This window comes from Schistosoma haematobium, chromosome 1 (genome assembly GCF_000699445.3).
Source record: "Schistosoma haematobium chromosome 1, whole genome shotgun sequence".
Taxonomy (NCBI): domain Eukaryota; kingdom Metazoa; phylum Platyhelminthes; class Trematoda; order Strigeidida; family Schistosomatidae; genus Schistosoma; species Schistosoma haematobium.
Window position 1 is genome coordinate 33,687,792 of NC_067196.1, and position 121,896 is coordinate 33,809,687.

At 37.0% G+C, this 121,896-nt stretch overlaps 4 protein-coding genes across 9 annotated transcripts; 2 read left to right on the plus strand and 2 right to left on the minus strand.

The window, feature by feature from the left end:
- Positions 1 to 1,805: 1,805 nt before the first annotated feature.
- On the minus strand, positions 1,806 to 8,863 carry RPL12 (60S ribosomal protein L12). The gene is made up of 2 exons (XM_012947267.3): positions 8,622 to 8,863; positions 1,806 to 8,587 (listed from the first exon to the last, which is right to left on the minus strand). The coding sequence occupies exons 1-2, from the start codon at positions 8,656 to 8,658 to the stop codon at positions 8,127 to 8,129; spliced, it is 498 nt and encodes a 165-aa protein (XP_012802721.2). The 5' UTR covers positions 8,659 to 8,863; the 3' UTR covers positions 1,806 to 8,126.
- A 7,607-nt stretch (positions 8,864 to 16,470) lies between these two features.
- On the plus strand, positions 16,471 to 40,761 carry ANKMY2_1 (Ankyrin repeat and MYND domain-containing protein 2). Of its 6 annotated transcripts, XM_051216399.1 has the most exons (10): positions 16,471 to 16,824; positions 17,749 to 17,816; positions 17,849 to 17,894; positions 17,928 to 17,992; positions 18,027 to 18,165; positions 18,196 to 18,294; positions 18,330 to 18,472; positions 21,052 to 21,364; positions 21,406 to 21,729; positions 22,301 to 22,453. In XM_051216399.1, the coding sequence occupies exons 2-10, from the start codon at positions 17,814 to 17,816 to the stop codon at positions 22,330 to 22,332; spliced, it is 1,164 nt and encodes a 387-aa protein (XP_051073783.1). In that variant the 5' UTR covers positions 16,471 to 16,824; positions 17,749 to 17,813; the 3' UTR covers positions 22,333 to 22,453. The 6 variants fall into 6 exon arrangements, with proteins under 6 accessions (XP_051073783.1, XP_051073785.1, XP_051073784.1 ...); XM_051216401.1 differs by lacking the exons at positions 17,849 to 17,894; positions 17,928 to 17,992; positions 18,027 to 18,165; ... (3 more) ...; positions 21,406 to 21,729; positions 22,301 to 22,453 and adding exons at positions 36,154 to 36,199; positions 36,233 to 36,297; positions 36,332 to 36,599; ... (2 more) ...; positions 39,729 to 40,052; positions 40,625 to 40,761 and having other exon boundaries at positions 16,628 to 16,701; XM_051216400.1 differs by lacking the exons at positions 17,849 to 17,894; positions 17,928 to 17,992; positions 18,027 to 18,165; ... (3 more) ...; positions 21,406 to 21,729; positions 22,301 to 22,453 and adding exons at positions 36,154 to 36,199; positions 36,233 to 36,297; positions 36,332 to 36,599; ... (2 more) ...; positions 39,729 to 40,052; positions 40,625 to 40,761 and having other exon boundaries at positions 16,637 to 16,701.
- BOD1L1 (biorientation of chromosomes in cell division) lies at positions 22,545 to 53,534 on the minus strand. The gene is made up of 8 exons (XM_051216412.1): positions 51,037 to 53,534; positions 47,218 to 50,913; positions 45,958 to 46,513; positions 27,501 to 27,637; positions 26,094 to 26,263; positions 23,736 to 23,958; positions 23,454 to 23,646; positions 22,545 to 22,682 (listed from the first exon to the last, which is right to left on the minus strand). Exons 3-8 carry the CDS (start codon positions 46,113 to 46,115, stop codon positions 22,658 to 22,660), a joined length of 906 nt encoding a protein of 301 aa, XP_051073789.1. The 5' UTR covers positions 46,116 to 46,513; positions 47,218 to 50,913; positions 51,037 to 53,534; the 3' UTR covers positions 22,545 to 22,657.
- Positions 53,535 to 76,299: 22,765 nt separating this feature from the next.
- On the plus strand, positions 76,300 to 121,290 carry CORO6 (Coronin-6). Its single transcript, XM_051216424.1, has 9 exons — positions 76,300 to 76,444; positions 90,682 to 90,870; positions 93,432 to 93,690; positions 100,163 to 100,338; positions 102,367 to 102,483; positions 103,804 to 103,908; positions 112,015 to 112,323; positions 115,454 to 115,720; positions 119,533 to 121,290. Exons 2-9 carry the CDS (start codon positions 90,682 to 90,684, stop codon positions 119,719 to 119,721), a joined length of 1,611 nt encoding a protein of 536 aa, XP_051073790.1. The 5' UTR covers positions 76,300 to 76,444; the 3' UTR covers positions 119,722 to 121,290.
- The last annotated feature ends 606 nt before the right edge of the window (positions 121,291 to 121,896 follow it).

The following is a 121,896-nucleotide window of genomic DNA, read 5'->3' on the forward strand; positions in this document are numbered from 1 at the left end:
GTTGAAATCATACTGATGACTGGAGTGGACTGTAACCGCAATAAGGTGCTTCCCTCAGACAAACAGCATCTGCAGCGATGCTAACTTTTCACAACAGGAGTCAGACAAGGTCAACCCTAGACATGCTACACCTCACCTTACTCCATGGATTTGTCACCTTAGTAGTCTTTTGAAGTGTACAGCTAACACATCAAAAACTTCCCAAAAATGGCCGTACGTGACTGGTCTCAAGCAGTTGTCCGTTGAGCTCTGTCGTTACGCTCCTAGGACGCTAAAATCAACACTAATTACGCTTCTTGTTTAGGTCCTTCAAAAAGAAATATCATTCCGTAGTGTGAACAGTCGGGAAGTGACAACCGCCTCACACATCTATCAGCACCCGAGATAATCCTGTTAACAATCAAACCCCTCCCTCATCTGTTAATAATTCTTCTACTCTCAAGACTAACCCTTCTCATATATCTTTATCGTCAAACGCCACCAATCCTAAAGACTTGAGTTCACGAAATGTTATTCCTGGTCTCCTGCAAACACGCTCTAAACTACGTGTTGGCGCTTTCAATGTTCGAACCTTGTGCCATATAGGATTACAGACTTCCTTAACTAGCCTCTGACATGTGCGCTGTCCGACTAAATGGGACAGTAAAAACTCAGGAAGATGGGAATACACACCGTTAAATCTTCGCTGTATTGGTTTTAACCCCAATGAAGTAAAAGATGAATCCACACCATTCTTCAGAAACTAAGCGTTCAGATGTAGCAATAGTAGGTGATTTTGACCACCAAAAAGGTAGATTAAGCCGAACCGAAAGACATTTAAGTAGTTCTTGGGGTTTCGTGGCTCACTGGACGGTTAGTGTTGATAGTCTGATTCAAATATGTTCAGATAATTGTATTTTCTTAGCAAGCACCAACTTTAATGATAAGGAAGAAATCCCTCTAACATGGAAACCTCGACAGTCAACCCAGCGATTGTCTAAAATAGGTTACATTGCCATCAATCATCGCTGGAAAAGTTAGATAGAAGACTGCCGACCATTCTGAAGCACATGTTTGGTCTCAGATCACGCCCTAGTACGACCAAATATTTGTCGCTTTATCCGAAGTAAAAAAGCTAAAGTAAGAAAACCCTATAGAGCTTAGGTTAATAGTGATTAAATCAAGGCTATATTTCAGGAACTAGAAGAGCAGTTAGTCAACCATGCAAAAGAGATCCATCAGTTTACATTATCTTGCCTCATCTTTCGTATTACCACTAATATTGTTACTACCTTTGATACTATGAAATTCTCTCTAAAAACCCCATCTTGCTGTACTAATAGAGCTTGCTAACTTGGATTATTGTGCATGCCGTACCTAGCTATACGATGTGTTTGACTAACCGATTTTATGTAAGTGTAGGTGATTGTTTCAATCAATTATGGATATGTGAATAGGTTAAGTTATTATCCAGCAGTGTGAATAAAGTAATTTAATACGTCTTGGAGAAATTCGAATCATTCTATGGAAGACTAAACATGATAAAACACGAGGCTAGCAGAAGAATCCAGGATGCACGTTAACACCTATTTAGAACTCGTCAGCTGCAACCACGTTGGTGTTTACACAGAAACTCGGACCCAGTTGCTTTTGCTTCAAACCCCAAACGCACTATCCATCTATCTACTGGTCTCATATAGCCACTGACCTGTTCGGCAGATGAGATTTAGTCGTACTTGTGAGGATTTAAATCTCCTTATTGTTAATGTTCAAGATTGTAATTGGTCATTTTCTTTTGGTATGTGCGTCCTGAGTGGATTGTCTTGATGGTGTCACAAGATTTCCTAAGCATTTTTTTAAGAGATTCGACTCAGTCCAACCACGGAAATTCAAAGTCTATTATTAACAAATATCCACGGAGCACATGGTTGTTACAATACACTAACTTAATACGACATTCCAAGCATATTGACTTGGGTACGGTTTAACCACTGCCTAGACTCATTTACTAACACTTTAAAAGTAAAATATCAATTGCTTTAGAACAGTGAGTAAAGGAAATTTTATGGTAGATCACACTATTCTTATTGTTACCCATCAATTACGATTTTCTGACTTTGTCAGCAAACCTCCTGAGAAGGTAACTCTTCGTTTTTCAAAACACTTTATATACAGGTCATTTGTCTATTTGTAAAAAAAACATCTAGCTACTTATATTAGCCAATTGCAATAATGGGATAAGAACGTCAAAACAGTAAGATGAATTCGTTTTATTTCAGTTCATACAATGTGGATAAATAAATAAAAACACCCCGGAAATGTGTTCTGAAAAATATTTTACATCAAATTTTAAGATATTTAGTTTATGCTCTGAAAAAATACACAAGAAAATATTAATTAAGCAAGTGCGCACATGTAAAGAAAATAGAATCTTTCCTAGGGTTTAAGACCAAATTAGACTGATGAGATGGATACTGGATTATTGTAGTTTTTAAATAACTAGCTGAGTAATCTGATATCATATAGAGAGGTGGTGATGATTTAATTAAGAAAGAAACATGAGCAGCAGTGTAATTTAAACCAGAGACTTTTGATTAGGGTTAAATAAAAAATCTATCCTAACTAAACCATAGTCAACCTTACCGAAATCACAAGACTTTAATATGTGACGTGTGCGATTAGTGCACGTCATTATATTTGATCGCAGGTAATACTTTTGTGACGGCCAGTATTACCGCTCAGCCATCTAAAAAGGCATTGCGTGTTTTGAATTCGTAACCAAATGGTTTAAAAAAATGAGTCTTTGAACTGCTTAGCCATCGCACCACACCGCAAAAATGGTTTTTAAAAAGATCGATCAGCTACAACACTCCTAACTGATTCCCGTCGTACATTCTATCTTAAAGGGCGTTTCGATTACATTTCCATGAAGACATGATTCTGACGATTTCATCTTCAAGTCTTAGGGGAATTTTTAGAATATATTGAGCAGCAACAGCTAAGTGTTCACGTCATGATGTATTTACTATATTATATATCTTACACATATATATCTAACAAATATTTCTCCGTTGAAATAATGACTTCAGAGAACATTTCCAGGCGCTAAAGACAACTACAATTCGTGATATGTTAGCACATTAAAAGCTAGAAAGTATGAGATCAAGTGATAAAGAATATTTGAAGCTCAGGATGAGGATGTTTTTGTGATCTCCGTCTACCTTAGATATCTCAACAACTCCAATATGTAAAGTTTTATAAAATTCATCTTTATAGTTTCTTCAAAGACAAAGCCTATAATTAGTAAAATTCGCTTATTCGAATAGTAATAATAACAATAATACCAGTGTCTTTATTTAAAAGGGAACAAGAACAAAAATACGCAAGCACTGATGGACTCCAGTATGATTTAGTAGTAAGGGTTGAAACTTTAAATATCGAGTTTAAACTGAATCTCGGCATAATCAACAGTTTGGCAAACTCAAATTTGATATTTACGTTTAGAAAAGTACCAAAAGAAATATGAAACAAAATATTTTCACACTTAACAACGAACTTCTTTTCAAATTAATAAGTGATATAGGAATTTTACTATTTATTGCACTCAATTAATTTCAAATTTAATAATAATACGGAACATTTAAGTAATAAAAAATTGAATATGTGGACAATAATTTATTTTTGAAGGAAAAGAAATAGAAACAATTATTGAGTTTACATTTGTGAAACTAAGAGGACTTAATGACCAACTATACTTAATACTCTGGAGAAACATGTTAGATCTATGTCCACAAGACAATTATACTTCATCATCTAGCCACGTGGTCAATATACACAGGAGAAATTTGAGTTGACATTCAGATATGACAGTGCCTAACTAGGTAGTTTCAGAAGATCCATTTGTAACTATTTTCACGACCTTCGAGACTTCAGGTATTAAAATACTAGTCTGTAACTAAAAGCCTTTATCTAATTCCTTTTTAGTGCACAAATACGACAGTTTCCTGATCACAAAGTCAGTCACCCACAACAACTGAATACTTTCAGTAAGTAGCAAAATAGAACAAAGCACATATGTGTACTTCAAGACTGGCAGAACCATGTGGGTTTAAGCAACCTAAGGACCATTTTAATTTTGAAGTTAGAAATCTGAAATACTTGGATTGCGATGTAATAGGTTAGGATAGCTCTCTGAAGACAGATATGTTTGTTTGGGATTCGCTAAATAGGAATTCCTCAATCGACAAATTAGCAACTTTACTATGATAAACTTATACTGCTAACGAACCCTAATACAATACATTGATTGAGGTGGGCCATTTTACCAATAAGTCTACACAAAACCATTGCTGATGTAGTGATAAACAACTTGCACAATGGATAGTTTTGCACGCATTCGATATTGAACCTGATCTTGTTGGTTTTATTGGACACTAACCAGCTGAATGCATTCCTTCAAGCATCATTACAAGATGACCCCCATGAACTGCCCTGAAACCCTTCTCTTGCCGTAGTCAGCCAGTTTAGAAGTCTCAGGTCACCCCACCCCTTTATACGACCAAACACGTCCTTCCTCATAACGTTTATCGTCTTCTTTGTCTTTCGGCCATTTCGATAAAAAGTTGATTATTAGTATTGCCTGATTCTGCCATATCGTATATCCAAAATGACCTTACCAGGTTCGGTAGAATAAGATGACATCTGTGAAACGGATAGTTCTTGAATAGACATATTTCCGCATGTAAGAGAAGTCTTTGATAATATTGTGACCGACCGTCACAAAATGTACAACGAAAAATGGAAAACCCGGTGATCTTTCTGATGTACACCAATTTGCTTCACAAGCATTTCAGATAAAGTTCATATTAAGTAATTTTTACCAGCAAGTAAAACCGAACATCCTGGTTTAATACAGCACTTAGTCACGTAAACAATGCAAAGACCTATATTACTACCTAACTAATCAGATGCACAATAATTACGAGTGGGCTGGTGGATTAAAATCGATTCCCAGCATCGTTGAGTTATATCTTTCAAATGATATACACCTTCCAAGTAGATTGAACCCCACTACATGTCTTCTCACTAAGGATACTAGTCTTTCCTGAACACACATATGGAAGTCACTACATATTGAAATGTGTAATGAACTGAGTCAATTACGCAAGCTTTTGTTTGCACACTGATTTAACAGCTCACGATGTACGAAATAGCTGTTTTGTCATATGTTATAGTTGGACAAATAAGATAACTATAATAATAATTGTATAATAATTCATGTTGACTGTGAATAGAAGTCTCCATTATATTTGTTAGGTTCCATCTAAAGTGCAATTTCCTAGTAGAATTATTTCATTCAACTATTAGCTTCCATAACAACTTCCTCATAGTCAACAAAGGAAATGAAATCTATAAACGCAAAAGGATTATCACACTCCTCAAAAATCACATAACAAGTTTTTAAGCAAAGCTCTCCATAAACTAATTTATAACAATGGATCATTGCATAAACGTTAGTGAACAACAGTGACAAGTTAATACCAGTAAAGGGGAAATAATTCGCCCCAAAAACAACGTGGATAAGGCATCTTTAGGGTTACAAACCCCTCAATTATTTACCCCACTGAAGTTCAATGATAGTGCTGTAAGAGGTATGCCTTAGCTGTGAAGTACATAATGTTACCAAATAATTGTTCAATCCCTGATACGTTATCTTGAACTGTAAGATCATTTCGTCCTATCTAAGCCTTAGTCCATATACCAGTAATAAATGTACACAAACAAAATAATTAGTCCAGTAACTATTTAACTTGTTTCTTATGAAAGATATACGGTACTCGGGAACGAAAAAGTGTGAGCAATTTAACAGTAGCAAAGACAACCTGCTTATCAATGTTAAAAAGCAATGAAACAAGAGAAAGACCCATGAACCACATTTCTTATAATAGCTCGTTAGGATGTTGATCCGCACAATTATAGACTCAACTTAACATGATTTTGACACCCACCCGGTGAGGAAGAAATCTTTAAATTCCGACAGCACCCGTTACTACAAAGACATTGTTAGGTTTGTTCATTGTAATAATATAACCGATTTCGCTAAAATACTCGTTTTCATAGAACTTAACATACAAGGCGGATCGACTGGAGAACGGCAAGATCAAAAACAGGTACGAAGATGAAGTCTGACTGTTGACCGTACACGACTGTGGTGGAAGAGGTTTACCGCAACCAATATCGGAAGCCATACTGCCTTCTTACAGGAGATGGGATAGAAAAGTCCGACCCTAAAGGAACAGGATATCTTACCTTGTCTTAACACTTACACAGCCTGTAGTAGTCTGAAATCTACGAACCTGACCCATCTAAAACTGCCTACCAAAAAGATTACGAAATCATACTCGCAAATTAACCCACGGATGCTGCCGTCATGTTCAAGGCAATCGACACTTCTAAACCAGTTTCTTTTTCAGGTCCCTTAAGAAGTGCGGTTAAATGGTGTAGGCAATTGAAGTGACAACACCCATCGAAACTCTAACAGCACTCGGATCCACCTACATTCAAACAGAGAAATCCAGCACAAATGATTGCAACATCCAGGCGTTCGTTATTAAACTAAAGCGTACAAGTAAACCCGGAGCATCTGTTGGTACATGGATGCTAAAATATTATATCTTGTTCGTGGGCAACAGCAATAGCGGAAATTTTCAGCGGGAAATTTCTAGTCACACGACGGATATGTATATGATCTGATCTGACAGTTGGTCTTTGATTGAAATGTAATTAGATGAACTGACGGATGGAATCAGTTAGATTCGGCCAACGACCGATATGAAACAATCAATAATTGTACACAAGGCTATCATAAATATCGCAAATAATTTATTTATCTAATGTGGGTTTATGCATTCTACTTTGAGCAGCATCCAAAGACAGTACTAATGACTATATTTATCCGTGTACTTACAGTACTATTCAGTGACATAAATAGCACGAGATTCATAGGACCGACAATTTTTTTCAGTGAAAATTATTGACAAATTTACTGCTTTTTATTTTGCATTTAGACACTTCAAACGTTCTATACAGTTCGCTGAATACGGATGCCATGCGTATACCTCTTCCAATAGTTTGGTTGCGTCAAACCAGTTTATTATTAAAATGTAGTTTATATCCCAAATCATGTCATAAACTTGAAAGGCAACCATTTACGTCTCGTTTATAAATGACATGTGGAATCATGTTTGACCACCATGTTGGTATATTCGAAGACTTAAAATATCTTAATATGGAAATAACCCGACATACAGACTTAATATGAATATATCATTAACCAGTCTAGAAAATGGAAGAATCCTATGAACTCAAGTTGGCATTAGCGCTATGCGTGAGGGAACCGCAAATGCTGCGTCAATATAACTGTGATAAGCAATAATTCGGCATTTTTATTACGAGGCATACTTTGAGACAGGAAGAACCAGTCTGCTGATATTTCTAAAGCTACTAGAACGAAATCTACCTGTACAATATTGACTGATTATTTTAAGGTGACTAGGATATTTAAAAACTAATAAGATCACAATATTTAAACCAATAAGTAGATCGCCAGCCACAATGAGCCGTTGGAATGACAATTTGTAGTCAAATTGTGATCAAACATTAACGTAGTGCCTCGCATACAGTGAATGGACCCTTTCAATTAAATTAATTTTATTCATCAACTGTGGGTGGGACTCGGCAGTAGGGCTCGCACTGGGAACATAGAGACCCAGATTAACGCTCACAAGTTCGAAACTTTGTAAGGAAGTCACATTTCCTAACCCGACACGACTTAACGTCTTCTGGAAGCGACTCCCCAATTGCAACGCAAGTATACCGAAACTTAGAGGAAACCTGACCACTGAAATATGTACCAACCCTACCAAAAATACATGAAAACCTAGTTATTGAAGTCAGATAGTAAGAGCAAATCGATTGAACCAGTTACGTCATACCACTTAAACATATGCAACCAACCCGTAATACCTGAATTCCATATCTCTAAGATATGCTACATGTCAGTATATACACTATGACAGAACCAGATACGACTAAATCCAGCCCAAGAAAAAGAGAATAGTCATCACGTACCAAAAGTTTATTTGTAACTACGCTGCAGGTACCGACATTTCCCCAGCATTTACTTTCTCGATTATGACTTGAGGAGACTCACCATCAACTGTACAGCCAACCGATCTTGCCGTTCCCAGAACCTCTTTTACTGTTCCAGAAAGCTCACGGGCAATGCTTCTGGGTCTCATCGTTCGTGCAATTTCTATTATCTCATCAAATGTCAAATTCCCATTGTGTTTTATGTTTTTTACTTTCTTCCTATCACGAGGCTCTTCCTTAAGGGCTTTGATTATGAGAGAAGAAGCCGTGGGAACAACACTGATGGTCGCTTGTCGATTCTGGATAGTCAATTTAACACAAATACGAAGACCTTTCCATTCTTGAGTTGCTTTTGCGATATCATCACCGACTTTTTTAGGAGACAAGCCAAGAGGACCAATTTTCGGTGCTAAAGACGATGTTGCACCAACCTCACCACCAATAACTCTCAGGTAACCTAAGAATCTATGAGAAATTACTATCCAGCTTACAATAAGTAACAGCAGTAGGATCAAGCTTAGGAGGCATGGTAAGCCAGGAACTTGGCGCCTGAATGTAGCGAGAACTAGCGCTGTAACGTATCACGAAAATTCTGTTGAACACTTGGACCAACAGCTTGATTAATATACACCAGTTTTTATCAGACCTTGGTGAAATTATCTGCCATTACAGATTCATAAATAAACTGAATTGACTTTTTGATGTTCTGGAATATTCATTCGAAATGTCTTCATTATGAATAAATTGAACACAATGATTATCAAAAGACTAGTAAAGCGGACGGTAAAAACATTTTGAGTAGAGTGGTTTTGCATTATGGTGTTTAGTGACTGTTATCTTGTCCAATCCATCGCAGTTTGGATTTCTGAATCGTTTCAAGCAACGCGTAGTGATTCGTTGTGACTTACTGGACTTCGTATCAGGCCAATAAAACACTCTACTTAACACAATAGCACCATAGATGCTTTAACTTACGGATCACACAATACAATTCTTCACTTCACATCTCACGGTTGGCGGACCACCAAATCACTCTGAGTCACCTTGTTGTTCTTTTTTATTATTCATTGAGCGCTATTTCAAGAACAGACTTTTGTTGCTGAGCCTTCAAGTGAATAAACCATATATTTCCCTATCATAGCTTATTCTGCATATTCCAAAATGCAATCCACTGTATCCATCCTCGACACTGGCTTCATCAGTCTGGACATCAGTAGTAATAACCATTTTGAAATATAATTTGTAGTGCACAAGTGTTTTTACAAGTTACCATGCATCTCCATATGAAATTTTATACCATAAAATACAAAGGTTATCGGTACTCATTACTCGACAATATCATCTCACTGGTCCTAGGTCATGACCATCATCATAATCAGCAGCACCACTGGGCATTTTAGCTCACTATTCAAGGCTTGTTGCAATACATCAAAACCATGACAGACTATAAAGTACAATCAAATATGGTAGATCATAGCAATCAAATACTTTCCATTGAAATTTAGACAACACTCTAACGAATGTATATGCGGCGCTTGGTATCATCCATCAGAATAAAATCTAAACGAGACGACAGAATTTCTCAGTTACACTCCCAATAAGGCGAAGATCTCAACGTTTGGGGAGAAAGCGTCAACACTTGAATTAAAGTCGAAGAGAAACTTCTTGTGGATGTTCACTGTGGCGAACATAGTTCCAGTTTTAGTGGCCTTGTATCTGACTTTAAATAGACCGTATTAAGGCTGCTATCTAAATACGCATCGCGGTTACCTCCGTATACAGTCATCGACTTAAATCGCGTTAGTGAATAACGGAAATAAATAAGTCTAATACGAGAAGTGAGTTTTAATACATTTATTTCGTACATTCATCAATCTGGACAGGCAATCAGGGAAACGAAGTGGTGGAAGCTGTAAGGGGGAAGCGAAGCGAAATAAGTGATGCGCAGTGAGGAAGGTGAGGGATCCATCTTCATTTAACCAAGAGTGATTCAATATTTGTAGCCAGATCAAAAATAAGTTACAGACATGTAATGAATAGGATAAGCAACTAACACATCAACGAGGGTTAGTAAGCGAATAAGTGACAAGGTCAAAGTGTGGCTTGGGAAGTATGAATAAATTGGTCTGTTCATAGGCTAGAATAACCTACGTGGGCTTGACATAGTACCAGTCATTACGTTGTAGTACTTACAATGAACTACTGATTATCAATAAACATCAACTCTGTACATTGTCTCAACTGTGAAACGAATTTGACTGTCAACTATATAGGATTACAGAGCATTTAGACGGGAAACAGTATTATATGGACACCCAATATCACTCATTTATGATAGCCTATAATGTATTATCATATTCACTAAACAACCATGATCACGCCTTTAAGTTGTTCAGATTCGTACTCATAACATCATGTTTGGAGTTTTGTGGATAATTCACATCGAGATATGCTTTTCATAAGAGAAAATATTAACGATCAGTTGATAGGCAGTATAGATTCTAAACCATGCTAGTAGCATGGGAGAGTCGTGCTAAAATAATTAGATGAAATGGAATGAATGGCCATCAATGTAAGCGTGTTTTTGGGGTTAAATCTTTAGAATTTTCCGAGACACGCGATAGGACGAGATCAAATTTCCAACATGCGTTGCAAGGCAAGAAATTCGTACTTGACACAGACCGTAAATAGCTAACAAATTTATTGAAAGCCAACAAAAATTCGTTCGAGAAGCCTGATATATATTAAAATTATATCGTTGTTCACCAATAATTTACGGCATGTCAAATGTAGGGGCAGTTGAACAGCAGATATGTTATCTCGATTGAAAAGTGATTTTTTATGATCCTCACAATCTGACTCTGCTAGCGCAAAAACTACCAAGAGACTGTAAAATATGAGATATACGAACAAATGAACAGAGAGTTGAACACTAATGAGCTAAAATTTGTCCGGCGTGCAGCTAATCAAAGGTAAACCGTCATATGAATTTTTCCATCAGAGTTTTGTCACAGCCACATCCACGGCCTTCTTGCATTAATTTAGATTTGGTAAGTCCTTTACCGTGCTCTGGCGGTTTTTACCACTAACTTACATACTCGGACAGATTCAAAAGGATCCCAATAACCATATCAACAAACGACATCACAGCCAAAACGGTGACCATGGGTGACCATTTTAGTACACCTACTACAAAAACGACTGAGCTATTCAACAGGAAACTATTAGGTTCTGACGAAATACGTTGCAAGAATATCATGCTCATGCCAATCAGTTAGTTGAATGTTTCTACCACCAACATAGTGCCCCGATAATTCACTCACGCCTTACTAAATGGACGGAATTCCTGTCTTTAGTTGTGTTGGGAATAAGAACAGCTTTTAAAACTGATTTACACTGTCCAACAGCTTGACTGGTCACCTGAATACTTATATATGAGTTTGCTATTCATTGAGCTGAAAATAAAGGGGTCAACCTAGGTAAATAAGTAAATAAACTACAGGATCAGACGTACATACTTATAACAATTTACACTAGCGAACATTAGTGATCCACACACATGCCTAAAACCCTGAATACAAGTAAACATGTCCAGATAAGGTGTAAAACAGTAAACACACCACTTAATCCTTCGTTTACAAAGCTATTTAGTGAGGTGATATCTAGACCTACGTGTTTATTTGTACAAAAACATGGAAGCTCAGAAGCAATAATTATTGATTGAGCGAAACGAGTTTATATATACAGCGAACCACTATATGTGACACTAAATAATATGCAGATACTTGCGACATAATGCTAAATGCAAATTCTCTAAATGGTGAACCTAGTTTAATGTTAAATTTGGTATTAAATGCATTTGCGTTTGTTACCATAATAATAGACCCAACCCGAAAATGGTAAATTTGTCAAGATTTAACTATCAAATTCATAAGATCATACATGGAGTTCACATCAACCCATCTTAACAGTCAGCAATATGCTGTTTAGTACTTCCGAAGAACACGTCCAAACTGTAGATGGAATGTTTTATTAAATATGAAAAGGAAGAAGTTTAATAAAGTGACGGCACTTTCGCTGCTAAGTCATACCATACCGATTAATTGTTCGCCCGTTCACCGTTTCTGGCTTTCCCTAGGTTGCTAAATCTTGAGCGTAAATCTTCTCAGTTATTATATGCACGGGTTCAAGGATCATGTGGTTGAGAACCAACAGTGGTTCATTCCACACAAGGTAAGGTTGTATTATCGATTGATGACTTACCACGCTAACATATTTTTCAGTAATACAAAGTAGCTTCAAGACAGTACGAAAGTTTATAACTAAATCCTGCATAGGTCAGTGATTTGAGGACTGGTATAGTAAGACTTATGGGGAATAGTATGCTTTTTTGAAACCCAGAAATTTCGTTATTTAGTTGGTGTAAACCTAAGGAATTAAAAAGCAGCCAGACAAACCTTTGAAATTGGTTACTGAAACCATTTCTTGTCATTTTAAATTCACCTTTAAAGCCACAGCTAATTTTAATTGCTTTGAGGAACGTGTAGAAACGATTTACCCGAAAGCTACAAGCAACATACAATCATCAAGAACCGCGCTCTTCGCTTACTAAGCAGCAAAAGTCACTATTTGGCAGAATACAAATGAGCTGGTGATAACGGTGCATACAGGCAAGTCAAACAAATAAGGAACATATGCACAAAGGCGATAGGAGAAGATGAACTTCAGTACTAGACAAAGCTTATTGATAAATTTGTCTCCTATCCGAAAGGCTTATTCCGTTATGCAGTCTCTCCTTGACAAATCACAACTGGAGTTTCCAAACTGCTAGTTCCTAATGGCCCGACCAACAATAACGGTGATGCCACTAATCCTCTGTTTGAACAGTACTCTCGAACATTTCAACCGACCCACACTAGCTATATTGATGAAAGCTTCATCTGCAACACCACAGGACTTTCAGAAGTGAATCTGAACGCTAATGTGGTGTACCGGGAACCGAAGCACCTAGAGAAGACACTTCTCGGTGTGGATATGACCAATTCTGCTATACTGAGGGAAGCAGCTTCAATCTAGGCCGCATCACATGGCGTGATGTCCTCACATTCGCTAAACCGAGGCACATTATCGGAAATTTGTAAGCTGGCTCGCATCACATCAATTTTTATAGGAGGTCGACGCAGCGAACCTTCAAGCTACCGACCAGTAACAATACCCTCTATACCTTCAAAAATTATGCAGTCCCTGATATACGCCGGTATACAATAAAATTTATTATCCACAAACTTCATTCCACTCCAACAGCACGGCCTCAGAAACCGTCACTCTTATATAACCAACTTGCTGACTGCAGGGGACAGATGGGTGATAATGTCAAACGACTAGGTATTATTATTATTATTCACAAACATCTTATGGGTACATAAGTGTCGTGAAGGAACCATTTTGGGTTTCTTCAAAAATGCAATTATACACAAGTTTCAATAACGTTAGCATTATATTTGCCATATTTGATAAAAGAGAGTAATAATAATAGAATAATAATAATAATAAATCAGGTTTTGTGTAATTGAGAAGAATATCGAATTGAGTTTAAAGAAGGAAAGGAAGAAGATAAGGGAATAGAAATAAAGGGGACGTGAAATACGCAAATAGTTTAATAGGCGTGTTTATGAACACAGAACAAGAGTAAATGACTATGTATGTATCGTCAAATTAGTAACAAAAATAAAATAAAAAATATAATAATAACTTATTATTGCAGTAAGATATGACGTTGGAATAAATGTATGTGCAGTCATAGTTTGGAGTGATGCTATGAAAGTCTCAATTAAGTGATAAGGATAACGAAATATCAATATATACGAGTCATATATGCATTGTGAAGATAAAACGAGTGTGAGAAGTTAATTTACGTGTAGCACAAGTTATCGTCTTAATTACAAACTTCGTAATCTGAGGAATAATATTTATTTAGAACGAAAAAAGAGGGAAAAGAAGCGGACACCTAGTGAAAGGGTTCAAACATGAAAATAATAATTTTGCAATGAATATTGACCTCTAAAGTAAACCAACAATTTAGAAAAAGAAAATAAATCACTAGGTGAACTCGGATAAATACATGTAGATTTATGTAATAGTATACAGAGTGAAACCGGATGTTAATATAAAAACTTGTGCAATAATAATTAAGAATGATGCTATGAAAGTCACAATTAATTTCAAAGGACAATCAGAAATTAAATATGTTTGGAAGGATAAGAAGAGATGAAAAGAATATCTAATGTGTCGGCGGATCAATAATGATATTAATAACGGTAATAATTATAAATACGAACATAAGCAGACTTCATATATTAAGATAAATAGAAATGAAATAAAATAGCCGTGAAAAGATTTAAAGGTTTTATTTTGCTTTTCAAGCAATTAAATGGATGACGGACCTTGTTTGTATAAATCATTATTAAATACATTGATATTCAATAGGTGACATAATCCACTTTCAGAAAGAAAATCATTAAGGAGACTTTTGAACCGGGTTGTAGTTTCACTGCAACGGAGGTTCACTGGCAGTCTGTTCCACATGGTTGAGTAGTGAATAAGGAAAAAATTCTGACGTACGTTTGTGTGGGTTCTTGGAATCGCTAGAATATTCTCCTTATTGCGTAGATTGTGGGATGATAACATAAGGTATGAAAGGGTGGATACCGAAGAGTAGGAAATACCGTTAATAAACCGGTAGATAAATACAAGATTTAATTTGATACGTCTGATCCAAAGAGGCTCTAAGTTGAGTTGTTGACATCTTTGGTGATAGTCTTTGTTGTCGGAAAATCAAACCACCCTTAATTGATTGGCTCACTTCACATCCAAAAAAATCGACATTTTGAGGTAACGGTTAACGTAACTTTCTCTCACGCTATGAAACATCGAAGTGGGGTCCCCCAGGGTTCAGTACTAGGATTTCTTCTTTTCTTGGTTTATATGAGCGATCTCTCACAGCACGTGTCGTCAAAATTATTACTTTTTGCTGAGAATATGAAACTTTGGAGAGAGGAACTCAACGGAGAAAATAAACCGGCACTTAAGGAGTATCTGACTCGTCTTCAAAGTTTGGCAGATGACAATGGACTTACATTTAACACTTCAAAGTGTAGAGTAGTCCATCTGAGATATGTTGAAGACTATAGCTATAGCTTAGGCAACTCCCCCGTAGAGGTATCCAAAGTTAAAATATATCTCAAAGTGTTCGTCTCTACTATTTAATGTCTTATGTTAACTGCAACAAAAATGCATTTGGAGCAAACCTTGCACTGGTAGCATTGGCCAGTTGGACGAAAGAACATTCCACACAATTCTCAACATTCTTATTCATCCCTATTTAGAATACAAAAACATGGTATTTCTTCCCTCACTCCAAAAGGATAAGGACACTCTGGAACATATCTAACGGCGAGCCAAGAAACCAGTTCGGGAATTCAAATTCAAGCCCTAAGAAGGGCGCCTCCATTAACTGGACCTTTATCCATTAGAGTACAGGCGTTTTCGAGGTGACGTCCAAATGGCTTACAGCATCCTAAATACTTCTTGATATCCACTTGAACACCTACTTAAGCTTAGTCTCAATACAAAACTTAGGCTTAACACCCAGAAATTGGAAACAAAACACAGCGTAAGGGACTGTAGACCCACCTTCTACTCCCTAAGAGTAGTCAAGCTCTGTGATTCGCTGCCGACCGAGCTACTCCAAGCGACTTCTCAGGAGTCCTTTATGAGAAAACTTGACATATTCTTAGTGACAAGGATAGTATCTTACTATGATTCACCAATTTTTTTCTCTTTCCTCTTTTATCGATAATATACCTAGGTTCCTGCCTGAAGGTATTGATGATCCGCTGCTACTAGATACGAAAGTCCGTCAAGCGAAAGCTTCTTCTATTCTGTCTAAAGCCATTTGAACCGTTTGAATCATTTGGGCTTGTTAACCCGTTTATCCACTTCATAAGAAAATCTTTCATTAGCATTCGAACTTACGCCTTATCATTTCCCGCATAAAACCACCCTTCTGCCTGGTTATGCAATGACATCTTGTATTCCGAATCCCTGGGAAAAAACCCAGACCACAAGATATTAAAACCTACAAATATCTACCAAGCTGACAGGAACCAGGGCAGTCGAGTGGCTAGACTACTGCTCATTGGAAATTATCAAAAACTTGGAATGGTAGAAAAACAACAAAAATCTAGCATAAATAAGTTGTCTAGTGAATACGGGCTTGTCAAAGATATTGATCATAATATATAAATCGACACGGAAGATCGTTCACAATAATTTGGACCATTTTGGTTTTGATTATCATTTACGCCGAATTATAACATATCATAATCTCTTACAAAAATCCGACAGACAAATACTGAGTGCATTCTCCCGTGTCAGTTTTGCAATAGCGGTGTAGAATAATTGCGTACATCTCTAGTTAAGATTGGTTAACCGTTCCGAAGCGGACAATTTGTTCTAGATGACTGTTTCAGGGTCACCATATTGTTATTGGGAATAGGAATTTTCGTATGGGTAATGGAAACTTTTATGTTTTGTGCGTTGCTAAAGCAGTTTTTAAATAAAATTAAATGAATTGGAGCAATTAATTTCGAGAAAAGTTCAGGGATTTGGTGGTTCATGGTTCACGAGGCACTTGTAAGTCTTAGGAATGTATTCAGAAGTTTTATCTTTAACTCTCGCCCTACCTATGAGCGGGAGTTAGCATGCAGTAGCCTCTTCCATCGAATTGAGGATATTTTCGTGATAAGCGTAAGATCGGACAAAAATACAAGGCATACACACGGACAATTGTTCGTGTATATTTGTAGATGTCAACTCTGTCCACGGACGTCCTATTAGCTATATATGTAAGTATCCTTTGGGCTGCCATAAAAATAGCCATAGCAATAAGTACCACGCTACTTTTTAATCCGAATTCAGTGATGAGATATACTGCTTCGTGGAAGTATCGATTCACTGCAAATCTTAAGCAACATTATTATAAAGATAAGTGAAAATTCGTTCAGTGCCATTTGTTCAGAAATAAAATCTGGTTATGAGACCTCAGAATGTATGATTTTTGCCTATTTATGTCCCAATGTTAGGAATGCTGGTAGTATGTATCAGCCTCATACTTCTCAAAAGAAATTTAAAGGCTAGTGTACCTGCTTATTTCCATTTATTGGCTTCACCTCAGTATGAAAAGTGCCTCAAGCACTAAAATATTTAGAACATGAGACTCGAAGCATAATCTTACGGACAATGTATAAGTAGAATAAAACCATGTGAAAGGCTATCTGGATATAATCTACAACGAAGATGGTTCTAGAGAAAAAAACGTTTACTTTTCACTTACTCCTAAATGAGATTAAGTTGCTAGACTATTGAAAACATTATGAAAAAATATTGCGTTTCCCCTGCCACTTGTATCCGTTTTATCAAAATGGCTAAAAAAATCCAAAAAGGAAAATAACAAAGCTGTATTCCGAAAAGATGCATTTATCTGTGCATTCAAAAACCAAACTGCTAATAAATCTTTCACATATACTTTATTTTATCTCTACGGTTTTATATTTATAGGTTAGACCAAATATATGATTAAGCATACGCAATTGCTGTCTAATATTTAGAAGTGCAACAAAGTTATGGTAAGTTCTTTCTGTGTTACTGTACTTTAAAGAGTTCGGAAGAAATACTCGAATCTTTTCGAGCTGCGATTTCCACATGTAAGTTTTTCGTGTCATTTTCATTTGTGGCAGCGGACATAGAAAAGGTTAAATCTCTCCTTTCAGAGGATAGGTCACTAATCAACTCCTATGACAAAGTGAATAATTGGATTTCTAGACTAATCTGAATAGGAGGGCTTATCTCCACTGCAGTTGGCTTGTTTCCGGGGAAACCTTCCGGTCGTTGAGTTTCTTCTCAAATATGGCGCAAATGTAAATTCTTCTTCTCACAAACAGGGTTATACTGCCCTAATGTTTGCTGGTCTTTCAGGTTTGTTACTTCATCTCTACAATTTTGTAGGAAACATTGAGGTTGTTGAACTTCTTCTTCATTATGGGGCTCGAATAAATGATGTAAACAGTATCGGTAGGACCGCCTCTCAAATGGCCGCATTTGTAGGTAGGTATTCAAACTTACCTGTAATAATAAATGAGGGAATCATAACGTCGTCACTCTTATTAATAACTATCTGGAAAGAGAAGAAATAGCCGTTTACGTGTCGAAGTCACAATTATTGCCTGAACATGTATCTACGATTCACAAACTAGTTTTGCAGCTAAATATTTCACCTGTTAAAGTATGTTACATATCTATATGTGAGTAGCTGTTGTTCCATTGATAACCATAATATCCCCGCAGTATACGTATGCGTCTCAGTAAAACAATGCCTAAATCCTTTTATTTTTGCCATTTGACTATAATTTGTCCATTCCATCTTTCGCCCTGTTTATGTATTAAGGTCATCGTACTTCTATTTGTAAATTTTCGGTGTGCAACTGCCAAAAATCGATGTGAGATGGCGATCACTACCTCTTAAAGCTATGTTCTACATATTCGTAAATGAAGTTTCATGCAGTTCACATCTTAGATTTTACATCAAGTGTATCATTAGGTTAACGACAAATTACGTAAAACTTCAGGTTTAGTGGAAAAACACCTCGGATTTACCAAACTAAATGCTCAAAAAAGTAAAAAAAACTGTTCATAACAGTTGCCTTCACATAAACCCGAAATTGGTCATTATGTAGGATATATTTGAGTAGACGTGTATACAAGTCAAAAATATACATATTTATCATTTCCTGATTAAGCAACCTGTGTTAACCGATTGTGTGTTCACATCCTAGGATGGTGATGTGATTGATTAGCCAAAAATAAAGACTCAAAAATTTCATTGATAAGGGACTCATAATCTGACAATTTTATCACTCAACTTTCCTTTCTAAAGTAGTTGATCAAATCTATCGGATATCATGTGGAAGACTTCATCATTTATTTATGATCGGGATACTGCCAGTTTATAACTTCAGGTTCAATTTGTACGTACGTGAATGCTCAATGCATTCTAACGTGTTTGCGGTCAAAAGTGATTTTAATTTGGCTTCATATGTTACCCACCACGTATAGATTTACTTTCTTTCCTTTGAGGTCGGACGTTGTATCAGATAGTGCTTTTACAAAACTCAATTTCTTGGGTGAATTAACTACAACTAAAGTTTGTTATACATACTTATTCCATCCAGATATTTTTCGAGTCCGGCACTCCCTTGTCACTATATATAGCATAAGATAATAAAACTAAGTACACTTTCGTATGTAGCCTGTAAGTTCGAGCAGTTAATGTGTATTTGAAAAAGCCTGACGAGTAATGTGAACTGCATACAGTTGTTAAGACACCCCTCAAAATTAAAGAGCCTAGAAAGTAATTTTTAATAAATTAAATTGGTTTGAATGTAAACAGGTTAATTCTTCATCGTATGTCAGTTATGTCGAGGTTATTCGCGAAAAAAAGTCTAAAGGTTACTACAAAATCGGTTTTAATGAATTATCAAAATAATAAACATTATTTTTGTAGTGTAATAAGAAGACGAAGATTATCTTATTACAACAACACATATAAGCGAACAATTGTTTTCAATTAGATCGTCATCAGGCTTTACTCTAATATACATGAATATTTATACGAAAATTTTTAAACCAATCAAGGCAATATGGGTCAATAATCACAATGAAATAGAATAAGTTTCTACACATAATAGGTAAAAGTACAAGTTTATAGTAGGAAGACAGGTGAACTGATAATAGTAAGAATAGTAGAATACAATAACAAAACTCTTATCAATAGTTAAACGTTGGGAATAGAAGGTCAAACATGGGTAAATAGACTAGGAATAGTAATCACAAAACATTAAAATCATTACGCAATAAGATGTGTGTAAATAATTAGATAGTGAAGAATACGAAGAGGCGGAAAATTACAAACAAATACTAGATGTGAAAATAAAGTTAATGATAACACAAATAGAATAAAATAAATAATGATAATAATAAAATTTAAAATAAATAAATAAATGTTAGTTAAGTTATAACCGGCCATAGAAGGGATAGGGGGCCACGTATTTCTTCTGTACACATAAATTGGGGTTATATGTACGAATTCTAATGGCTTCAGCTATATGTAGGAGACGGGAACGGACTCCGTCGGGAAATGATGGAGGTATACGATAGATAACTCGAAATGATTTCGATTTATCTACAGCATGACCGCTATCAATAAGATGTGCCAATATAGAACTGCGAATAGATTTTATCTGGCCCTTTATGTACCAAGTTGGTAGATGTTCACTCATTCGTTGGTTAAGTTACCTGGTAGTACGCCCTATATAGCTATCTCCACATGAGTAGCTGAATTTGTAAATACACATGGAAGAGGCCAACTCAGGTAACTTATCCTTCGTTTGAGTAGACATCGCTGGTCGACAAGTACTGAGTGTTTTAGACACACAGACATACTCTACACTTGGTTCATTCAGAAAATCATACTAAAATGTTCCCAGCTACTTTGAAATATTTAAGCGTTACAATGGTCTTAAACAAACAAAAGATTTAGAGCAAGTGATAAGATTTCGTACTGGTGAAAAATAATGTGCATCACTGTTAAGTGTGTCATAATGCGGTTCAGCCATCATATACGTAATCGAAGTGCCCAAATGTGCATAGATGTTTTCATTAAATTTACAGAAAAATATATTAGGTCTGGTTATTTTTTTAAGCTGTAGAATATCTTTCATCCTTTGATCTAATACTCAAATGTCAGTTAACTCACTTTTTACTGTGAGGTAATATATTTATTGAGAAATCCCTTATACATTTTAGGTCTTTCTGCTAATGAACAATGAGATCGAAACCTGTAGTCGCTCAGGAGGAAATTACGAGAAATGTATGTTGACTCATTGGCGTTGCATCCATACTATTCTTGAAGATTTATGCAACAAATATTTCACACCTCATTTAACACATGAACCATTATCCTTAAAACTTCATTTATTGGCCTGTTGTATACGCCAAGCCGGAGAGTATTACGACAAAGAGCCGAAAATTACAGATATTCAAGATCGTGCTTCTTCACCATTGAAACAACTGATTAGAAAATTCTTAGTCGGTACAGAGCCCTATGGTTTGCCGTTAGGTAAGTGGTGTGAAATAGTGCATCCATAACTTATCAAATAGGTCAAGAGCAATTCTTACGACAATCCTTGACTTCGTTCCCCCACCATCAATCGACCCTATGGAGACATATTGTCCAACAAATATCCCCACTAGATTTAGGCCGTATGCCAACAGCGTTCTCTGTTCTTACAAAAACAATCAACGGTACTATTATATACAATGCTCGTCCTCTTGAACTGTGCGCAACATGTGGAGATGGTCCTGAACTAGGAAAACCAGGAACGTTGAAAGCATGTCAACAATGCAAAATTACTTCTTACTGTTCAGTCTCTTGTCAACGTTTACACTGGTTTACACATAAGAAATTTTGTTCAGTCATTAAAAGTAAGTACTTATTACACAACTGATATTTATCTATTCCTCATCTAAATAAATTTCGATGTTTTCATACGAACAGATGCTGTCACATAGAATGTACCTTCATTAGAAGATATTTCAGTTCACAGTACTTAATATGCGTTTAGTTAGATTTTGGCGGAAGCTAACAGTGGAAGTTATTATATGTAAAGCATTATAGAAATTAATCCGAAGTCACTAACCGATAAATGCCAATGGATACTCCCGATTGTTCGCTAGAGATACTGAGTAATAAGTGATAGTAAATTTCTTTTTTCATTGTCGGTCGACGTTACTCTCAATATTTTCAAGTATTCAATAGTAAGATCTGTTATACGAGGTGTTAATGAGCCTATTCCATCGATGCGAATGTTAGCACATTTTTGACGGAATGTTTATAACTTGTACTAACAGTACGATGGGATATTTTTGATCTGTGTGGGTTTATCATATTAATTCTTATACAGCAACAATATTCTTGTTCATACCCATTCTCAATTTGCGTACCGTTCAAATGATACACTAACACGTCAGCATAAATTATTATTTACTTTTACAGAACATAAAAAGGAACTCGAATTGGCCAAGTGAAGCATAAATGACATTGCAATTTGTGATACTCAAACTAACTTTTATTCCACTTTAATGAAGATTTGTTGTCAATATTTAATTTAGAATAATTTATTATTAATAAAGTTTCTAATCAAATAAATAGTCTATACATGAAATCGATGTGCTTTCAGCGATCATAAAATTGCATGCAAAAACAACACATGCACTTTCGAAATAAATCATTTCAAGCTGGTGCACACTGACTTCATTATAATCACAGTTCATGGGACTGATTTGAGGACATAGCGTTGAGATTAACAGTCGTGCTAACTCATCAGATAGTGGTTTGTTCTTCTTGCCGAAATCACTTCGTATACTTCTTTGGGAGTCTACAAAAATAGTTAAAGTCAAAAAAGGAAGTGTTTTTTTTTAATTTCAAAGAAAATTATAATTAGAACAATCACAGTCACTAACAAGAAATATAGTATATAAATTTAGGAAATTTTAAATTACTCATCCGTTAGGCATTTCCTCAAACTATATTGAAAAGCCTGTTGTAAAATAGTAAGCTGGAACTTGTATCTAGAGTATAATTTGATCTCTGTTGGTCTATTGTGTTCCTTGTAACGTTTAAAATGTTGTTCCGATGAGCTTACAATTATCGGAAGAGATTCTCTTAGCCGGGATTTTGAGCTTTAAGATTCTTTAGTTCATCTGAATTACATGTTCGTGTCTAGAATGGGCGATATCTATGTTAAGTTTAATGCTGCTTACCTACAAATCTATCACGACTGTATTATTTTTCTTATTACCAATTAGGCTTATCTTAAAACAGGTTTATTATGCGAATATTGGACCTGGATAAAGATGACACAAACGATTAGCTACTTAGTACTGAAAATCAGCCGTAGGCTGACAATCTCGAAATTTCTGCTGAATTTCCCAGATAAGCAAACTCTACATAATGGCGAACTCTTTAGATGACTGCACTTTAAAATGAGAGCGGATCCTACTGACCATAGCTTTTAATGAACTAAATGTTATGCAGTAACTTAGTAATGTCCAAACATTGCTACAACTTGTATATTGAACTGTTTGTCTTGGAAACAATATCTACGAATAAAATGTAAGAAATTCAACACTTAAAATCAAGTGCTTACTTCTTATAATCTGGTCCATATTCCACATCATCACGGTTTGTGAACGATCGTGCTTCTTTCCCGTAACTCTGCATTTTTTTCCAGTTCAGCAGCTTCCGCTCAGTTGACTCAATCTCTTTCAATCTGGCCTCGATTTCGCGTTTCCGAGTTAACCGATCAGAAGCGAAGTCAGAGGAATATGCATTTACTGTTTCTAAAATACCGATATAAAATGATTTAAAAAGTACATTAATTAGATAAAGAGGAAAAAGTAGTGTTTTATTTTGAAACTCAATGTTCTACCTGTTTCGAAAGTCTTATAAGTGGATGAACTGGGGTATTGGGAAGTTGGTGTTGGTTCTGGTGTCACACGTTCTAAAACTGACGACAATGAGCAGTTACCTTGTGAGAACATTGAGGATGATCTACTAGAATGTTCTTCAGGGGAACGTGATTCATTTCTTGCCCATTCACAGGATGATGTAATGTTAGGATAACTTTTGTTACTTCGCATCTTCGTCTGAACCTAAACAAAACAGACAAATGAGATTTTGATATCATAAAGTATTTCAAGCAGTCGTATATAATATTGTTTTCTTCGGTTTGATTTATCTTAGTAAGCTAATTGTTGTAAGGTCGAGAATAAAACAATGTAGATTCTAACGTAAAATTCCTGCTTTTGGTCCTATTTGAGTGATCGACGTATGTTTGATAGTAGAGCTACATAAGTCCAGTAACAATATATCAGATATGCAGCAATATACAATGTTAGACCCTAAATTAAAACCCCTTAAAGAGTATTTCGGAGAGAAACTACCGTTGATATTTCAAATCTCAAGCAAACCGACATATACTTTACTGGACTGCACTAGTGAAAACAGTTATCATCATATCCTAATAGGTCAGTCGTTATATTGGTTAGACGAAATCCAAAACTGTAGGGAGCTAACATGGACAATCTAATAGGTAAAATCAAGAGAATGCTGTTTCAAGAAAGATAGTCGGAACTACAAGACATGGATATGCTTGAATAGATAACTGAACTGGGAAACGCCATCTACCCTGAAAATAAGTTTTAGTTTGATTACCAGAGACATTTCTGGAGTTTGGAAATATAGGCCGTTTGTTTCTATAGAAACAAATATAACCTACCACACAATCAGAGAACGTACATATAAGTTTATTGATAAAGCCAATATAAAATCAAATAATAAATAGTTTAGGGATTGATAATAATGGAACTGACAAGTTTGGTAAGAAGTCCACCATAAGTAACAGTTACGTAGTAAACAATTCGAACATGCAATTAAAGGACTGATAAAGTTTTTGATAAGTCCAACAATAATATCAGGTGTGTAATCATAAAGAGAATATTAAGACTAAGTAAAAACAACAGTAGAAGTATTGTTTAACAAGTCATTTGTAACTCACTTAGATATTGGTAATTATGACGGCTGAGGTGAGGAGTGCGATTGTAAAAATTTCATGGAGGCACAGACTAGGCTTATTAAAGTAGATACTGATGGCTCTTGCTGTATGGAAAATACATGCGTAAACTAAGTGGTATATTTGGTGGGACCCAGTGGATAGTTTGAAACGGGTTGTTTTGGCTATTTGATGTCCTGCATCCATCAAATGAGCCTGTATAGAGCTATCAATCAATCATACTTGTCCTTTACCTACCCAGGTGGGATGATATTCCAAAACAGGGTGACAGACTTGCCAAATCGTGAGCCCGATGTATCCGGCTCCACGTGAGCAGTTGAAATGGCAAACGCATATAGATGAAGGATATTGGAGAAGTTTGCCCTTATTTTCTGTGCTAATACTCGGTCGGTTGTAAAATATGGCGTACAATTTTACCACATCGAATGTCCTTTGTAAGGATTTTCTTACTCGTTGTATTACTAATTTAATTATAGTATCGTTTGAGAATTACAGCTTTAAAAATACTGGCTTTTCAGGAACTAGTTTTTTCTTTGTCCTAACTTGGGTCATGTGCTTCTCAATAGATTTTAACGGATAAGCACTCACGCTCAGTAATTTGCGGATAGTACGTAACTCTTCTTTAATTGTATCACTGGAGCAAATAATTTTCACACAATGTGTTAAACTCTCGACTAGGTTTCGTTTGCACGAGTTACGGGACTATAAACATGGATAATACTGAGCAACTGATGTTGGATTTTGATATATACTTTTCTTTAACGTCCTTCTAGTATAAATGTGATGGATGGACGGATGCAGTTAAATATTTTAAGTAGACTAACCTTGCCCTATAATGGTGTTGTCTATGCAGCGGCAATAAAATAGTAGCTGGGAAATTTCGCATGAGTGGGGATTTTCACCTTACCGAAATGCCATGAGCAGGGACTCTTAATGAGTATTTGCAGTACAACGAAAGGCTTAACCAAGAGAAGGTGAATGTGAAATTTGTAAATCAATTTATTGTAATCAACCTTTGAGTTCGGCCTAATGAGCGGACGCTGAAATGTGAGGCATTAATTGGAAGCTTCACAACACTTTCAAGATCCTCATCCTGTGATAAAAATATTCTAGATCATCTCGGAATATGTGGCATGAGGTCCTTCAGAACTTTTAATAATGTTTAAATTATTAACTTAGACTGAATAACCTTCATGATCTCTCAATGATACATACCATAGAATCTGGTGATGAACGGAACTGATTGGACAGAGAACTGCTCGATGGATAATCTGATTTCAAACGACGATCCATAAAAATATCCGGACTTTTCGTGTAATGTGATTGTCTAAACGCGTCTGAAAGATGACGCTCAGAGTGGCTCGTTGGGCTATATACTGGTTGATCTATTTCAAAAGCAATATATGGAAATAATCGTTTCATAGTAACAAAATCAATTATGATCACTTAGCAGTATTGAATACAATAGTACGTTTCACTAGATGAGTTACTGACCAAACACATTTACTTTGAATAAATTCTTTTCCCTTACAACTACTAAATGATCAGAAATTATGAGACTTTGATTACCTACAAAATCTTACTAGGTCATAGAAGTATACATCAATCATCATCATAAGACTGGACACCAACTGGAATAAAAGCTGTATGTAACTGAGATTTAAGGCTAACTGGACTTACTTCAATACAAGGTAACAACTTATAAAAAGGCGAATACATTAAATGGGTTCGTAGACTATGAAAAGTTGACTAACATGAAATTTTTAAGTTTATCTAGAATTTAAACTGTAAGGAAATCTTGAACTATTCGTACTACGACCTGTCCAACCTACTTTTCCACCGGTGTCAGTTTTGAACGGTATCAAACGTAATTGTAACTAATCACCATTCATATATTACACGCGATCAGATTGTATTAAACGAATCATCTAATAGAATACGCAGATTTTTGTACGAGTCTTTTACTTAAACCTATTTCTGTATATTATTGCAATGTATCTAATACAATTTAAACGGGATCCATTTCTTTGTTGATAAATTACACAAATTACTAGGTCGAAACCCCGTAAATGCATGACTTCATAAGTACTTTATTTAAAGTAAACATGGTCAGCGTAAGTGAATACTTGTTTGGAACGATCGCTAGAGTTTTAATTGATGCTCAAATAAAGCCTTTCCTCAAAACTGGTTGTTTTTTGAAGTTGTACAAGGAACCGAACCTTACTTTGACATATTTATGAAACATATTATAGTTGTATGATATACCTGATAGGCATAATAACGAAGAATTACAATTCGCCATTCCCCTTAAGTAGAATATACAAAATCTGCAACTATTACACTTTCATATATAATTCAGAAAATTTAAAAAAGCAAAATGCCTTATATTCAGACTATTTTACGATACACATTCTCTCCTCGCAAAACATAACTCATTGTTCCCATTTTAAATTACTTAAGTGTAAAATAGTAGAGATATAATTCTAGAAATAGTCAACTAAAATAATTAAATAAAATTTTATTGATCAGCGACAATTTCTAAATGGAAACACAAAATTCGTAAACTTCACCGGTAAAAATCGCAGAACACAATACAAGAGGATCTTTAATTAAATACCTTACTTTTAATCGAAGTTTGGGATCTTCTTATTGATTGGCTACTGTGATATATTTCGATTCGCGAGCTCATCCCAGTAGATTTTGTACACCAGTCATTCGCATCACATAACTGACTAGTAGAGAAGGGTGAAGTGGACGACCTTGAGTACTTAGAGTGATTATGATTCGTACGATTCGTAGATGTATTTGTTGAGTATGAATCGTTAGAATCAGACTTTTGTTCATAACATAATTTTGCACTTTCAGTTTTAAAGTTCGAAACATAATTTTCTGGATTATATTCTAAAGTAGATGTCATGTATTTATTTCGATGTTTGCGTTCATCGTAAGCGATAGGTGAGGTAGAGCGTATGCAATCATCTGCATTATGAATATTACGGGAGAAAGTACTCTGAACTGATAGGTTCCGATCATAGGACTGAGAAATTGTATGTGGTGACCTTGGAACTGAGGAATGGTCTGAATATGGAATGGAGTTTCCAAGAGAGGTCGGTGACTTCGAATTCACATCTTTTTCTTCATCTTCAGAAACATCATCCAACAGTAAATGGACATCATGCCAAGCAATCTTGTTAGGTTGTCGGTATGAACTTTTTTCGCTGACTTTAGATGAATGACGTTCTCCGCAGAATTCCGAATTTTCATGTAACAATGATGCACTAGATTCATCAGCAGGACTATTAGGACTTAAAGATTCTGTGAAAAATAAGGAACATAAGTGTAAGAATATCCTTTAAGAAAATACAATTTGTATAATTATTCAATTGAGATTTTAATTCATAGAGTGAGCGATTCGGAGCGACCTAATGACAATAAAACGTAGGCAAAAGAAAACAGAGAAAATTTATACAATGAGATCGGGAGTGCCATCTTGTCAGCGAGATATTGGATTAAAGCATGTTCCATGCAGGGTTGTGCTGGGGAATTCTGATTGGCTATTTCTTAGCCAGTCAGCGCTAGCGGATACTTGGAGGAAACCCCAATATTCTAATATAATGATAATAATATATATGATAAAGTTTTGCTTATCTTGATTCCTACTTCCATTTAACATTGTTATTTGAAATATAATTACGTTCCTGTCCAACCGTGTCTTGATCTGAGGACATGCCGAGTGAAAAAAACTAAGCAAGAAGAGTAGCTGGGTCGTAATAAGAGAAATCATAACATATCTATTTCGTAAGATTACCTAGTTTGTGCTGACGACGTTATTCAGAAGAACAATGACAGCTTCAAGAATTAACCGTCCAACTCAAAAAGCAAAACTCCACCAAAACCATCTACCTGAGCTACAACTCTTGACTATCTCATAATTTCTGAGATATTAGGTTCCCTAATCACTCAATATCTAACTGAACCTCGAGAGCAGAAAGCTTCGGAAAAAAAGGGTGACACACAAAAACGTCTCACCTCATCGTTTTGGAAGGTAGATATATTTGCCGACGTTTAATAATAACTATATTCCATGAATTAAAAACAGTATTCGACTACATGATGACATGTATATTTGCACATATTTAGTAGACCTAGTGAGTTGGTTTCTGATGAAATCTCGCCACATAATAAGAAAAGTTTGGTAAGATTTTCCATACTTTCGTTTCACGCTGTGCAAAAAAGATATCCATTTGGAAGCTAAAGTAAAATTACACTGCACGCCAATCAGCTATATATCACTCTATAGCAGTGGAAAAGGTGGTGATACCTTGACGTGGTGGTCCGGCTTTCCTATCGTGATGAACTAGTCGGGATATACTGGCTGTAACAATCGTTCTTCAAGGTCCTACCATGCCAGGCAGGTCGGTTGAAGAACGGTAAGACTAAAAGCAACAAACCCAAGGTTCGAGGGCGAAGTCGTACTGTTGACTATACAGAGTTGTGACGACAGTAAGATATATTCCTAAAAAACCAGCATGACAGTAATGCTGCCTCCCCACAAAAGAAGGATGGGATTGAAAATGGTCGACACTGAAAACACACACCCCTTATCCCACGGGTTTTCGTCCCCGGCGGTAAAGTCCCAACAAGTACGGAGCTAGCACGAAACTTGATCAGTAAGGTCGTGTGTGACTGACCTCAAGCAGTTGTCCCTTTGGCACTGTGGTCACACTCAGGTCACTAAAACCAACTTTAACCCAATTTTCTTTTCAGGTACCTCTAGATAAATACTTCCGCGGTGTGGGCAACTGGGAATCGGTAACCACCCTCATAATTCTCACAACACTCGAGACCACTGTATTCATAATTAACTCACCTCTTGATTCCCTATTACTCCTCCTACCTCGACTATCAACTCTAAACTCCCTCCTCAAGTGTCACCACAGTCAACGATTCTAATGCGCGAAACGCTGTTTCAGGTTTATTGAGACCTCGCTCCATACTACACGTTGGAGCCTTCAACGTACGTACCCTATGTCAAATCGGCCAGCAGGCCATTGTTATGACCTTGAATCGCTTTTACCCCGTCGATACTTTGTTATGACTTGACCTTGATCTGTATAGTCTAGATTATAACCTTGGCGCGATAGACTGAGCGGCTTAACCTCGAGTCTAGTACACGCGAGTTCGAGATGGGGTAGAGAGAGAACTATTTTAGAACCTGATTGGTTGGCAAGCACACAAGTGAGAGAAGACAAGACAGTTGGAACACTCTGAATTGTGAATTCTCTGAATTTGGATTAGTGAAAAATGTACATGAATAAATAAGTGAATATCCTGACCACAACGTGCGATAATTTGGAAAAATACAATTATGCCCGAAACTGGGAATTAGGGTAGAAAATAAGATGCAAAATATTATGTTTAAATTACAATATTTTCGGAACAAAAAGGGTATGGCAGTGAATGTTACATAGAACGTAAACTCATGTTATGTAGAATAAAATAGGGACAAAAATAAATATAAGTGTTTTACAAGGTTTGAATGAAATGAAACAACGTCCCAAGAAAATAGTTTTCATAGTTGTCCGAGCTTCTTATTTCCCCGTTCACAACAGCCACCTTGGCTAAGACCCTAGAATTTTGTACCATTGATGTATTCTGTGTCTCTGAAACACACATACAGGATCCTAATGTGGTCATTCACTTGACTTCACCTAGCCAAAACGGGGAGCCGATAAGATACACCCTCCGTTTATCTGGCGACCCGAATAAAATAGCATTTAAAATACTAGCCTCAATAATTATCGGGTGCGTAACAAAGACTCGTGAACTTGCAAACACAAGAAAACCAGGCTGGCTTCAAACCTGGTTGTGGCTGCATCGACCACATATTCACCAATGGCGTAGATGTAAACACTCTTTGTCTTCCCTTAAACCGTAAGGCTAAAATTACTTTATACCTTTTTTGTATGAACTAATTCTTTCTCCCTATATCATATCCTTATGCGCAATATTTTTATATATTATACGCACTTTACATTCTCTATCTCTTCACATTCTCATTATTATTATGTGGCCCATATGTATTTGGTTCCCATTTGTACCAATATTTATGTATTCAAATAAATAAATTGAAGTAACTCCCTCTAGGAATTTGGTGTTTATCTTGTTGTGCTAATGAGGTATGGCAACTTCGACTGATGCATATATGTGCCTGATTCTACGTTGTAGCTGACTGACTGGATAGCCGTTATTGTTTAGGTGTGAAAATCGTCTGTTTAAGTGAAACATGATGTTTTCTCAAACCGAATATTCATCAGGCTGGATAATAAGCTAATATTACCAGGCTATGTTTAAGGTGAGAACAAACTGTTCTTGAATACATAAAGGTTTGGATTTCCGTATGGCTAAGGCTTCAATAAACCTTAGTATAGGCCCTTTAACACTTTTGTACAACACAACAAAAGCTGTATTAAGATCAATCTTATGACCTGTTTCAAATACGTGTTTGTCAACAAAGGATGATAGACTTTTATCATCTACTCTTATTGGGTCATTTGATTTTACTTGTTTTTGCAGCCATTTAGGTACATGTTCAGACACCCTAATTTGGATATCAAGAATATTGCTTTCTATGTATGTATGGCCATACACAAATTTAAATTAATAAACACAATGGGATGTGACGCAATCGTTTTCATTCCTTTTAGGTCTTTGGTAAAGTATGGACCTTCTTTTTTCTTTGATAATGTTCTTTGCTGCGTAGTAGGTCTTATTTACAACTGATTTAAGCCTTTGCTGAAATAAAAGACTAATTTGAATCACCTCTAAACGATAAGGTGATATAGACAGTTTTTGTGCCAAAGCTATAGTAGGTCTTACTATACCATGGCCTTTCCATCGATTTATGAATTTTAGAGGACAACCACTTTCCATTAATGTTCTGTTCAACAACCTAAGGTATTCATCAATAGTGTTGTTTGTGCAAATACACTTAATCCTGCAAAACAGATCTCTTATCAAACCCCGTTTGTATTGCACTGAGTAGTAAGTATAATAACTAAAGTATTGGCCTGTGCCAATTGGCTTTCTAAAGTGGATCGCTGGATCGAACCGTCTTCTCGTCTACTTATAAATATATCTAAGGAAGGAAGCTGGTCGTTCTCTTCACATGAAAGACTGATGTGGTTTTGAAGAGTCAAATTTATTCAACAAACAAACTTCATTATTATTATTTAAACACACAAACGTTGGTACAAGCAGGCACTAAACAGATATGTGCCATATAAATCATTCGATTTGTGTGATGGATGGAATACTGCCCGAGTACGCAAACCGAAGCAGGTGGTTTTCTTAGGGGACCACAACCTGAGCCTTCGACCTAAAGTTCTGATCCACAAGGCAGTCAAGCAACGTAAGGAGATGCAGTCCCATAGTAGCCGGTAACCAACAATTGGTTTATACGTCATTTTTCCTTCAGGATCCTGGAGTCCATGTGCACAATCGGTTTAGAATCAAGGCTTCCCAACTCCGCTAGGTGAATCCTCTGTGTCGACCAACCCCGTTAAAGCACCGGTCCCTTGCTTTTCGTCCTCTCAATTTTGTAAACAACACCCCTGCCACGAAAAAGCAGTGAGTAGGACTTCCCTGACAGTAGTTGTATGCACGTGGCGATGTGAGAGTATTTTGTGAGGGAGAGCTGACTCTCTCCACCCGCGGCCGTACCTGGGCATTCAACAAACAGACGAGACTTTCAACTATAGAGTATTTATGGATTGTAAAAAATGATTTTACGTAGCTTAGAAACACATGTAGAAACAAAGTTACATATTTAATTGATTCACTTACCTATATCCATAGGATCATCGCATGGTACTGATTCTTCTACTGTAACTTCTAGGGGTTGTGTTCTAACCTGAAAAACATTTGAGTTATATTTCGCGTTTTAATGTCAACATAGCGACCACAGTCAAGCAACAATTAAATTTAGAATTTTAGACTATCATCCGGATTATTATTAACAAATCTAAAGAGTTTTAATCACATGAGATGGAATGACTACTATCTTACAAACTACACAAATAGTATGAAACTTAAAACAAAGTTACCAGTAAAGCACACTATTTGCCAAAAACCACTGATCTGGCGAATTTTATCGTCCCGTTTCATTAGGGTTTTTGGATACGATAAACACCTACTACATGACAATACGAAATCCATAAATCTATTGGAATTGATGCTTTATTACCGGTTTATTGTTCTTTTCGATACTTAATAATATTTATTAGGCGCAATGGACGAGTATATGGCTAACCAATCAAACGAATTATATCAGTCATATATTATACTTCATGTGAAGATTTAAATATTTTTCAAGTATTGGAACATAAGAGCTCAGTAAACATACGCATTCCCGCGATTCGCAGCACTGAAGAAACAGGAAATTTACTAGAAGAAAAGCGAAGATGAGAACATAATTTTACCAAGAGTAGTAGAAATTAAGTAAAAATACCAAAGGAAACGAAAGGTATTATGTGGCATCTTCTTGGGCCGAGCCGTACGATTCAGTGCACAGTGACCTTCTTTATGTCCACGTTTGTTGCACACCTGGCATCTATGCTTCTTAAATGGACAGAATCGTACATAATGCCACTCACCACATAACCAGCATGCAGTCGTTGGTTTGTTACGAGTTTTTATCGGCTTCTGAACTTTTAATCTAGTAATAGCATTGACACTACTGAAGGTTAAATTAGGATTTGTTTGTTCAATCAACTCGTTGTCGTGTCTGATGCTTTGTAGACGCTTACACTCATCTGTCAATGTTCTGAGTGTGACGTTTGGGTCTTGATCCAGTCAAGCCAAAAGTCTTGTCCTGATCTCAGTATCTTGTGGTGACTGAAGAGCTTTGATGAATATTAAGCATTTAAATTGGTCATCTGTCAACGAGCGTAACTTGAACCGTTCACATTCTCTGTTGACGATGTCTGCTATAACACCATATTCATCGGCTTCGGGTTTCACCAAATTTAGACACTGATATCGAATACCTATCGCTTAATATTCTTGGACACCAATCACTCGACAAGTCCCCAAATCAGAACACGGTTGAACAGGAAAGAGATTATATTCCAAGTAACAAGGTTAGATGGAAGTAAGATGCAAGTAAGAAGTACAATAGGGAAAACGTCAGTATATTTATAGTTTTTACATGAGAAGATTCCAGAGTATTCTCCAACTATCGACTAGTGCTGATTGGATAAGAATTAGCCAATCAGCGTGCACCAAAGCAATCATGCATTGAGCATGCTTTAATCCAGTCTATGTCCCGCTAACATGTCCAAATTTACCTATCATAAATGCGCACCAATATCACCTGCTACTTTAAAATATTAGTGAATAGAACGAAGTACCAAAGGCTAAGTCAGAAAATGTAGGAATTACCCTACATACAGAATATGTATGTGTTAGTGCAATTAAGGAGGATTATCAAATAAAAAGATAAAGTGGTAAGACGAGTGAGTACGCATAAATGAACAACTATTTTGAGCTTGAATGTTAACACAGTGTATAAAGATGTGGCAGTCAAAGATAATGAGTCCAAGTATTTTAAGTCTTCCATTTGTAAATTTTTAAGGAATAACCCTGACGTAAAACTGAATAGAAGACCGAAAGTGAATATTAAGCATGGTAAAAACACCAGACCACTAATATGACAAAACCTACGTTTTAGGAATTTCATAGAAATTATGAACCGAACAGTATTAGACCACAATCTCCACAACCCAAACCGGAAATTATTATGTGCTCGCTAGTAAATAATGCCGAGAGGAAATTCTTGAGGTTCTAATGAGAAGCTGTGACCACCGAAATTCAATAGCGTCGAGTGTGGGGCGATTACCCACCAGAGAAAATGGAAGGTGGTCACGCGACATCGTGGACTGGTTGGAGTTAGACATTAACGCCGTTGGATCCCGGCTCAATGGTCTAAAGGTCAACGGTAGATGCGTGGATGCCTACTGTTGAGAAGTCCTATACTAGGACGAAGTGGTCAACCAGTGCTGCCAGGTTTTCAATGGTGGTCAAACATTTATCGGTTCATGATTTAAATGGCCTCCACAACCTCAAACTAAAAGTTTTAGGAATTATTAAACCTTCAGCCTTCCTAGGGGATTTCATTACGCTTATTAAATACCTTGGGATTTATCCATACTAGTGAGATAAGAAGTATTAATCTTAGTCCTAAAAATTCTACCGGCTCAAGCCGCTCAACTATTAAGTGAAACACTAGGATTCGGCGATCCGAAAGCAATGGACGCAAATAAAATTAAATACTTGCATAACGGACTAATGTTTAAGTTTATCTATATTAATTAATTAATCTACTCAATACATATACATGTTGGTACAAATGGGCACCAAAAATGTATGGACCGCACAAATAAGTGGTACATTGTAAAATAAAGCAAATTAGAGTTCAGCAAATAAATACGTAAACAAGAATAGCACATAACAACAGTCCAATCAAAATTGCAACAAAAGTTTTTTTTTAAGCTAAGGAAGCTCTCACTTTTATGGCGAATGTAAGATAGAACTACAAAAGAATCGTCACTGGCTTTTATTCTGAGTCATTTCTGACATCAATAAATAACATTATTCATCGGATCCCAACTAGGGATTTGCAATGAATCTATAAGACAGTTTCACCCTGCTTGCTTTTACGCCACGATGTAAGTCAGTCAGTCAGTCAGTAACAACGTAGAACTTCGTACGTACGTACATCAGTTCGAGTTGCCACACCACATTAGCACAGAGATGCACTTGTCGATTCAAATCCCGTAGTGGTAGAGGTAATAAGAGTATAAGCAGTAATCGGGAAGATTAGGGTTTGGAGATGTTATTTAAAGAGTATAATCCAGTGAAAGAAATTTGGAAAGAGGAAAAAAGGGACATGAAGAATTCAGAAGATTAGAATTTGGGAGAACACAGAGAGTGGATGCACCTGCGCCATTGCAAACGATTTTGAGCCATGTCATTCAGGGTCTCTAACCAACGGTTGCTGTCATCTCGCGGTCCCCAACCAGGTAGTCTACACCTACCAACATGACTCAGTTCACTTGTCAGTGACTTCATGGACTTGTGCCATGTTTTGGTTTGGCCGCCCCTAGCTTTCTTCCAACCTACTCCAATATATGATTAAGCATACGCAATTGCTGTCTAATATTTAGAAGTGCAACAAAGTTATGGTAAGTTCTTTCTGTGTTACTGTACTTTAAAGAGTTCGGAAGAAATACTCGACTCTTTTCGAGCTGCGATTTCCACATGTAAGTTTTTCTTGTCATTTTCATTTGTGGCAGCGGACATAGAAAAGGTTAAATCTCTCCTTTCAGAGGATAGGTCACTAATCAACTCCTATGACAAAGTGAATAATTGGATTTCTAGACTAATCTGAATAGGAGGGCTTATCTCCACTGCAGTTGGCTTGTTTCCGGGGAAACCTTCCGGTCGTTGAGTTTCTTCTCAAATATGGCGCAAATGTAAATTCTTCTTCTCACAAACAAGGTTATACTGCCCTAATGTTTGCTGGTCTTTCAGGTTTGTTACTTTATCTCTACAATTTTGTAGGAAACATTGAGGTTGTTGAACTTCTTCTTCATTATGGGGCTCGAATAAATGATGTAAACAGTATCGGTAGGACCGCCTCTCAAATGGCCGCATTTGTAGGTAGGTATTCAAACTTACCTGTAATAATAAATGAGGGAATCATAACGTCGTCACTCTTATTAATAACTATCTGGAAAGAGAAGAAATAGCCGTTTACGTGTCGAAGTCACAATTATTGCCTGAACATGTATCTACGATTCACAAACTAGTTTTGCAGCTAAATATTTCACCTGTTAAAGTATGTTACATATCTATATGTGAGTAGCTGTTGTTCCATTGATAACCATAATATCCCCGCAGTATACGTATGCGTCTCAGTAAAACAATGCCTAAATCCTTTTATTTTTGCCATTTGACTATAATTTGTCCATTCCATCTTTCGCCCTGTTTATGTACTAAGGTCATCGTACTTCTATTTGTAAATTTTCGGTGTGCAACTGCCGAAAATCGATGTGAGATGGCGATCACTACCTCTTAAAGCTATGTTCTACATATTCGCAAATGAAGTTTCATACAGTTCACATCTTAGCTTTTACATCAAGTGTATCATTAGGTTAACGACAAATTACGTAAAACTTAAGGTTTAGTGGAAAAACACCTCGGATTTACCAAACTAAATGATCAAAAAAGTAAAAAAAGCTGTTCATAACAGTTGCCTTCACATAAACCCGAAATTGGTCATTATGTAGGATATATTTGAGTAGACGTGTATACAAGTCAAAAATATACATATTTATCATTTCCTGATTAAGCAACCTGTGTTAACCGATTGTGTGTCCACATCCTAGGATGCTGATGTGATTGATTAGCCAAAAATAAAGACTCAAAAATTTCATTGATAAGGGACTCATAATCTGACAATTTTATCACTCCACTTTCCTTTCTAAAGTAGTTGATCAAATCTATCGGATATCGTGTGAAAGACTTCATCATTTATTTATGATCGGGATACTGCCAATTTATAACTTCAGGTTCAATTTGTACGTACGTGAATGCTGAATGCATTCTAACGTGTTTGCGGTCAAAAGTAATTTTAATTTGGCCTCATATGTTACCCACCACGTATAGATTTACTTTCTTTCCTTTAAGGTCGGACGTTGTATCAGATAGTGCTTTTACAAAACTCAATTCCGTGGGTGAATTACCTACAACTAAAGTTTGTTATACATACTTATTCCATCCAGATATATTTCGAGTCCGGCACTCCCTTGGTCGTTTACAGTTGATGCCACTATATATAGCATAAGATAATAAAACTAAGTACACTTTCGTATGTAGCCTGTAAGTTGGAGCATTTAATGTGTATTTGAAAAAGCCTGACAAGTAATGTGAACTGCATACAGTTGTTAAGACACCCCTCAAAATAAAAGAGCCTAGAAAGTAATTTTTAATAAATTAAATTGGTTTGAATGTAAACAGGTTAATTCTTCATCGTATGTCAGTTATGTCGAGGTTATTCGCGAAAAAAAGTCTAAAGGTTACTACAAAATCGGTTTTAATGAATTATCAAAACAATAAACATTATTTTAATAGTGTAATAAAAAGACGAAGATTATCTTATTACAACAACACATATAAGCGAACAATTGTTTTCAATTAGATCGTCATCAGGCTTTACTCTAATATACATGAATATTTATACGAAAATTTTTAAACCAATCAAGGCAATATGGGTCAATAATCACAATGAAATAGAATAAGTTTCTACACATAATAGGTAAAAGTACAAGTTTATAGTAGGAAGACAGGTGAACTGATAATAGTAAGAATAGTAGAATACAATAACAAAACTCTTATCAATAGTTAAACGTTGGGAATAGAAGGTCAAACATGGGTAAATAGACTAGGAATAGTAATCACAAAACATTAAAATCATTACGCAATAAGATGTGTGTAAATAATTAGATAGTGAAGAATACGAAGAGGCGGAAAATTACAAACAAATACTAGATGTGAAAATAAAGTTAATGATAACACAAATAGAATAAAATAAATAATGATAATAATAAAATTTAAAATAAATAAATAAATGTTAGTTAAGTTATAACCGGCCATAGAAGGGATAGGGGGGCCACGTATTTCTTCTGTACACATAAATTGGGGTTATATGTACGAATTCTAATGGCTTCAGCTATATGTAGGAGACGGGAACGGACTCCGTCGGGAAATGATGGAGGTATACGATAGATAACTCGAAATGATTTCGATTTATCTACAGCATGACCGCTATCAATAAGATGTGCCAATATAGAACTGCGAATAGATTTTATCTGGCCCTTTATGTACCAAGTTGGTAGATGTTCACTCATTCGTTGGTTAAGTTACCTGGTAGTACGCCCTATATAGCTATCTCCACATGAGTAGCTGAATTTGTAAATACACATGGAAGAGGCCAACTCAGGTAACTTATCCTTCGTTTGAGTAGACATCGCTGGTCGACAAGTACTGAGTGTTTTAGACACACAGACATACTCTACACTTGGTTCATTCAGAAAATCATACTAAAATGTTCCCAGCTACTTTGAAATATTTAAGCGTTACAATGGTCTTAAACAAACAAAAGATTTAGAGCAAGTGATAAGATTTCGTACTGGTGAAAAATAATGTGCATCACTGTTAAGTGTGTCTTAATGCGGTTCAGCCGCCATACACGTAATCGAAGTACCCAAATGTGCATAGATGTTTTCACTAAATTTACAGAAAAATATATTAGGTCTGGTTATTTTTTAAGCTGTAGAATATCTTTCATCCTTTGATCTAATACTCAAATGTCAGTTAACTCACTTTTTTACTGTGAGGTAATATATTTATTGAGGAATCCCTTATACATTTTAGGCCTTTCTGCTAATGAACAATGAGATCGAAACCTGTAGTCGCTCAGGAGAAAATTACGAGAAATGTATGTTGACTCATTGGCATTGCATCCATACTATTCTTGAAGATTTATGCAACAAATATTTCACACCTCATTTAACACATGAACCATTATCCTTAAAACTTCATTTATTGGCCTGTTGTATACGCCGAGCCGGAGAGTATTACGACAAAGAGCCGAAAATTACAGATATTCAAGATCGTGCTTCTTCACCATTGAAACAACTGATTAGAAAATTCTTAGTCGGTACAGAGCCCTATGGTTTGCCGTTAGGTAAGTGGTGTGAAATAGTGCATCCATAACTTATCAAATAGGTCAAGAGCAATTCTTACGACAATCCTTGACTTCGTTCCCCCACCATCAATCGACCCTATGGAGACATATTGTCCAACAAATATCCCCACTAGATTTAGGCCGTATGCCAACAGCGTTCTCTGTTCTTACAAAAACAATCAACGGTACTATTATATACAATGCTCGTCCTCTTGAACTGTGCGCAACATGTGGAGATAGTCCTGAACTGGGAAAACCAGGAACGTTGAAAGCATGTCAACAATGCAAAATTACTTCTTACTGTTCAGTCTCTTGTCAACGTTTACACTGGTTTACACATAAGAAGTTTTGTTCAGTCATTAAAAGTAAGTACTTATTACACAACTGATATTTGTCTATTCCTCATCTAAATAAATTTCGACGTTTTCATACGAACAGATGCTGTCACATAGAATGTACCTTCATTAGAAGATATTTCAGTTCACAGTACTTAATATGCGTTTAGTTAGACTTTGGCGGAAGCTAACAGTGCAAGTTATTATATGTAAAGCATTATAGAAATTAATCCGAAGTCACTAACCGATAAATGCCAATGGATACTCCCGATTGTTCGCTAGAGATACTGAGTAATAAGTGATAGTAAATTTCTTTTTTTCATTGTCGGTCGACGTTACTCTCAATATTTTCAAGTATTCAATAGTAAGATCTGTTATACGAGGTATTAATGAGCCTATTCCATCGATGCGAATGTTAGCACATTTTTGACGGAATGTTTATAACTTGTACTAACAGTACGATGGGATATTTTTGGTCTGTGTGGGTTTATCATATTAATTCTTATACAGCAACAATATTCTTGTTCATACCCATTCTCAATTTGCGTACCGTTCAGATGATACACTAACACGTCAGCATAAATTATTATTTCCTTTTACAGAACATAAAAAGGAACTCGAATTGGCCAAGTGAAGCATAAATGACATTGCAATTTGTGATACTTAAACTAACTTTTATTCCACTTTAATGAAGATTTGTTGTCAATATTTAATTTAGAATAATTTATTATTAATAAAGTTTCTAATCAAATAAATGGATTTTATAGTCTATACATGAAATCGATGTGCTTTCAGCGATCATAAAATTGCACGCAAAAACAACACATGTACTTTCGAAATAAATCATTTCAAGCTGGTGCACACTGACTTCATCATAATCACAGTTCATGGGACTGATTTGAGGACATAACGTTGAGATTAATAGTCGTGTAGAACTATTTGCTAACTCGTCAGTTAGTGGTTTAATCTTCTTGCCGAAATCACTTCGTATATTTCTTCGGGAGTCTACAAAAATAGTTAGAAGTCAAAAATGGAAGTGTTTTTTTTTAATTTCAAAGAAAATTATAATTAGAACAATCACAGTCACTAACAAGAAATACAGTATATAAATTTAGGAAATTTTAAATTACTCATCCCTTAGGCATTTCCTCAAGCTATATTGAAAAGCCTGTTGTAAAACAGTAAGCTGGAACTTGTATCTAGAGTATAATTTGATCTCTGTTGGTCTATTGTGTTCCTTGTAACGTTTAAAATGTTGTTCCGATGAGCTTACAATTATCGGAAGAGATTCTCTTAGCCGGGATTTTGAGCTTTAAGATTCTTTAGTTCATCTGAATTACATGTTCGTATCCAGAATGAGCGATATTTAGGTTAAGTTTAATGCTGCTTACCTACAAATCTATCACGACTGTATTATTTTTCTTATTACCAATTAGGCTTATCTTAAAACAGGTTTATTATGCGAATATTGGACCTGGATAAAGATGACACAAACGATTAGCTACTTAGTACCGAAAATCAGCCGTAGGCTGCCAATCTCGAAATTTCTGCTGAATTTCCCAGATAAGCAAACTCTACATAATGGCGAACTTTAAAATGAGAGCGGATCCTACTGACCATAGCTTTTAATGAACTAAATGTTATGCAGTAACTTAGTAATGTCCGAACATTGCTACAACTTGTATATTGAACTGTTTGTCTTGGAAACAATATCTACGAATAAAATGTAAGAAATTCAACACTTAAAATCAAGTGCTTACTTCTTATAATCTGGTCCATATTCCACATCATCACGGTTTGTGAACGATCGTGCTTCTTTCCCGTAACTCTGCACTTTTTTCCAGTTCAGCAGCTTCCGCTCAGTTGACTCAATCTCTTTCAATCTGGCCTCGATTTCGCGTTTCCGAGTTAACCGATCAGAAGCGAAGTCAGGAGAATATGCATTTACTGTTTCTAAAATACCGATATAAAATGATTTAAAAAGTATAATAATTAGATAAAGAGGAAAAAGTAGTGTTTTATTTTGAAACTCAATGTTCTACCTGTTTCGAAAGTCTTATAGGTGGATGAACTGGGGTATTGTGAAGTTGGTGTTGGTTCTGGTGTCACACGTTCTAAAACTGACGACAATGAGCAGTTACCTTGTGAGAACATTGAGGATGATCTAGAATGTTCTTCAGGGGAACGTGATTCATTTCTTGCCCATTCACAGGATGATGTAATATTAGGATAACTTTTGTTACTTCGCATCTTCGTCTGAACCTAAACAAAACAGACAAATGAGATTTTGATATCATAAAGTATTTTAAGCAGTCGTATATAATATTGTTTTTTTCGGTTTGATTTATCTTAGTAAGCTAATTGTTGTAAGGTCAAGAATAAAACAATGGAGAATCTAACGTAAAATTCCTGCTTTTGGTCCTATTTGAGTGATCGACGTATGTTTGATAGTAGAGCTACATAAGTTGAGTAACAATGTATCAGATATGCAGCAATATACAATTTTAGACCCTAAATTAAAACCCCTTAAAGAGTATTTCAGAAACTACCGTTGATATTTCAAATCTCAAGCAAACCGACATATACTTTACTGGACTACACTAGTGAAAACAGTTATCATCATATCCTAATAGGTCAGTCGTTATATTGGTTAGACGAAATCCAAAACTGTAGGGAGCTAACATGGACAATCTAATAGGTAAAATCAAGAGAATGCTGTTTCAAGTAAGATAGTCGGAACTACAATACATGGCTACGCTTGAATAGATAACTGAACTGGGAAACGCCATCTACCCTGAAAATAAGTTTTAGTTTGATTACCATAGACTTTTCTGGAGTTTGGAAATATAGGCCGTTTGTTTCTATAGAAACAAATACAACCTACCACACAATCAGAGAACGTGCATATAAGTTTATTGATAAAGCCAATATAAAATCAAATAATAAATAGTTTAGGGATTGATAATAATGGAACTGACAAGTTTGGTAAGAAGTCCACCATAAGTAACAGTTACGTAGTAAACAATTCGAACATGCAATTAAAGGACTGATAAAGTTTTTGATAAGTCCAACAATAATATCAGGTGTGTAATCATAAAGAGAATATTAAGACTAAGTAAAAACAACAGTAGAAGTATTGTTTAACAAGTCATTTGTAACTCACTTAGATATTGGTAATTATGACGGCTGAGGTGAGGAGTGCGATTGTATAAATTTCATGGAGGCACAGACTAGGCTTATTAAAGTAGATACTGATGGCTCTTGCTGTATGGAAAATACATGCGTAAACCAAGCGGTATATTTGGTGGGACCCAGTGGATAGTTTGAAACGGGTTGTTTTGGCTATTTGATGTCCTGTATCCATCAAATGAGCCTGTGAAGAGCTATCAATCAATCATACTTGTCCTTTACCTACCCAGGTGGGATGATATTCCAAAACAGGGTGACAGACTTGCCAAATCGTGAGCCCAATGTATCCGGCTCCACGTGAGCAGTTGTAAATGGCAAACGCATATAGATGAAGGGTATTGGAGAAGTTTGCCCTTATTTTCTGTGCTAATACTCGGTCGGTTGTAAAATATGGCGTACAATTTTACCACATCGAATGTCCTTTGTAAGGATTTTCTTACTCGTATTACTAATTTAATTATAGTATCGTTTGAGAATTACAGCTTTAAAAATACTGGCTTTTCAGGAACTAGTTTTTTCTTTGTCCTAACTTGGGTCATGTGCTTCTCAATAGATTTTAACGGATAAGCACTCACGCTCAGTAAGCTGCGGATAGTACGTAACTCTTCTTTAATTGTATCACTGGAGCAAATAATTTTCACACAATGTGTTGAACTCTCGACTAGGTTTCGTTTGCACGAGTTACGGGACTATAAACATGGATAATATTGAGCAACTGATGTTGAATTTTGATGTATACTTTTCTTTAACGTCCTTCTAGTATAAATGTGATAGATGGATGGATGCAGTTAAATATTTTAGGTAGACTAACCTTGCCCTATAATGGTGTCGTCTATGCAGCGGCAATAAAATAGTAGCTGGGAAATTTCGCATGAGTGGGGATTTTCACCTTACCGAAATGCCATGAGCAAGAACTCTTAGTGAGTATTTGCAGTACAACGAAAGACTTAACCAAGAGAAGGTGAATGTGAAATTTGTAAATCAATTTATTGTAATCAACCTTTGAGTTCGACCTAATGAGCGGACGCTGAAATGTGAGGCGTTAAATGGAAGCTTCACAACACTTTCAAGATCCTCATCCCGTGATAAAAATATTCTAGATCATCTCGGAATATGTGGCATGAGGTCCTTCAGAACTTTTAATAATGTTTAAATTATTAACTTAGACTGCATAACCTTCATGATCTCTCAATGATACATACCATAGAATCTGGTGATGAACGGAACTGATTGGACAGAGAACTGCTCGATGGATAATCTGATTTTAAACGACGATCCATAAAAATATCCGGACTTCTCGTGTAATGTGATTGTCTAAACGTGTCTGAGAGATGACGCTCAGAGTGGCTCGTTGGGCTATATACTGGTTGATCTATTTCAAAAGCAATATATGGAAATAATCGTTTCATAGTAACAAAATCAATTATGATCACTTAGCAGTATTGAATACAATAGTACGTTTTACTAGATGAGTTACTGACCAAACACATTTACTTTGAATAAATTCTTTTCCCTTACAACTACTAAATGATCAGAAATTATGAGACTTTGATTACCTACAAAATCTTACTAGGTCATAGAAGTATACATCAATCATCATCATAAGACTGGACACCAACTGGAATAAAAGCTGTATGTAACTGAGATTTAAGGCTAACTGGACTTACTTCAATACAAGGTAACAACTTATAAAAAGGCGAATACATTAAATTGGTTCGTAGACTATGAAAAGTTGACTAACATGAGATTTTAAAGTTTATCTAGAATTTAAACTGTAAGGAAATCTTGAACTATTCGTACTACGACCTGTCCAACCTACTTTTCCACCGGTGTCAGTTTTGAACGGTATCAAACGTAATTGTAACTAATCACCATTCATATATTACACGCGATCAGATTGTATTAAACGAATCATCTAATAGAATACGCAGATTTTTGTACGAGTCTTTTACTTAAACCTATTTCTGTATATTATTGCAATGTATCTAATACAATTTAAACGGGATCCATTTCTTTGTTGATAAACTACACAAATTACTAGGTCGAAATCCCGTAAATGCATGATTTCATAAGTACTTTATTTAAAGTAAACATGGTCAGCGTAAGTGAATACTTGTTTGGAACGATTGCTAGGGTTTCAATTGATGCTGAAATAAAGCCTTTCCTCAAAACTGGCTGTTTTTTGAAGTTGTACAAGGAATCGAACCTTACTTTGACATATTTATGAAACATATTATAGTTGTATGATATACCTGATAGGCATAATAACGAAGAATTACAATTCGCCATTACCCTTAAGTAGAATATACAAAATCTGTAACTATTACACATTCATATATAATTCAGAAAATTTAAAAAAGCAAAATGCCCTATATTCAGACTATTTTACGATACACATTCTCTCCTCGCAAAACATAACTCATTGTTCCCATTTTAAATTACTTAAGTGTAAAATAGTCGAGATATAATTCTAGAAATAGTCAACTAAAATAATTAAATAAAATTTTATTGATCAGCGACAATTTCTAAATGGAAACACAAAATTCGTAAACTTCACCGGTAAAAATCGCAGAACACAATACAAGAGGATCTTTAATTAAATACCTTACTTTTAATCGAAGTTTGGGATCTTCTTATTGATTGACTACTGTGATATATTTCGATTCGCGAGCTCATCCCAGTAGATTTTGTACACCAGTCATTCGCATCGCATAACTGACTAGTAGAGAAGGGTGAAGTGGACGACCTTGAGTACTTAGAGTGATTATGATTCGTACGATTTGTAGATGTATTTGTTGAGTATGAATCGTTAGAATCAGACTTTTGTTCATAACATAATTTTGCACTTTCAGTTTTAAAGTTCGAAACATAATTTTCTGGATTATATTCTAAAGTAGATGTCATGTATTTATTTCGATGTTTGCGTTCATCGTAAGCGATAGGTGAGGTAGAGCGTATGCAATCATCTGCATTATGAATATTACGGGAGAAAGTACTCTGAACTGATAGGTTCCGATCATAGGACTGAGAAATTGTATGTGGTGACCTTGGAACTGAGGAATGGTCTGAATATGGAATGGAGTTTCCAAGAGAGGTTGGTGACTTCGAAATCACATCTTTTTCTTCATCTTCAGAAACATCATCCAACAGTAAATGGACATCATGCCAAGCAATCTTGTTAGGTTGTCGGTATGAACTTTTTTCGCTGACTTTAGACGAATGACGTTCTCCGCAGGATTCCGAATTTTCATGTAACAATGATGCAGTAGATTCATCAGCAGGACTATTAGGACTTAAAGATTCTGTGAAAAATAAGGGACATAAGTGTAAGAATATCCTTTAAGAAAATACTATTTGTATAATTATTCAATTGAGATTTTAATTCATAGAAAGAGCAATTCGGAGCGACCTAATGACAATAAAACGTAGGCAAAAGAAAACAGAGAAAATTTATACAATGAGATCGGGAGTGCCATCTTGTCAGCGAGATATTAGATTAAAGCATGTTCCATGCAGGGGCATTCTGATTGGCTATTTCTTAGCCAGTCAGCACTAGCGGATACTTGGAGGAAACCCCAATATTCTAATATAATGATAATAATATATATAATAACGTTTTGCTTATCTTGATTCCTACTTTCATTTAACCTTGTTATTTGAAATATAATTACGTTCCTGTCCAACCGTGTCCTGATCTGGGGACATGCCGAGTGAAAAAAACTAAGCAATAAGAGTAGCTGGGTCGTAATAAGAGGAATCACAACATATCTATTTCGGAAGATTACCTAGTTTGTGCTGACGACGTTATTCAGAAGAACAATGACAGCTTCAAGAATTAACCGTCCAACTCAAAAAGCAAAACTCCACCAAAACCATCTACCTGAGCTACAAATCTTGACTATCTCATAATTTCTGAGATATTAGGTTCCCTAATCACTCAACATCTAACTGAACCTCGAGGGCAGAAAGCTTCGGAAAAAAAGGGTGACACACAGAAACGTCTCACCTCATCGTTTTGGAAGGTAGATATATTTGCCGACGTTTAATAATAACTATATTCCATGAATTAAAAGCAGTATTCGACTACATGACGGCATATATATTTGCACATATTTAGTAGACCTAGTGAGTTGGTTTCTGATGAAATCTCGCCAAATAATAAGAAAAGTTTGGTTAGATTTTCCATACTTGCGTTTCACGCTGTGCGAAAATGATATCCGTTTGGAAGCTAAAGTAAAATTACACTGCACGCCAATCAGCTATATATCACTCTATAGCAGTGGAAAAGGTGGTGATACCTTGACGTGGTGGTCCGGCTTTCCTATCGTGATGAACTAGTCGGGATATACTGGCTGTAACAATCGTTCTTCAAGGTCCTACCATGCCAGACAGGTCGGTTGAAGAACGGTAAGACTAAAAGCAACAGACCCAAGGTTCGAGGGCGAAGTCGTACTGTTGACTGTACAGAGTTGTGACAGCAGTAAGATATATTCCTAAAAAACCAGCATAACAGTAATGCTGCCTTCCCACAAAGGAAGGATGGGATTGAAAATGGTCGACACTGAAAACACACACCCCTTATCCCACGGGTTTTCGTCCCCGGCGGTAAAGTCCCAACAAGTACGGAGCTAGCACGAAACTTGATCAGTAAGGTCGTGTGTGACTGACCTCAAGCAGTTGTCCCTTTGGCACTGTGGTCACACTCTCAGGTCACTAAAACCAACTCTAACCCAATTTCCTTTTCAGCTACCTCTAGATAAATACTTCCACGGTGTGGGCAACTGGGAATTGGTAACCACCCTCATAATTCTCACAACACTCGAGACCACTGTATTCATAATTAATTCACCTCTTGATTTCCTATTACTCCTCCTACCTCGACTATCAACTCTAAACTCCCCCTCAAGTGTCACTACGGTCAACGATTCTAACGCGCGAAACACTTTCAGGTTTATTGAAACCTCGCTCCATACTACACGTTGGAGCCTTCAACGTACGTACCCTATGTCAAATCGGCCAGCAGGCCATTGTTATGACCTTGAATCGCTTTTACCCCGTCGATACTTTGTTATGACTTGACCTTGATCTGTATAGTCTAGATTATAACCTTGGCGCGATAGACTGAGCGGCTTAACCTCGAGTCTAGTACACGCGAGTTCGAGATGGGGTAGAGAGAGAACTATTTTAGAACCTGATTGGTTGGCAAGCACACAAGTGAGAGAAGACAAGACAGTTGGAACACTCTGAATTGTGAATTCTCTGAATTTGGATTAGTGAAAAAATGTACATGAATAAATAAGTGAATATCCTGACCACAACGTACGATAATTTGGAAAAATACAATTATGCCCGAAACTGGGAATTAGGGTAGAAAATAAGATGCAAAATATTATGTTTAAATTACAATATTTTCGGAACAAAAAAGGGTATGGCAGTGAATGTTACATAGAACGTAAACTCATGTTATGTAGAATAAAATAGGGACAAAAATAAATATAAGTGTTTTACAAGGTTTGAATGAAATGAAACAACGTCCCAAGAAAATAGTTTTCATAGTTGTCCGAGCTTCTTATTTCCCCGTTCACAACAGCCACCTTGGCTAAGACCCTAGAATTTTGTACCATTGATGTATGCTGTGTCTCTGAAACACACATACAGGATCCTAATGTGGTCATTCACTTGACTTCACCTAGCCAAAACGGGGAGCCGATAAGATACACCCTCCGTTTATCTGGCGACCCGAATAAAATAGCATTTAAAATACTAGCCTCAATAATTATCGGGTGCGTAACAAAGACTCGTGAACTTGCAAACACAAGAAAACCAGGCTGGCTTCAAACCTGGTTGTGGCTGCATCGACCACATATTCACCAATGGCGTAGATGTAAACACTCTTTGTCTTCCCTTAAACCGTAAGGCTAAAATTACTTTATACCTTTTTTGTATGAACTAATTCTTTCTCCCTATATCATATCCTTATGCGCAATATTTTTTTATATATTATACGCACTTTACATTCTCTATCTCTTCACATTCTCATTATTATTATGTGGCCCATATGTATTTGGTTCCCATTTGTACCAATATTTATGTATTCAAATAAATAAATTGAAGTAACTCCCTCTAGGAATTTGGTGTTTATCTTGTTGTGCTAATGAGGTATGGCAACTTCGACTGATGCATATATGTGCCTGATTCTACGTTGTAGCTGACTGACTGGATAGCCGTTATTGTTTAGGTGTGAAAATCGTCTGTTTAAGTGAAACATGATGTTTTCTCAAACCGAATATTCATCAGGCTGGATAATAAGCTAATATTACCAGGCTATGTTTAAGGTGAGAACAAACTGTTCTTGAATACATAAAGGTTTGGATTTCCGTACGGCTAAGGCTTCAATAAACCTTAGTATAGGCCCTTTAACACTTTTGTACAACACAACAAAAGCTGTATTAAGATCAATCTTATGACCTGTTTCAAATACGTGTTTGTCAACAAAGGATGATAGACTTTTATCATCTACTCTTATTGGGTCATTTGATTTTACTTGTTTTTGCAGCCATTTAGGTACATGTTCAGACACCCTAATTTGGATATCAAGAATATTGCTTTCTATGTATGTATGGCCATACACAAATTTAAATTAATAAACACAATGGGATGTGACGCAATCGTTTTCATTCCTTTTAGGTCTTTGGTAAAGTATGGACCTTCTTTTTTCTTTGATAATGTTCTTTGCTGCGTAGTAGGTCTTATTTACAACTGATTTAAGCCTTTGCTGAAATAAAAGACTAATTTGAATCACCTCTAAACGATAAGGTGATATAGACAGTTTTTGTGCCAAAGCTATAGTAGGTCTTACTATACCATGGCCTTTCCATCGATTTATGAATTTTAGAGGACAACCACTTTCCATTAATGTTCTGTTCAACAACCTAAGGTATTCATCAATAGTGTTGTTTGTGCAAATACACTTAATCCTGCAAAACAGATCTCTTATCAAACCCCGTTTGTATTGCACTGAGTAGTAAGTATAATAACTAAAGTATTGGCCTGTGCCAATTGGCTTTCTAAAGTGGATCGCTGGATCGAACCGTCTTCTCGTCTACTTATAAATATATCTAAGGAAGGAAGCTGGTCGTTCTCTTCACATGAAAGACTGATGTGGTTTTGAAGAGTCAAATTTATTCAACAAACAAACTTCATTATTATTATTTAAACACACAAACGTTGGTACAAGCAGGCACTAAACAGATATGTGCCATATAAATCATTCGATTTGTGTGATGGATGGAATACTGCCCGAGTACGCAAACCGAAGCAGGTGGTTTTCTTAGGGGACCACAACCTGAGCCTTCGACCTAAAGTTCTGATCCACAAGGCAGTCAAGCAACGTAAGGAGATGCAGTCCCATAGTAGCCGGTAACCAACAATTGGTTTATACGTCATTTTTCCTTCAGGATCCTGGAGTCCATGTGCACAATCGGTTTAGAATCAAGGTTTCCCAACTCCGCTAGGTGAATCCTCTGTGTCGACCAACCCCGTTAAAGCACCGGTCCCTTGCTTTTCGTCCTCTCAATTTTGTAAACAACACCCCTGCCACGAAAAAGCAGTGAGTAGGACTTCCCTGACAGTAGTTGTATGCACGTGGCGATGTGAGAGTATTTTGTGAGGGAGAGCTGACTCTCTCCACCCGCGGCCGTACCTGGGCATTCAAAAAACAGGCGAGACTTTCAACTATAGAGTATTTATGGACTGTAAAAAATGATTTTACGTAGCTTAGAAACACATGTAGAAACAAATTTACATATTTAATTGATTCACTTACCTATATCCATAGGATCATCGCATGGTACTGATTCTTCTACTGTAACTTCTAGGGGTTGTGTTCTAACCTGAAAAACATTTGAGTTATATTTCGCGTTTTAATGTCAACATAGCGACCACAGTCAAGCAACAATTAAATTTAGAATTTTAGACTATCATCCGGATTATTATTAACAAATCTAAAGAGTTTTAATCACATGGGATGGAATGACTACTATCTTACAAACTACACAAATAGTATGAAACTTAAAACAAAGTTACCAGTAAAGCACACTATTTGCCAAAAACCACTGATCTGGCGAATTTTATCGTCCCGTTTCATTAAGGTTTTTGGATACGATAAACACCTACTACATGACAATACGAAACCCATAAATCTATTGGAATTGATGCTTTATTACCGGTTTATTGTTCTTTTCGATACTTAATAATATTTATTAGGCGCAATGGACGAGTATATGGCTAACCAATCAAACGAATTATATCAGTCATATATTATACTTCATGTGAAGATTTAAATATTTTTTCAAGTATTGGAACATAAGAGCTCAGTAAACATACGCATTCCCGCGATTCGCAGCACTGAAGAAACAGGAAATTTACTAGAAGAAAAGCGAAGATGAAAACATAATTTTACCAAGAGTAGTAGAAATTAAGTAAAAATACCAAAGGAAACGAAAGGTATTATGTGGCATCTTCTTGGGCCGAGACGTACGATTCGGTGCACAGTGACCTTCTTTATGTCCACGTTTGTTGCACACCTGGCATCTATGCTTCTTAAATGGACAGAATCGTACATAATGCCACTCACCACATAACCAGCATGCAGTCGTTGGTTTGTTACGAGTTTTTATCGGCTTCTGAACTTTTAATCTAGTAATAGCATTGACACTACTGAAGGTTAAATTAGGATTTGTTTGTTCAATCAACTCGTTGTCGTGTCTGATGCTTTGTAGACGCTTACACTCATCTGTCAATGTTCTGAGTGTGACGTTTGGGTCTTGATCCAGTCAAGCCAAAAGTCTTGTCCTGATCTCAGTATCTTGTGGTGACTGAAGAGCTTTGATGAATATTAAGCATTTAAATTGGTCATCTGTCAACGAGCGTAACTTGAACCGTTCACATTCTCTGTTGACGATGTCTGCTATAACACCATATTCATCGGCTTCGGGTTTCACCAAATTTAGACACTGATATCGAATACCTATCGCTTAATATTCTTGGACACCAATCACTCGACAAGTCCCCAAATCAGAACACGGTTGAACAGGAAAGAGATTATATTCCAAGTAACAAGGTTAGATGGAAGTAAGATGCAAGTAAGAAGTACAATAGGGAAAACGTCAGTATATTTATAGTTTTTACATGAGAAGATTCCAGAGTATTCTCCAACTATCGACTAGTGCTGATTGGATAAGAATTAGCCAATCAGCGTGCACCAAAGCAATCATGCATTGAGCATGCTTTAATCCAGTCTATGTCCCGCTAACATGTCCAAATTTACCTATCATAAATGCGCACCAATATCACCTGCTACTTTAAAATATTAGTGAATAGAACGAAGTACCAAAGGCTAAGTCAGAAAATGTAGGAATTACCCTACATACAGAATATGTATGTGTTAGTGCAATTAAGGAGGATTATCAAATAAAAAGATAAAGTGGTAAGACGAGTGAGTACGCATAAATGAACAACTATTTTGAGCTTGAATGTTAACACAGTGTATAAAGATGTGGCAGTCAAAGATAATGAGTCCAAGTATTTTAAGTCTTCCATTTGTAAATTTTTAAGGAATAACCCTGACGTAAAACTGAATAGAAGACCGAAAGTGAATATTAAGCATGGTAAAAACACCAGACCACTAATATGACAAAACCTACGTTTTAGGAATTTCATAGAAATTATGAACCGAACAGTATTAGACCACAATCTCCACAACCCAAACCGGAAATTATTATGTGCTCGCTAGTAAATAATGCCGAGAGGAAATTCTTGAGGTTCTAATGAGAAGCTGTGACCACCGAAATTCAATAGCGTCGAGTGTGGGGCGATTACCCACCAGAGAAAATGGAAGGTGGTCACGCGACATCGTGGACTGGTTGGAGTTAGACATTAACGCCGTTGGATCCCGGCTCAATGGTCTAAAGGTCAACGGTAGATGCGTGGATGCCTACTGTTGAGAAGTCCTATACTAGGACGAAGTGGTCAACCAGTGCTGCCAGGTTTTCAATGGTGGTCAAACATTTATCGGTTCATGATTTAAATGGCCTCCACAACCTCAAACTAAAAGTTTTAGGAATTATTAAACCTTCAGCCTTCCTAGGGGATTTCATTACGCTTATTAAATACCTTGGGATTTATCCATACTAGTGAGATAAGAAGTATTAATCTTAGTCCTAAAAATTCTACCGGCTCAAGCCGCTCAACTATTAAGTGAAACACTAGGATTCGGCGATCCGAAAGCAATGGACGCAAATAAAATTAAATACTTGCATAACGGACTAATGTTTAAGTTTATCTATATTAATTAATTAATCTACTCAATACATATACATGTTGGTACAAATGGGCACCAAAAATGTATGGGCCGCACAAATAAGTGGTACATTGTAAAATAAAGCAAATTAGAGTTCAGCAAATAAATACGTAAACAAGAATAGCACATAACAACAGTCCAATCAAAATCGCAACAAAAGTTTTTTTTAAGCTAAGGAAGCTCTCACTTTTATGGCGAATGTAAGATAGAACTACAAAAGAATCGTCACTGGCTTTTATTCTGAGTCATTTCTGACATCAATAAATAACATTATTCATCGGATCCCAACTAGGGATTTGCAATGAATCTATAAGACAGTTTCACCCTGCTTGCTTTTACGCCACGATGTAAGTCAGTCAGTCAGTCAGTAACAACGTAGAACTTCGTACGTACGTACATCAGTTCGAGTTGCCACACCACATTAGCACAGAGATGCACTTGTCGATTCAAATCCCGTAGTGGTAGAGGTAATAAGAGTATAAGCAGTAATCGGGAAGATTAGGGTTTGGAGATGTTATTTAAAGAGTATAATCCAGTGAAAGAAATTTGGAAAGAGGAAAAAAGGGACATGAAGAATTCAGAAGATTAGAATTTGGGAGAACACAGAGAGTGGATGCACCTGCGCCATTGCAAACGATTTTGAGCCATGTCATTCAGGGTCTCTAACCAACGGTTGCTGTCATCTCGCGGTCCCCAACCAGGTAGTCTACACCTACCAACATGACTCAGTTCACTTGTCAGTGACTTCATGGACTTGTGCCATGTTTTGGTTTGGCCGCCCCTAGCTTTCTTCCAACCTACTCCTATACCACTGAACATAGCTCGTCGAGGCAGTCGGTCGTTGGGCATACGTAACACGTGTCCCAGCCATCTCAACTGATGAAGTTTCACTACTTCATCAATTGATTTGCCATCCTTACCTAGTACCCGTTTCCTAACAACTGTGTTACCTACTCGATGGTCCCATGATATACGAGCAATGCTTCGAAGACACCTATGATCGAATACTAGTAACCTACGAATATCCTCTACTCTTACCGGTCATGTTTCACTCCCATAAAGTAGGACGGAACGAACTGCTGCGCAGTAAACACGTCCTTTGGTTGATAGACGGATATCTCGCCTACGCCATAAATGACGCAAGTTGGCAAAAGCTAGTCGAGCCTTCTGTATCCGTGCTGAGATTTCGTCACACACTAAACCACAAGGGCTGATGAGACTTCCAAGATAAGTGAAGCGGTCGACACACTCAACTACTTCACTCCCTATCACTAGTTCGGGTGTCGATGTAACCCAATCCTGAAGCAACATTTTGCACTTCGAGGGAGCGAATCGCATCCCGAACATGCTTGCATTGTTGCTTAGAGTGGCCAGAAGACTCTGCATTTTGTCAGTGTCTTCACCAAATAAAACGATGTCATCAGCATATTCTAAGTCAACAAGTGAACCTCCTGGTAGAAGTTCAACCCCTGTATATTTAGATGTGGAGAGTGTTATCTCTAAAAGTACGTCAATGACAAAGTTGAACAAGAATGGGGAGAGTGGACAGCCCTGACGAACACCACTTGAGGTGATCAATTCTGATGACAGTTCGCCATAAGCTCTCACTCGACCAGTTGTGTTCGAGTAGAGAGCCTTTATAAGGTTAATGTACTTCTGTGGTACTCCTTTCAGTGACAAACACTGCCATAGAACCTCACGATCAATCGAGTCGAATGCCGCCTTAAGGTCGAGAAATACTACCATTGTGGGGCGTCTGAATGTGTGTCTGTGTTCTAGAACCTGACGTAGTGTGAATATCTGATCTATACAACCACGTCCAGGTCGAAAACCAGCCTGGTTTTCTCTAGTCTGCTCTTCACGAGCTTTAGTTAGGCGTCGAAGTATTATTGAAGCTAATATTTTAGACACTATATTAGTCAAACTGATTCCTCTGTGATTGTCACAAGAGGACTTTTGTCCTTTCTTAAAAACTGGCACAATCAGTGATTGAGACCAGTCAGATGGGATTACGTTCAGTTCCCAAATTCTACCTAAGACCTCGGTTAATCTCATTGCTAATACTGGACCACCATCCTTAAAAATCTCAGGAGTAAACCTGTCAGGGCCTGCTGCTCTCCCTCGTTTCAGATTTCCTATGGCTTTTTCAACTTCGTAAAGGGACGGAGGACCTACATTAACTTGCCATTCAGGTTGACTGGAGATCGTGGGAAACCGAAGTGTGGCTGAAGGCCAGTTGAACTGATCCCTAAAGTGTTCTGCCCATCGATCCAATCTCCTGGATTGAGAATGAATAATATGTCCATCTTTCTCTGAGATTGTTTCGCTAACGGTCGGGTTCCTAATTCCGGTTTCCTTAACGAGTCTGAACAATTGTCTGCTATTACCTATTGCCGCTGCCTTTTCCATCTCTCTTGCTTTCGCTACCCACCACTGTTCGCGATCATTGCGTAGACTTCTTGTCAGCTTGCGCTTAAGCTGACTCCGCTCTTCATTATGTTCAGAGCCAGGTGGAATGTGTTTCCGAGCATCTATCAGTGAGATAGATGCTGCTGAGATCCAGTGTTGCTCCCTAACCTTCTGGTTTACCTTACTAGCAGATATCACTGCTGTTTCCACAGCTTTTCGGATATCATTCCATGCTGCATCGGGGTGGGCATCACATACATGGCTGCCTAACTGTTTTCCTAGTTGTTCCTGAAATATACTCTTAGCTTGACTATCATTAAGTAGGGCCCTAAGAGGTTTCCTTGCAGGATCTTTCCTACGTCCAGTAAGACGCAAGCAAATACGCGCTCGCACTAGAGCATGATCTGAATCTAGGCATGTGCTCCAGAATGAGCGACAGTCTTCTATCGAGCCCCTCCATCGGTGGCTGATAGCGATGTGATCCAGTTGGGTCCAACGTTGGGACGAATTAGGGGTCGCCATGTTAAAAGATGTTTTTCCTTATGCTTAAAGTTAGTATTTGCAAGGAACAGGCGGTTATCTGAGCATAGCTGCAACAGACGGTCGCCATTATCTGTTCTTTGAGCCACGACACCATAGGATCCACCTAGGTGTCTTTCCTTACCACTTAGTTTGCCTACTTGAGCATTAAAGTCACCGGCCACTATTACTACATCCGAGCGCCTAGCTTTTCGGAGAAGGTCCGAAAGCTTTCTGTAAAACTCATCTTTTACATCATCTGAGCTGCAGTCAGTGGGAGAATAGGCAGAGACGACGAAGAGGCAACGACGAGTGTCCCTATCTTTCCGGATTCTTACTGTTCCGTTCAGTCGGACAGCGCACAAACAACTGTCTATTGGGATCCACTCTAAGAGAGCTAGTTCTGCCCTAGGACTCAATGCTATATCTACGCCGGCGAGGCCACGGGAAGCAGAATCAGGGCTTCCAGATACACGAAGCGTAAATCGAGTCGGTTCTTTATTTTGGCATGGTGAGGTCAAATGAATGACGCTACTTGGATCCTGTATGCGCGTTTCGGAGACGCAGCACACATCGATGGCGCGAGATTCTAAAGTTTTAGCTAAGGAAGCCTGCTGTCCTATTTGGCAAAGTGTTCGTACGTTAAAAGCTCCTACGTGTAGTTTAGAGTGTGGTTTCAGGAGACCAGGAATGGCGTTCCACGTACTCGAATCGTTTGCCCTAGCGGTGCGAGGTGATAAAGACACGTGAGGAGGGTTAGTCGGGAGGATAAGAGAAGTATTAGGAGGAGTAGGAAGGATTTGAATGTGACCACCTTGGTCTCTTGTGCTGTTACGGGTATGAGGGCTGATGTCACTTCCCGGCTGCCCACACCGTGGAAGGGTATTTCTAGAGGAACCTGAAAAGGAAATTGGATTAGTGTTGGTCTTGACGACCTGGGAGCGTGACCGCAGAGCCCAAGGGACAACTGCTTGAGGCCGGTCGCGCACGGCCTTTTTGTGGAAGGTTTTTGACGTGTTAGCTCCGTTCTTCAAGGGGCCTTACCGCCGGAGACGGAAATCCGTGAGGTAAGGTGAGGTGTGCATTTTTAGGGCCGACCTTTTCTAACCCCACCCCTCCTTGTGGGAAGGCAGCATCGCTGTCATGCTGGTTGTCCGAGGGAAACACCTTACTGCTGTCACACCTCTCTACAGTCAGCAGTACGACTTCGCCCTCAGACCTTGAGTTGCTGCTTTTAGTCTTACCGTTCGCCAATCGACCTGCCTGGCATGGTAGAACCTGCAGGAACATATGTTCCAGCCAATATAGCTCGGTTGGGTCATCACGATAGGCAAGCCCGATCACCGCGTCAAGGTAGCAGCTTCGATCGGGCATGTTGTAATCGCCGGTATACAGGACAAACTGATCACCTCTTTGTTTTTCAACCCCGTCTCAGAATCTGAAATTTGTGCACAATAAGAAAGCCGCTGGTGTAACATTCATTAGGTATCTAAAATCCATGGAAGATAGTGTTCCAAGATTGTGACACCAAGTGAATTATCGTTACTGCGCTCCATTACTCGTATGGTGTTCCCAGGCGAGACTCCAACTTATGGACGAACCAATCAGAGGCGTTTTAGAGATTTCAAGGATACGGCGCCAACTTCAGTGCTTAGTGCGAACGTACGATCGGTTCACAGGGAATTTTTTTACAAAACGTGATAATTGAGCAGCTATAACAAATTAAACTGCGAAACTATAATTTGTGGACGAACGAATCAGGCATAAAACAACAAATCTCGAATTTTAACGCGAAAGCCTTTCATCCATTTGGCTAAATAAATTTCTGGCATTATAGCTGATGTCAGTTCGTGATGAAAACCCCATAAATAATTCCTAAGACAAATTACGACAGTTATTGCGAACTGGATAATAAAAGCACCAGTAACACTGGCTACAGCCAGGTACTACAATATATACGGATGTTTGGAGAGCGTACAGACTCCTACATAGGCTTGGTTGTGTGCATCGTGTCGTTATCCACAAGTCGCATTTTGTGCACTCAACGACCGGAGTGCACATAAACAATGTTGAAGCTAAGTGGTCGAGGCTGAAAGAGTTTTTGAGACTTTATCATGGCATCATAGGCCGACTATTCTGTAGTCGTATGGACGATTTCCTCTACTGCATGCATTACGATTTTAGAACCTCTGAACCTCTTTCTAGCCTTGACAAATTTTTGAACCACGTATAAGAAGTGTATCCATTTTATTTCCTTGGTTTTGTATAACATTTTTACTCTATACTGGCTGTTTGCTGATTTGCTAATATTTCTCAAGGTCGCTTAAGATTCGTTTAATGTCGTCCATAAATTAGAGTTTCGCCGTGTTCCCATTCGATATCAGAAACAACGGGTAGTCACCGACCATCCTCAACTCGGAAGCCAGGTAACAAATACAGGACTAAACTCCCCTCACTGGCATGTTGCAGACTCGACCTTTGAATGGGAGATGAACATCACGACAGTTCCAAAGATAGCCCATAATGGCATAAGCAGCCCTGGCTATCATCATACATAGATTGGTCTCATCAGTTACATCACCAACACCAGTCAGAAAACCACTCAGATACAGGAACCCTTCAGTTCCTCCCAACAGCTCACCATAGACTAAGTACAGATACAAGCTCCTAACAGTCTTGTAGAAGTACATTGGGCCTTTTAAATTCAAAGTACGTGAAATGTCGATATAATAATTACAAACCGATTATGTAAATTATATAGCTTGAATATCATCACACAGAAAAACAATACCATCCGCATACTCATGATCAAAAATCATTTCCATAAATGACAGCTTTATATCACTTCTTACATTTAGATCCGTTTCCGGTATCATCGATGGCAAAGTTCGAGAGAAATGGTGAGTGGATAACCCAATCTAACCCCTGTCGGACTGAAACAAACATAGTTGACTCAGTGGCTCTCACTCTGCCTGAAGCGTTTGAGTAGAATCATCAAGATGTTAATGAGCTTTCCAGTAACATTCTCTTTCAACAGACCTTTAGATCATGTTTCTGTCCAACGAATCGAAGGCTCTGATATTAAGAAACCGTACTAATTGACGAAAATATTGAGTCTAACATCACATGAGTCGGTAGACATTGTGAATGAATGAAGCCTGTTGTAAATTTGTTTTACATCCAATAGGGGACATTGTTTTACACCAATACATCACATTTATAGGACATTAATCAGAAAATAACTTGGCAAGACAACCTGCATGAAAACAAAGGTGGACCACCACATTAAGATGACTTACGATGACATCAGAAAGTCTGTGAAAATTTATGATAACAAAATAATTTCAGCAGCAACAGATTATAAAAACCGTTAGTGAACTTCAAACTTACAGAGAACAAAGTTGTAAAAAATACGTTAACTCACGTGTTCTATATCCGAATGAGTAGCTGAAGGAGAAACAGTGTTATTCGCTGGAGTTTGAAAGTTTTGTGGTGGAACTGATGACTGGTTGTTAAAATGGACAAGTGGCTGACAAAAGACACTTGGAGGAGGAGGCGGTGGTGGAATCAAATAATTTGCACTTGGTCCCACATAAGCAGTGATTGGACATGGAACACTCGCCTGAATAACTGAATGCTGAACAGGAACTGGGGGGTAGGGATATGGAAACGGTGGTTGAATGCCTTGAGGTGTGGGTATAGTCACAGGATTACTCATTACAGAACCATAAGCTCGGTCATACGAATCGGAAGGATATGGTCCTGTTGGATTTTCAGGGTACATGGCAGATCTTATTTCAACACAATTTTGGTTACCTAGGCTACTAGCTAATATTGACTCGGGGTTTAAGTCAAAGTAATCGCAAACAATATTCTGAACTTGATTCTTGAAATTTTTAGGCATTTTAGCATTAAGTGCCTGATTAACGAGTTTGTCAACTCCACAAGACAACATTTTGGTACTTAAGAGTTTAGTCCGTAGCTGTTCCCTTAACTTTAACTTCTCAACTCCAGGATTCCATGACTGATTTTGGAGAAATGATGAAACAAAAGAATTCACCTTCTTTTGGAGAACTTGGTAGTCTAAGTTTACGTCAACATCTTCAAGACATTGCTTTCTAATTTTATCAAATAATCCTTGGCTTTTTATCTGGTCTACAATATGGCTAGCTGTTTGGGATCTTTGTGAGCTTATTTCCATAACGTACCGTAACAGTATATATGAAGCGCTTTGAATGACCCAATATCCGAGCAGTTCAGTCTTCAGTAATAAGGATAGTAGGTTGGTGAACCTGTATTAATCCTGACACGTTGATTTCCAGTGAAGGTCCAGCTTCTCCTTGAAAATATTCATTGATGGGGCTGATACCACTTGTTCGGGTAAGGCGTTCCAATCATTGACTACTCGATGAGAAAAACGGGATCCCACTTTAAGTTTATTAGATCGTGGTTTATGAACCTTCTTGCTATGAAGTCGGAGATTATTAGCGCTGGAGGAAGCAAAAAGATAAAACATATTAACACCCAAATCATAATTAAAGATACGAAATGCCAGTATAAGGTCACCTCGTGTCCTACGATACGACAAGGGGAAAAGGTTTAGGCGTTTTAAACGCTCATCGTAAGGGAGTTTAGAAATACCCTTCACTAACTTCGATCCCACACGCTGGACACGCTCAAGTGAGTTAGTATCCTTTACCAGACACGGGCTAGCTGCTTGGATACAGTACTCTAAATGTGGTCTTATGTAGGTGGGATATAAAATTCGAAAAATTTCATCTTCAAAAGATTTGAACGCTCGGCGAAGTGACCATAACGCACGAAAAACTTTGACAGCTGCTGTTTCGCAATGCGTAGTTGTTTTTAAATCATGACTTAAGACTACTCCTAAGTCTTTATGCTCTTGAACGCAAAGAAGAGGTTTACCCTCAATAGTGTAACGGTAACTATTATCGTGACCGATGTGCATTAGTACACTATTCCTAGCATTGATTTCTAAGCCCCTCTCGAGCCCATCTAACTAAATCGTCTAAGTAAGCTTGAAGATCCACATGATCAGCCGCACTTTTTATTGTTCTCCAGATTTTTACATCATCCGCAAACAACAATGTCGACGACCTAAGTAACAGCGGTAACTCATTGACGTAGAGAAGGAAGAACAGAGGGCCTAAGATGATGCCTTGGGGTACAACACTTTTGACCGGCTTCCAATCGGATAGCGTTCCGTTGACCCTCACTCTCTGTCCGCAGTCACATAAAAATTTTCCTATCCACTCATGTACAGTACCTATTATTCCGGAGATCGTGAGCTTCTGCATAAGACCTACGTGTGAAACCTTGTCAAATGCTTTGCTAAGATCTATGAACATCACATCGACAGACTGACCGTTATCTAGGGCTGCTGTCCAATCCTCTGTCGTAATAAGTTAGCCAAGCATGAACGCTTGTTACGAAATCCGTGTTGCTCAGGAGCTAACAGATTTTGTAAATCTATGTGTCTTAGCAACATAACGCGACTTCTCTTTTCAAGTAACTTAACCACTATGCTAGTTAGACTGACAGGCCGGTAGTTAGATATGACCTGTCTCTGACCGTCCTTAAATATAGGACTGACTATAGCGTCCTTCCAATCTCTAGGGAGTCGTGCGAGTGAAAGGGACATGTTGAAGAGTTTCGCGAGCGGTTTGGAAATAATGTCCGCAAGAGATGACAGCAACCGTGGATGTAACCCGTCAGGGCCCGGTGTCTTACCAGGTTTGAGGTTAGTTATCAACGGAAGGACAGTTTCTTCAGTCACCTGTACAAATTCAATTGCTAGTATCTCGGTGTGAGTGGGACAAGTATTTGTTACAATAAACGTAGAGTAGACTTCGCTAAAATAGCTTGAAAAATACTCAGCTTTTGCTCGATCTGATTCAGCTAGTAAATCTGAATTTTCGTGTAACAGTAACGGGGGAATACCATCACTACGTTTTATTTGCCGTTTAACATACGAAAACAATCGTTTCGGACAAGTGCGGCTATCATATACTAACTGTCGTTCGTAAGTGGTACGGGATTTGGCTATGGTTTCCTTACAGATATTACGGAATTTTCGGTACTCACGCTTAAATGGTGCATGACCTGTCAACAAGAACAAGTCTCAGAAATGTTTCCTACGCTTTAACAGCTTCCGGAATTCCTTATTAATCCATGGAGGGCAATGTGATGGCTTATGTGCTGACCATAGGATAAACGGAAACGTTACGGACTCGAATGTAGCCTTAAACTTATTCCATTCATCTTCGATCAATCCATCCGCGTCGACCGACCAACCAGTCGAGATCGCACAGTTTCTGATTGCCGGGATGTTGGCTCGCCGGATAGTGGGACGGGGTGGAGCAGATACGAATTGTATACCATGTTTCCTAAACTTAAAGTGAATTACAACGCCATCACTTTTCACTAGTGGGGGAAGGTGCTGGATATCAAAGACATCCTCACAGTGGTGGGTGAGGGCGAGGTCCAGCAGTGATGGATCATGTTGCAAATCAATATGTGTCGGTTTTGTGATGCATTATACAAGTGCACACTGAGTAACGGTAGATAAAAGGTCTCTATCGAAACCACTACCTGGAGCTGTAAGCTCTATCCAGTTGATATGCGGTGTGTTGAAGTCCCCAATGATGAGACAACATTCTGCCATACTCCAAGAACAGATGTGTCTTAGGATAAAGTCGTCAGCAAGACAAAACGGACTACGGTATATTCCCCCTATAGTCACTAACCCATTTCTAGATTTAATCTTACAACATGCAACCTCACATGTGCCACTGATATGAACCTCTGATATGGTTGATTGCATACGAAAGTGATCCTTAACGTATAATATTATACCTCCCCCTTTGCGACTTGAAACTCTATCACTTCTAATACAGATATAGTCTGCAATGAACGGAGAACAGTCTATATCTACTGTGAACCAAGTTTCTGTAACAACGATTATATCGGGACATGATTCTTCCATCATCAGACTTAGCTCGGACGTTTTAGTTCTAAGACTACGAACGTTCGTGTAGCACACGTTTAAGGTGTTTTGGCAATCAATCGTTCCACCCATACAGGCCTCGGAAGCATTGGCTTCCAAGACCTGACTACCCGAAAACCCTTAATGGTAAGGTTATTTTCGTCATTTAATTTACGAGTCCTCAACTCCGTAAGAGCATTCTCCCACTTGATTCGATCCTCAAGCGGCCAATCTGGTCGAATACAGATATTTGTCACGAGTTGTTAATGCGTTTTTCAATAATATGTCTCTTTCTTCAAAACTCCCGAGAACCAGCTTCAGGATTCTTCTTGGTTGGGTCTTGCCTCCAACCCGTTTACCAAGTCGTATTACTTTTGTAATATGTACTCCTGAAACCTCTTCATGTAGTACGCTTCTTACCACAGACTCCACTAACTGCAAGTCATGTGCATATCTTCTAGCAGGGTCGTTGTCTTTCGACTCCTCTAGATTCCAAATAATTAAACTAGGGAGGGATTTAGCTTTTTTTGAAACTGTGTTCAAAGCTTTCGACCGTGACGTTAGATCCTGTGTATTAACTACTGGTATCTTACGATTAGTTTTTGTTGTAACAGAGTCCTGGGGGTCAAGCGAGTGACTCACAACAATGTTAGGCGAAGCTTTACTTTGGGACTTTGGCGGATTGGTCTGAGAGTCCACCAAGGACCTATCAAGTAAACAGTCATTAGTTTTAGCTGTCTTTCCTACTCTTCTGCATTTTCGCGTCAACCATTTTCCATCACTCGAAACACCTACATTAAAACAACTCGGGACAGTAATTGTTTTATCTGGATCACTAGTCGCAGCTGTAGCTATATGGCAAACAACGTCTAATGAGGTGTCACTCACTGATCGTTTAAGGGGAGAACGTTTGACTGCAGGTTGCACAGGTAGATGTCTGGCTTGCGCCGTGACAGCACTTACGACACCAACGCAATCTTCGCCATCAGTACCAATGTTATCAGTACGGCCCTCATCAACCTTCTTAGTAACCAACATCAGGAGGCTAATTGCTTCCTGAATGAGTAAGGTTTTGCTCGAGCAACAAAAACTACAAAGCCAAAGAGAGTTGGGCTTTGAGCACCTTTTATATGCAGTGAGGCTTAATCGGGTGCACATCTTATGGAACCACTTATTACACTCATCACATTGCATCCTTTCCTCCATGGGGAATGAGCAATATGGTTGTCTACATTTATGAGCAGAGCTAGCCATCTTGAAAATCAACTACAACGGTGACACAAACAGGATATGTAAAAGAATTCTGTAATTGTTGTGTGCGGAATGGATGAAGTTATTGTTAAACGACCTTCTTTACCTTGAATCCTCTTGAAGGTTTCGTAAAAATTTAATAGGGCTACATAAACCGATAATAGGTTCCGATACTTGAATATACGTAAGGGTTATATGTGCCTTGTAGCGTATAGTACTCTTGCATACATGATTCATCGTATCTTTTGGACAGACCTTAATAACTCGGAAAACAGGTGACTACTGAGTCCTCTTTACCTCAATAGTAACTCTATTCTTTGTACAGAAAATTGTGACTGTCAGCAAGTATATGCCATATTCATACACTTGTAATTCTATGCTTATGCGCTTTGTGCATACTTGTACATATGTCTGTTACTCATGATTTTATCCAATACCTGTATCTTTGTCACACTGTGCATGATTTATTTTGGGTTATATTAGGGCTCGTAATGAGTAGTAAAAGGAAGTTTGTAGGAAAGTCTTCTTTGACTTGCTTCGCTTTCCTGTATGAGTAGACGAATGTCTGAAGCATATTTGTCCAACCCAAATCGTATTCGGCTCCTTATGAGAACCGGTGGTCAAGCGGGGTTAGCCTAGGTGTAATGTAAGGAATTAAGCTGAAGATTTATGTTCATGGAGTATTTATTCGTGTTTAAATCGTAGTCAGACTACGGGCCACTACGGCCTACATTTCAAATTTCTGAGTCGTACCTTTAATTTCCAGGCATCGCTGCTAAGGTATGTGTTGGAACTCAGTTTTACTGGGTATTTTAGGAGGTGATCAGGAGCGTTTGAGATGATACATCTCATTAAATGATCTCTAAATCTTCCTTATTCTGATGGATATATATCCATTAATTAAGGATGTCCCTCATAATGTTTGGAATGCAATTCCTGAAATGATTGCATGACTAACCTATGAATACGTTCTAGACTATTCTTATGTTTTAAAATTTAAGGAGGTTACGTCGTATTCCTGTGCTTCAAGTGGAGCCGAATGCAGCTTAAAAATTTGTTGAAAAGTTATGCTGTCAAGCTGCCCAAAAATATGCCTTAATTTAAGTAGTGCAAGCTTCGCCGTGAAAGTATTTTTGCCGCGGTTGAAAAAAGACTTTAGACTGTAAAATACGAAGATACCTAGATCGTTTTCTTCCTGCGACACCTCTAGAGAATAATTACCTTAGTTTTGTTCGTCGTTTCTAAAGTGTCTCAGATGGACTACTTTACGCTTCCAGGTGTTGAAAGTATATCCAATATTTTTCTACCGGCTTGGAGTCAGGTCAAATCCTTTTGAAGTTCTAGGTTGCCATCCTAGTTTTAAATTTCCATGCAAAGTTTAACATCGTTAGAGGAAAGTAACAGCACAAACAGTACTTAATGAAGAGAATTATTTGCATTATGTAAAAAAACAATATCATAGGACTGAACCCTGAGGTAACTCACCAAGACATTCTGTGGTTTAAGAAAACATAGAGCGTACACTGTTTACTAAATTAAGCATTCTTACTTGGTGAGAAGCTCTGTGGTTTTGCTTGTCGAAAAAAGGCTGCGCAACCGTATAAGCCTTCCGGATTAAAAACAAATTTACTGACCTGTTTGCTTTCTGGTACTTTTATGCATTGATTCCTTGGTTATTTAGACTTTATAAATGTGCCTTCATTACATGTCTGTTTGTATTCCAACCAGTAGTATGGTTTGAATATTAGAATTCAGGGATTCTTTACGACCTTAGGTTTCATTTGAGTTTTAAGCACTACAGATGGATTTGTAACACGTAAGATCATTTGTGGCAAGTAATCTGTGGTGTTTGAATGAACTGATTATTTCTTTGTATATATTGAATGCTTGATTTTGAATCGCAAATACAGTACATTTGTTTATGCTTATCTCATATTTCTTGATCCGGTTGCGTTATTTCTGAGATTCTTAGTTTGTACTATAATTGAAATGCTCATATTTATCACAAAATCACTGTGAGGATCTCCATAAAAATGACAGCGGGCTCGCTGGACAATGTGCTGCGAACTTTCCCTCAAATTTGACACATTAATCCGTTTACAATCCCAATGCCTGTTGTTCTTAGGATACGTATGCTCTATTTTGCCCTGAAACTCAAAGTCCATGAAAGTGGGATCCCTGTTTTACAATCGAGCCATGGTACATGTTGTCATATAACGACTATTCGTTGATGGAACTACACTTTATGCGCGATGGTATCTGGCTGTTTACCAATCAATTTTCCGATTTCATATTTCCGAACAGTCTTATTTTTCAATGAGTGTAAAGTACCATTTTTTGGTAGTCCAAGCCTCCGTTGCGCGCATGTTCGACGAAGTAAACCTTAGGAATATTGAAGCCTCTTAGTATTAGGACATCTGTATATATATATATATATCCTAGACAAGCAAGGATAGTTAGTTTTCTGATACCCGATTTTCGTACTGGATTTCAGAGGTAGTCATTCTGTATTTAACTTCAACCAGACATAATGAAAAGCTATACAATCTCACTGAGTGTTGTGCAGATTCATGGTTCTTATAAGCTTGTATGAACCGGTTTTTCTTCCTTGTCCATGCGTTTTGTTGTTTGGGAGCGATTACGAGTTTTTGGTGACGTCAAATATGGGTATTCTGGCAAGTTTCGGTTTGAGATGTCTAGGAGGCTAGATGAGCTCTAGTAGTCATAAATTTTAGAACCTCTTAGCTGATCAGAAATCGTGTCTTAGTTTGTAAAATAATGGGATATAAGCCAGGTGTTAATGTGAGTAATTCCATCGGCTTACAGTAGGATAAATGGCGGTTGGATGGTTATTTGGTGATTCTTGCTGTATGAACCTTGCTGAGGTATAATCGAACACGTCTGGCCCATAAGGTCAGAAAAGTGAGAACACGTCAAGGCGAAACCATCGTAAAGTAATTTAAAAGTCGTTATTATCACACTTTCAGTCCCTTCACATGACATCGGGAACATATTTTGATCTTGCCTGTAAACCGGCATGCCTCATGTAACAAACTGTTATTTGAGAATAAATTGTTATGATTATTATATTTTGTTCAAACAAAGTCTTACCGTGAGGCAGTTTTCAGGTCCCATGAATCAATTTAGTAGCAGTTACCCGGACTTCTTTCGATTATTCATTGTCAATTTTTGAACAGCATCATGTTGTTTGTGTGAAATATTCAAATTTTAGTCCGGCAAAAAAAGTTAGGAATTTCTTAATATTTATGTGGCTAAAAGCTGTGCCTATTGACCAAAAGGCTCTGAAGATCTTATCAACTGCTGCCCAGCATTGTGCAGCGGTTTTCATGTCTTGATTGATAACGAATTTTAGGTCATCGTTTATTGACAGCAAGCACTTGCGCGTAATTCACCGTATACTTAATTGGACCTTAGCGACCAACGTATATTGTAATGTGCTTGTATATTTATAATGCCTTCACAGCTCCTAAAGGCTGATGGTTGAAGTAAGGCCAGTAATACTTGCGAGGAAAAGCATTTGCATCTTTAAACTATATCGTAGAGTGCTGCACTAACCTCGATTTTTCAGAATGGGTTGGAGTTAACCCATACTTTACTTGTACATATAAATAAGAAGTCACTCATCTCCAGAAGTAAGTTTGTAACAGTACGGCGGAAGGCTGTGAATATATCCACAAAATAGATAATTCTGGGGATCTTCTAAGTTGGTCCAAACCCTATCGGCCATAGTGTACACATCCTAACTGAAGGAGCTCGGTCGAGCACACACACTAGAACAACATTGGGTGCGCCGTGCTGCACATACCTCGCAACTACTAGCTAGCCTAGATCAAACACTTGGCACTCTGAGGAAATCTCAGACGTATCTTCGTACACCTTCATTCGTATTTCTGTTTTGACTGGAAATGGGAACTTTCAGTCATAAAGGCGTTACGGAGGAAACCGTTGTGAAGACCAGAATATCCAAATGACACCTAGTCTTTGGGGGGTTTGTGTCTAGCCTAAATTTACTTTGTGCTCTGAGGTATTGTGACGAGCAGAGTGTGAGAGAATCTGAAAGTGAAAAAAAGTGAGTCTTTTACTCAATAATCATATGGGTCGCACACAAATCCGGTAATTTAAGTAATTTCCAATAGCAAAAACTAACAAAATAATGAGCTTAAGAAACTCTGACAATTTAAAGTAACGGTCGATGGAGTAAGATTTCGAACACATTACAATTTCTTCCCGACATCGACATTGTTTAACCTAAGTGACAGTTTGGTATGTGAGACTTTATCATAAATTTTGTTAACGCAGTAGGTGCTAGTCATAGATAGCTTTAGGTTTTTAAAGCTAATAGCTTTCGAGTGCTTCTTATGTTTTTGAACTCATTGTAAATTCATGCCACACCTCAAGAAGTGTTAGTTTTTTGTACATGATGAAACGATCCGATTTTTTAAAAATCCGGATATTGTACTTGCTAATGATTTCGACAGATATAAATAGTATGTATCACCAGTCGAAATTGGAGTACCTGGTGACAGGAGGTTGAGAAAATCGAAGAGAAGAGGATGAAATAGTGAGTGACTAGTATGGAAACGAAGGAACAACGAAGTTTGAGACACTTGATAAATATTTTACAAATGAAATATTTACTGCAGGGTTCTTAGATCCTAATGCTGTGTAGCAATACTTTTGGATGTCCCCACTGGTGTTCTCGTCCACTACACTGATAAATATATTAGTCAAATTTGCTCGACTACAATTTTCAGGTTTGTGATGTGAAACCGTTGTTGAGATGTTTTGTGGAGGCCCGTAGTTCTGACGTCGTTTAGATCGAACGATGTTGTCGAACGGGCTCTCCATTTTAGTGGCCCATGGATCTGACTCCTATTTAGATCGTATGGATGTTTGCCATCGCCTATTCTCGTATATTATCGTCGACTTGAATCGCGTTAGTCAATAACGGATTTAAATGAGTCGAATAACGAGAATTGACTTGTGAATACATATATTTTGTATATGAAGCGATTGAAACAGAGTAGAGCAAAATGACAGACAGGGAAGATGGCTGGGAAGCCAACTCCATTTTATTCAAGCGTTACTCGATATTTATAGCCAGACAAAACAAAGATACAGACATGTGATTGATGGGATAAGAAGGGCACACACATGTACGCTCATATAAAAACAATCAAGACTGACAAGCGAATAATTGACAAGGTCAACATATGACTCAAGTAGAATGAATAGATTGGTTTGTCCAAAAACTAGAATAAGGTATATGGGCTTAATATAATGACTGACACTACAGATGTGACTTATCATGATTGTATTCCAGATACCTGATCATTCACATTAGACTATGGACAGCCTGAAACATAAACCTAAATGATTTTAGATGAGAGGTGAGAGTTCCTTTAACAGCCGCAGAAGCATTTCGTGAAATCCAGTGACGTGAATTTCAATTAATAGTTATGGGATATTAAGTTCATCAATTGTTACAGCACATGAATCTGTGTAGTAATCTGTGGATATGTGCATAATTTCCTGTATATTTACTTTCTATACATTCGATAGCCAGAGATTAATATTAGATAATTGTCTGAATGAATCTTTCTTAATTTTTTTTTCTTATAGTAGGTGGACTAAAATATCCTATGACTAAAGCGATAAAGTTTTGAGTTTTTCAGAAAACTGCCATCTGCCTAGCACATTGGACTGGAATAATCTGAACGGATGTGAGGATCTTGTCACTTGCTTCTAAAGTGGCAACTGGTCATTTCACACTGCACTCATGAGATATATTGTCAGCTACAATAAAAGAATGCCATTTCCAATTGGTAGGGCTACATATATTACCTTCTATCGACCCATAACATTTAGAAATCTTCATCTCTCTGACGTTTTAGTATTTTCCTTGTTATTACACTAGAATGCTGTTTGTTAACGTTTATTTACACATCTGGTGTTGACCGGTTTTTAATAATTTTTCGGATAGTTGTGCAACTAATACAAAAGTCACATTAATGGATTCATGTTACACCGAGAATGGCTTTGACATCTTTAACTTACGAAGCCTTATAACTAAAAAATTTCGTATTCTTAGATACTAGTTTTAGTAACAGTCTAAGAACCATCGATTTTAATACGACTAATCAGTGATATGCTTTTTGGACCTACCTTTTTCCACTCAGTGCCTGCAGTGCATTTCGTTTATTTGTGTTTCTTGAAACTAGCGGTGTTGGCACCACTGTCAACTGCTAACAAAGATATTTGTCTAGGGTGGTTACTTATAATCACACTAGTTATTTCATGTAAAGGTGATGAAACGCTTACGACCGTGCTGAATTTCTTGAATAGTGGTCATCGATGTACAGCTTTTCGGTTAACGAGAGGTCTGCATGAATGCAGTTGCCATATCTCTACTCATGGGTTCGACGGAACATGTAACGTGTAACGTTATAAACCTCGGTCCGTTCGCTCTCCTAATTACATCAAATTTATCTGTAACTACTGCAGATCCGTTACAACTTCAACAATTTTCTACAATCTCAACTTGAGCGTAAACGAGGACCTATAGTTTAGGGGTATTATGAGGCAATTAATATGAACCTGAAATGTCACAGGGATTTGGAGTTTGACAAAGCCATTACACATAACGCCTTTATAATCAAAGTATACCAACCCAGTCAAATCAAGAATCAGAAATGTAGGGGATCCAAGATTTATTTGGAAGGCTACTGGTATGTCGAGAAGAGTTCGGTCTGCGTTGGCAAACGGTTGTGTAGCACGGCGTACCCACTCGTGATCTGGTGCGAATGCGTAACTGAGCGTCTTCAGCTAGATGTGTTGATTAAAACTAATGAGGTAAGAACCTGTGTCATAGACTTATAGAACTGTTTATTTTAGGGATTTATTTACCTCTACCACGAAGTCATTTACATGGGCTTCTGATCTGTTACAAAAATGCCGAGAGCTTACTCAATACGTGTTCGGAGTAAGGTGCACAGTTATGCTCTACCAAGAAAGATGTGATCTCAGTCACAAAATCTTGGTTGAAGCAGTCTGTAAACAGTACGGAACTTGACTTTGAAGGTTTCACGTTAGTAAGAGGAGAAAAATGTGGGAGATATTTGGGTCACTAGGTATCGATATCGAGAAGCTCGAAATATTTGTGTTTCAACCCTCCGAATGTCTAGAAGACTGTACGAAGAAAAACTTGATGGGGAATCTTTAGAATACCCTAGACGCTTATACTCGTACACAAGCCAAATAACTAAGAGATGAAATATCCCGACATTATGAAGTGACAGTAATGCTTCATCGTTAGTGCAGGACGACTCTGGTAAAGCTAAGATATTCTCAAAATACTTTAGCAATGCATATGCCGCAGAGACATCCTTCCTTTCAGTACATACAAACCCAATCACACACACTGAACAGCGTGACCCTTAAAGATTTCGATGTCTTTGGTCTGCTGAACGAGCTTGATATTAGCAAGTCCATGGGACCGGATGAAATGCATCCTAGGTTGCCAAAGGACTGATCAGATTTCGTCGCGAATCCCTAAAGCACATGTTTTAATTTATCTGTAACCTTAAGGTCAATTACCAAAACACTCGAAGAACGCCATGGCAAGTCCTGTCTTCGAAACTGGTACGAAACATAAGCCTAAGAACTATCGACCCGATAGTTAAATTGGAATCGGATTGCAAATAAGAGACGATTTCTGGCACTACGGTTCCACAGCGTGTTAAGATGGACATCGCTGAGAGGTCAGTCATTTTTCATAAGCTAAGAGAATGTTCCGGAAAGGAATCAAAGGCTAGACTTGAGAACGGCCTCAGTCACATTAAGCCCTTGATAAGCAAGCTACACGCAGAAACAGTTTCAGGAGTCAGTATCTGTAAGCTTTATAGAATAGGACAAAAAATGGATTATGAAAGTACTCAGAAAGCTGCCTCTTGAATGTCACCTTTGCTATATTTGGAGAAAGAAGCCTGATACTGGGAAGCTCACGCAAACTTATTGGATCCGGAATACACGTCCGTGAAGATCTCAGCCTGGTCGACCGTATTAAGAGACGATAGGCATAAGTAGAAATAAATGAACGCCGCCGAAACCGTGAAAAAGCACTCGTACTTAAGGGTTTTCAAATTGTAAAGGTTCGGAGCAAAACGAGCTCGAAACCACTCCGGGTGGTAAGGAAAAGTTTTTCGTGTCTATAGGTAACCCTCGTGCTATTGATAGAAGAAACCAGACAAGTAGTGAATAGGTCTTTATTTCGATCTTAGCGCAGTCACAGTGGAGCGTGGGATTATCTGTTCAGACAAACAAAGGCTCTCAACATTCAATATAAGATAATAGGGAATATAACGCTTATACAAAACAAGGAAGTGAATGAATACTTGAACAATACTGTTTTGGCATATACTTGGTTGTTTGGGGTCAACTCTTAACCAACCAACCTAAGCTGTTACAAGTTCTCCACAGAATTAAAGGCGTGTCAAGCAAATGCCTAAAAATAAAATGGAGGAGCTCAAGACAATGGTGGATAAAGAAAATCCGCATGTTATTGCTGTCTCAGAAACATGTTTAACGCCGGGAGTATTAAATAATAAAATTCGGCTGACTGGGGGGCTGATATATTAAAGCGTAGGGGAGGCAGTGTTATATCGTACACGCATATTACCCTAACCTTACGAGCAGTTGAAACAGTGGCACACGATTCAGGGACATGTGAACTGGTGCGATGCAAGCTTAAATGTAGACGGCAAGATATTGAATTAGTTGCAGTAGATAATTTCCTCTTAAGCAAACTTAGGTCCTAGTGTAATAGGGGGAAAAGCCTCATGGTAGGTGACTTTAATGCACAGTAAATAAAGTAAGTTAATTTTGAAGTAAGGTCATCGATAATATCATTCAATTGCAAACTGTTATAAACCTCAACTGCACTAGCTTTATTCCAACACATTAGAGATCCCACCGGATATGATTTTCGAAGCTTCTTTTCCCTCTTGGATTTAGTCTTCACACATGGTGATGACATCGGTCAAATGACTTTCCTCCTACCTCTAGGGAGAAGCGATCATGTGGTCATCTTATCCAAATTCATGGCTGAGATTGCCTGTCAAACAGTTGCGCCAGCTCGTCCTAACATATGGAAGGAAGACATGAAGGCAATCAACTCCTCAGCATCAGCTGAAAACTGGGAATTTGACTCAAGGTCTTCAGGACAGGAGGTATGTAATTATTTCAGGTAGTTGTCCAATCGGGCCATACAATCAACCATACATGCTCTTGTCAGTCCCAAAGAAGAAGAACGGCCATCCCAGGATAGGCCGGGATATTCGACGTTTAATAAGACAAAAGAGGAAATGTTGGAATGTCGCCATCAGCCTCAGCACAGCAAGTACAATGGAACGCTACAGGTTGGTAAGAAACACATGTATAGTTAAAATCCGTGAAGCTCAGAGAAAATATGAAATGCAGTTGGACCAATGTTCACCCAAGCAGCCTAAAACAATATTCTCGTACATTATTTAAAGAACAAGGATGCATCATTGGATTCCTAACATAATTAAATAAGGGAGTGGATCTGAAATGATAGAGGAAGATAAGGAAAGAGCTGAAGCTATGGCTATTTAAGGGCAGTTTTCACTCGAGAACCTCCCTCAGACAAAGAGCTAGACTCAAATACAAAGTAAGTAGACCGCCTGCTCACCGTAAACTTTGATCGAGACGATGTACATAAGGCTTTTAGCACCTTAGACATGGAAAAGTCAACAGGACCGGATGAACTACACCCCGAAATCCTGAGACATATTGCATAATATATCGCAGCCCCACTGGCTGTGATATTCAATATGTCACTTGACCAAGGTGTGTTACATATGGACTGGAAGGACGCAGTCGTCACTCCTATACATAAAGCAGAACCAGGACAACTTCCATCGAACTACAGACCTGTCAGCCTCACCAGTTCTGTAGCTAAAATACTGGAAAGAATAGTCAAAAGATCATAACAACATTTAAGGAAACCAACAACCTGTTAAACAGCAAACAATATGGTTTCAGAAAAGGTTCATCTTGCACATCAAACCTGCTTATAGCAAGGGAGCATTAGATAAAGGTGCTAGGAAACGGGAACTCAGTGTATAACGTCCACATAGACTTAAGTAAAGCATTTGACAAGTGCCGAGAAATAGACTGTCATTGAAGTTAGAAAATCTTGGTGTTGCCGGACCCCTCTTAAAATGGCTTAAAAATTTCCTAGTAGGTCGTTGACAGAAAGTAAGAACAAGTTCAAAGTGCTCCACCTGGAGACCAGAAGTTAGTGGAGTACCTCAAGTTTCTGTCCTAAGTCCTTTACATTTTATACTTTATGCAAATGATCTCCTAAGTATAGCAGTCCCCAATATTATTATAAACTCACGATATAAAAATAATAATAATGAGAAACTCAGATGCATGCACACTTCAGGCAGACTTAAATAATGTGAATAACTGGTCTAAAGAGTAGCTGACGCCTATCAACGTGGCAAAACGTGTCTATATGTACTTTGGGGATACAAACGTTAATAGGTACAGAATGGGGGAAGTGCCTGTACCCATGGTCCGGCCTCATAAAGATCATGGAGTGACAGTGAACCATAATTTTAAGTCTACAGCCTATTGCCGGGAGGTTGCAGCTAGGGGGTTCAGAATCCTTTGTGCTTTATAGTGGACATTCACTAATTTAGATGCTACCATGTTCACTGCAGTATGCACAACCCTAGTGAGAACTAAGCTTGAAAACTACGTTCAGACTGAAAGCTCCTGTTTAAAAGGTGACTCGGTTATCCTGGAAAAAGTAAAGAGGGAAGGTACCCGTGCAATTCCAGAACTCTGTGGTTTACCATACAAATAGAGGCTTGAAAAGCTAGACCTCTTCATTCTGTCCTGTCGCATACCAAGAGGTGATCTAATTTTGATTTACAAGATACTAAGAAATGATTTTTGACCTAATATGTTCTCTCTTTACTTTTCCCACTAGATTGGGACATCTCGGAGGATATAGCAGGCTAGTAGAAAAGCCAAGAACGAAAAAAATACCCGTGTCATACAGGTTTTCACACTGATTCATCAATTCCTGAAACCTGTTATACGAAGCAGTGGTGTCCGCACATTCAACTGACTCATTCAAGAGAAGACTGGACACTCATAAAAGCATACTAGAAAAGCAATTAAATAGGCTGTAGGCCAGAATCTGAAATCAAATTACTTGTCAGCTGACTATCGACTTTCCCATCGAATCATCAACGAATGGAATTCATTAACTCATCAAATAACTGGAGCTCTATCTGTCTACATTTAAAAAAAGTCGGACCAACTGAGAGACAACCATTGCCATGAATAACATAGACCAACTAGCCCCCGTCCTTTCTAAACTGAGACTGATGTGAACTTGGATCCTGATAAACCTAAATCTGAGTCTCAACTAATTGAAAGTCAGTTTACGATCTATTGTACTTGTAAATTTACATAAAATTCAGAATATTTGAATAGCACCAACTGAAATGTAGAAGTATTGTTTTTTCGAGATACTTTGTCGGTTGTACATCAAGTCCGCAATTCAAATTTGCTTTCCGTGTGGTCTTTGTTATCTCGTATTTGTATACAAGTGTTAACTGGCCTAGAATTGCAAGTTCACCAAGTTTTTACTGCATAGTTTTTTTTTGAATATTTGTAACTAGCTTTTATATGATTTGCACTTTTCACTGTTTCTGGGCTTGGCGGAACGTATAGCTCTAGTCTCCCGATCTAGGGCAAAGTTTTGTCAGTTCTGAAAAGAATATTGAGGTAGCCCCGATAGAGATTTTTGAGACTATGAAAATCCCAAAATTTCCTTTGGTTTTGAGGTTTTCCTCCAAATTTAATGTCATATTGGAGAAATCCCTAAAATGCTTAGTGTGATTTAGGGTTTTCCTTAATATTTTTCCAGACTTATGGGAACGTACGAATTTTCTCATAACTTTGGTAAAAATCAGAATCTCCCCAAAACGATCCAAAACCTGGAGATCGGGGCTACTGATTCTTGATGATCAGTTTCCACACTAAGTTAGTAAACAGCAAACTTATATTTTGCGGTATTCTGGCTGATTTGCCGTAAGTTTATTCGGTTCCTGATAATATAAAGTATTGTTCTCGTGATTTTAAGGTTCCATTCTAGTTAGGCTCTGTATATGGAGATCGTCAGACGCCTTCCGGTTTTGCTCTTTTATGCCCATGACTAATCTTTAGAGTTCAAACATATCACCTTGTGTTTCAAACAATCAAGAAATATCCTGGTTTCTGTTCACGCCCTAAAAAACAAAACTTGTTTTTACCTCCAGTATATATCCATATATATGTTTACAAATTCAGTCAGGACTTAATTTACACATATTCGTATGTACTTCTGCCAATTATTAGATCGGGATTTATTAGGAACATCGTATCCCCGATCTCATTATACGCCACACTCTTTCAAGTGCATTTCACCCTGGTAGTTAGACTGCTTACATATTAACTGATTTATTGGAAAATACCGCGAAAGTTTGATTTTTGTCGCAATAGGTCCTTCCATGTTCACTTTGAATTGGATATGTACAACTTAATTTTGTCTTGTCGTTACTGAATGGGGTAATGGTGAGAATGCTGAAAATAACTTGACTAACAGAACATTCAGCACATTGCAGCTTGATTCGTTGTAGGGTCACTGAGGCTTACTTCTTTTCGTACAGTAAGGGTTATAATTTTAGAAAGTTATGAAGTGTCAGCTAATGTTAAGGAGTATTTATATATGTGTAAATCATGCACATGAATTCATTCTTCAGTAATGAGGATTTTATTTATTATTTGAACACATTGGTCCAAAGAGGCATCGAATACATATGCGCAACACAAGTCACTTGATTTGTGCATGGGCTGTGATACTGTCTGGGCGCCTAGACCGAAGCAGGTAGTCTTCTTACGAGGGGACACCCCATCACTTATCGACTTAGAATACGCAGATGATATAGTCCTGTTTGGTGAAGATGCTGATAAAATGAAGTCTTTTGGTAGCACTGAGCAACAATGCCAGAATGTTTGGAATGCGCTTCTCGCCCTCTAAATGCAAGTTGTTGCTTCAGGACTGGTCTGCGTCAACACCTGAACTAAGGATAAGGAGTGAAGTAGTCGAGCGCGTTGGCAACTTCACTTGTACTGAAAGTCTGATCAGCCCTAATGGGTTGGTGTCTGACGAAATTTCTGCACGAATTCGAAAAGCTTGTTTGACTTTCGTCAACTGACGTCACCTTTGGTGAAGGCGAGATATCTGTCTATCAATAAAAGGACGAGTATACTGCGCGGTAGTTTGTTCCGTTCTACTTTACCGCTGCGAAACATAGCCATTAAGAGTAGAAGATACTCGTAAGCTACAAGTATTTGACCACAGGTGCCTTAGAAATATTGCTGGCGTCTGTTGGGATCACCGGGTAAGTAATAGTGAGGTTAGACGCAGGGTATTAGGTAATGATGGTAAATCAGTTGATGACGTTGTGAATTTCCATCGACTGAGGTCGTTGGGCCACGTGCTGCGTATGCCTTAACACCGATTACCGCGACGTGCAATGCTAACCGGTGTTGGGGATGGTTGAAAGAAGCTAGGGGCGGCCGAAACAAAAAGTGGCATCAGTCCTTAAAGTCATTAACTTCTGGTCTGAGCCATGTTGGTAGATGCAGACTACTTGGTTGGGGTCCGCGTGACTATCATAACCAATGGTTAAGAGACTCTTGGAGACATGGCTCAGAATCGATCACAATGGCGTCGGTGTATACACTCTCTGTCTTCCCTTAAACTAAGAGATTAAAATCGCCTCATATCTTTCTGTACTATGTCCTTATATGCAATCTTTCTTTTATATATTACCACCTCTGAATTAACTACTTCTATGAATCCGGTGTTCATCTTGTGCTAAAGAGGTATGGCAACTTGAACCGTTGTAAATATGTGCCTGGTCCTACGTCGCAGCTGACTGACCACACCATGAGCCTTCGACCTAAAGTTCTGATCCACAAGGCAGTCAAGCAACGTAAGGAGATGCAGTCCCATAGTAGCCGGTAACCAACAATTGGTTTATACGTCATTTTTCCTTCAGGATCCTGGAGTCCATGTGCACAATCGGTTTAGAATCAAGGTTTCCCAACTCCGCTAGGTGAATCCTCTGTGTCGACCAACCCCGTTAAAGCACCGGTCCCTTGCTTTTCGTCCTCTCAATTTTGTAAACAACACCCCTGCCACGAGAAAGCAGTGAGTAGGACTTCCCTGACAGTAGATGTATGCACGTGGCGATGTGAGAGTATTTTGTGAAGGAGGGCTGACTCTCTCCCTCTCGACCGTACCAGAGCATTTTGGGGGCAATAATGTTATGACCTTGGATGTCTGACTTTTCTATCACACGATTTGTCTACCAATCCGAGTACGACTTATACGAATCTTCACACTAGGCCAACCAATGACGTTCAACCGATGTGGGCAGTTTAGCGTCCTTATTGGTCCTATGTCCTCCGAGCCCTTCCACTTGAGTCCATAACAAGATACCAGCTTCCGTAATATGAATCGAATCAGAGCAGATCAGACCAGATCGTTTATTTCAGACATACCCGGTTTATATATCAATCAGACAGACCACAACGTACCATAAAATAGGAAATAATATTTGTACACAAATAAGCCCAAAACGTGGCTGTGAATGTGGGAGGCAGTAGTTAATAAACTGAACATAACTTAAAAACCGTAAATCGTACAATAATAAATTATAGGTCAAAATAAAGCTTGTCATAAGAGGAATATAAATATACATAATGTAATTGTTGAATAGTTATACAATAAGAATATTTATAGAATATTAGTCCATGAATAGTCCTTGGAAGTTACCTGTAATTTAATCTTCACCGGATATAACAAATAAGGATAGGTCTATCGACCTATATTAATCCTTACAGTTTGTAGCAATCCCATTTTGAATATATCAAGAGGTGTTGATATTACATGTTCCCGTTGAAAATTCCAGTAATTCACTACTCGATACGAGAAACGAAACTCCAGACGTCGACGATTTGATCTCAGTTTTTGAAATTTTTTCGATTGTCTTCGCAAATGACCAGTCCTAAACGGAAGGGAAAGATAAGAAATATTAATACCAAGGTCATTGTTCAGTATACGTTAAGCCAATGATCACTCAGTATTCTACGGTAAGATGACTGAAATAAGTTGAGGTGTGTCAGTCTGTCAGACCTTAAATGACATAACTCAAAATCGTTTGCAATGACGCAGGTGCATCCATTCTTTGTGCTCTCCCAAATTCTAAACTTCTGAATTCTTTGTCTCCTTTTTTTCTCTTACCAAATTTTTTTCACTGAATTATGCTATTTGAATAACATCTTCAAACCCTAATCTTTCTGATTACTGCTCATACTTTTACTACCTCTATCACTAAGGGATTTGAATCGACAATTGTATCTGTGTGGTAATGTGGTTTGGCAACTCGAACTGATGTACGTACGTCCGAGGTTCTACGTTTTTACTGACTGACTGAATCTATCTTCATAAGATAGGCCAGAGAGACCTTTTACCATTTTATTCCCTCATCCTTGGACTCGTTTCAGCATATCAGCCTCATACTTGAAACAAGGACTCGCTACTTAAACTCCATACTAATCCCATACCAATGAGTTGAGATCATCCTGTAATAGTATTCTACTACTATAAGTATGATAGGCCTTTACGAAAACCATGTTCTCTGAATAAAAGATTATGTCCTTCCATATAATCTATAACAGCTTTAATTTTGACAGCTGCACTGGTTAGACTAACTGGTCGGTAGTTACTAAGTCCCTATTCCTCGCCTTATACACCGGACTAATTATTGCGTCCTTCCAGTATCTTGGCAGTCTGGACTGCCACAGACCTATCAAACAGTATGGCTATAGGTCCAGCTATTACATCAGATAAAGCTTTCATAATCCTAGGACGAATATCGTCAGGATCACCGGACTTGTAAGGCTTGAAATGCTGAAGTAATCTTAGGACATACACTTCTCAATAACCATAGGATCCATCAACAAGCCGCCACAATCACAATTAATCGTTGGTTGTTCCTCATTGCTGATAGAACACACTACTGAAATGTTCCAATAACGCTTCAGCTTTGTCGGCATCATCTCTTGCCAATATTAATGGATTTTCTTGTACTTAAAATGATGGAATTCCATCACTTCCCCGAGTTCGTCTTTTTATATACGAGAATAACCGTTTCCGACTATTTTTATAATCCCTAACCAATTTTTTTATACGACTGTCTAGTCTTATTTACGCTTTACAAGCATTCCTAGTCTTACAATAACTGGATCTGTAGTGTTCTAAGCCAACAGAGATGAACATGTTCCAGTGCTTTTTCCTACATCCAAGAGGTTTCTTGACTTGTTTAGTTATCCATGGTGGACAGTTCTTCGGTCTGCGTGGCACCAAGTATAAACGAGAACGTAACTGAACTAAACTTGCCTTTAAATATAGGCCATGCTTCTTCAACTGATGAGCTGGCATCTATTGACCAATCTGTCTTAACAGCTCACTCCTGAATGACTGATAAGTTAACTCTCCATATATTTGTGCGAGGCTTAACCTGATTGTGTATCATGTCACTAGCTCTAAACATGAATGACAAAACAGCGTGATCGCTATTTGCTAACGGTGGAAGGATATTTGGGTTGGAAATATCCTCAGTATATCCCCAGTCGCATGAGTGGTCACCAAGTATAGCAAAGAAGAACCATGTTTTGCACCAAAACGTGTGGGTTTGGATACACACTGTACTAATACATGCTCCATTACCGTTATCAGGAACTTGCTAACAAAGAAGTTTATATATCCTACCGTGGCCATCTCAGTCTAACTAATATCAGGTGCATTAAAGTCTCATAATATCAAGCATCTGTTATTTGCACTTCATAGTTGAATGTACTCTGAAATAAAGCCATCAGCTAAGCAGATTGAGCTGCGATGGATGACGCCGAGTATAAATGTACAACATCCGGTGGTCAGCTCACAGCTAATGACGTCACAAGTTCTACTATCATGGGATTAGCAAGCAAAAGATCGGATGTTTTTATTATTGGCTATGTATCAAAGGACGCCACCTCCTTTCCTACATCTATGTCTATCAATTCTTAGGTAGTGGTATCCGGATAAGTAAAAGTCGTGGACTAAGTTTCCGTCACAGCTACAATGAGTGACCTTAATTTGTCAGCTGACTGACTGACTGACTGACTGTCCAATAATGCTCCTAGTTCATAGAATTTATTTCTTAGACTGCGAGCATTTTCATATAAAACTCCTAGGGAAAACTGCCAATTCACACAGGCCTTGATAGCATTCACTTCCAAGACCTGACTACTCGAAAACCCACTAATCGAAGATTTTCCTCACCATTTTGTCGACGTCTTTCTAGTTCAGCTAGTGCCGACTTCCTTTTTATTCTATCTTCAAGAGATATATCGTCTTACTTGAATGTCGGTATTGTTGTGACTACGAGTGCTATTTAACAGAATATCATGTTGCTTCTCCGACCCTAGGATTACCTTAAGCAGTCTATATAGTCGGGGTTCAATACTGTCTTCGGTCCTCTTACCTATTCTTATCAATTTTTTGACCTGAACTCCTTTAAAGTTATCTGGTAAGATGCTACAGATAATTTCTCTGAGCTTTTCCAAGTTATGCGCGCGTCTAATTTTGGGATCATGATCGCTTGACTCTAGCAAATTACAATAATCGATGAGGTTAAATTCTTCTCAGTCACGCCAGGGTGGAGTTCTGTCTTACTATCAGACTCGGGCAGTGTATTTTGTGATTCGGAATGGGAGTTCACCAATGACTTGCCAAACAAGTGCCGCTTATAGCTTTTTCCCTTTCACTTTTTCTCCGTACTGTCGTCCATTTTTCATCACTCTGGGACTATTAGGAACGATGGCGATTTTATCCGGGTCTTCAATTTCTGCTGAAGAAGCATGACTACCCATGTCAATACCAAGTGGCACTTCACTCCTCGTTAGTTCCAACTGAGATTTCACTTTTTCGTCAATCACAGTCGGATGTTTAATGCGTCCCGTAACAGCACGTACTACACGGGCACATTCTTCACTATCAGTACCCATGTTACCAGCACAATCACCATCTTTCTTACAAACCAAAGCTAAGAGGCTCGTATTCTCCTGAATCAGTGACGTCTTACTTTTACAGCAAAACATACAGAGCCAATGCGAGTTAGGCTTCGAACATCTTTTGTATGCCATAGGACTTAAATGGATACACATCTTATGGAACCACTTTTTACACTCATCACATTGCATTCCTTCCTCCACGGGGAATAACGAATTTGGCTGTCCATATTTCTAAGTACTGCCAACGACTGTAATCAGATTAAGGTTTAAAACACAATAAGAACACAGGTGTCAGAGTTAATGAGAAGGAATGTACCACAGGACAAAGTTTAGCAAAATTTCAAACCTTGACCGAAATACTTCGAGTTAAGGTAGACCAAGAACACTTTTTGATACAGAAAGCACGAAAAACAAAGATAATCACAACAAGTACTAAATCACTACAATTTCATTTATAAAAATACTCTTGATCACCATACCTTATAATTTCATTTTATTTTTAAACATCCCTGCGGTTTAGCAAACTACTATCATTAGCTCATGAGCGCGAAGTGTCACAAGCAGTTTGAGCGTTAAGATTACAATGCTTACCAGGTCCAGATTAAACAGTGTTTCAACCACGCCTAGTTTTATGTGTACTCAATGAATATCACATTCAATCAGTGATCTGAAAGCCTCATGTGACCTTAAATAGTGATAAAACCAAGTATATAAACAAATTTCGTGTTCAGTAATTCTCCCTTATTCATATTATAGTCTTGAAAACCATATAAAACAAAATAAGATGTCATCCATAGAAAGAAAGCAATAATTAAGAGAATTTACATGTGAAGTTGGATCTGCGACTTAGTGGTTAGTGGATTTGACTTCCAGCCGCTAAATTCCAAGTTCAAACCTCAATATGTCCTCTTCGGTTTGGGTTACTGGGTAGTACCATAAACCCCTATGGTTAGAATGTAACTTATGCCTAATTACCTGGAAATTGAATCGATTTACTTATTTTATAGTCTGGAATACGTAATTTCAGAGTCCTTAACTTTAGCCGGAATCCTTAATTACAAATCCATGTTTATAAATTAGCGAAAAACCGAGTTCATCGTAAGGCTGTCCTATAATTAAAAGTATTCTTCAATGCACTAATCTGTTTGCATCGTAAAAAGAAAATGGATATTGTATATACTTATAGATAATCCAATTGTGCTTTTCAGATGCTTTACATTCCAACAAATTTGGAACTAGTTCATCAGTAGGGTTATAACATGTGGTTGTTCACCTATGTGGTAATATTGTCTAGTATTGATTGTATGTTTTGAATTGTTTCGTCCTGATACTAATATTTTAAAACAATGTCTATATTAGCGTAATTAATTCGTAATGTTAGATGACAATGATACACAGCAATTTCACTCTGAACTCCCAAATTATTGGATAGAGTGTACTAATCTCATTAGATCGATTCAAACGTTAAACCGTTAGTTTGATTCTTGTTCAAGTATCGTCAGGTTAAAGAGCTCTCAGCTAGTCAAGTGCAATGTGGAACTTGGTACGTATATACATTAGTTCAAGCTGCCATCCCTCATTATCACTGAGATTGTCAGACCACATCCTGGAATGATAAAGGTAGTAACAATGTCATTGGCGGTTGAAAAGATTAAGCGTCAAAAATGCGATTCATTGAAATATAACTTAGTGAAATAAAAACTAATGAGGTATTCAAGGGCTCAGAATTTGTGGGAAGATAAAGAACGAGTGCACCTGCGCCATTGCAAACGATTTTAAACCTTATCATTCAGTCTCTAACCGCTGGTTATGATAATCACGCGGACCCCAACCAGATAGCCTACACTTATTGATATGGTCAAGTTCAACTGTCAGTAACTTCATGAATTGATGCCATGTTTTGGTTTGGTCATCGCTGGGCTTCCTCCAACCTACTTTTACACGAGAAAATATTGCCCGTCGAGGTATTCGGAGGATAGGCATACGTAACACATATCCTAACCACCTCAATTGGTGAAGATCTACTGCATCATCAATTGGTTTGTCATCTTTACCTAGTACCCTATTCCTAACCGAGACATTGCTTATTCCGTGGTTCCAAAATACACGAGCAGTACTTCGAAGACACCTATGACCGAATATTGGTAACCTACGAATACCTTCTATTCTTAGTGACCATGTTTCACACCCAGAATGTAAGACGAGGCGAAGTTCTGCACAGTGAACTCGTCGAATTTACATTGCAAGTGACTCAAGTTGGCAAAAGCCAATCGAGCCCTTTGAAAATGTGCCTAGATTTCATCAGAGTTGAATGGGGTCCCTATCGTTTATATAAACGTCACCGGAATCCATTCACCATTCATGTAATAACAACACAACTTATCAAGTACAAGTTAATGTACTCAACTATGAACCACGCTTTTTATGTATTTAGACTCCTGATACTTCATAAATCTCGAAATAAAGTGGGGTAGTGTTTGAACAAACTATATAATTTGATTAAAAGCCGAGTGATTAAATCAGTTCTATTCCTAATATGTTAGTTGTGACTGAATGTTTTGACAGAGCACAAGTTACCACGTCTTGTTTGGTATATTGGTCATAATTCGGAAGAATCATATGTTTTAAACTTATTTGGTACAAAAAGTTGTTACACTCATTAATAAATGAACTAACAAGCTTGAGTTTCATGAGTAATCAGAACATCTCTCAAATGCCCAGGTACAGCCGCGGGTGGAGTCAGCTCTCCCTCACAAAATACTCTCACATCGCCACGTGCATACATCTACTGTCAGGGAAGTCCTACTCACTGCTTTCTCGTGGCAGGGGTGTTGTTTACAAAATTGAGAGGACGAAAAGCAAGGGACCGGTGCTTTAACGGGGTTGGTCGACACAGAGGATTCACCTAGGGGAGTTGGGAAACCTTGATTCTAAACCGATGGTGCATATGGACTCCAGGATCCTGAAGGAAAAATGACGTATAAACCAATTGTTGGTTATCGGCTACCATGGGACTGCATCTCCTTACGTTGCTTGACTGCCTTGTGGATCAGAACTTTAGGTTGAAGGCTCAGGTTGTGGTCCCCTAAGAAAACCACCCACTTCGGTCTGGCACCTGGGAAGTATCAGAGCCCATGTACAAATTAAGTGGATTGTGTTGCGCATATGTATTCAATGCCTCTGTATATTCACAATTTACCGATCGAAAGTGACTAAATTTGTTAATTAGTTGTGGTTCAAGGTATAAACACTTCATAAAATTGTAGTTACATATCAATCCCATTATTAAGGACCTAAACTCTTATCACCTATATTCGTTTTTAAGGTTTTGACTCAGTTTATTGATTGCAATGTATTGATATTGATATTATTTGAGTCAGAGTAGCTAGTTAAATAATCTGAGTAGGTCTTGTGCTTTTACTCGTTATATACTGTAAAGCTTTGAATCATTGGTTACGTTTTGTTTGTTGACTGACAGATATGATGTTTTTCGTAGACTTCTGAAACTTAGGGCTGTTTATACCCTAATATTGCAGTTTGTCCTTTTTTAAAATTTTGCTTTCATTCCTAATCTTTATACTAGAACTTCTACATTCCTGAGTAGACATAAGCTACTATTTGGTTGTTTTAGATAAAATATTCCTTATTTTAATATCTAATACAAATATTCTGAAACCATGAGTGTCATTTGAATAGGTTTTTTAGTCTTAGTACAAATCAGATAATAGATATTTTGACAGTCTAAAAAATATTGATACTGAAATGTATTGAATTTCAACTATTATTACTAATTAGCTATACATTTATAGACAGCAAGAATGTTTCATCTGCGTTTATCCGTTGACTGTCCATGAAATCGGTGTTATAATGGGCACCATAATCGGAGGAATACTTGTAAACAGTAATCCCACTAACAACCTTTAATGTCTTGCTAACCTGAAAATTGTGATTACAATCTAAAGTAAAGGGTCCCTAAAATAGTGTCATCTCGTTATCATCCCCTACTGTTCGTTGGATCGCAACCTGAATTGGGAATTAAAATGAGTTTTACTGTCAACTGAGTAATCTCAAGCAAGTGTGCTGTAAAAAAACTTATGCTAGCTGCTGATTTGATGAAGCAGCAACTACATTCAACAACTAGGTGTTCTTGTTTATCTAAACTACTAGTAGTAATAGGCCGTGTTATTAAAAAAATATGATATGCTTCAAGTATTCCATCACACTAAAGAATCTGTTGTTGTTCTTGTCTTCGGAAACGACCTGATTGATATATACTACAATCATCGCTATGGAATGTTATTAGTCCTAAAATATTGTTTATCCTCATACTGAAAAGATCGTCTATAAAGCTTGAGAAATTGACTTGGAAAATGAGGCCTTGTGTTTTTGAAAAGTAGATTCATTGATCAAGTTTTCATACCACCAGATGCTTGAACATCATGTTTTTGTGAAAAAATCACCGTTTTTGAAATTATGTCTAATTTTGATTTTTCAGACAAGGTTGTTCCGTGGAATGGTTTGTTAAGAAAGAGTGTTGATCCGTTAATATTTTGTAATAAAACATTTTATTTTACTATTGTTTGAACACATGAACATTGGTATAAGGATTTTATTTATTTATTTAACACATAGATATTGGTACAATGAGGCGCCAAATACATGTGCGCCACACAAATGTCATTTGATATGTGTTAGGGCTGTATTATTATTATTATTATTATTATTATTATTATTATTTATAATAATAGCCGGTGCCCAACGATTGGTTCATGCGCCATTTGTTCCTCCAGGATACTGGAGTCCGTGTGCACCATTGGTTTGGAATCACGGTTCTCCAACTCCCCTAGATGGACTCGCCGTGTTCACCGGCCCGGTTAAAGCGCCGGAAATTCGCTTTTCGTCCTCTCAATTTCGTAAACAACACCCCTGCCACGAAAAAGCAGTGAGTAGGACTTCCCTGACAGTAGTTGTATGCACGTGGCGATGTGAGAGTATTTTGTGAGGGAGAGCTGACTGTCCCTACTGTCGGCCACTTTTGGGGGCATTTGTTTGAACACAATTATTGGTACAAAAGGTAATTACGTACACATGCGCCACACAATAACAATGGGAATACGAAGAGATAGAGAATGCAAAGTGCATATAAGAAAAATTGGAACAATAACGAACAGATCCACACCGCCACTACCCACATCCATCAGAGCTGTTTCCAGAACGCCATCGATAGCAAAGTTGAGGAGGAATGGTGAGATCGGTCAACCCTGTCTAACCTCACTGCTTGAATGGAACAATGGAATGGGGTGGTTGTATGCCCTCATTCTACCTGATTGTTTTGCATATAGGGCTTTTTAGATGTTAATAAACTTTTCAGGTACACCCTTCTTCAACAGATAATCTTTGAGTACAGTCGTCCAATAAATCGAAGGCGGCCCTGATGTCAAAAAACACGTTTGTTTCCTGAAATAAGTATGGCGGTAGTAAACCAATACGTCCTTGGCCAGAACTAAAACCATATTGATCCTCGTGGGTCAATGTTTCCAGGACTTTTAGTAACCTGTGATTTATAACGGAAGCTACAAGCGACCTTACGCGTCATTTCCATGGCTTCAACCAATTGCAACCAATGCTCATCTTTACTTTTCTTTGGGTTGACAGCTAACTTGGAACCTTGTTCCGTTTGATATTTAGTTGCAACAGAAACTGCAATCAATTTCCCCGCATCAATCCATTTAGGGCGAATTTTGCGGCCACTTTAAAAAGTAAGATAAGATTATCACAAACAAGGGCATGATCGTAGTCCGGATAAGTATCGCAAAAGAAACGGAATTCTTGTACACAACTACGCCAGCAGTGGCTAAATTGCAATGCGATCAATTTTAACTTAGGCATGATATGTAGAGAGAGGATGCCAGGTAGTACATCGGATATGATTGTGACGATAGTTTGTGCAAACAAGAAACAGGCTATAGTCTGCTCAAAGTTGTAGTAGTTAATTACCAGTATCTGACATGTGATCAACAAGTCTTCATTGACCACTCTACTAACTCTCCATTGCGCAACCCTGCTTAATCCCACTGTTCAAACGAGACAATTGGAGAGAGGTGGGTGTACGCCCTTACTCTACCTGAAATGTTTGTATGTAGGGCTTTTAAGATGTTAATGAACTTCTCAGACACCCTTCAATAGAAAATTTCAGAGCACTGTCCTGTCTAACAAATAGAGGGAAGCCCTCATGTCAGTAAGCATAACGATTGTTGGCCTACAAAAAATCAGCCTGATCTTCGCGAACCAATCTTTCCCGGGTTTTGAAGAAACCGGAAAGTATGACGGAAGCCAATAATTTAGACGCAATCGTAAGTAGATTTATCGCCTGATATTTGTTGGATATGTGGCGTACGCCCTTTGAAAGATAGGAAAAACTAAGGATTCATTTCATGATGTTATAAACAACTCAACGAGTTCCTTAACCAAAAGGTCACCACCATCTTGAGGAAGGGACAAATGTAAATCGTTTGGACCTAGTGATTCGTGATCTCTGCCTCGTTAGGTAGATCAGTCGTCACCTGCCATGAGGGATAGGATAGTCTTATTGATGTCTCTGAGGCAGCAGACTTGTTAAACTGCTACTCGAAAAACACTGCCCATAGTCCAAGACGTTGGCAGATGCTAGTGATTGGCGTCCTGTCATCTTCACAGATTATTTCGATCATACCAGAATTCTTGTTGCCAGTGGCTCGGATGAGTTGAAAGAGCTTTCGGCGGTTACCAGATACAGCTGTTGCTTCCAACTCATTGACATGCTCCGACTAATAGGCTTCTCGGTCCTTACCTAAGGTGGAGAGCTGACTCTCTCCACCCGCGGCCGTACCTGGGCATTCAACAAACAGACGAGACTTTCAACTATAGAGTATTTATGGACTGTAAAAAATGATTTTACGTAGCTTAGAAACACATGTAGAAACAAATTTACATATTTAATTGATTCACTTACCTATATCCATAGGATCATCGCATGGTACTGATTCTTCTACTGTAACTTCTAGGGGTTGTGTTCTAACCTGAAAAACATTTGAGTTATATTTCGCGTTTTAATGTCAACATAGCGACCACAGTCAAGCAACAATTAAATTTAGAATTTTAGACTATCATCCGGATTATTATTAACAAATCTAAAGAGTTTTAATCACATGGGATGGAATGATTAATATCTTACAAACTATCTGATAACATCCCAAACCACTGAGTTGTGTGATCTTTACAACTCTAAAAGTCTTTAATTTGGCGATTCAGTCTGAATTAACAAATTGATGCTGTTCTTTTTATTTTTATTAGAGTTGTAACTTATCGAGTTGACACTCATTTTCTAAACAGTTGGTCGTGTGGTTGAAAAATCTCTACTGACGGGGTTTGAGTAACCTAATAGTATGAAAATTTAGAGAATGCTATGTACAATCTAGTAAACAGAAATATATATGTTTGTGTTAGATTTACTTTGTGCTCATCACTATATATGTGCCTACAAACTGTGTAGATCGTTGTTCTTAAAGTTCACAAAAATGATTAGTATACGAGTCTAAATAACTTTATGTCAGTAAAATGACTTTGATAGTTATCAATTACAATATTTTTGAGTGTAATAAACCATTGTAAAATCAATGTTTTATCTTTGGCATCGTTTCTTATTTTACAATTTCCAGATGTTCGTGCGCCGGAGTAAATTTAAACATGTCTTCGGGAAACCATGCAAGAAAGAATGCTGTTATGAAGACATTCGAATAACAAAAAGTAGTTGGGATGCCCGTTTTTGTGCTGTGAACCCTAAATACCTTGCGATTATTACCGAAGCTGCGGGGGGTGGATCATTTCTTGTTTTACCTATTGAAAAGGTAATTTCCTTTACACTGATAATCATATGTAGATAAATTTAGGCACATCTTGTTAATTGTTTGTTAAAGCATCATGTTAATACTCCTGCTTTCTCAACTAATTTTAAATACTTTGGTCAAAAATATATATTTTGATAAATTCTAAACGGTTTATACCTTGAAGCAAAAGTTTTATAGTTCAGAAATTAATTTTAATTAGAAAGTTGATCTCACCTATCAAGGTTAGAAAATCATCGCAAATTTTTAGTCATATCAAACGTGGCTCATCGTCTGGTACAGTTTTTCTCAAATTTATGCGGATTATATGTGTTCTTAGTGATTTGGGCTGGTGCTATCCTTGTGACTCTTACTAACTTCAGATTAGTTTGGTTAAAAGAAATCATGCTCATTTTATTTTGTTTCGTAATAGCCGTAATTCCCAACTGTTGCTGCTATCTTGAAGTGGTGGTCGGGCTTGCCTATCGTGATGAACTAGTCGGGATATACTGGCTGTAACAATCGTTCTTCAAGGTCCTACCATGCCAGACAGGTCGGTTGAAGAACGGTAAGACTAAAAGCAACAAACCCAAGGTTCGAGGGCGAAGTCGTACTGTTGACTGTACAGAGTTGTGACAGCAGTAAGATATATTCCTAAAAACCAGCATAACAGTAATGCTGCCTTCCCACAAAGGAAGGATGGGATTGAAAATGGTCGACACTGAAAACACACACCCCTTATCCCACGGGTTTTCGTCCCCGGCGGTAAAGTCCCAACAAGTACGGAGCTAGCACGAAACTTGATCAGTAAGGTCGTGTGTGACTGACCTCAAGCAGTTGTCCCTTTGGCACTGTGGTCACACTCAGGTCACTAAAACCAACTTTAACCCAATTTTCTTTTCAGGTACCTCTAGATAAATACTTCCACGGTGTGGGCAACTGGGAATTGGTAACCACCCTCATAATTCTCACAACACTCGAGACCACTGTATTCATAATTAATTCACCTCTTGATTTCCTATTACTCCTCCTACCTCGACTATCAACTCTAAACTCCCCCTCAAGTGTCACTACGGTCAACGATTCTAACGCTCGAAACACTTTCAGGTTTATTGAAACCTCGCTCCATACTACACGTTGGAGCCTTCAACGTACGTACCCTATGTCAAATCGGCCAGCAGGCCACCTTGGCTAAGACCCTAGAATTTCGTACCATTGCACGTCGCGGTAATCGGTGTTAAGGCATACGCAGCACGTGGCCCAACGACCTCAGTCGATGGAAATTCACAACGTCATCAACTGATTTACCATCATTACCTAATACCCTGCGTCTAACCTCACTATTACTTACCCGGTGATCCCAACAGACGCCAGCAATATTTCTAAGGCACCTGTGGTCAAATACTTGTAGCTTACGAGTATCTTCTACTCTTAATGGCCATGTTTCGCAGCCGTAAAGTAGAACGGAACAAACTGCCGCGCAGTATACTCGTCCTTTTATTGATAGACAGATATCTCGCCTTCACCAAAGGTGACGTCAGTTGACGAAAGTCAAACAAGCTTTTCGAATTCGTGCAGAAATTTCGTCAGACACCAACCCATTAGGGCTGATCAGACTTTCAGTACAAGTGAAGTTGCCAACGCGCTCGACTACTTCACTCCTTATCCTTAGTTCAGGTGTTGACGCAGACCAGTCCTGAAGCAACAACTTGCATTTAGAGGGCGAGAAGCGCATTCCAAACATTCTGGCATTGTTGCTCAGTGTTACCAAAAGACTTCATTTTATCAGCATCTTCACCAAACAGGACTATATCATCTGCGTATTCTAAGTCGATAAGTGGGCCTCCTGGTAGGAGATCAGTCCCTGAAAGTTCAGTCGATGATGGCGTTATTTCCATAAGTAGGTGTATGATGACCTTAAACAATAGTGGCGACAGTGGACAGCCTTGACGGACACCACTTGAGGTTGCAAAAGTAGATGACAGTTCGCCATAAGCCCTGACTCGACTAGTAGTGTTCGAGTAAAGAGCCCTCACGAGGTTCATGTACTTCTGAGGTACGCCTTTCAATGACAGACACTGCCACAGAGTCTCGCGGTCTACAGAGTCAAATGCTGCTTTTAAGTCAAGAAAGACCACCATTGTCGGACGCCGACAAGCATGCCTGTGTTCTAGAACCTGACGAATGGTGAATATGTTGTCGATGCAGCCACGACCAGGTCTGAAGCCAGCCCGATATTCTCGTGTTTGCAGTTCACGAGTCTTTGTTACGCGTCCGATAATTATTGAGGCTAGTATTGTTGATGCTATATTAGTCAAACCAATCCCTCTATGGTTATCACAAGATGATTTTGACCCTTTCTTATTTATTGCGGCAATCAGTTATTGCGACTAGTCAGGTGGTATTACGTCCAACTCCCAAAATCTAGATAAAATATTAGTCAGCCTAGTCGCTGAAACTGGACCACTATCCTCAAAGACTTCTGGAGTCAATCCATTCGGATTAGCTGCTCTTCCTCGTTACAGATTAGCTATAGCTTTTTTGATTTGACTGATGCTGATTTATGTAAATATTCACTTGTACAGGTTGGTCGGGTAGAACGTGATGCTCCTCTTGTTGCTGGACATACGGGAAGTGTATTAGATATACAATGGTGCCCACACAATGATGATCTTATTGCCAGTGGTTCAGAGGACTGTACTGTGAAAGTTTGGCAAATCCCAGAAGGTGGACTGTTACCCAAAACGAATCTGACTACACCCGTAGCAGATTTGGTATGTCACCAGCGCCGCGTTGGTTTGGTTGTCTGGCACCCAACAGCTGAACATGTATTATTATCTGCAGGTAAGTTTTTCAGTACTATGCTTGAGAGTTGTTATTGCTAAAAGCTATTTTGTGTAGACATTACATCCCTAAGATCACAAAATTCGTTTTCAAAGTTCTTAAAATAACACCGTATCAAGCAAGCACTAATTTCGAAAAAAACGTGTTGGTCATGTTATCGTTGTCCACAAAATGCTTGAGCTACTTAATGGAACCTTTCAAGGTCAATAAATGACACTCTATGTTTAGTAAAATAGTAATGATCAGTGGACAGAATAATCGTCTGTGATAGTATTCATGAATTTTAAACTCACATGTAATAAGATTAAGCACTTGTTTGCAGATTTATTTATAAGAATCTCTGAACATAATATCAGTAGAAGGATTAAACTCGTTTGTGTGTAACGAGTTACTTAGTTTTTATCTATCCTTTGAGTACTATACATCAAAATGTAGTTCAAGTTACTAATCAACTTGAGTGATGAAAATAATAATGACAATGGTTAAGTATCAGAGTGACCCCAACATTTATACGACCTCTTTATCATAAATTATCAAAGCCCGAATACCGCCTAAGTTCTTGTTTTCTAAATAAGATATAAAGGAGTATGTCCCAAAGTTTATTGACATTAACTTGAAACACATGCTTTATTATTATTATTATTGGACTTTCATTTGATTTGTAATTTTTCATACCGTGAACTAATGAAATATAATGTGAGTAATAATTTCCCTTCTTTTCTCGCTGGTTAGTTATGATCACTTTCTACTTTTAATTAATCTATGTATTCCTAGGTGGTTTCTAAAATTGAACAGGCAAAATACTTTGTAATAATAAGATTTGTTTAAATGAATGTAGCTCTCTCAAATACTAGCATTCTCTTCATACTCAATGCGTATCTTATTGTTTCTGTCATAGTATTAATAGTGCTGATTCGTCTGTTGTGTAATATTTGTATTACATCTCTTTGATTTATCTGCTATCACTTGTTCATTTCATTTTAATTCAGAATACGACATAGTGTCTACAAATTTGCAATAATATTACTACACATCGTACATACTCAAAACAGTCGGTCAGTGAGAACTCACATTCAACTGTACACAAATGTCGATTAGTCTAAGTTTCCATACCACATTGCAACAAGACGAAATTATCATGATGAATATCAAATTACTAGTATCAGTGGTAGTAAAAAATATTGAATGAACAACTTGGTTGAGCGTGTATTTACTAATAGATATTTAGATGTTTACCTAGGTTGATTTATCAGGTCGTTCAATAAATTTGTGGTTTTTATTTTGGTAATATAAATAATTTTTACTGTAAGTAATAAATATATTTTTACTTAATTTATTTGAAACTATTAATTCCAACCTTGGCATTGATACCCATAAATTTTTACTGTATATTTTAATGTCATAATATATTAGATGGCATAGCTGTATGATATGTAAACTTTGAAATCCAATCGGTTAACTTTTACACTATAGTTGAAATCTCCTTTACTGTCTAGAAATTCAAAATAAATGAGTTATTGTTTCATTGGTTCTTATATCCAGCGTCAATTTCAAATGAAGTTATTGTATTTGTATGAATCAACAGCTTGTTTTGATTATAAGTGTTCACAGCATCGATTTTCATCTCATGTCTGATATATATTTTATCTGATATCATAGTTACAGAATTCTAGTTATTGTCAAATGTGTTGTTGTTGTTGTCATTTTTCAATTGTGTTATCCATTTGTTTTCTTCTGTCAAGTAAGTGAGAAATTAGCTATGTTATATACATGTTTCTCTATTATCAATTATATCGATAGAATATGATTAGTGTAAATGAAATGTTGTTGTTAGAAGCTATGGGTTAGTTGTTAAATAATTTAAATTCCAATCACTGCGTTGATGTATTGTATCCGGACTCACCTACTTTATTTTGGCCAGTTGAACAGTAACAATAACTCTTACATAAAGCATGTAGCTCAAAGCTAAGTAAATAAAATTGGTTTCGACAAATGAGTTGAAGTATCATATTTCTGGAATTCGTGTTAGAAAACATTTTGTAGTGATTTTTACGTCAAATTATTCATGATATACGTGACATTATTTTTGAATGTCTATCAGTCAGCCATAATCAACGCAGAGCGTAGGACATGTGCGTTGGCTTAGGTGGTCACGTCAATACAGCGAACTTACATTGTTAAGATAAATGCCATAGTAGTAGGAAAGTTGGTGATAGTGAGAATGATTAAACACAGGATATATTTAGAGAAGGAACTCAGGATCTAAAGATAAGATTGAATGTATCTGTACCAGTTTGACCGATCCTGACCCATATCACTCAACGTCCTCAACCACCAATCGCATTAATTTCACGGGTCCCAACTAGGTGGTCTGCGTTTATCGACACAGCTCCGATCAGTAGTCAACAGTTTCATAGATTTATATCACGTCGTCGTCCGACCTCTTCGATAGTGTTTTTTCAACCTACTCCTTTCAGTCAGTCAGTCAACAACGTAGAACCTCATACGTACGTAAATCAGTTCGAGTTGCCAAACCACATTACCACACAGATACAATTGTCGATTTAAATCCCATAGTGATAGAGGTAGTAAAAGTATAAGCAGTAATCGGAAAGATTAGGGCTTGAAGATGTTATCCAAAGAGCATAATTCAGTGAAAAAAATTTGGTAAGAGAAAAAAAGGAGACAAAGAATTCAGAAGTTTAGAATTTGGGAGAGCACAAAGAATGGATGCACCTGCGTCATTGCAAACGATTTTGAGTTATGTCATTTAGGGTCTGACAAACTAATACACCTCAACTTATTTCTGTCATCTTACCGTAAAATACAAGTTGATCTAACCATCGATTGCTATCATCTCGCGGTCCCCAACCAGGTAGTCTACACCTAACAACATGGCTCAGTCCACTTGTCAGTGACTTCATGGATTTGTACCATATTTTGGTCTGGCCGCCCCTAGCCTTCTTCCAACCTACTCCTACACCGTAAAACATCACACGTCGAGGCAGTCAGTGGTTGGGCATACGTAACACGTGTCCCAGCCATCTCAACTGATGAAGTTTCACTACTTCATCAATTGATTTGCCATCCTTACCTAGTACCCGTTTCTTAACAACTGCATTACTTACTCAGTGGTCCCATGATATACGAGCAATGTTTCGAAGACATCGATGATCGAATACTAGTAACCTACGAATATCTTCTACTCTTACCGGCCATGTTTCACTACCATATAGTAGGACGAAACGAACTGCTGCACAGTAAACATGTCCTTTGGTTGGTAGACGGATATCTCGCCTACACCATAAATGACGCAAGTTGGCAAAAGTTAGTCGAGCTTTCTGTATCCTTGCTGAGATTTCGCCACACACCAGACCACAAGTGCTGATGAGACTCCAAGATAAGTGAAGTGGTCGACACGCTCAACTATTTCACTCCCTATCATTAGTTCAGGTGTCGATGCAACCTATCATAGGACATGTTTCACAGACACAGCAATGCTAAGTATTTTATGAAGATAGTTTTCTTCTTAGATTATCATAAATAACCGATTAATTCCAAAGTTATCATCATTGACTTATGTTTATTGAATAACTGGATAATCGTTTCACTTATCTGAAAAGCTGGTTCACCTTCTCTCATCCGAGGCTGACCCAGATGTTGCTTGGAAGGGCATACAATCAGCTGTGGAAACAGCAGTGACATCTATTAGTGACTTAAACCACAGAGTTACAAGGAACCAGTGGATTTCTTCAAGGTCTGTCACACTGATGGATTCTCGCAAACTCGTCCCATCAGGTTCTGAACATGATGAAGAGCGTAAACAAATCAGATCTAGGTTAAGAAAAAGTCTAAGGAACGACCGTGAGCAGTGGTGGGCAACGAAAGCAAAAGAGATGGAAAAGGCGGCGACTATAGGGAACACAAGACAGCTTTACAGACTAATAAAAGAAACTGGAATTAATAAGTCAAGTGTAAGTGAGATTATTTCGGAAAAAGATGATACTCTCATCTGCTCCCAGTCCAGACGTTTAGAACGATGGGCGGAACATTTAAGAGAACAGTTCAATTGGCCTTCAGCTACTCTATAACTACCCTCCATTCCCAGACAAAGTGAATGGAACATTGAAGTAGGTCCCCCAACTCTTGCTGAAGTTGAGAAGGCTATAGTTAATCTGAAACGAGGAAGGGCAGCTGGTCCAGATGGATTGGCTCCAGAGGTCTTTAAGGATGGTGGTCCAATTTTAGCGATTAGGTTGACTAATATTTTAGCTAAGATCTGGGAATTAGACGTTATCCCATCTGACTGGTCGCAATCACTTATCGTCCCAATATATAAGAAAGGGTCAAAATCATCCTGTGACAACCACAGAGGGATTAGTTTAACAAACATAGTATCTAAAATACTAGCCTCGATAATTATCAAACGCCTAACTAAGACTCGTGAACTGCAAACACGAGAGAACCAAGCTGGCTTTAGACCTGGTCGTGGCTGCATCGACCACATATTCACCATTCGTCAGGTTCTAGAACACAGGCATACCTATCGGCGTCCGACGATGGTGGTCTTTCTTGACTTAAAAGCAGCATTTGACTCTGTAGACCGCGAGACTCTGTGGCAGTGTCTGTCATTGAAAGGCGTACCTCAGAAGTACATGAACCTCGTGAGGGCTCTTTACTCGAACACTACTAGTCGAGTCAGGGCTTATGGCGAACTGTCATCTACTTTTGCAACCTCAAGTGGTGTCCGTCAAGGCTGTCCACTGTCGCCACTATTGTTTAAGTTCATCATACACCTACTTATGGAAATAACGCCATCATCGACTGAACTTTCAGGGACTGATCTCCTACCAGGAGGCCCACTTATCGACTTAGAATACGCAGATGATATAGTCCTGTTTGGTGAAGATGCTGATAAAATGAAGTCTTTTGGTAACACTGAGCAACAATGCCAGAATGTTTGGAATGCGCTTCTCGCCCTCTAAATGCAAGTTGTTGCTTCAGGACTGGTCTGCGTCAACACCTGAACTAAGGATAAGGAGTGAAGTAGTCGAGCGCGTTGGCAACTTCACTTGTACTGAAAGTCTGATCAGCCCTAATGGGTTGGTGTCTGACGAAATTTCTGCACGAATTCGAAAAGCTTGTTTGACTTTCGTCAACTGACGTCACCTTTGGTGAAGGCGAGATATCTGTCTATCAATAAAAGGACGAGTATACTGCGCGGCAGTTTGTTCCGTTCTACTTTACGGCTGCGAAACATGGCCATTAAGAGTAGAAGATACTCGTAAGCTACAAGTATTTGACCACAGGTGCCATAGAAATATTGCTGGCGTCTGTTGGGATCACCGGGTAAGTAATAGTGAGGTTAGACGCAGGGTATTAGGTAATGATGGTAAATCAGTTGATGAGGTTATGAATCTTCATCGACTGAGATGGTTGGGCCACGTATTACGTATGCCTGAACACCGATTACCGCGACGTGCAATGCTAACCGGTGTAGGGGATGGTTGGAAGAAAGTTAGGGGCGGCCAAACCAAAACGTGGCATCAGTGCCTGAAGTCACTAACTTCTAGTCTGAGCCATGTTGGTAGATGCAGACTACTTGGTTGGGGTCCGCGTGACTTTCGTAACCAATGGTTGGAGACCCTTGGTGACATGGCTCAGAATCGATCACAATGGCGTCGGTGTATACACTCTCTGTCTTCTCTTAAACTAAGAGATTAAGATCACTTCACATCTTTCTTTCTACGAACTAATTCTTTCTTCCTATACTATATCTCTATATGCAATCTTTCTTTTATATATTACCACCTCTGAATTAACTACTTTTATGAATCCGGTGTTCATCTTGCTGTGCTAATGAGGTATGGCAACCTGGGCCGATGCATACATGTGCCTGGTCCTACGTTGTAGCTGTCTGACTGACTGACATCCCAAGATTTTAATGAAGCACAAGGTGATAGAGTTATGTGTGGTACATAAATGAACATTTATTAAATTATATGTTTTAAAACCGCTAACGTGTTTCATGGCTATATATCTTTTCGTCTGTTCTTATTTGTGTGAAACCCTCTGCTTTATTTTGTCCTCTTATTATCTAATTAAAGCTTTAAATTGTCCACATAGTTTGAAGTGTCAGTATACCTTGTTTGCTCAAAGGAAATTTATAATTTTGTCGACTTTATCTTTTTCTTTTAGGCAACAAACTAAAATCTAGTTTAATTTTCTAATTTTATTTTTGCGAATTTGCAAGTGAATGATTTTTCTGCTAAAATAACTTCTTATTGTCCTTAGCAAAAGCTATAACGCGTTTACAATTTGGTATTTGATGTATTTCTTTGATGGTCTATTTGTGGCGTTATGTTGTCCTGGTTCCTTTCTATTATTCATATTCACCGCTAAAATAATATTGATTTGATTACTATTCCGTATTATAATTTTTAATATCCTTGTTTGTGTTCAAATTATTTAGGTGCTGATAATAAGGTGTATATATGGAATGTTTCTACAGAAGAGCCATTGGTTGAAATGAAATTCCCAGATATTGTTTTATCTGCTTGTTTCAATTATAATGGTTCTCGTTTGGTTACAACTTGTAAAGATCGGCGTACAAGAGTGGTTAACCCACGTGATGGAAAAGTTATTGTTGTATGTTTCTTTTTATTGTATTTGCTATATCTTGTTTGTTTCAATGACTCAGTCAGTTTTATTTAACGTAATTTGTTTTCCTAATACTTTTGTTGATACATGAAATATGAAATTATTTCTATTCAAGAGATCATAAAAAGACACAGTGACACAAATTAAAATAATATTGTGGATGGGACAAAAATGAAATCATAAAACGACCAAAATTGATAGCGATTAAAAGAAGACAGTTAAATAAGAGGGCGTGAAATCTGAATTTTTTCCATCTTTATGATACTTCTTGCTGGTCATAAGACAGACGTTCGATAAAAATCCAATCCGTGCTAACACTGACTGTTATTCTCAGCCATACTTAACAATGTTTTAATTCATCATATTATCGATTCAAAGAGTTTATAAATGAACAGCATATGTTAACGCAATACTGTCCTTCCTCTGAGTCATGTCACAAACTAACCGTCTGTCTGCTTTCCAACTATCAGTCCAAGGATTAGCGAATAGTACTTAATATGAAAGCCGTCAAATATATACAATTATGTTAAATATTTTAATATACTAAGTATATTAAATACCTGATTACAGTAGCAACAACCCAGACAACTCACAGAGTAAACTCTTTACAAAACTTATTCTAAAGTGTGAAGACATATTGCAGTATCGCCATTGTACACAGAAATGGAAGGAAATACTTAATGGATATATCCTCGGAAAATAGCTAATAATAAAAATTAGTCAAGAAATGTTTATCGAATTTACGATTTAGTACGAAATCATTAGCAAAAGTTGTTAAAGGAATAACTCTACTCTATATGGAAAACATCTCCGAGATCACAAACATTAGAGCCATTAGGAACACGCATAGCCCACAAGCCAAAAAACTGTTATCGTCAATATTATGCGAAGCAAAGAACACAACAACAATAGAAAACAAGGCAGAGACCGTATATACAATAAATTACAGCAACCGCGACAAATACTATACAGGACAAAGTGACCCCCATGTATGTCTACGTTTACACAAATACCTATTAGCCATTAAACTCCACAACATAACTTCGCTTGTATCCGTGTATATGAACATGAGTTCAACTACGAAAATGTTGTAATATTTAACGGTGAAAACCAAAAGAGAGTCTTTGAAACCCTGTTACTCCACTGAAGCACCAATCAATAAACATCGAGACCAACCAGGTTTATCAGCCAATAAGAAAAGCCATTGAAAACTGCATAGTCAGAGATCAGATCAGGTTGAAAAATAGCCAATCTTTAATTATACTAAAAGTTGTTGGAACGAAATGCGTTTGGTCATTTTACGGTAATAATGATTAACTGCAGTAAGCCAACAATCGTCCTTATCTAGTAAAGTTTAAGGCCTAAAAACTCATGGCGTATATGACGGTGGAAATAATCCACTTTACCTCATATACTTGTGAATGTTTTTTATTCGTTTTCAGGAAATCATGTCCTCTGTTTACACATGGGGGTAGTGTTTTGGGCCTTAAGACGGTTTTATTTGTCTGGAAAGTAAATTAGGGTAACAAATCATGATTCCAGATCAATGACAGACTTAAGCGCTAGGGTTCTGAAGAAACAAGCATCATATAAATCTGCCTTAATAATCGATAACCGTGAACACTATATCGTTGGTCTATTGTTTTCTGGGTCCGACGCTTATATGGATCATGGGTAGGACTCACCGTTTCATCAAAAAAAACCACCTACTTCTAGTCAGTTGTTTTAGAAGTATTGTAACTCCTCACAAGTTATGACAATTCATAGTAAACAACAGTATTTTTTGAATATAATTAATCTCTACGAAATAACTCATCAACATCTTTTGTTTGTTTGTTAAAATGCTTATACAGAATTGTTTTATTGTTTTAGAATGAAATGTGTTCTAATTGATATTATAGCATGGGTTTATAGTGCATATGATTGCCATGCACTTCTTGCTTTGTAGCTGATAATTTTGCTTTTGTGCTGATTAATAACTAATTTGTCTCGATGTATGCAAAATTTATTTTATAGGAAGGTATTTGTCATCAAGGCACCAAACCACAAGAAGCTATTTACATTAAAGACGATCGAATTTTTACTACTGGTTTTTCACCAATGAGCGAACGCCAATTTGCTTTATGGAATAAAGTATGTTATGCATTGCTTTATTGATACCTTGCTTTTTTGCTTAACAGAATAACTTGTTATGATGGTAAAATGTTTCTTTCTTGAAAAATTAATGCGATTTCAAGGAATACATTCCTTAGATCTGTTCGGAACTGTACAATACCTATAAAACCAACCTTAGAGAAAATGGTCAATTACGTAATCAGCTTTAAAATAATTTAAGTTTTCCAGAACAAGATAAAATATAACATGTAACACATTGTCAGCTTTCTCATCAACTTCCTCAATTAGGATTTCCGTTTTTGTGAATATAAGTTAATCTTATTGAATAGTATCAAACTTAATCTCAGGAATCCTGAAACTTTCTTCACTTGGATTATCCAGCGTAGTAAATGATGACATAAATTTGCAGCTACCCCGTAATTAGTGCTTAGTGTTTCTAATGCTAAGAAAAAATTGACTTTTGTATATTTTTAGTTTTGTATATCCGTTTAGCTACGTAGTGTAACATAGCTCACTTTCCGTCTATACTCAGTGACATGATTATTTTTAAAAATCATATAGGTAAATCCTTTGTATTTTATACAGTTTTCATCATTATTGTTCAAAGGATCGTGCAATTGTATGAAGTATAATCCCATTCTGAAAAGAGAAAAGATTCATGGCTTATATTTTAAATATCTAGGGATTCAAAGGCTAATGACTGTACATTGCTATGACTACATTTGTAATGATAAAAATAAGGATTTCTGGCAGTGACATGCGCTAACTCATTTGGTTTTATTTATTTATTTATTTATTTATTTTATTTATTTATTTATTTATTTATTTATTTATTTATTTATTTATTTATTTATTTATTTGAACACATACATATTGGTACAAGAGTGCGCCAAATATATATGCACCACACAACTCATTTGATGCAATATATCTTCCGTTAATTATGATTAAACTTGGTCTTTTTGTATTTCTGGAATCTTGGCTATTTAACAATCGGAGAAAACTAAACAGATTGAAATGCGTAATATTTGTTAACTCCCTCGAAAATCGACAGAACTATGGCCTGTACGGCGAGCCTTATCCGTAAGCAGTATAGTTTAGTCATGGGCTTCTCCTAGCGTCATTGCTTTTTGTTGTGGTTTAGTTTCCACTTTTTTCTATAGTATTTCCCCATCCACATACGATTGTAACGAAGTTGTGAAAAGTCTACCAGAAATTTGTGTGTTTTAGTGGAGTCGCATCACATTGGATTGTTACCATAAGTTCTACTCAATACATTGAATAACTTAATATATTCACTTGCATAAATTTCATTAATCACTTAAATTGTAATTTTAGGACGACTTTAGCGAACCTTTACACATTCAAGAACTGGATACAAGTAATGGTGTAATATTTCCTTTCTATGATTCAGATACCAATTTGGTATATCTTTGTGGAAAAGTAAGTGATACTCTTGTTTCATATCATATCTGATATGATTACTTAGTGGTAATCTTATAACTATTTAACCGCTTCTAATTTTTTTTTTAATTTTTAAATTTTCATCATCTCCGCTTGTACAATCACTTGAAATCTTTAAAAGATCTGAATATTGTATCCTTTTAAGGAATACGTGTCTGTTCCTAAACTGTGGCACCATGGATTGCATTTCTCCATCATCTGGTTCGAATTATGATTTTTGTAATAACTTATTCCCAAGCTGTAATGTAGAAAAGATTTGTTCAGATAATTACTTCCATTCTTTGTTTTTGCTCGCAACTTTTGTTTACTTTGTAATAAACACTTTTTCAGTGTCATTTGTAACATCGTTCGCTTTAAACATTCTATGCAACCTAAGAGTGAGATTGTTTAGTTTGTTAAATCAATTCTAAACTATATCAATAATATGATACCTTATAATCACGTGCTCAGTTCTTTTATAAAAAGTGAAGTGGCAAGAGTGAACACAAGTTACTCATTTTCATTTATCTTTGCTTTTATGTTCATAAGTTACTTCGCTAATACCTCTTCTGCATAATCATGTGGAAAACGAAAAGTAACCAACAAGAATCGAATATTGGTTACTTTTCATTGTCTTGTGAGCTTTTTTCCTCTTGGAAACTTACATGTAAAGGAAAACATTTAATTCATTTACTGATAACTTTCTAATGGACTGGTCGTTGTCTCTGTCTCTGTGCGTGTTTATCATCAAAGGAGATAGAGAATATCTAGTTTTACATCACATTTATCTTCCGCCTTAAACTTTCTGTTCCAGTCACATGTTTTTTTCAGCCACATGAATGCTACTTGTATATGTACACATATTACTTAAAAGTTTATTATCAAAACCCGTTTTACTTGTTTTTCTTCTACTTCTAATAAAATGAAAGTGTGTTAAATCGTCCAGATGATTACAAAAAAGATCTTGCACATGATTTTGGTAGGACTTAAATCTGACAGATTTGTTATTGTTTTGTAAGACATTTCTAATAAATTTATCCTCTCGTCACTGTTTTCAATACAATTGCTTGATTAATGGTTCTGAAATACATATATATCATTCTATACTGTTATCAGTCATACTTTAAATATTGTAGGCTATTGATACATCCAGGCTACTCAAATCGAAATAGATATATAGCAGAGTTTGAATCTACAGCTTATTGGTTGGAAACTAACTAATTCTATACATGGTCAAACTTCATTGAGTTCTTCTTTCATTAGAACTCGTTTGTTATGGAAATTTCGCCTAATGTTTGTGGCACATAACGGTTGTAAATAGATTGTTATTGTTCATCAGTTTTAATTATTATACGCGATATATGTTATGCTTAATTAGATGTATTTCAATGGTTTTCTTCATACGATATCTCCGCACGGAAATCAGTTACTTGAAGGTGTAGGTTGATAATAATGGTACAATCATACATTTTCATCCTTTTCAAAATATAATAATGTGGACTTGATTTTTTTTATTGTTCAATATGGATGTTTGGTTTAAGAGTTATTTTCAGGGTTTTTGAGGTAACTTCTGATCGTTTTGTAAGATGAAATAAAATAAAAATTAACTTCTTAACATTTCGGCTTCTTAAATTACAAAAATAACAGTTACTTACATACACTTTCCAGTAGGTCATCTTACCTGCCTTAAGGATATTTCCGACTTAAAATCTAGCTGCACTAGTTACGATGTTCAACATATTGTTGACTGTCGACTGTTTTGAACTTAATCCTTTTCTAGCTGGTTGTCATCGAAAATCAAGATTACCGTATACCCATTCTGAGAGTAGTAGACTTACACTTCTTTCACTGATTTTCAAGTATCATATACTAAAATTTTGACTAACTAAACGACACTCGCGATCTCACTGTTATCTCGCTGTACCACTGACTAGGGTTTGTATGATATTGGTAGTATTTACCGTGGTATTTTAAAGTTTTTACAGATATTAATAGAATTTTTACGACAACGTCTAATTAATTAGTGTAATTAATAACATTGAGTTAATGAATTGTTAATTAGTTTAAGGAACTAGTTATTATGTCTTATTTTTACCTTACATCCATTTTGACCATATATGGTCTGACTGATTAACTGAAATAAATATTTGCTGTGTTGTTCAGTTTATTTTTTACTCAAATGATCAATTATAGAAACCGTATATCTGGAACATTTTCTCAACTGAATTAATGCCAAATTCACTGCTACATTATTCTAATCTGTTTTGCAGTATATCTTGTGCTATTCATTTTGTGCTAATATTGTATGGCAACGAACGCAGATCTACGTTTGTCATTACTTTGATAATAACTAAGTGACTGACTAATGAACTACATCAATAAGGTTAGAAAGCATTATTTATTCGACTGCAACCACTATCATGAGGCCAAATTATATCAGTGCACTGTTAATGCTGCTTGTTTTTTTATTTATTAAATTATGTGAATGCCCCCTTTTATAATAACTGTTTCCTTTGTTTTTTCTTTAAATTGTAAATCCATGTGTACCGAAACAAAATCGGCATACATGAATCCATACTGCTGTTGTATTCTTATGAGTCAGCTAAAAAATCATTATTTATTTATGGAATATTTACAATTTTGTTATCGCATATATTTTATGGTTGAAAATAATCATAAATTTCAACGTTGCTGTGTATTTCTTTTCACTTAACTTTTTTGTTAAGAGGTTTAACGTTTTTCTTTCTTTCTTCTCCATAATTTGATTTTTACGCCCATATTTGGTAAATTATTCGGTATTTTTTCTTTCTATTCACATTCCCCAGTAGTAAATTAAGAATAAAATAATCTAATTCGTGGATTGTTTATCTATTTTGTTCTCCTACTATACAGCGCTAATTATTAGTTATGTTACTTGTTTAGACCTAATATAAAATTTGTTTCTAACTTATTTCATGTGATTACTTCGTACAGTAAGTAGTGTATATATATATATATATATATATATATATATATATATATATATATATATATATATATATATATATATATATATATATATATACCACTCAGATTTAGCCAGTGAATTAGTATTATTGCTAACACTTAAAGAAAATCTGCTGCCTAAAGCTAGTTAAACAGATAGATAGATTGATGTTCAAGCGCTAGTCATCTCAAATTTTAAATGATTTTATTTAGTTATTATACAGGCTCAGATTCTTACCAAAACAAGTAGTATCATGGAGTTATTTAATCGTTTAAACACTAAGATGATTTTGTATAACCAATGTCTATATCGTTCGACCATTTATTCATATTTCGGAACGGAAACATTAATCGCTGTTAAAACATGTAATTTTTTTGAATTATATTACTTATTAATACCTATGATTTTGTGCTAGATTTTTACCCACTCACTTTTTAACATTTGGTCACATGCCTACTATTTTTTCCACAAGTTAAACAGGCAGTGACTATTGAGCCATGTCGATAGTAATCATGGTCAGTAAATATGTGCTTTGTTTAATGTGTATATAGGAATTTTATGTACGATTGCTGGTAGATACGCATATTTTGCTTTGTAGTGAAAAATAATCAAGTCACGTCTACCTCTGTTTTGCCAACCAGATACTTTCACTAGTCCTCGTGTATAAACGTATGCCTAAAACCAGAATATACAAATTTGTACTTGCTAAATGAGGTGTATTGTATTGTTACCTATTATTAAACTGAATTAATAACATATAATGCATCATATATGGTTAATAAATGACTGTAATTTGTTAGTAGTCGAAATGCGAAAACAATATTCGATGCTTCATTTTTCGTATAATTTACCATGTCTGTAACAACAAATGTACAAAATTAGAATTACTGTAAACATCAATGGCTTTATGTGTAAACGTTTATTCGTATGTATTCCTTATCGTTGGTTGATTTTCTGATTAGATAGGCTGTACAAAAATAAACATCTGTTCACCTAACAATAATAGTCTTAAATTGATCAGTTTTTAGTATCATTTAAACGTGTTTTATTTCCAAATAAGAATTTATGCTTAAATCAATAACCGATTGCACTTTATATATATATATATATATATAATGTTTTTAAGGTTTGGATTTTCTTTTCTCGATTATTCGCTATCACAAGGCAAAGTTTCTATATGAAAATCTTTGATATGGTCTGTTTTAGAGCAGTAACTTACCCATTAGCACACGACTTTAGACCGGTGCGTCACAGATTCAGACTTCACTTTATGTACTTTGTTTCTGTCAGTTAGATAGTTTCATTAGTTTTTATAAATATGGTTTGGTTCAAAGCTAAGCCCTTAATAAATGACTGACATCATAAGGCCAGGTCCATGAAATTCATCGTTCCAAACCCACATAAATTACCTTTCACTGCGAAATGCACTATGAAAAAATATAAGTATATTTGGTTTGTGAAAAGTTGTGCTGTGCTTCCTGGATTGTATATTTGAGCGTTCACCCACTCCTGTGATTTCTAGCTTCAAGTGATTGTCTAACTACAATGCAAAATAAAATATAATACCATAATAATTTTCTATTATCCTCTGATTTTATCCTCATCTAAGACAGACCAAATACAAGACATAATGTCATAATTATCAAGATCTAACTTCTTTAAGTCATCTAATTCCTTCCAGTTTTTAAGCAATAAGATTCATCACACATAATGTAGGTTAGGTCGATAAAAATTGTTCTTCCGAAGCATATTTCTTATATTTTATTTCCCATTATTATTATCATTATATTTATCATTCCAGTTAGTTTCACTTTTTAATTCAATCTCTGCTAATGTAAGTTTTGACTACTCTGTCTGATATCCATGAATGGAGTTTTAATAGTTACTATTAATGAACCTTCTCGCATTAATCTAGTGTGTTTTGTAACCATATCTCTAGGATTATAACATAGATGTAAAAAGGTGATCTTTGTAATATACAGTTTTATATTTGATCTTATATTTGAATCAAAGGACCCATTTTACTTTGTACTCTCCCAAATATCGGCTATAAATATGTCATGCCTGTCACCAGAAATAATTAACTCAACTGTTTTGATCATTTCCTTAGCAATAATTAGGATTGTTGAGTTTGTCTTTTTATAGCTATACATCTAAATCTAACTACCTAACGAAGTGGATAAATGTCGATGCTATTGTTTGTCATTGTTCAATAACTAATACATCAATATGATGCTGTATTTTATATTAGTCTATGTAGAGGAAACATTAGTTTACATCACAGTTTATTCATTTGATATTTCTCCACAGATCCCATTGTCACATTATGTTTTCCTCACAGAAATGTTTTCAATTTTATTCCTGTCATACGTTTAAGTCGTATTTGGTGTTTAGTGGTAAGTGAAATTGTTGGTGTTATCCAAAGTTTTCCTCAAAAAGTCCTCCAGGGGGGCTCTGAAAACGCTGCAAAACATTTTATCCAATCAGTGTTGAGTGGAAGTTTCTCAGAAACGTCTATAAAGTGAAGTTATGTATCACATTTCTAACTGGATGATTACCCATCGTATTAGTATACTTAGAATGGTTCTGGAAACTTCCAAAAGCTCAAGGCCATCTGAAACACTACAATTACCCTCGATTTTATGTACATGAACTTACCTTGGAGTAAAGGGTTATTTTTACATTTTCGCCCTTTTCCTCGTTTTCAAGTTTTCGTGTAGAAGAGCTTGGTAAACCGAGTCGAAGACTAAACGGAAATATTTAAAAAATTATGTACACTTCACCATGCTATTGCAAAGTAGAGAGAAATATAAACTTTCATGAGCCTAAGTAAATGTAAGTATAGGTTTGTGGAGATTGTTGAATTTCATTGAAATCATGAATCGACCTAAGTTAGATCACCATTGAAAACTCTTGAAGCGTTACAAATCACCTGGCCCAGATGACTTACCTCCGACTCTTTTTAAAGATGGTGGTGACTTTCTGACTAAGCAACTGACGACGTTGTTTACAAAGGTATGGGAGCTAGAGAGTGTTCCAACGTCATGGAATGAGTCGATAGTTGTCCCTATCTTTAAAAAGGGTTCACGTCGTTCCTGTAACAACTATCGGGTGATAAGTCTACTTCCGATTGCGTCCAAACTATTGGCTTCCGTCATTCTTCGTAGGTTGTTCAAAACCCGAGAAAGATTGACTCGTGAGGAGCAGGCTGGATTTCGTTCTGGTCGAGGATGTATTGGTCGTATCTTCACCCTCCGCCAAATGTTAGAACACCGCCATACTTATCAAAGGTCGACAATCTTAGTGTTTCTTGATATCAGGGCTGCCTTCTATTCGTTGGATAGAACTGTTCTCTGGGATTGTCTATTGAAGAAGGGTGTGCCTGAGAAGTTTATTAACATCCTAAAAGCCCTATATAAAAACACCTCAGGCAGAGTGAGGGCATACAACCACCTCTCTCCGTTGTTCCATTCGAGCAGTGGGGTTAGGCAGGGTTGCCCAATCTCACCATTCCTCTTCAACTTTGTCATCGATGACATTCTGGAAACAGCTCTGATGAATGTAAGTAATGGTGGTGTGGATCTGTTGCCTGGAGAAAGACTTTTCGACCTTGAGTATGCGGACGATATTGTCTTAATGTGCGATAATGCCCAAGGCATGCAATCCGCACTTAATCAGTTGGGGATCAGTGTCCGTAGGTATGGTACGTGCTTTGCACCTTCGAAGCGCAAAGTACTTCTACAAGACTGGCAGGATTCCAATCCTCTACTCACCCTGGACGGTGAACAGATAGAAGTAGTCGAGAAGTTCGTGTATCTGGGTAGCTGCATAAGTGCTGGTGGGGGTGTGAGTGATGAGATCAATGCACGTATAGTGAAAGCCAGAGCGGCTTATGCCAATCTGGGCCACCTTTGGCGCCTTCGTGATGTTAGTCTGGCTGTAAAAGGCCGGATCTACAACGCGTCGGTGAGAGCAGTTTTGCTCTATGCTTGTGAAACCTGGCCTCTCCGAGTTGAGGACGTTAGACGACTCTCTGTGTTCGATCATCGTTGTCTCCGAAGGATTGCTGACATCCAGTGGCAACACCATGTTAGTAATGCAGAGGTTCGGCATCGTGTGTTCGGGCACAGAGATGATAATGTAATCGATATCACCATCTTGAAACACGGACTTCGGTGGCTTGGACATGTTCTACGAATGTCGTCCCAGAGGATTCCACGTCGTGCATTATTTGCCGACTCTGGGACTGGTTGGAAGAAGCGGAGAGGTGGTCAGTGCATGACATGGTGTCGTGGTATGAAAGAAAGCTGCTAAGGGCTGGCTTGTGTTGGTCCTTCACGACTCCCTGGTTGGGGTCTGAGAGATGGTGCTACACAGTGGCTAGAGACGTTATCAGATATAGCTCAGAATAGAAGCCAGTGGCGATCCTGCTGTAACCTTCTTTTACTTTCTTCATAAAAAGTGGTTGTGTCTCCCTTACCTGGAAGATTTCTTCTGGTTGTACCTTTCCGTTCCCTCATTATTAATATTATTATTACTACACTACCTTACACCAACCTCTTCGTTATTGTTCTTTTTTTTCTTTCTCTTCAAATTCTCATTGTTTTGTGTGGCGCATATATATTGGCACTCTCTTGTACCAATATTTATGTGTTCAAATAAATAAATGAAGCACTGTAAGACCATTTCATCCTAGTATGGGGATTTCAGCAGTTCAAATGCTCGACTCCGCACTCGAGAATCAAACTTGCGACCATACGTCGGGGATGGGCTCTGTTGGGATGTCTGTCCATTACCTTCACGTTTTCGATAGTCATCTAATTTGGATCGGATCAAGATTTCAATGAAATCTGATTAATTGTTGGTTTTTACATTAGTTAGGCACAATGATATTTAGGATATCCTGCACAGATTTTTAAATACCATAATATTATTTTGATTGATAAGGGGGATATTTGTATTTTACAGATGCGTTGATATGATTTACAATTTTCACGAACAATCTTTCATTAAATTCTCTATACTGCTCATATTTGGATTTAGTTTTTTCCAACTATTAATTATGGTTTCTAATCATCGATTTTTAAATCACTTATCTTGTTTTCCATTTGTAAATACAGGGTGATAGTACAATCAGATATTTCGAAATTACCGATGAACAACCATACATACATTATATCAATATGCTTACTAGTTCTGATCCACAACGAGGAATGGGTTGGATGCCAAAACGAGGATTAGATGTTAATCAAAATGAAATTGCTAGATTTTATAAATTACATGCGAAAGGTTTATGTGAAGTTATTCCGTTCACTGTACCTCGGAAATCAGAACTATTCCAAGATGACCTTTATCCAGATACAATTGGTGATATGCCTTCATTGACAGCTGATGAATGGATGTCCGGTAAAGATGCAGATCCTATTTTAGTGAGTTATTTATTACCTTTTTCAATACTGTATACCACAGTTTTGCTACCAATATAATTTGGAAGATCTATTTTTGTTGGACTGTGGTCCCAAATCACATAGTGAACTTATTTTAGTGGCCGGTCAATAACCCTGTCCTATTTTACACTGTGTATGAATGGCGTTAAATTTCGCCAGTCAACATAGGTATTACCAAAATGATACTTTTTTTTCTGCACACTAGACCTTAACTAATTAACCTTCCAATCGTTTGTTTGAGTTAATCACGTCGAGTATAAGGACAGGTGGCCACTCATGACAATGATGGTGGTTAACCTAGGTAGGAAATCAAATAAAGAATAACAATATAAAAATTGTTTAACTTCAGTGGCTGAATGTTACTACAGAGTACTTTAAGGCTTCAATTCTTAAAATTTAATCCATATGACGAACAATATGCTATCGAATTGCTTCAAGCCATATCATATTGCTTTACTTTTAATAGTTTTCTTCAGATAATCTCACTTTAAAATTAATTTAGTCAGTCGTATGCATCATGGAACTTAGTAAATGTGTATTTTTCTAACACCTTTAAAATGTGATGTTATGCTAATCTTAGCAATTTTCTTGTGAATTGACTGTTATTCAGGTTTTAAATTTATCGAAGTAGGAGTACTGGTTGCGAAAACTGAAAAAATTAGTTAAGCACTTCAGTTAAACTCTATACTTAACAAAATACCTTCGAAAAAGCACTTATTATTTTTGCAAATTAAATCAGCTTTGTTTCTGTGTTAAATTTCAATATTCTTGAAATAAAGCTGGTTTTCTGTTGCTCAATGATGATATAATTTCCCAAAGTTGTGTGACAAAAAAAGATAATCCACTGTGTGCTTGATGGTCTCAATTGATTATAAATTTAAGCATATTTATAAGTGGTGTGACCTCATGGGTGACCTTAGGTTCGTTGTCTTAAAATAAGGTTCTCTTTATTCTATTTCACGGTTAGTTCCGTTTACTGATGGATAAAATGACTTGTTTTAAACTACCTGCATTGTGGTGGTCGGTGTAATAATAATAATAACAATAATAATAGTTACAATACTACTAATGATAATAAACGTTATGTATTTTAATAAATCGGATAAAAGCTTCCTGTATTAATGCATAAATATTCAAATACTATCAACAAATTTTCCCTATACAAATCAATGTTATCAATAGCCTTTCGCTTCCTATCGATTTCTGATATCTTATTGATTTCCGTACCGATCTGTGTACGTGTGAAATTTAATCGATGAATGTAAAATTAAATAATGGCTTATTATCTCCTATTATTTGCATTTGCTGTTACATACATACTAATACATAATCTAGTTGTAATCAGTTAAACTCGATATCATTTTATTATCATCACTACTGTGGTTGTAGTATTGTAAATTTCCACCACACCATATGTTCGTTCTATGCGCATGTGCACGCATACATATGTATACAATACTTGATTTTTTCAGTCTATATTAGGTAAAATACCTTTCATATATGGCTAAATATTGTAACGGTAGATCCCCAAATGCATGATTATTTTGAAGTTGTATAAACCCACCCATGTGACCTGACTGTGTGTTTACTACTGGACAATTGTCCACATATTTTGCGTTTTCACGTGCTGCACCATAAATGAACTAACTTATATACGTGAAGGCTAAAAATCAGCTGTTATTTGTACACACTTTTATAGTACGTATATCTGTAATATATACAGACTGCCAGTTACTTAGATTCAGTAGGAGATTGCAAATATATTTTTTCAAATTTTTTTTAATTTCTAACTCTAATTCTACTGGTTTATAAGCTATTCTTTTTAATTAACTCTACGTATGTGAATAAATGTTTATTTCGCCTATAATTACTATACACTCCCACATTCGTGTATTCTGTTCATGCGGACACACTATGTATGTTTTGAAGTTTTTGTTTAATCTAGTATTTATGTATGCTTGGTGTTGTGAAAACAATTTTCATAAGTCTTTGCTTATTGATCCTTCGCGTTGTATTATTATCATTACTCTTGGAACCATAATTCAGTACAACTGCATGTGTCTGTTTAACAGTATGTTTTATTTTTACTATGGACAGTGCTATTTTATTAATGTTCACACCATAGTATTTTATAATTATCTAAGGGCTTCACTGTCGTCCAAATAAGAATCGTTTAGTAATATTCATTGTTTTTTATTCAAACTGTCCCTAATTGTCATTTTCATTAGTTAGCTCATTTACTTTTTTTATTTTTTATCTTGCTGCACTGTTATATTAGATTTATTTTAATATATCTATCACTCACCTATCACTCTTATCAAAAATCAGCTTTTGTTTTTTTTATTCCAATTTATCTTATTCTAAATTTAAAGGTCGGTTTTAAGTCCTACATTCTTCCGACTCTACAATGGTTTATTAGTTTCTGTACATCATCTTAATATTCATCGTTTTTGTGTATTTGTTTGAAGAGTTCAAGTTTTAATAATAATAATAGTGTTGTAATTCTTTCATCTGGCAATCATTTTCTCTTCAGTTTTTGTAATGATAGTGATTAGTGTTAAGTGAATTTTTGTAGAAACTAACGTTAAATTTTTTTAAAACTAAGCAAAGATGTATAGTCGCTAGTAGTGAAATCCAGGACGCGCGTTTCGTCCTGTTTGGGACTCGTCATTCTATTCAATCTGTTTAGTGTATGAAAATAAAATATAATTAGTCTGCTTTCTTCATTAGACTATATAAAAATGATATAGACAATGAAGAAATTAATTGAACTCTTTGTTTATTAAAATAGTTCTAGTATTATATTCCGTTCTGTTAGTCAATCATAAACAATATAGGATATGAAAAATATATGTACAAAATTTAAATTAATATACATTATTATCATGTATGTGAAACATTGTCAAATACTTTCATTTATTTAGAAATATTTACAAATTTCAAGGATATATTGGCTCCTCTTCCAAAAAAAATATAAAACAATATTAATGGTTAAAATAATGTGAGGGTACTGATTCCCTTCAATCAGAGAAGTTTACACACAATTTTTTTCTTGTTCCAATATTTCAATTTTATCCTTCCCCATGTTTTGTATGTTATTCTGATTTTGTAGATATCTCTAAAGGAGGGTTATGTTCCAAAATCGAAACCGAAAAAACGTATTGGGAAGTTAATCGCATCCACTCCAGAAGCAGATAAAGAAGAACAAGATTCAAATTTGACAGTTCCACAAACCAAAGTAACATCGCATCAAAATCGACAACCTGGCTCTAAATCACCAAATCCTGAAAATCCTCCCAAATGTGATCATCTAGATGCAAATCGACAACGATTAACTAAGAGTACCCCACCTAAAGATACTCCATCTTCTGAACCAGTGGTATGCTTCATCATTTATTTTTTTAAATGGCTTTTTTATAAGTCTTGTCTGTTTCACATTGATAACCTATTTTTCTATAAACTTTTGTTTTTTATTAGGACATTCTCATAAAATTCTGATGTGACGTTGACTATTAATAAATTCAGCTGTCGAAAATTTATAGCCCTATAATAATCTGTTAATACACAAGTAATAATCGTTCATTACCTGTATTGCACATTAATTTAATCCCCTTAGATTAAGATTAGACTGCGACACTTCTTAACAAGATTAAAAAGTCAATAGAAGTTTGGGAAATAATATAATGGTAATATAGAGTCTGTAGACAGAAAAAAGTGTCCTAGTAAACGGTTTTGAATCTAGTACAGTTGAAAAGTGAATGGATTTTCACCATTTTTATCGATTTCTAACTGTGTTTCAGTCGACCTGTAATGTATGTTTTCTGATATTTTGATCAAGATTTAGATTAGCAATTAGCAAGTTTATCAATATTTTGTTTCATCTGATCACTTCAGTGTTATTCCTACTTCCCTAATTTTCAATGCAGGGTAATCACCCATCTGTAGGTGTGGTGTACGTCTCTATTACCTCGATCATTGAATGCTCACGAAGAATTACTCTTATCTAATGCATTTTAGTTAACATTATGGGACACTCAGTTGTTACACAACAAAATAATGACTCTTTTAATCAAGTAACTTTAATCTTTCTATTTTTAACTTCCAATTCCTTGTTTTATAGCTGTGTTATTTGTCATTGCTGCTCTTTATATTTCTTTTTAGGTGGGAATTCATTAAAATTCTACGAATAGTAAACATAGTGTTATTTTACAAACATTAACAGTAATTCTGCTTAAAAGTTACTGAATTTTATGAATAAGTGTGAAATCTTTCTTGTAACGATAACCATGAGTACAGCTTTCCCAATTTGCGTTTCCTAATGCCCTTTAATCTTTTCTGATTGGTCGTTGTCGCTTTCAATTTGCCGTTTTTTGTGCATCTCAGTGTTATATATATATATATATATATATATATATATATATATATATATATATATATATATATATATATATATATATATTACTGTTAAAGAATAGTATGTCAGTTTGCCGCCTTATCGAATTAGCAATAAATTTTGTTTAAATATAATGAAAATTCCCATTTTGCTATTTGTTGAATAAAGAAGGAACGAATTGAGCAAAGAAATTTCTTTTCAATTAGTTTTTCATCATGGCTCTACACTAATATATATATGATTTGCAATAATGATATAATACTCATCGGGTGGATACGTTACGTAATAGTTATATAATGACATTTAGATTAACATTGAGTAATTGGAAGAAAGAGGATCATTAATATTCAAAGTAATTATTAAATCAAGAAGCTGCTACGTTGCGTAATATATGAAAAAGAGAAGGAACAGAATTTTATATAGATGGTCAAGAGAATATTAGTTACGTAAGAATCAAAAGATGGATGTTGAGGAGTTATAAAGTTCAAAAATAACAAAACAAAATTTAAAAAATTTTCAAAGGAAAAAAACCAACTACAATAATTTCTATCGTTAGTACATAGTGATTACTGTAGGCCAAAGCAAATCAAATTCCAAAATAAAACGTATTCGTTTTTCGTAATGAAGTAATACAAGCAACTAATTTTTTAACACATATCTATCGACATCTGTAGCACACACCACAATATAACTCTTAATCCAATCATTTATTTCCTTCCACGTTGTCTACATAATGATCACCTCTAAAAGTTTTCCGAGTTTCAAGAATATTGGACAACTTTGAATTTACATTCAACATCTTAGAAAGTCACACATTTTGCGAAATACTACTTATTTACTCTATATTATTATTGACTAATTGGTTTCTAAAATCATTTGCAGCAAAATAACATTTCACTAGAGTCAGTATTTTTTTATACAAAATTCTAATACAAAAAGACATTCGATAGCAGTTGTTGACCTTACAGTAATTTCATACCCTAGATTCCATGATCTGAGTTTTTATTCACATTTTATTTTTCAAGAACAAACTGACACTTTAGGTCAAAACATACTTCCATAAAAATGTAGTTGAAACAATCAACAGATTCACTTATTTCGAAAGTTTCAAATATTTTAGTTGACTGATTATTGACTGGATCTTTGAACTGGTAGGCAACGAATGACTCAGTTATGTTTCCTTACTCACGCATGTTACTCCTGATGTCTATTCAGCTTCTGCCTTGTCTTTTTCTGCTCTTGTTCGGCTGGTATTGATTGCTGCCTTCTTGTTCCTCCTTTCTTGAATCTTATCCAGTGTATCAACAGTGATCCATTCCTCGTGATGGTGCTTCTTGTGGCCCAGAACCTCATGGCATGTTGAAGTGATTGCTTCTTTGATCCCCTTCCAGTTGCTCTCCATAGTAGTTCCTTCTCCATTGAGTAGATCATGAAAGGCCTGGAACTCATTGCTGAGGACTATCTTGAATTTGTTGAGTTTGTCAGTATCCCGTATTGAACTTTTGTGATATTGTCCGCCCCATTGTCCAGTACTTCTTGAGTTTCAATTTTATCTTGGCGACCAGCAAGTGATGGTCTGATGCTATATCAGCTCCTCTCTTGGTTCTCACATCCTCCATCGTCCTCCTGAACTTTTGTTGATGCAGATATGGTCGATTTGGTTCTGCGTAGTGTGATCCGGTGAATTCCATGTGGCTTTGTGAATGCGCTTATGTGGGAATATGGTGCCGCCTATGACCAGTTTATTGAAGGCACATAGGTTTGCAAATCTCTCACCATTTTCGTTCCTTTCTCCCAGTTCATGTCGTCCCATGATGTCTTCCTATCAAGTGTTGTCCATTCCAACCTTGGCATTTAGATTTCCCATCAGAATGGTCAGATCCTTTGTTGGGCACTTCTCTACGATTGACTGCAGCCTATTGTAGAATTGATCTTTAGCGTCTTCATTGTAGTCGTTGGTAGGCGGGTAGCATTGGATGATGTTCATTGTAATGCCCTCTTTCTTTGTTTTGAAGGAGGCTTTGATGATCCTTGGTCCATGAGATTCCCATCCTATAAGTGTATTTTGTGTTTGTTTGGACAGCATCAATGCAACTCCTTGTGTATGTGGAGTATTTTCTTCTTGATGGCCGGAGTATAGCAGAAGCACCCCTGAAGCTAGTCGTTGTTGTCCAACTTGCGTCCAGTGTGTTTCACTGATCCCAAGCACCTCTAGGTTGTATCTCCTCATTTCTGCAGCAATTTGGGAGACTCTCCCACATTGTACGAGTATTCCATGTACCTAAATAAATGGTTGCTCTGGTTGTCAGAAGGGGCTTCGGCCTCGTGACTTCCGAAGGAACTCGGCTTTCATCATGAGGCGTCATAGTTCTTCTAAATGAAGACCTTCTGACTCCCAGGGCAGAGTTTAAAAGGTTTGAATAATTTTTTCTGGTTAGCGTTTTTTAGCGAGTTAGTTTTCTACGGGATGGGGACGCTAACCCCATGCCCAACCGTTCTCCTTTATCCGGGCTTGGGACCGACAGTAGCCCCCGGAGGGACTCTAGGCGGAGTTCAGTTATGGTTCGAAATACATAAATGTGAGTGCTATGATACCAAAAAGATTGATTTTGTATTTTATTGACTATGGTTATAAGCTATATCATTGGTGATATTCGTCTTATCTCTTTTAAATTAGAAAAGAAAATAATATCAGAGGTTAATTAGTAAGTTTTGGGATTTATCATATTATCTAATATTTTTGTACTAATTCCATTATTCTTTAAAACGACTCCATTTTTCTCTTTTTTTCACTTTAGAATGGTATTTCAACCGGTGCTTGTCATGTAAATCACACCGGTATTCATCATCTCATGGAAGATATTCGCAAAATGAAGATAATTATTAAAGGTCATGAAAGGCGTATACAAAATCTAGAAGAACGTCTAGACTTGACTGATAGTGGTGGAGATTGTGTATCTTCCATGTCTGTCAGCTCAATTAAATAACTGTACACTTACATCATTCGTAAGGCCTACAACAATACCCCCCTTTCATCCTTATTATTATCTGTTATGTGCTACCAGTACGTTCACTAAACACTGTGTAGATCATGTCATATTTTTTGGATTGAACAGAATAACAATGACAATTAACCTCGCCATGATCTATCGATTGCATGTATTATTCTGTAAGCTTTTTTAATTTGTAATAAACATCAGAAAAAATCTGTCTTCCATTCACTGTGAACAAAATTAAACATATGAGCTCATTTCTTTATCTCTATGATCAGCTCTTTTCAGTCGTACTCTGTCCCCCCCTTTATTTATCTGTATGTGTGAATCAATTGATAATTGATTAGCCTTTCAAATAAACAATACTTTTTAGCATTTATAAACAAAACAATATATATACTCTTTGGCAGTTTGCCTTCTTTCTTGTTTTTTCTCTAAGGCATAATGTGTGGTTTTAATAGTTTACAAATTTACATTTTTGCTAATTAGTTTACTTTAATACAACAAACGCATATACGTAGTCTTTGCATTATATCTTTATATGCCTTTGCAATTCACTAAAAATGTGCCACAACCATATATGTATATATGTGCTGTGTTTGCATGTTAACCTGTGTTTACTTATTCAATGTGTGTGTGTGTAGAAAAAAATTATAAAGTTGATGTATCGCACCAGAGTGCCCATAAATTCTCTTTTCTTTACTACACATACACACATTGTTAATGATTTCGATGTCTCTTTCCGTTTCTTCGTTTTGACACCGTTTTCCAGCAAATGATGAGATGTTTCTCTTCAGATTTATTTATTAATTTCGGTTCGAAAATCTTCGGTTGTTTTACACATGTATGTGTGCTGATTGTTCATCTACCGTTTGGTCTTATCAAAAAGCATATTCTTCACACTGTTAACACACGAATATAATGATAACAGTGATGACAACAGTAATATATATATATATATATATATATATATATATATATTCACTTTCTTGTGTGTGTTACTTGCATGACATCTTTTTATTCTATCAGTCTATCTTCCTCATTGTTTTCTTGTAGTTTAGATGTTTATATTTCCTGAGTCACTAGATCGTCTTAGACTATTCATACTGAATTCTATGTAGATTTTTTTAAAAGTTCTATTTAACTGTATTTCTATAATTGTTTACAAACTTTACAGCTTCTTTACCTCAGTTTATTCGTCTTGATATTATATACGTGAATGTGTCCCTTCTGTCTTTACTTTTTAATCAATGTCTGTGGGATTTCACTTTTTCGAGGAAATAAAACTGATTATCTAATGGAATTTTGACGACTCAGAATTCAGAAATGTTCTCATTGAATTAATGCCTTTAGTTAATGTTATTTGTTGTTCATTTAGGCGTTATCGTTTATACTGTTACTGTTGCTATTTCATTATTTTCAAGGTGGAGAATAATAAGTATCCTGAAATGGATTTGTTTGTTCTTCACCTTTTGTAAAACAGTTTTATTTAATGGGCTTTGATAGGCGACTCTGTATGTAGTCTTTTTTCCATGAATAAAAATCAAAATATTTTTTCATGTAAGTTAGAATTTACAAAGGCCAACACAGTCAACATTTCTGTGCTACACTTGTCAGGTACATCTGATATGACATAAATTCTACCTGAAAATGGCAAATTTACTAATGAGATAGGCTTCTTCACTTAGGTTAGATACGCATCCAGTGTGTAGAGGATGTTTTATGAGTAAATAACTTATAATAATTGGAATATTCAAGTCTATTACAGTTAACAGATGGGATGTATTCCCCCCTGAATGCCCTGGTACGGCCGAGAGTGGGGAGAGTCCGCTCTCCCTCTCGAAATACTCTCACACGGCCACGCGTATACAGCCTCTGCCAGGGAAGTCCTACTCATTGCCTTCTCGTGGCGGGGGTGTTGTTTACAAAAATGAGAGGACGAAAAGCGAATGTCCGGCGCTTTAACCGGATTCCAAACCAATGGTGCACATGGGCTCTAGTATCCTGCGGGAACAAATGGCATATGAACCAATTGTTGGTCACCGGCTACCATGGGATTGCATCTCCTTACGATGCTCCACTGCCTTGTGGGTTAGATCTTTAGATCAAAGGCTCGGGGTGTGGCCCCTAAGATAACCACCTGCTTCGGTTTGGGCACCCGGGAAGTAT

What these genes read in the sequence shown, in the direction of transcription:
- RPL12 (XM_012947267.3), bottom strand. Translation starts at nt 8,658, where the DNA reads ATGCCTCCTAAGCTTGATCCTACTGCTGTTACTTATT. An exon ending in TCCTACTGCTGTTACTTATT is followed by an intron (nt 8,588 to 8,621) that starts GTAAGCTGGATA and finishes ATAGATTCTTAG; the next exon opens with GTTACCTGAGAGTTATTGGT.
- ANKMY2_1 (XM_051216400.1), top strand. An exon ending in TCAAATGGCCGCATTTGTAG is followed by an intron (nt 36,600 to 36,634) that starts GTAGGTATTCAA and finishes ATAATAAATGAG; the next exon opens with GGAATCATAACGTCGTCACT. An exon ending in GTTTTGTTCAGTCATTAAAA is followed by an intron (nt 40,053 to 40,624) that starts GTAAGTACTTAT and finishes TTCCTTTTACAG; the next exon opens with AACATAAAAAGGAACTCGAA.
- BOD1L1 (XM_051216412.1), bottom strand. Translation starts at nt 46,115, where the DNA reads ATGACATCTACTTTAGAATATAATCCAGAAAATTATGTTTCGAACTTT. An exon ending in AATCACTCTAAGTACTCAAG is followed by an intron (nt 27,638 to 45,957) that starts GTCGTCCACTTC and finishes TAAGTACTCAAG; the next exon opens with GTCGTCCACTTCACCCTTCT. An exon ending in TATGGACCAGATTATAAGAA is followed by an intron (nt 22,683 to 23,453) that starts GTAAGCACTTGA and finishes CTATTTTTGTAG; the next exon opens with ACTCCCAAAGAAGTATACGA.
- CORO6 (XM_051216424.1), top strand. Translation starts at nt 90,682, where the DNA reads ATGTTCGTGCGCCGGAGTAAATTTAAACATGTCTTCGGGAAACCATGC. An exon ending in TTGTTTTACCTATTGAAAAG is followed by an intron (nt 90,871 to 93,431) that starts GTAATTTCCTTT and finishes TCACTTGTACAG; the next exon opens with GTTGGTCGGGTAGAACGTGA. An exon ending in CTCCATCTTCTGAACCAGTG is followed by an intron (nt 115,721 to 119,532) that starts GTATGCTTCATC and finishes TTTTCACTTTAG; the next exon opens with AATGGTATTTCAACCGGTGC.